This window comes from Salvia hispanica, chromosome 3, assembly GCF_029641045.1.
Source record: "Salvia hispanica isolate PSC_SH4W2 chromosome 3, Shi_PSC_v1, whole genome shotgun sequence".
Taxonomy (NCBI): domain Eukaryota; kingdom Viridiplantae; phylum Streptophyta; class Magnoliopsida; order Lamiales; family Lamiaceae; genus Salvia; species Salvia hispanica.
Window position 1 is genome coordinate 13,828,257 of NC_142694.1, and position 101,134 is coordinate 13,929,390.

General features: G+C 36.0%; 15 protein-coding genes across 19 annotated transcripts; 8 read left to right on the top strand and 7 right to left on the bottom strand.

Annotated features, from left to right (window-relative positions):
- Positions 1-265: 265 nt before the first annotated feature.
- On the top strand, positions 266-4,019 carry LOC125210764 (uncharacterized). The gene is made up of 13 exons (XM_048110345.2): positions 266-500; positions 611-748; positions 943-1,024; positions 1,238-1,314; positions 1,455-1,561; positions 1,852-1,981; positions 2,214-2,330; positions 2,436-2,527; positions 2,687-2,753; positions 2,839-2,917; positions 3,016-3,107; positions 3,190-3,333; positions 3,569-4,019. Exons 1-13 carry the CDS (start codon positions 330-332, stop codon positions 3,707-3,709), a joined length of 1,437 nt encoding a protein of 478 aa, XP_047966302.1. The 5' UTR covers positions 266-329; the 3' UTR covers positions 3,710-4,019.
- A 754-nt stretch (positions 4,020-4,773) lies between these two features.
- LOC125209276 (uncharacterized) lies at positions 4,774-5,103 on the top strand. Its single transcript, XM_048108882.1, has one exon. It carries the CDS (start codon positions 4,774-4,776, stop codon positions 5,101-5,103), a length of 330 nt encoding a protein of 109 aa, XP_047964839.1.
- A 1,195-nt stretch (positions 5,104-6,298) lies between these two features.
- LOC125216836 (uncharacterized) lies at positions 6,299-7,188 on the bottom strand. The gene has a single exon (XM_048118613.2). It carries the CDS (start codon positions 7,041-7,043, stop codon positions 6,522-6,524), a length of 522 nt encoding a protein of 173 aa, XP_047974570.1. The 5' UTR covers positions 7,044-7,188; the 3' UTR covers positions 6,299-6,521.
- Positions 7,189-13,279: 6,091 nt separating this feature from the next.
- On the top strand, positions 13,280-14,050 carry LOC125209277 (uncharacterized). The gene has a single exon (XM_048108883.2). It carries the CDS (start codon positions 13,475-13,477, stop codon positions 13,907-13,909), a length of 435 nt encoding a protein of 144 aa, XP_047964840.2. The 5' UTR covers positions 13,280-13,474; the 3' UTR covers positions 13,910-14,050.
- A 965-nt stretch (positions 14,051-15,015) lies between these two features.
- On the top strand, positions 15,016-17,646 carry LOC148930213 (uncharacterized). Its single transcript, XM_089067266.1, has 2 exons — positions 15,016-15,531; positions 15,583-17,646. The coding sequence occupies exons 1-2, from the start codon at positions 15,016-15,018 to the stop codon at positions 17,644-17,646; spliced, it is 2,580 nt and encodes an 859-aa protein (XP_088923392.1).
- A 4,894-nt stretch (positions 17,647-22,540) lies between these two features.
- Positions 22,541-28,534, bottom strand: LOC125215114 (uncharacterized). Its single transcript, XM_048116435.2, has 23 exons — positions 28,162-28,534; positions 27,536-27,615; positions 27,264-27,350; positions 27,133-27,183; positions 26,922-27,039; positions 26,772-26,828; positions 26,539-26,603; positions 26,356-26,439; positions 25,976-26,026; positions 25,829-25,891; positions 25,685-25,731; positions 25,384-25,453; positions 25,242-25,304; positions 24,795-24,884; positions 24,651-24,689; positions 24,336-24,485; positions 24,175-24,252; positions 24,005-24,090; positions 23,651-23,699; positions 23,485-23,565; positions 23,188-23,281; positions 22,995-23,077; positions 22,541-22,856 (listed from the first exon to the last, which is right to left on the bottom strand). The coding sequence occupies exons 1-22, from the start codon at positions 28,277-28,279 to the stop codon at positions 23,010-23,012; spliced, it is 1,689 nt and encodes a 562-aa protein (XP_047972392.1). The 5' UTR covers positions 28,280-28,534; the 3' UTR covers positions 22,541-22,856; positions 22,995-23,009.
- Positions 28,535-31,270: 2,736 nt separating this feature from the next.
- LOC125216499 (uncharacterized) lies at positions 31,271-32,158 on the top strand. Its single transcript, XM_048118233.2, has one exon. The coding sequence runs from the start codon at positions 31,361-31,363 to the stop codon at positions 32,021-32,023; it is 663 nt and encodes a 220-aa protein (XP_047974190.1). The 5' UTR covers positions 31,271-31,360; the 3' UTR covers positions 32,024-32,158.
- Positions 32,159-34,801: 2,643 nt separating this feature from the next.
- On the bottom strand, positions 34,802-38,049 carry LOC125210933 (uncharacterized). Of its 3 annotated transcripts, none has more exons than XM_048110576.2 (8): positions 37,903-38,049; positions 37,722-37,809; positions 37,058-37,205; positions 36,857-36,949; positions 36,656-36,748; positions 35,903-36,337; positions 35,541-35,800; positions 34,802-35,116 (listed from the first exon to the last, which is right to left on the bottom strand). In XM_048110576.2, the coding sequence occupies exons 1-8, from the start codon at positions 37,943-37,945 to the stop codon at positions 34,888-34,890; spliced, it is 1,389 nt and encodes a 462-aa protein (XP_047966533.1). In that variant the 5' UTR covers positions 37,946-38,049; the 3' UTR covers positions 34,802-34,887. The 3 variants fall into 3 exon arrangements, with proteins under 3 accessions (XP_047966533.1, XP_047966532.1, XP_047966534.1); XM_048110575.2 differs by having other exon boundaries at positions 36,845-36,949; XM_048110577.2 differs by having other exon boundaries at positions 36,845-36,949; positions 37,058-37,295; positions 37,903-37,920.
- A 1,295-nt stretch (positions 38,050-39,344) lies between these two features.
- LOC125210818 (dnaJ protein ERDJ3B) lies at positions 39,345-42,955 on the top strand. Its single transcript, XM_048110415.2, has 10 exons — positions 39,345-39,620; positions 39,706-39,854; positions 39,999-40,131; positions 40,963-41,074; positions 41,511-41,627; positions 41,713-41,799; positions 42,105-42,164; positions 42,263-42,340; positions 42,428-42,499; positions 42,614-42,955. The coding sequence occupies exons 1-10, from the start codon at positions 39,550-39,552 to the stop codon at positions 42,770-42,772; spliced, it is 1,038 nt and encodes a 345-aa protein (XP_047966372.1). The 5' UTR covers positions 39,345-39,549; the 3' UTR covers positions 42,773-42,955.
- A 1,546-nt stretch (positions 42,956-44,501) lies between these two features.
- TAF13 (TBP-associated factor 13) lies at positions 44,502-46,860 on the bottom strand. The gene is made up of 6 exons (XM_048096468.2): positions 46,770-46,860; positions 45,601-45,720; positions 45,466-45,503; positions 45,057-45,116; positions 44,869-44,943; positions 44,502-44,681 (listed from the first exon to the last, which is right to left on the bottom strand). The coding sequence occupies exons 2-6, from the start codon at positions 45,695-45,697 to the stop codon at positions 44,571-44,573; spliced, it is 381 nt and encodes a 126-aa protein (XP_047952425.1). The 5' UTR covers positions 45,698-45,720; positions 46,770-46,860; the 3' UTR covers positions 44,502-44,570.
- Positions 46,861-50,116: 3,256 nt separating this feature from the next.
- Positions 50,117-53,380, top strand: LOC125197998 (alpha/beta-Hydrolases superfamily protein). The gene is made up of 5 exons (XM_048096474.2): positions 50,117-50,907; positions 51,240-51,743; positions 51,838-51,897; positions 52,047-52,463; positions 52,557-53,380. Exons 1-5 carry the CDS (start codon positions 50,347-50,349, stop codon positions 53,127-53,129), a joined length of 2,115 nt encoding a protein of 704 aa, XP_047952431.1. The 5' UTR covers positions 50,117-50,346; the 3' UTR covers positions 53,130-53,380.
- A 3,856-nt stretch (positions 53,381-57,236) lies between these two features.
- Positions 57,237-59,033, bottom strand: LOC125211711 (uncharacterized). Its single transcript, XM_048111615.2, has 3 exons — positions 58,702-59,033; positions 58,122-58,341; positions 57,237-57,740 (listed from the first exon to the last, which is right to left on the bottom strand). The coding sequence occupies exons 1-3, from the start codon at positions 58,905-58,907 to the stop codon at positions 57,525-57,527; spliced, it is 642 nt and encodes a 213-aa protein (XP_047967572.1). The 5' UTR covers positions 58,908-59,033; the 3' UTR covers positions 57,237-57,524.
- A 142-nt stretch (positions 59,034-59,175) lies between these two features.
- Positions 59,176-65,548, top strand: LOC125211926 (BRCT domain-containing protein At4g02110-like). 3 transcript variants are annotated; one of them, XM_048111889.2, is made up of 10 exons: positions 59,176-59,431; positions 59,530-59,619; positions 59,860-59,961; positions 60,185-60,286; positions 60,405-60,489; positions 60,971-61,040; positions 61,166-61,210; positions 61,450-64,434; positions 64,522-64,738; positions 64,821-65,548. In XM_048111889.2, exons 1-10 carry the CDS (start codon positions 59,330-59,332, stop codon positions 65,370-65,372), a joined length of 4,350 nt encoding a protein of 1,449 aa, XP_047967846.1. In that variant the 5' UTR covers positions 59,176-59,329; the 3' UTR covers positions 65,373-65,548. The 3 variants fall into 3 exon arrangements, with proteins under 3 accessions (XP_047967846.1, XP_088922944.1, XP_047967847.1); XM_089066818.1 differs by having other exon boundaries at positions 64,930-65,125; XM_048111890.2 differs by having other exon boundaries at positions 59,306-59,431; positions 59,512-59,619.
- A 7,637-nt stretch (positions 65,549-73,185) lies between these two features.
- Positions 73,186-75,551, bottom strand: LOC125214940 (uncharacterized). The gene is made up of 3 exons (XM_048116178.2): positions 75,238-75,551; positions 74,751-75,151; positions 73,186-74,501 (listed from the first exon to the last, which is right to left on the bottom strand). The coding sequence occupies exons 1-3, from the start codon at positions 75,325-75,327 to the stop codon at positions 73,328-73,330; spliced, it is 1,665 nt and encodes a 554-aa protein (XP_047972135.1). The 5' UTR covers positions 75,328-75,551; the 3' UTR covers positions 73,186-73,327.
- An 18,193-nt stretch (positions 75,552-93,744) lies between these two features.
- BXL2 (beta-xylosidase 2) lies at positions 93,745-98,036 on the bottom strand. The gene is made up of 7 exons (XM_048111794.2): positions 97,458-98,036; positions 96,597-96,878; positions 95,982-96,151; positions 95,803-95,900; positions 95,367-95,717; positions 94,878-95,291; positions 93,745-94,600 (listed from the first exon to the last, which is right to left on the bottom strand). The coding sequence occupies exons 1-7, from the start codon at positions 97,833-97,835 to the stop codon at positions 94,008-94,010; spliced, it is 2,286 nt and encodes a 761-aa protein (XP_047967751.1). The 5' UTR covers positions 97,836-98,036; the 3' UTR covers positions 93,745-94,007.
- Between the last annotated feature and the right edge of the window lie 3,098 nt (positions 98,037-101,134).

The following is a 101,134-nucleotide window of genomic DNA, read 5'->3' on the forward strand; positions in this document are numbered from 1 at the left end:
ATATACTACCTCCGTCCCTCAAAATTTGTTCCACTTTGATCCGATAAAGTTTTTAAGAAATGTAATAAAAACTTACTTGAAAAAGTTAGGAGGTTGTAGGCTTTATTTTTATATTATTAATTTTATAATAAAATGTGAGTAGAGATGAATCAGTAAAATATGAATCCACTGCCCATATTCCTACTCTTTTAAAACTTGTGTCAAATTAATCGAGGAAGTAATAACAATTTCAAATATATTAAAATGAAATTAAACGTTAAAACAAGGAGAAGACTCCGATAAAATTTGTATAGTAGAATCGTTCCAGAGGCGGCGTAGAACAGCTGCGAATGGCTTCAATCACTGACGCCGGCGGAGACCGTACGCCGCTTCTCCACGACTCTAACATGGAATATTCTGGCGGAGAGGCGGAGAATACTATACCGCCAACCCCTATGATTTCAACTAATCCTAAACAGCGCCTCGTATCGCTCGACGTTTTCCGAGGACTCACTGTTGCGGTCCGCCTCCCGTAGAATCATAGAATTACTCATTTAATGGCGTGATTTGAACTTGCCTTTCATTATTTTTTAGTTTTTGATTTTTGTAAATTTGGATAATTTTTTTACAGTTGATGATATTGGTTGATGATGCTGGAGGAGCATTTCCGTCAATAAACCATGCGCCGTGGTTCGGTTTGACTCTCGCAGACTTTGTTATGCCGTTTTTTCTCTTTGGAGTTGGTGTTTCTGTCAGTCTCGTGTTCAAGGTATGAATTAGAGCTACACTTACCAGTTTTGAAGCTTCTACAATAAACAAAAAAAGGAAACGGAACAATTTGGAATTGATATGATTTTCTCAATGATTTGCATTCAATTCAACAAGTATACTTCAATTCGCAATCAGTTCATTTTATTTCTGTTAAAAGTAGTAGTGAACAGGCTTTTCCCGTTTCTGATGCAGAAAGTAGAAAACAGATTAGAAGCCACGAAGAGAGTAATGGAAAGATCTATCAAGCTCTTTCTCCTAGGAATCATCCTTCAAGGTAGAATCAGAATGAGGTTTAGTATTGAAATTGTCTTACCGAGGGTATAAACTTCCGTGTAGGAAGTATATTATTATTATTGGTATCCTGAGATAGTTGAATTGTATATTGGTACTTTGCCTCTCTTGAGGTGGAGTTATTAGTGGCTGAGCCCTTAACATCAATTGCCCTTTTGGTCACAATGTTTGAATAGTCTCTTTGGTATATGCTTAGGTGGTTATTTTCATGGCCGTGGTGATTTAACTTATGGAATTGATCTGGAGAAAATACGAGTGATGGGTGTGCTACAGGTATCATGACCTGCCCTCATTCTTCAAAAGATATGGTGTTAATATATGCCTTGGAAGCTCCGTTCTTGTATCATTTCAGTACATACAAAAGTAATGCAGCTTCTTAGGTTGTCATCACTTCTGAACTTTCTGTGTTCTAGAGGATTGCAATTGGATATATGCTGGCTTCAGTTTTGGAGATATGGCTTGTAAACAATACTGCTGTTAATTCAGCAATAACATTCGTGAAGAGATATTCGTATCAGATGTGAGTATAAGCTCTCTGTTTTTGGAATATTGCTACTCAGAACTTCAAGTGAGTGAGGACAAATTTAAATGATAATAATTCACAGATCATTTTATATATAATCTGACAAGAGTCTATATAGTTATTGGTCACTGAAAGGTTTAGATGATATCAGATGAATTTTGTTTTAGGTAATTCAGTATAGTATCGTTCTTTCAACATACAATATGAAGTGCACAAACACACACATATATATAATGATATAATCTATGTAACATTATAATAATAATATTTTCTTTTCTTTTATGTAGCGTGGCTGGAATTTTAGTAGGTGTAATGTACCTGGGTCTGCTGTATGGCCTTTATGTTCCAGACTGGAACTTTGATGCATCAAGTCTCAGGATGACCCAACGAACTCTACTTGGTGCTAATTCTCAAACTGTGAGTCAAAGTGCAGAGATCCCTTGTGGTGCATTTATATCAGTATTTGTGAAAGACATTTGATATGTGCTTTGAAAATCAGTTTCATACATGCTTATTGCGAAATTTAATTCATCTGAAAAACAATCCTTAAATTGTACACTACTACAAATGTACTTCGTCTGACACCTAAAGTATTAGTATTTGATATTATTTGCAAGTATTGTACTATCATATAGTTTCACATTTCCAGGTCTACTGTGGGATAAGGGGTAGCCTTGAACCTCCTTGCACTGCAGTTGGTTTCATTGATCGAGTTATTCTCGGTGAAAATCATCTGTATCAACGTCCTGTATATAGAAGAACCAAGGTTGCTAGTTGAAATTCTTCTTGCTATGTGATCATTATAGGGTTCATAATAGTAATTTATTTCAGCACAACTCTAACCATCTATACGTGGCTGGTTCATCTACAGGAATGCAGTGTCAATTCGCCAGATTATGGTCTTCCACCACCAAATTCCCCTTCATGGTGTCTTGCTCCATTTGATCCAGAGGGCATTCTAAGGTTAGGGATGAATTAGTTTTTTACCTTCAATCATGAGTCAGTTAAAGTGAGGAATTTGAATGGTAGTTTTCAAAGTTTTGTTTGTACTCTTTCGGTTAAGGTTCTGGTTATTGATAATTGCAAACTAGGCTATGTTAATACTTAAATTAATAAATGTAGCTCTTTGATGGCTGCCATTACATGCCTGGTTGGGTTGCATTACGGGCACATTCTTGTGCACTGTAAGGTAATATGTGTATTTTCTTCTTCCTTGGATATGTGGATGGAGGCCCGGTCTTCATCATATCCTAGTGTCCATTATTTTCTTACAGGATCAGAAGCAGAGAATAGTTATCTGGTTTGTATCATCTCTCCCTCTTCTGATGTTGGGCTATCTTTTAAGTGTCACAGGTACTTCCATTTTCTAGTGAGAATCTCTGTCTTTTCACTTCACGTAATGTACTTCATATTCCTGGAAATTCACTACTATTTACTCTTCATTTCTCCAGGTGTCCCACTTTCTAAACCACTGTACACACTGAGCTATATGTTTGTCACAGCAGGAGCATCTGGTGTTCTTTTGACTGTTATCTATTTTATCGTGAGTTCCTGCCATGAATGGTTATCTGTTTTGTCACCTCCGTTGATTCATTATTGACACTCAATTAAACTCTTCAATGTAGGTCGACACAAGATGCATTAGGAAGCCTACTCTATTATTCCAGTGGATGGGAATGAACGCTCTTGTAGTGTATGCTCTGGCTGCTTGCGAAATATTTCCAGCTGCTGTTCAAGGTGTCTACTGGCGTTCGCCTGAAAACAATCTGGTAATCCTCCATCTCAGTATCTCCACAACTTTCTTGTTGTCTTCTCTCATACTACTATATTTTCACATGCCTCTGAAATCATTTATGCAAATACCTGTATGTTTCGTTCACTAATCCCTGCCTCGTCTATATATTGGTCTGATATCTAATGAATGTGACACGATGATGGCGCGAAACATTAGATGTAACTCGAAAATTTCCTGTTGCTAACTGTGAAAAATGGCGTTACTCGTAGGTAGACTTTTCGGAAAGGCTACTGCAATGGGTCTTCCATTCAGATAAGTGGGGTACGTTGATCTTCGTTTTTGTGGAGATCTTATTTTGGGGTTTTGCTGCTGGTTTCCTCCATTTCAAACGTGTATATATAAAATTTTGAGCTCGTTGACTTTACATTTTAACCTCACTTTTTCAAGTAGGTTGCCCTTGGGCATTTGTTGTTTAGTTCCTGGAAATATAGTGCTAGTATGTTACATATAGAACGATAGTAGGAGGAGTAATTTCTTAGAATGGGTGAGATTCTTTCTCTTGATTGACAAAGACAAATCGAGAGAAATGGAATGACCGGAAAGATGAATAGCAAAATTGAAATATGAGATTTGTAATATGGAGTAATTCATACTACTACCATAAACTTTTGAGGAAGATGAGGAGAAGAATGAAAATGATACTCCACCATTTTTGTTTTTTGTTTTTTGTTTTTGATAATCATGAAAATGATAGTATAGTACTTTAGTGTTAAGAGTGGAGGCAGGTCGATGCGGTCAAGGTTGTCACGATATCATTAATATAAGCTTTAATTTATGCAATTAAAATTAAATAAAAGTAGGATGCCTCAAAAAAGTGGAAACCTGTGCCATCGAGTACACAAAAATCTGAATTCTGAAACACCGCAAAATCATTTTTTATGATTACAACAAGTTAGAATTACAGCTATGCATCCGCGCATTCTCATGCTTTCAAAATCTAATTTCACTCATTATTTTTACAACATTAACTTATTATCTATCTACTCCAGTCTACTACTAGGAAATAACATAAATATTGATCGACAGTATAAACACATAAATATTACTAAATCAAATATATATTCTTTTTACTTACAGCGCATGTATTACCAATTAAAATGTATTCTTCGTAAAAAACAAATCTTTCTTGAAAATGATTTTACGCCAGATTCTTAAAATAAAACACTTGTAATCCATCACATTAAAAATAAAATGTTTCTTTTTTAAATTATCCTATTAAAAATTATATATTTTTCATAATATGAATAATAACTTCTTCTTTTTTTACATTTTTACTCTCAATTAACCGAAAAATAAATATTTAATATCTTAGTCCGAAAATTATTCCATTAATTTAAAACGGATGCTCATAGCGGTCTCTTACTCTCTCTCTTACTCTCCAGTCTCCCCTCTTCTGCCTCTCTGCAAAACTAGTATGGAAGAAAGCGGGCGGCCGAGTTTCCGATCTGGCGGCGGAGAAAGGAGGCTGGAAATAGTGAGCGGAAGAGGCTACTACTCCTCCTATAACCTCGCCAACCAAATCTACCCGCCGACGAGTTTCCCTCACGATTCGCCGCCGGTTCGCATCGACGCCACTCCGCCGCCGCCGGCGAAGCCGTGGGGATTCGGCGGCCCGCGGATGAATCGGCGGAAGCGGATAGCGAGATACAAAGTCTACACTGTTGAAGGTAGGGTGAAAGCTTCGTTGAGAAATGGTTTGCGCTGGATCAAAAATAAGTGCTCTCACATCATTCATGGCTACTGATTTACCTTTTTTTTTTTCCCTTTTAATTTTCAACATTTGTTTCTTGCATGCTGGTGTATTTTCCCCCAATTTCACCATCATATGAAGTTTTCATTTTGAGATACCAGTTTGTTTTTACTTTTTTTTTGGTTAACGAATCTGCTCTAATGAAAAATTGTGGAAAAAATATCGTGAATCGTTTAATTTGTGATTGAGTAAGTAAGAGATAAATCGTTCAATTTCCGTCTAGCATTAATAATCCATTAGTAATGATTTAATTACTCTTTTCGTATTCTTTTACTACTATAAGGTTTTCATTAATCAATTTAGGCATTCTTAATTAGTTTCCCCACAAATTCATGACAGTCATCAAACCCACACCACGCCCAATTCTATCTAGTAGAATGATAAAGGATGAGGAATTCGAACAAAACCAAACTCAATCCAGCATAAAGAGGAATGATTTGGCTCAAAGAATGAAAACAATCCCAGTACTGAAGGTGAAGAACAACAATTGGAACAACGCTCATAGTATTTGATTGATAAATTTAACTCAAACTAAGTGTTGGTTTAGTAGTGGAGTGGTTAATGAGTCTATTGTGATATGGCCTTTTAAGTTCTGCTCATTTATCCCAGCAATAGTATAGGTGATATATATGCAACCAATTTGAACATAGCCAGAGAACGGTGTGGCTTAGAAATCCAAAACTTATTGGCACTTTGGCAGAAAGGGATGAGGGCAACCCACAGCAACAGGGTTGTCATCAGGGTTCGCCAAGTCCAAATCAACGACAACTCACACCACCTCCAAAACATTGAAGCCCAATATGTCATCACAGCCACAACCCACACATCTAATGAAGGAGAGTGACGACCATGTCCATCCTAAGTCAAAGAAAATAAACAAATACTACTCCATCCTTTTCATTAAAAGTGACAATTCTTCCTTTTTGGATTATCACATTAAAAGTGATATATTTCTAAAATGAAAACTACATCATTTTAATTTTTCCAATCTTTTAGTAGTAGTACTTTATTTTCTCTTCACTTTCTCACAAAATAACACTATGAAAATTATTGTGTCGAAAAGCAAATGTTTCACATTTAGAGAGACGTATGGAGTATACATGCAAAATTCACTACGGCCTCGATTCATCACCAATACGTCTAATCTCTTATATATCGCAGCATAAATGTATGAGAATACGTATGTATGTTAGTATGTAATGTGTATACGAGTTTATTCATGTTACGATCATGTGAAATACAGTGATGGACCAAACCACGCACATACCTACGTGTTTACGTCGAGTTCGTGTACATTATACATATATATATATGTATATGTATATGTGTGCTAAATATGAATCAAATGAAGCATTCCTTTTTCTACTGAATGCTCACATCCAACACAAAGATGGAAATTTGAATTTGATGAATTAAACTCCCCTATCCTGGTGGTGGATCGAGTTCTGGTGGTGAATCGATTTATAAAATCGAGAGATGAATTCCTCCGCCTTGGCGTCGATCAACTCATCTCCTTCAATCGCGTCGAACACCTCATCCGGATCTCGCTGCTCTTCCTCATCCTCGTTGCACAGATCCCGCAGATTCGTCGCCGATGCGTACTGGCTCATCGTTCCGCACGACGATCCAGAGCACGACGGCGCCGGTGAAGCCGATCCGTCAAATCCGCCGCGCGACGGAGACGCCGGCACGTGCAGCGGCCGCATCGACTGTACGATGTTCTTCCAGTCGCCGCCGCCGCTGCTCTTCTCCTTCTTCATCGTCGCCGCCTCCTTCTCGTCGGTGCGCTTGCGCAGAATGTGCAGCGCCGCCCTGAATATGCCGAACGGGCCGCTCTTCTTCTTCTTCCTCTGCATCTTCTCGGCTTTCAGAGGCGGCGGCGGCAGGATTTCGTCGGCGACGTCGACGTCGTAAGCCGGATTGAATCCCGTCATTTTGGTATGTATATATATATATATATGTGTGTGTGTGTGTGTGTGTGTGTTACACACAGTATAATGTGTGAGTGTGTGTGATTTTGCCCAGTCCCTTCCCTGCAATGCAGGGCAAATATGTATGGGAAAGGCTTATGGGATGAGCTTCATAGCTGCATTCTCAGATCTATATATACACTCACAATAAATTAGAATACTAATTAGGTAATTACCTTACTATCCATTAATCTCGAACTTACCGTATAGTAGAATCGGGGGTAAAACGGTGAATGGCGGTAACAAAGTGTATTTGAGAGGAGGAAAGTGGTTTTCGCGGGAATAAATGGTGCGAAAATAGAGTGGATTCTCTATATCTACCTCACATAACTTAGATTGTTGCCTTGTGGTCGTTAATTTATTTATTTGTATAATCGTGTGTTTGTAAATATGTAAATAAATCGAAGCAAGTTGGATAAAAAAATTGAGTTTATTTTGGGAAGTTTCAATACCGACTTAGGTTTAATGGACTTATTCTCTACATTAAACTAATCCAATAAAATTGTTGGGTCGACGAGTCAGGCCTATGGCCCAATACTATATATAAACGAGCCCAGTCTAGTTTTCAACTAGCAAAATAATCCAAATTAGTTGGTCGATTATTGGCAATTTGGTAGTGTGATAACAGCTTTTAGGTTCCTAAGTCTGTGATGTTAATTTCAACTCGAAGAGTAAAGATATTGACAATAGCAGAAATTATTACTATTATATTCTTCAACCCCACCCACATTGAATTTTAGCTAAATGCCTAAATATAATACTAACAGAGACAACCAGATTGGTGGTGAAAAGCAAATGAATTTACTTGATTTCAAATTGTCTCTTCATAGTAGGGTGCTGATTTTTTCTAAGAGTAATGTTTTCCGATATTTTCCTAGATGTATGTTTTTTCCGACCAACTTGTCGTTTAGCTTAATGAAATATGGAATACTAAGGACTCGTTTGATAAAAAAGATGGGATATGAGAAGATATATAAAACAAGATAAGAAATACGGGCTTCATGTCAAGATATGCAAAGATATGATTTTTTTCCGTTGTTGTTTGATAGAAAAGAAATTATCTAAATTTGTATTGTATATTAAATAACATGGCTTAACTTGACAAATTGGTGGGATACATAAACAAGGTTACTGTTATAATTTTAGTAAGATTAGATAGGGCACTGGTCTTATATTGGGCTTTGAGTTAAGCTTAACTATGATATCAAACAATTAGAAATGTCCATATATAATTCTCTATCTTGGTATTATTAACTTATCAAACATGCCCTAAATTTATAAACTGAACCTCATTCTCGTCTCATCAATACTATAGGGTGTTCGGTTGGCAAGACTAAATCTCATGATTAAATATGTATCATGTTTGGTTTATAAGATTGTCCCCCACAACTTAATCCTAAATAGATAGTCTCATGATTATTAGTCATAGCCTCCCCCTCCAACTAAAATAATCCCACAACTTAATCCTATATGGATAGTCTCATGATTATTAGTCATGACAACCGAATATGTGTAATAGTAATCCTCTATGCAAATATATAGACTATAGTCTTACTCATAAATTATGTTATCTCATCTCGCCATACTACTAGTAATTGAATATGGCGGTGTTTGATTTCATAGATAAAATAGTACCAATATATATACAATCTAATATCTAGGATTGAGTCGTGAAATTATTTTAATTAGAGGAGGTTGATTATGACTAATTGTCCAATAATTATCCATCTAGGATTAGGTCGTAGATTCAATCTCATGAACTAAACATACTTGACACTACATATTTAATCTCAAGATATAATTCTTGTAAATTGAACGATCCGTATATGTATTTTTATACTCACACAACCTAAATTATTTAGGTAAGTCTTTCAGAATTGTAAAACTTCATTAATGTTAGTACTATAATTTATCATTATAATATAATATCAATGATTTTATATTAAGATATGTAATTTTAATTCATCCATTATCTTTGTTTTGAAACAATAAACTTCGAGACATAGTTTATATGTTTGGAAATCAGTGTGTCGTATAAAAATAAATTAAATCCTTACAGCACCAATTTGGCAACTTGCCTCTGCATTACGCTCTATTTCATGATAACTATTGGTTGTTTAGTATTTTTCTGTTCATATCTCATATTTTGTTTTAATTTTATCAATTGTCAATGTCGATGAGTATTTTCTCGTTACATACAGTATTATTACACCATAAGTTAAAGTTTTAAGTATACACCAAAGGGCACAAAATATTTCACTAAAAATCTTAACTTTTCGAACTCTGACGTACTATAATATTACTACTATTATTCTAGCAATGATGGAATGCATCTTAAGTAAGGAAATGTTTCTGCTCCAAATAATACTACTAAGTCGGATAGTTCTAGTTACCACCCTCATAAAAATAAATGACAAAAGAAACTTATCATTGAAATAGTAGTATATTTAAAAATAGTAGTATATTTAAAAATACAATCACAAATTATACCGAAAAATGGCACAAATTTCATGTTGATGGGACCCAATTTGAAAGTGGACTTTTGCTGCTCAATGACAATGAGGGTTGCGATCTCAATTTTTAATTTAAATTGTTGCAAAATCCAACCTATGGGAAATGGGCACTTTTTTGTTTTAATCCATCTATACAGTTTTTTGCCAGTTCACTATACAATGTTTTCTTGCTGTAGTACTATTTTATTAAATTCCTAAACTAACTAAAATTTTTAAGCCTTTTTTCGTCATTTAAGTTTATGTGTGTCACGTTTTCTCGCCATGATATACGGTGGGCTAAAAATGACAGAATATATGGTATTATGGATGTGCAGTTGATTTTACACGAATTTTACATTATTCTAGCTGTTTTTTTCCTGTTACGTGGGGGAGATAAGTAGCATTGATTATCTCTAATCATTTGCATTAAACTTAAAATCTATTTTAATGTAATTATATTAAATAGTGATTTTATTATAACTATTTACACTAAACTAAAATTTACAAGAATATTCTTTATCTATTATTTTCTTCAGTCATAAAATTTAAAAAAGTGCTTTGGTTTACTTGAGTGTAAACTTAAAGATAGATAAAATTTTACTCAAAAACTCAAAATGGGTTTGATTTTAGAGTACCGTTAAAGTTAATTATCAACACAATTTGGATTTTAGTATACCATTGAGATGATCTAATCAAACGTTTACATGCTGCACACACATTGATGGTTAATACTCTTACTTAATTTACTGTTCAGGCAGTATATATGGTATTAGTCTTTAATCATACTACGTACTAAGATAGTATTAAAACTTAAATTTGGAATAATGTATTCAAATTGTTTATATAAAAGTTCAATTTCTAAAAATCCTACTATAATTTTAAATTTTAATAGATGCTGTTACGGTAAGCATGATCTAATAGTAACATTTTAAAAACTATACTCCATTTCGAACTAAGTCGTCTCCATCAATATGGTAGGTATAAAGAATCAAATCAGTGTCTGACACATATATTGACTTGAGTATGAACACAAATAGCTGAAATTAAGAATTTTTGAAAACAAATAGCTGAAATTTAAGGAGCATGCACTTCTCTCTAAAGAGTAAAGAGTCCATTCATTTCATTAATTCTTACATGAAATGACAACGATAACTGATCTACTTTATTCCCAAAATAATATATTTTCCCTCAAAGTCTCAAACTACCATAATCCTATCTATGAAAATTTCTGCAAAAAATTATTGATTTTGCTGTCATTATTGAGAACACATTTATGATTGGTGTGTCGCAATTTCTGCTAAATTTCCGTTGACTCAAGATGTTTTGTTGATCAGGTCTTCCTTTTTAAAATTAATAATTCGAAACTTTTGGCTGTGTTTTATTTTAAAAGTAAAGATTAAGTTATCTAGTAAGTATGTATCTCCAATCTCAAATGCTTTGTGATGACAGTAAAGCTCAAACCAAATTTGGTTGATACTGTTTTTATCATGAAACTCCTCTTTAATGTTTCGAGATTTGGATTTATTTATGAGTTCCATTATCTCTATTTGTCATTACCTTTGCATAGTAGCATAATATTATTGTATGATGAAAATAGCTTATGGAGTAAAATATTTAAAACAATGATGCAACTACCAGAAACGAGACAAATATTAGTAATTCGACTTATAAGGCATATTCAGTTAATGATATTATGTCGATTAGTATGGTCCATTTAGGGGTGGATATTCGGTTTTCAATATAAATTTTTCTCGAGTTAGATTGGACCGAAAAAAGTCATTTTAAAAAATATATATAAAATCAATCCCAATTATTCAAAAAAAAATAAAATATCTGAACTACGAAAATCCGTCTGGACTGAAAAAATTGAAACTGAATAAATATATCCAAAAACAGTAAAAAAAAACAAGAATTATTTTTTCATGAACTTACATGCAAGTATATATTTAACCTAACCATACAACATTTCCGAACAATTACAGTAATCATAATCTAAACATCATAACATCCACTAATATAAATCAACTACTACAAAACTGTCATTTTACATAAAATGTGGAGTAGTAGTTTATTTTTTTTTAAAACAATGATTTCATTTTTAGATCGTTTACGGAGATTGCTTTTTAGTACATTTAGAAAGGATAATCTAAAACAATTTTGAAAGGCCTCCGTAATTTAAAAATCTGAATTTTAAAAAAATGTATAGTACTCCTATTAAATATGAACTAAAAATGAATTTTGTGTGACAATGACAATTCTACGTTAGAAATTAGTTCTATTTTGATCACAATCGTATAAAAATTAATACTACTCCTACTAATTTAATATTATTTTTATCTATGAATTTGTATTAAGCTCATTATTATCCTATGAATAAAGCGAACACTACAGGCTACAATAGAAGGAAATGAATATTTTTCGAAGGAGCTGTGTTCATTTCCCGCATAATAAGATGAGAAATCAAGTAGAAACTTCCTAAGAAACTGTGTGCTCTGTGTGTGTATAAGGGTAAAGGGCCCCATTTCTCAATCATTTCCCGATAATCGAATAGTAATTTTTTCACGTACACAAGAAGGGAAAGTGTGGGGGAATTACGATTTATGAGTACATTTTTACCAATATTATACGTGTTTTGCCTAATCTAGGAATATGTATGTTACTTTTATTAGAGGTTTGTTAAGTTTATATTCTGTCGTCATTTGTGTTGAAAATAAGTTTGGATGATTCATATTGTAAATGCTAGTAGTACTATATTGTTTTACAACAGAGTAGATGATAATTCAATTTTCTAATTAATTACAACAAAAACTGGTCAGGAACTTATGCACGTAGTTATATTTTACAGTACGCGTTAATACAATAGTGTATAAGATAGTGTCTGAACATCTCCTCAAAAATAATATACACTAAATTGCTATCGCATCTCCAGCTATACACTAAATTCCATTTTTAAGTGTAGAAAACTTCGTCAATCATAATATAAATTCAAATTCATTTTTGTGTTTTCCTACAAAAACAACACCAAGTATGAGTGTCTATTGTAGCAAAATATATTTGGGAGACAGATATTAAAAAATGTTGCAAATTTGAGTTTGGTGTAAATAGTTGAAGCGAAATTAGTTTTTGGTATGCCGTATAGATTAAAAATGAGTTAGAAATTGCTTTTCAACATAAACGAGATTGGATGTACGATTGAAGAGTTGTTGTATAACAAACACCTCAAAATTACGCCAGCTTTCGTTTAATTGGATTTCCTTATATTGCAATTTAAACAAATGAGAATCGTGTCCACCCGTCAACTCTTTCCATTCTTTACTTAGGTGATTTGCAATCTTTTACTTTCAGAATCTCACCTTTGATTACCATTCACCTTCTATTAATTGCCTCTCTTGCTTTGAGTAAATTTACTACAATTTCAATAGTACATATGGTAACTACTCCTAGAAAGCCACTTCTTACATACAAATTAAAATATATTCATTATTTGAATTTATTCATAATTAATAGTACTAACATTATTTACGAAAGAGTATATAATACGCATCTCTACAATAACAAATTGCATTTAGCTAACAACCAATTCACAAGTATTGCATGTATCGCTAACTTAATTCATTTCACCATTAATACGAGGCTCTAAGCATCCTTCCATCCACATTTAAGGGGACGTTTGGCTTTAGTGGATTTGTGGAAATTATTTATTATGTTTGGATTATGACTAAAATGCCAAAAAAAAAAAAAAGAATTTAACATTTTACACAGTTGTTTCCAAACAGCCGTAAATTAACCATGTGTTTCCTTATACCGCGTAACATATCTTCAAATCCTCAACCCCTATAAAATAAACCCCCAATTTCACATTCCAATCACAATGAAACACTAGAATTCCATCACTGCATATACATGAAGCAAAAAGCACCAACAAAAATGTCGAAACGCACCTCACTCGTCGCTCACAGAGCGTGGGAGCTCCTGCGCGCGCTGCTGTGCACCAGAAGAGGCGAATTGTGCACCGCGATCACGCGCAGCGCGTTCCACAAATTATTCAAAAAAATCGCGGGCAGAGATTCGCGCGCGGCGCTTCTCTACGGCGATCACGAGATCTCGTTCCAGAGGACGCCGGTGGTGCACGTGAGGATGCACCGCGCGCCGGCTGCTCTGCGGCTCAAGCTGCCGCACATTCCGTGCGTCACGCCGCAGGTGGATCGCGATTGGGAGGATGAGGTGTGGTGCAAGGAGGCGGAGATGAGTGATGAGGGGATTGATGAGAGGGCGGAGGAGTTCATCACCAACTTCTATGAGGAAATGAAGCAGCAGAGACAGATTTCATATATATGAATTGGAATTGGAATTGGAATTGGAATTGCATTGTGTTTATAATTAAGCTCTGGTTTAAGCGATTCTTGTGATTTCTGTTTCAAAATTTTGGATATGGAGTAAATATATATATAAGGAATAACAAATGCGTTTTTGTTATAACTTATAACTGCATATGGATTGAATTCCTTCAAAGTTAACACTTTGCTTCACTACCAATCTGAATCCCCCATCTCTATCGAAAAACATGAAAGAAAAACTCAACATTATCACAATGCTGCACTTTTTCTACTGTTCGCCTTAGACTTCAATTTTTTATTTTATTTCAATACTTACGGACTACTTTAAATGGACAATTTCTTCCTCCGGTCCTTTAAAAATAATTTTTTTTTCTTTTGGTCCCTATTCTAAAAATATAAACTTTTTATTTAAGGCAATTTTTTCCTCTCTAATGAAGTGAGACTCATTTTCCACTAACTCATTTTCGTTCTATTTCTATCTTACTTTTTTGCCAATTTTGCATTAAAACCTCCATTGTTTTGAAAGTTACTACCACTAGTATTTTAGGGACTTCTTTCTTTTTTTGTTCTAGCATGATAGTTGAATTCCATTTGAATGGAGTTTAGTTGAATTCCATTTTAGGAGTGACGCATAACCTTTATGCGTCACAGCTTGAAGACGCATGATGGTTATGCGTCATTAGTTGAAGACGCATAATTGTCATGCGTCTTTAAAGACGCATAATCGTCATGCGTCTTTCTTGAAAGACGCATAACCGTTATGCGTCTTTCTTGAAAGACGCATAACCGTTATGCGTCTTCATGCAGTGACGCATAACGGTTATGCGTCTTTCTGTCGGGTTTTAACAGATCACAGAAGGCAGAACTTCACAGAACAGTGAAGTGGCGAGTTCAAATCGCGTCTCTGGCGATTTGTGAGACGAATTCGACCGATTTTGAACGTTTTCTCCATAAGTTCCGGTAATTATTTTTCAATTTAGCTACATTCATCATTATTCATGTTTATTTTGCTTTCCTTTGTTAGTTTTTCCCCAATTTAGTAAATTAGGGCTTGTAGGAAAAATGTCCCTAATTGTTGTTTTGTTTACATGTTTGGATGCAGAAATTATGCAAGTATTTGTGAGTTTGTATTGGGGTGGTAGAGTAGTTCAACTACCGCATATGGGTATTGGTTATGAACCACCTCGTGCAAGGAGCTCCATCATATTAAATTCGTGTGTTTCCTATTATGAATTGGTAGCAATGATATGTGATGCGATGAAAATAGATATAAACCAATACACGGTTGAATTATTATGGAGACAATGTATAGTATTTGCTTCCGGTATGAGTTATACATGTTCTGTGATTTGCAATGATGAAAGTGTGGTGTTTATGTTCAACAATGCTCAAAATTCAAGTGGGTGTATTGAATTATTTGTAGAGTACTCACCTGTGAGAGGTTCAGAAATCCCACCAGTTGTGGATTGTGGTATTGGATCATCTGCGAGGGTTGAACAAATGAGCTTTGACTGTGGTATTGAATCATCTGCTAGGGTAGATCATACGAGCTTCGATCGTAGTATGAATGAGCAGCAAGATGTTGTAGATGATGCTGATGTTCTTGTTGAGCCAAATGATGAGGTAGATGAAGTAGATGTTCTTGTTGAGCCTACACCGCTATCTGAGACAGAGCCAGACCCTGATCTCAGTGATGGTAATGGTGATGGTTCTGATGATGGTAGTTCTGATGATGAGATAGTACCATTTAAACCTGTTGTGCAAGGTGAACAGCCACTTCCGGAATACAATCCTAGGGGGTTGAGATTCTTTCGTGAATTACCAAGTCGGCCTTCTGATGACGTTGTTGATAATGAACACAGCAATTTGTATTGGGATGAGAAAGAGCCGCATCGGATTGTGCTGGGAACAAAATTTGATTCCAAGCTACATGTGAAGACTGCTGTAACTATGTGGAGTTTGTGGCAGGAAAAACAGTTTAAGGTCGTCGAGAGCAAATTAAGAAGGTGGCATGCCGTATGCAAATATCCCGCAGGAACGACAGCAACAGGAACAGGCATCATCAGCACCACCGACGCTGAAAAAGCGAGGGAATGTAAGTGGGAGGTTTCAGTTACACAAAGGTCGCATGACGATATGTGGGAAGTTAGGAAGTGGAGGGATCGACATACTTGTGTAGGCCACCGTGCTAACAGAGATCATGCAAACTTTTCATCGCCAATGATTGCTCTGTTGATTCGACATCATGTGCGACAATGTGCCGATTTCAAGGTCTTCTCAATAATAGCTGATATTCACGACAGATTTGGTGTGTCGATCAGTTACAAGAAGGCATGGTATGCAAAGAGAAAGGCTATAGAGTTTGTATATGGTGGATGGGAGGAATCATTTAGGCAGTTGCCAAGCTACATGCTTGAACTCCAGTCACAGAATCCAGACACCATTGTTGAGTGGAAGCACAACGAGCTGTTCAGTCGGAGGCGTACAAAGGTGTTCAACTATGTTTTCTGGGCATTTGGGCCTGCAATACATGCGTTCCAGAAGGCCGCACCGGTGTTAACAATAGACGGGACTCACCTCCGAGGAAGATTTAAAGGTAAGTTGCTTGTTGCTTGTGGTTTTGATGCGAACAAGACATGCTTGCCTATTGCATATGCTGTGGTGGATGAAGAAACCAACGACAGTTGGTCGTGGTTTTTAGATCATTTAAGAACTCATGTGGTGAAATACGAACGAGAGGTGTGCATTATATCAGATAGGCATAAAGGAATCTTCCATGCAATGAAGTCTGAAATCATGACAACCGCCCCGCAGATACACCATAAATTTTGTTTGATCCATGTGAGGGCAAATGTTTTGAAGAAGCACAAGGGCAGCAATGTGAAGACCATGATCTGGAAGTTGGGGGTCACTACTCAAGAACGTAAATTTGGCAGAAGACGTCGAGCACTAAATGATGTCAGCCATGGTGCAGTGAGAAAGCTCAATACGATTACAAGAGAACGTTGGTCACTGTGCTATGATGGTGGTCTTAGATGGGGGGTGGCCACAACAAACATGTCGGAGTGCTACAACAACGTGTTGAGGGGTGTGAGAGAGTTGCCAATTAGAGCGTTGGTAGATTTGACATTTTGGAGGACGGTACGTTGGTGGGTGCAGAAGAAGACACTCATAGAACACACCGAAGGTGAGTTAACCCCGTGGGCGAGGGACATGCTTGCTAAGAATGACTCAAAGGGGCGAAAACATTACATTACTGTCATTGACCGAGATATAGGGAAGTACCATGTCCGAACTCGAGGAAGAATAGAAAAGGGAGTGTCAAAGGGCAACAATGTTCAACTAGTCAAGTATTTGGATTCGAGTTGCAGTTGTGGTAAGTGGCAGACGTGGAGAATTCCTTGTTCGCATGGTTGTGCTGTTGCTAGAGACAGAGGTCACGTTATGATTGACCTCATAGATGAGTCTTACTACATCGGTACATGGATGTCGCAGTACTATGGTCCAGTTTCATTTGATGCACCAAGACACGAAGATTATTGGGTAGAACCTTCATGGAATTTGCACATCACCCCTCAGCAGTTGATTCCTAGAACGCGTGGCCGAGTTAGAAGAAGGAGAATACTTAATCAAATGGATGTCCGCGAGGAAGATGCACCGAGAGCTCCCCGCCGTTGCAGAAATTGCGGGATAGAGGGGCATGACCGAAGAAATTGCTCAGCCGGTGCTGTTCAGTAAATGTGTGGTATATATTTGCTATCTGTTTGGAATTGAGTTGTGTATTTGAGATATGTTATGTTTTTTATTGACATTTTAGTTGAATTGCAGGAAATGCTGACAACAGATGGCATGGCTTCTAGGGCGAATGTTGGTGATATTTGTTTTGGGGCATATGCGATGGATCTTGTTTGATAGTTACTATGTTTATTTTGTAACATTTGTGAGATGACTATTGAATTTGTTTTGTTGACGGTTATTATGATTTTGATTGACTTTTGTTGACAGTTGTTATGTCAGATGACTATGATGCACTTTTTATTTGCACTATAAATACCTGCAAGTATACAGAGTAGGTATAGTATAGCAAAAGGTTAGTACCGGATATCGAACACGGGGAAGACGTACACAAAGTGTCTATCTCCTACTAGAACTCAATTACTATCTGGAGAAACAAGAATTTTTTTTTGGAAACTTTTGAAAACTGAAAATATTAAACGCAGTAAACAACTACTGTTATTCAAACGGAAGCAAAATCCGGGCGTATCAGACAATTGTTGTCATTTCGAGTATTTTATCAATTATGCTGTAACTGATATTCAAACGGAAGCAAATCACAATCGAAACTTTGTATTGTCATTTTTTAAAATTTTTTTGCAAGAATTCACCTTAAATATGTGGCCAAAACCTGTTTCAATACCAACAACTACCAACATATACCAACATATACCATCAAATAACAACAAATAACAACATATGATGCCAACCCCTATTCTACCAAAGACTTATTTCCCCGAAGGCGTGAATTTTGTTGGAGCTTTCCCTTTGTTCTTCCTTGTTGAAAATCCCCTCAATACATTGTGCATAGCCTTCCCAAACGTACTTGATGAACTCTTCACAGCTGGTCGTGAGGATCCCTCGGTGGGTGGTCGAAATATTACTTCGTGATCTTCTTCCCCGCTCTCTTCTTCCCCACCCTCTTCTTCCCCAACCTCTTCTTCCTCGCTCTCGCCTTCTTCTTCCCCCACCGGATCCACGATTTGATAATTCTGGAAGTATGGATCACGTCCTGCTACCGCTGCGTCCCAATCAGACCCACCGCCAAAGAATGAGTCACATGATGATCGTGCTCCCCACTGCGAGTGCTCGTGGCTTGCACCACTCAACTGAGACCAACCTGGGGGATCGTATTCTGGATGCAGTGGCGATGGTACCGTATACTCGGGCTGCGGCTGCTGCGGCTGCGACAACCTATGCTGTCGTGTCCACCCGTGTCCACCCGTCCGAACACCCGGCAATCCATGACGAAGAGAAGTTGGTGGGCGTGGCGGCATGGCCACATTTCGCCGTTGCGAAGCTGGATACTCCATCACATCAGTATGGTTCGTCGCACGAAGGGCCTCAGTGGCTATTTCTCGGATCTGCCGTAACCGAGGGTCGTTGTCATGTTCAGAGGTCAAATGTCATATCCCCTGAAGGGCTTCAACCTAGATAATACAAATATATAATCATTACAATCAATCTATACAAACATCAAACTAAATACATGTTTATGTACAAAAACATAACATACCGTCAATTTCAACGAAGAGGCTGACTCGTTCATCCCAACTGTTGACTGCGTCCCAGGTTGAACTATGTACGACACTGTGATCCTATTGTACCACGCCAGATAGCCCTGATGACAAGAACCTTCCACGGACGCTGTTGCATGGTGAAAAGTTGATTGGGACCTGTCGTGTCTCAAATCCCATTCATCAATGTAGAACTTATGTATCTTTGCCCAATCAGCGCCCTTCCTCCCACGGCGGTGACTTTTACACTGTCCCGCCTTATCTAGCATCCTATCACGATACTCAGGAATACCTTGGTAGCGGTTAAATTGTCGGCAAACTCGTCCAGCCTCGTGTGCCTCGACAAATGACCAACACACCAAGTAAGTGTCGCACAAGAAGGATGCAGTCGAATCAATGCAGTAATCAGGCAGGATACAATCTGCATACGGTGTCCACAGAAACTACAAAAAAAATATATAAATATCAAAATTAATTTCATAGTTTAGAAAATAGTAAATTCATTAACTAACACAACAAAAATAAATTTCACCTGGCCGGGACGAATCAGTGATAACTGATCACGATAATGAGCTACTGAATATCGGGGAGCATTTCCAATTTCTGTAACTCCGTGCCACCTATACAAAAAAATTATGTCAGAAGTTTTCAAAGAAACATAGTTAAGTGAGTTAAAAATACATTACTTGGCTCCAGACGGGGTATACGGCGTGTGCATAGGCGATATCAAAAAGGATGGCCTCAATGTGGGCATTCTTTCCCACGCCCATAGCTGCAAAAGAACCATAGGTCCACCCACATCTCTTCTCTGTCTGCCTACAGATGCCTCGCATAAATAATGATACAGAAACGCTAAGGCAGCGCTACCCCAGCTGATACTGGACACGTCAAAGGCATCGTCAAAGGCATTCAACCACATAAATGGAATCTTGCACCCTGTGGTGTCCGGTAGAATAAGACCTCCTAACAAGATCAACGCATGAATACGTGCCCTTTGCATGTATACATAATCATACAGCCCATCTCCCAACGGTATCGTCGTTTGGTGGATAAGAGATGTCATTAACAAACCGCCCTGCTTCGTTTCATTTTCTACATCAGGTATCCATCCTAACATATCTCGACACTTGCTGGGCCAATCTTCATATCCGATAGGATAGTCACGGCCAGTGAAAACACGACCGTCTGCTCTCAAGCCCCACAGGCTTTGCACATCCTGTAAGGTTACAGTAACCTCTCCAACTGGTAGGTGGAAACAGTGTGTCTCAGGCCTCCAGCGCTCGATCAAGGCAGTGATAAGCTCGTTGTCTATCCTCATCGGCCTTCCACACTCCAACAAGCCTTTGAAACCCCATACATCCAGCCAATGCTTCACAGTTAGATGTATTTGTACTATCCAGACCTTACTTTCCGTCCGACGAACTCTAAACACATTTGTTGCGCCATTCGCCAACAATGAGGCTGAAATGTGTTCGTTTTGATGAAAGAGTAATGATGGATCCTCAGGTCCATAACATAACTGTTCTTCAGAACTTGAAGATGCCATCTGCTTCAAAATAATCACCCAAATTGAATCAACATTCCAACTTAATCATAAACTCTAAACCCAAATAATCACCCAACTTAATCAACATTCCAACATTCCAACTTAATCAACATACATTCCAGCTTCAAAATAATCACCAAAAAGAATCACCCAACTTAATCAACATTCAATTTTAATCATAAAAACTCAACAATTCAACTTAAATCGCAACTACAACTCAAAAACACACTTCAATTCAACTTAATCAAAAAATTCAACTTAATCAAAAAATTCAACTTCAACAATCCAACTTCATCAAAAATTGAATCACTTACGAATTTATATACATGTGAAACACACAAATAGGCAACAAAACAACACAAATCGTCCGAAATTTCATCAATTTCATCCTAAACCCTAACTTTGTTAAATTAGGGAAAACATACAGAAATTAAGCAATAAAGGATAAATGTAGCCAAATTGAAGAGCAATTACCGAAATATGTTTGAAATTTGTCGGAAAAGATGAAAATCGCGTCGGATAAGAGTGGAAAATCGCCTGCTTCTTCGTTTTCGCGATTCTGCGTCGCTGCTGCTGCTTTAAAACTCGACTGGAAGACGCATAACCCTTATGCGTCACTAACGAAAGACGCATATGGGTTATGCGTCACTAACTAAAGACGCATAAGTCTAATGCGTCACAAACTAACGACGCATAAGTATTGTGCGTCACTCCAAAACGCAAAATTTCGTGCGTTTTTGCCAGACGACGCATTACAATTATGCGTCATTACGTAAAGACGCATGACCGTTGTGCGTTTTTCTTTTAAAGACGCATATTGATTATGCGTCACTCCCTAAGTTGGAATAAAACTAAAGCCCTTCATTAAAATGGAATTCTACTAACATGCATTAATAAAAATAGAAATATTCCGTATTTTAGGGGATGGAAGGAGTATTTAACTATTGATTTTTTTTCAACCAAACTATTGTTGTGTTTTGATTTTGCTACCAAATAAGATTTCAAGGATAACATAGATTGATCACTTATTTATATGACATTAATGCATCAACCAAAACAAACATTGTGTTTTGCGATACAAATCTTACTCCCTCTGTAGTCTGTCCCCTAATATATGTTTTATTAACCCGGTATCAGTTTAAGAATTGTAGAAGAAACTGGGTTTAAAAAGTTAGTTAGACGATTAATATGGGATAGACCAAAATGAAAAACTGAGATACTTAATGGGAAATGGAGGGTATATTATACTCCATCCGTCATATAAAAATTTACACTTAACATCATGAATTTTAATGCACAGTTGGTAAAGTAGTTAAGTGAGTGAAAGAAAAATTTATTAGAGTATTATTAGTGTAAAATATGGCTCACCTCATTAGAGAGAAAAAAATCACCAAAAATAGAATGACTACTTTTCCGGAACATACGAAATTGGAAAGTGCGTCTATATTTGTTGCGAATTAGAATATATCAATAGTTTGGTAATTTATAGTATTAGCTAAATTTATGTAAATAAACAAAATCGAATAATTGCAATGTTGTAAACATGGTGCAAAAAAATCAATTATAGTACTACAACATTTTTAAAAAAATCAACCCTTCTCTTAAAACAAATGAACACAACTTTCAGACAACTTTTAAGATAAGATAGTTGATAGACCACCATGCAATGTAGGGCGTAAAATACCACAACTAGGCTCTGCAGAAGCAAACATTTTCGCTTTTGAGAAACATTGTAGTAGTACTTAAGATCAGAAAAGGTAAAAAGGAAAAAAAAAGTGCGAATATATACATCAGATTCAGTAGAAAATTTATGAATTTTCTTGTGATTTAGCCAAAATATAACAAAATATTCAAAACATTTGTCTGAGTACAACTGCATACGACCAGGGTATAAATAAACTAAGGCTAACAGAACTAGCAAAATTACCTGGGGATCTAATACCAGAAATACATACTTACAATTGGCATAGATGAAGCCACCTTTCTCGTATAAAAAACTAGCATAAAAGAAAATAATCTAACTTCAACCAAATATCAAGATAGACACAGGTTCTATTGGCCTAACACTAGTCGAGCTTTCGATAGCATCACTGACCAAGTCCACAGTTTCTCTGCACCAAAAAAATACAAAATAAAATATACTCCACTTCGTATTATGAAACGACAACAATGCAACACACTATTTCTCACTGCCAAGGGGGGAAAATAACAATACTGGTAGGAGAAAAGAATTTGGGGTTTCTATACACCTTGAAGCAGCAGAACTACAAGCTTCCATTACGAGGATTTTGAAGGTAAGGTCCTAACTGCCCAATTGCCGCCAAAATGAAACCTATAAATACAAATTGAATATATAATCAATGACTCAACTTAGTAAGACAACCACAACAATGATATTCACATATGTATGTAGAGAGCTGTATAGATTTGCAGTTCCACTACCTAAGAATAGTGGTGAGGGCCTCCCAGGGCGTGACTTGAATTCTGGATGGAACTGAGCCCCGACGTAAAAGGGGTGGTCTTTGAGCTCCAAAATCTACATAATAGGACAGATTTGAAGAAAAATATACCGCCATTATAAATCAGTTGTGAGCAGTCATGGAGAATACATAAAAACAAGTAGTAGTACATGTTTGACAAATAGAGCAAGTACAAAATGAAACAATTAATTACACTTGGATAAAATTATAAATTCTCGAAAGTAAATGATAGTAGATGAGAACAAAGCAGGGAGCTTGCCTCCATCCGTTTTCCAGTTTCATCTTTCCCAACAAATTTTAGGCCAGATTTCTCTAAGGTATCAACCATTTCTGGGTTCACCTGTACAAAGTCATAATAAATAGTGATGAGTTGAAAGTTTACGATAAAAATTGAAGTAAACGAAATAATTTTCTAATCAATTAACCTCATATCGGTGCCTATGTCTTTCATCAACATACTCTGAGTTATGGTACCTGTACCAGAAATAATAGTTAGAATATCTGACATTGCTAACTGGGTCCACTGAAGAGAAATTGCAAGCTTTGGTGCGGCCATAGGGAAGAAAACTTGAAACAGAATGACAGAATATGCATATCAAGTCAATTTAGTACTCAGAATAAAATTTGGTAGAAAAAAACTACCAGCAACTTGCATAGCTTTAGCATAATGAATGGCATAACAAATTTTTTACTAATCTTGGTGTCACAAATAGGGAGCAAAGGAGATTCATAAATCGTAGATTTGCAATTTTAGAGAGAGGAAAATGGTTCGCGGTTACAGTTTTGCGGTCAAGCAGTCTGGTGTCTGAAATAGTGTTCTTCGACTACCAAGTCTCATTGTGCTTCCCATGTGAGTTTTTGAACCCTAAAAACAAGGAATGACATCTATCAAATAAAAGAATGTTTCAAAGCGGAATAAACCATTAAATAAATTGAGAATGCAAGCTACCTCTGGCATGAATATCACAACAGGATTTGGGGTATCCTTATCAAACTCGGAGCTGTTTGCCCTTTCCATGTTCAAAACCTGAATATCATATTATGGAATTAAGTCCCTGTCTCCACAATGTGGTCATAAAAAAGGAACACATGATTAAAGGAAAATCTTACATTTCTCGCAAACTCAATCACGGATATCTGCATACCCAAACATATCCCGAGATATGGAACTTTGTTCTCTCGGGCATATTTTGCAGCCAATAGCATACCTTTGACACCCCGATCTCCAAACCCACCTGGAACCAAGATACATGCAGCATTCTGAAAAAATACAGTTAGCTTGTGAGATAACAAATTTTTCGAAAAAAATAACAATCCAAGGGACATAAACCATATTAGACCTAATAAAAAGTATTTACTAGAGTAGATGTAACAATTAATGGAGTGAATACAGGGTAACAGGATAGCTAAGTGAAAAGTCAATACCTTAAGAGTTCTCCAAGCTGTCGCTTGAGCTTCCGGTGTCTGCATTGAAGGATAAATAAGTTGTCAATTGTAAGAGACATGGTTCTCGTATCAAATCATGGTAAAGGTAATTAATCATTGAATGAAAATTTCATATATCCATACAGACAACGCGTTGTCATCTTCAAGATCTGAAGCTGCAATCCAATCAATTGCTGGCTTCAATGAACAGGCAATGCAAGCATGCAAAAGGGCCTGCCAAACAAAGCAAGAGAATAAAATATCACACCATGGCTATAAAAATAATAGGAACTCGGGAGAATTTACTATTTAATAAAGCTGAAATGACAAAATTTTCCATTATGCAAAGGGAGGCATTCTTTAGCAAATTTAAATCCCCCCTCCCAAAAAAATGATAAATAAATGGGGGCACAACAGTGAAGTGAAATCAGAAACACCAAGGCAAGATATATATCAAAGTATTCCTAGTGAGTCAGTTACACATTAATTGCTTCACTGATAAAAGGTTAAATCTCTGGGATACAATCGACCAGATAGACCACTGGATCATATCACTCTATTGAGAGAGGAGGAGAAAGACAAGGAACCCACCTTCACCACTGACAGATAAGAATCCGCCATTCCAACATATTTCCCGACCATTGCAATTCTCACCTGTAATAGCACTGAGATTCTCATCTGGTTTTCGAAAGAATTTAACTGGTGGAATACAATAAAGGGGTATGGTGCTAACAGAGTTTGAGAGATTGTCAAAGGTTTCAGCTCTATCAGTCCATTCTTGTAAATTAGGAGTATTGGCAACACTGAAACAAAGAGCAGCACCATGTCATAAACAGCAACAATTCATGTTATATCTTATGCAACGATTCTTTCCAGTATTTCAAGATATAAAATTTGTAAATGCTCTGTTTCGGACAGACAACATAGACCAATCAACCAACTGTTCAACAACATTTGTCCTGCAAATAATTATAGACCAAGATAGACATGAAAAATGTAAAATATGATGCTAAAAGCAAAAATAGAACTCGCACCTCTGTAGCTCCAGATGTGTTAGAATGGCATCATGTGCATTTTGACTCTGGATAGGAGAAGAATTATAATCAAAGTAAAAAAACAAGAGATGAATAGGGTAATATACTGGGAGTGCACTTTTTACAGAGATAAGAACTACCCACCCGAAGCAGTAGAGGGATGTGCCAAATATTTGGCACGTCATGGATATTGAGTATATTGCTAACCTGGACATATCATCACACATAAAGTCAGAAGAAAAAATGACACATAGCACAGTGCAGTACAAAAAAATGACAATAACAACTTACAGGCACATGGCAAAATTGTGACAATTTTTGCCTTGTATTCTCCAACAGAGGCTGCAATATTAATAAAAAACCAACATCAAATACTAATGAAAGTGTAGTTAAGGGCTTAAAACCATTTCAAACTTGAGCATTGGCACCACATTTTCAGGTGAGGTCTTGTATGAGACAGTGTCAGGGTCAAGATACATAAGAACGGTGCACTAGTAAAATTACAAACATGCCACCAGATAAGGCCTTGAGTTCCAGTACGGGTCTTTTCGGACGGACTTTGACCCATAAGATTCTCTCTACATGTTTTTACTTCACTTTTAATAGCCTTCAACTTTTGTTCAAAGATTTTCGCTAAAAAAGAAAATATCTTGTCCATAGTAACAATGTACCTCTGCTGAGCGGCAAGCTAGAAAATGTGGGGTCAAGCCTAATGCCCTCAATTCGCGGACACTATGTTGTGTAGGTTTAGTTTTCTGCATCGAGTGGAATTTGGGAAAGAGGAATTTAGCTTCACAAAAAGTATGTAAATAACAAGACTGTAGAATTTAATCTTTTTAAATAACTAAGATTACCTGTTCACCAACAACTCCGAGAACGGGGATAAGGCTGACGTGAATCAAACAGAAATTATTTTGTCCTGCGAAAGAAACAACCAATAAGAAGTGAGTTCACTAGGACCATGAGACCCACAATAGGTGTCTTAACCCTTAAAGCAAGAGAAAGAAATCAATGGTTAGTAACAAACAAGGGTCCTGCAATACGAAAATTTTATGCTCCCATATGGAGGCAATTTATTCAATCTTACCAACAGAGAAGAGTAGCTGTCTCAAAGCTTCAATGAACGGCATTGACTCAATATCACCTAGAGAAGGAACATTAAAATCACTGAGAGAAAACAAATTTGAAGATTGATTTTGAAATAAAGAACAAGAATCTTAGGCAAATAACTCTTTACCAACAGTGCCGCCCAATTCTATAACACAAACATCTGCAGGGCCTTCTTTCCCATCCACAGGGATATGTGATACTGATTCAATCCAATTCTTAATGGCTTCGGTAATGTGGGGTACCACCTGAACTCAACCCAGAATGCAACAAGAGATGAGAATAAGAGTCAACGTCACTTGTTCTATCCAAACAAAACAACACCTAAAAACTACAACAACCTGTACTGTCTTCCCAAGATAATCCCCTCTCCGCTCCTGTTCAAGGACAGACTGAAGAAAGGATTGCAAAATTAGCACAAAAGAAACATATAATAACATCCACTAGAAACCTTAGGCCAATAGTGTATTACCTGATATATCTTTCCTGTAGTAATATTGTTGTCCCTAGTAAGTCTCACATCCAGAAACCTTTCATAGTTACCTAAATCAAGATCCACCTATCCAAAAGTTGCCAAAAAATTAAAACTTTATACAAATTGCAGGGTTAACACACATAAAGCCTGTATATTAAAACTTTAACAAGTTCAAAATAAATCTTAATCTGATACTTCTTGAGACATATAATGTGTAACAAGTTTAATGCAGTAAAGCTGATACTTTTGGTTCGCAAGATTGGGGATACCTCGCCTCCATCATCAAGAACAAAAACCTCCCCATGCTCAAATGGGGACATTGTACCAGCATCTGTATTCAAATAGGGATCTACATGCATATAAAGGCGAAATAAGTAGGCACCCATGAACAAAGTATGAAAAAATCCATATTCTGAACAAACAATTAAATTGATATGCCTACAGATAATATACAAACTGGACTACATAACAGAGTTAGAAAAAAAATATTTATTGATGCCAGAATCAATCATCTCAAATCATAATTAAGAATTTCACCAATCAATCATGAAATGCTTATAAAATATTATATTCAAACAAAAATCTAAAACATTCATACGTTCAAACTTTGACCGCGCTCGCGCATGCAATAAAATATCGAGAAACCAATGCTCATCCCCATCCAAATTTAAGTTAAACAAATTCGATTCAGCTCCCTTACCACACTCAGCATCACGCAATAAAGATTGAAATCATAAACAAATGAAAACCTCATGCAATTACGTATTCCCTCAGGAATATACTCGCATTCCTATTTTCGCAATCCTCGATCCACGCCATTACAGCGGAAAACCAAAAAAAAACACAATAATTGACATATAAAACAACAATCAACCGCGGAAAATAGCCAACACACCAATTTTAATGGAAGTGACGCGCAGGCCGCACGCTTTCAGCACGACGCCGATGCTGCTGGCGGTGACGCCTTTCCCGAGGCCGCTCACCACGCCTCCGGTGACCAAAACATACTTCATTTCAAGCCGTTTTCTTCTCAATCAATCAGGAAAAATAAAATAAAATTGTGAAATCGAATATTAAATCGGTTATACGGCGTGTCAGAAATCCGAGCGGGAAGGGGAAAAGTTCTTAGCTCGTGGAATAAAGGAATCTCTCAGCTATGTCAAACTGCAGTCGCTATCGCTGTTTCCACAACGGCTTTCTGTTTCCATTTCACGAGGGTTTCCTTAACATAAATAGCTCATGGAAAAGGCTAAAGCCCTAATTCCTAAAACCTTCCAAATTCACTAAAATGGCAAATGTGATAAAGCAAAATTTGTCAAATCTTTATGGATTGATGGCCCATTGTGAATGGGCCTATTAACGAATATTTCCACATATGGTTAATTTAGAATCTAAATTTTGCCCAAATTCATTATGATAGTCACGTTTAATTACGTAATTTGTTGCCTTTAATCTTAAAACAACGAATAGCAAGTTCTTACTATATATGGAGTATTGATTATGAGATTTGTGCCGACCAAATTGATTTGTATAGTTTGAGTGGAGGCATACCATTTGGTTAGTTGATTAAAATTTGGTATTTCAACAATTAGGACAATTCAATGAATATATGCCACTCGTTCATTGAATTGAAAAAAATAGTGACTCGAATTTCGTGTCTTTCCTAATGTGTCATCCTCATCCACATATGATATTAATGACTTATCACTTATCTAATTTTACAAATAGAGCAACATGATAATTGTTGTGACAAGGTTATTGGCAAACGTCACGTTACATTTGGACTAGGGGGACATGCTCACATGCGGATAGTTTTTACCTTTTATGATTCTTTGTCCCATATAATTGATGTTATATTATCCATTCTTATTTATCATTTTTATTATAATGGGGGATAAATGGTTACAACAGTAGTTAGACTGAAAATGAAAAAAATGTTAACTTATTCTCTCTTTTCTTTATATTCACAGGTAAATAGGATATATACTGCTAAAATAATAATAAAAAATAATACACCATTTTGTTCCTCCTTTGTAAACTTTCTAGTACAGAGACAGAAAAAAAATGTTAGTAAAACTTTGTTTTCTAATTTTTTAAAATTTTTGGATGATTCATAAGAGTAAATTTAAAATTTTCAGAGAAGAACAATTTAAAACAGTATTATCCTATGTGTAAATATAGACGAGTTCATAGGGAGTAGGAGTATTTAAAATCTAATGGCTTGGGCTGATCTAAAATGGTGTTATTGGACCAGTGCCATTTCAGAGCATATTGGGTAACGCTCCTTAGTTATTTATTTGGGCTAAGTTTGTTGTAGTAGTATTTCTTAAAATTTAACAAAAATTTAATCTTTTATGTGTACACCGGAGACAACGGATTAATTGTATTTTCTGCTGCAAAATCAAATTATAGGTCTTTCATGTACATTTAGAGAGTAGTTTTATTGAATAGTATAACTTACTACTTATCCACCGGAGACAACGGATTCGATTAATAATTTGAGTTAAGAGAATTTATATTGGATATGTTGAAATCACATCCTATATTATTCTCTTCACTTTAATTATTAAATGTCATCTTTTTCTTGAAAAATAAATACTTCAAAGAAGTGTTTCGCTTGTAATGGAGGACGGAGGAAGTAGTAATAAAACTTTGATGCTGGAAAGTTTTCGGTAAATTGCAATTTATCTGTATATTTTTTCAGTTTTCACTAGTATCATTGTATTTTAAGCACGACCAACACGTGTACTATTATTATTTTGGCAAAAAAATCATAAATAGTTGAACATTTGAATACGTGTTCAACCCATTTTTTATTGCTCACCTAAAAATAGTACACCTCACCACAGGAAATTGAACAGACGACTAACTTCATTTTTTTGGGAAGAACATAAATCGTAAATATTCAATGTCTTTTATTTTTCTAAATTCTTTATTACGATTTCATATGATTTGCAAACTTTTATACTTATATATCATTACTAAATTAATATGCAAATAATAAAATAGAAGTAGAAACATGGAAAAATCAAGAGTTCCAATTATTTTTTAAATAAATTCAGAAATCAAATACACTTTTGTAGTTGCTGATGACGTGGTAATGCAAGTATCTTTCTTTAATTAAATACTAACGTGGACATTTTTTATTACGATAATAATTATGTAAAAATGCAAATAAAAAATGGTTTGACAGCATCAAATACTCCTATATAGGAGTAGATATGAGGTGTGGTGTAACTTCTGGACTTGTATATAGCTTTGGTTACCTAATTTCGTATACTTACAAATTTGACGTGAACAGCTTCCTAAAAGGGGAAAAACGTCAATTACTTCTAGAAAATAAAATTTAACTCTGCTGACATCTGCGACTTAAAAACGAATAACCATCAATTCATTTTGTTTACCGCTAAAAAATATTTATACCAATATCTGAGTTTATTTAGTAAAAATTAACACTATTTAGATTTGCTTCCTTCAATCAGTTATGCATATAAAAGTGTTTGAATAACAAACGCTATTTCCACTACTACTAACGTTTTTGGTCTTTGTAAATAAAAAAGATACTCCCTCCGTCCGGATAATTCGGGTCACTTTGACCGGGCACGAGTTTTAAGAATTGTAATGAAAAGTGGGTTGAAAAAGTTAGTCGAACGTGGATCCTACCTTTATATATTAGTTTTATAATAAAATGTGAGTATGGATGAGTTAGTGGAATATGAGGTCCACTACCAAAAATGGTAAAAGTGAAATGGAACAAATTATGTGGAACGGACCAAAAAGAACACTAAAAGTTCATTTTCTTTCCAAAATTGCAGAGACATATTATGAATCTATGATAAATAGGTCTAGCTTATCCCCCCCTTGAAAGCATAAAAAAATGAGTTAAAATGAAAGTTATGTTTGTCGAGGAGTGTTGTTGAGTCAGGTTAAGTTTGGTGAATAAATTTACCCACATTATAAATGACAGAGAAAAAATAAAAGTCAATAAAATGAAAACTTCTAATGAGATATCAAGGTAACTGATATACACACCTAAAACAGAGGAGAGTAGCAGTACCCATAGCTTCGTCTCCTTTGCTCTCTGTACAACAATAATGCTTCTCTCTCATCTCCCCTCCGCCGCTGACCCTCCGCGCCTCAGCCAGGAGGACATCCACACCTCCTCCTACTTCTACAGCGCTCCCCCAACCCCCATGCATTTCGATCGAATCAATTCCGCTTCATTCCAGTTCCAATTCTCTTCTAGGTTTGCTCCTACCGCTAATTTGCCTAACGCCGACGACCTCTTCTTCAACGGCCACATCCGGCCGATGCAATTGCACAGCGGAGGCGGAGATCTCAAATTCTCGCACCGGAAAGCTAGATCCATGTCGCCGGCGGTGGAATACGAGGCGAAGAGGATCAATGAGTCGCCGTCGGGGAGGAACTCGAAGAAGTGGATGTTTCTCAAGGATCTACTGCATCGGAGCAAGAGCGAGGGGAGAGGCAACAGATTCTGGTCGATCTCGTTGTCTTCACCGTCGTCTTCGAAGAATCATGAGACGAAGAGAGGAACGAAGGCTCCGGTTAACGGAAAAGCTGCGAACGGATTGTGGCGGAGGCGAGTGTCGGCGCACGAGCTGCATTACACGGCGAATAGAGCGCAGGCGGAGGAGATGAAGAAGAAGACGTTTCTGCCGTACCGGCAAGGTCTGCTTGGGTGCCTAGCCTTCACTGGATCATTTACCACTAATCGGAATCCTATTTCATCCATCTGAAATCGGAGTATTTGAATTATGGGAGATGCTCATAATCACTTTTACATTTGTGATTTGGTTTCAATTTATTTTCCCATCATGTATTGGAAACTTGTTCTTGATTTATTCCAACTTTAGCTGCATGAAATTGTATAATGAAGCTTGTACATTAATTGTGGAAGGTTTGAAAGAATAAATCAGTAATGCAGGGAAATTAAATATGGAGTAATAATAATATACACATTTGTTCGCGTTTATTTGAAATAATATGAGCAATTTTTCATGTAATTTTAATAACGTAAGAGTATGAAAGTGGAGTGGTAAGTAATTATATACTCCCACTTAGCTTACTTTAAACGATTAAATCGATTACTAGGCAGCTCTTTTGTTTTGCCGAAGGAGTAATCTCATCAAAAATCACTACAACGTTGAAAATTACTCTGCAAACCAATGTTATAAAAATAAGTATATTTAATTTATAAGTATATTTTACTGAAAATAAAAAGATGGATTCTATTTTTTCTCTGGTTGGCCACTTAAAAAATTAATATTAATATTCTTTTTAATAAAATTATTTTTCACAATTCAAAAATATAGAGTACTCCGTACTATACCTGTCTCGTTATACTTAAAAAACTTTTTTTTTTATACAAAGATTAATGAATAACTGTTCAGTGAATAAGTATACTGTATTATTAAAAAAAAGAAGGTATATTGTGAAAAGTTATATAAATGATAATGAAGTAGATAAGCGACGTAGAATAAAGTAAAATAGTGAACAAAATACTAAATAATTGAGTATAGAATAATAAGATAGTAGTAAGAGATACTATTAACTATTAAGTGTGTTGAATTTTGTAAAAAAAAAATAACTTAATTATAATGGGATGCTTGAATAAGGAAAATAACTTAATTATGATGAATTGTGCTTTAGTTTAGTAAAAGAATGAAGGAAAAATGGGGAGAAGTAGAATCTGTGGTAAAAAGAAAAAAAGAACCAGAATGTGAAGCGTGCGAGAAGAAATTTCACTGTAATTGGGGTTGTCAAAATTGAAAAGGCAGGAAGGGAGGAAATAAGATTATTGTTGAAAAAGAATATATTGTTGGAATCCTAGTAATCAGAAACACGATGCGGTAGAAGTTGTAAAAAAGGAAGAAGAGAAAAAGTATGAAGGCGCTCACAGGCGCTCAAATAGAGTCTCTCACCAGTCAGCATATCAAATCTCATATCTTCAATATTATCAATCTAAATTCTATATACTACTATATCTTGAATATTATCACATGTGTCTAGATTGTTGCATTTAAACGTCGATTTATGGAAACCCCAAATCCATTTAATTCAATGTGGGGTTGCAGGTGGCCCCTCGAAATGCAATACTACAACTCGGGATTCGAGATCAAAATTTAAGATTCCATCAACTTTCTAACAATACATTCAATGCGTATAACTAAATTTGTTACTAAATCTACCGTTTCATAATTGTTTTGTCTTATACAGTACTCCCTCCGTTCCATAGTAATGGAAACGTTTCTTTTCGGCACGAAAATTAAGAAAAATTGTATTAGATGAGTTAAGTAAAGGAAGAGTAAGTGGAAAATGAAAAAGGTAGAGAGATTAATAGAGAAAAAAGTAAGAGAGAGTAAAGTAGGTATGTAAAAATGTGTTGACTTTTACTAAAAAGGGAAATGACTCTATTACTATGAAACGTACCAAAATGGCAAATAACTCTATTACTGTGGAACGGAGGGAGTACAAAATAACAGAGCAAGTTTCAATTCGATTCAAATCTTCGAAGCCCACGAGTTTGTCCTTTTGGATGCTCATGGATGGGATTAATATCCTTCCCATGGGTCCACTTCACCACATTCTCGCCTGCGTGGCTCTGATATCGAGGATCGTGGTAGAAAATATAATTGAAATGCGGAAAATAAAATAAACAATTAAATAATTTTGGATTACGTTGCTCTATTACATTTATCACTCTTTTATACGACGTTCTAACTACGAGAATATGGGAAGATTTCATTTCTATGTTTACGAGGATCCTGAGTTGTAGTCTTGTAGATACTAGATAACTGATTTTGGTTGACTATGATTCTGTCGAAATGCCCTAATTTCTGCTTCTTTCCAACAGTTTCCTATCATCACCCACTGATATATGCCACTCAGCTGACTTGAGACGGGTTGCTCTTTTACGCTCTGTCCAACTGACGACTCAGCCTTTAGGGTAGTCCCTGACAAGAATCTGGGAACAGTATAGAAGTTGAGGGGCCATGCTCGACGTTGAATAGAGTGGAGACTATCCTATGGCTGAATCTACACTTATGAGCATGTCGGAGAGTAAAGACAAGAAGAAGTCTTGCAGGACTCTCGGTGTGGATATGAAAGAGGACAAATCTGCTGGCTAATGGAAACAATGTTACCCAGTTGCAACAGTGATTGGTTTTTGGGATGTTTTGAAGCCCCGTCTGAAAAAAGAGTGCAAAGAAATACTCTCTTGAAATAGATAGCTCCAATGGCAGAATTCTACTTTAAGAAAACTGCTACCCGTGACTCCGACTCTCATCTGATTATCTCATAGCACCCAACACCATTAGCTTCTAGGTTCAGTTACAGTTTCCATCACTCAAGACTACACAAATACTCTTGCATAACAAATAATAATATATCAGAAGAGGAACAAAGTTTTGGACCAAAACTCATTATTTTGTTTACTCTTATCAAAAGCAAGTTCTGGAACAGAGAAGGTTTCATGACCAAAACTCATTATTTTGTTTACTCTTATCAAAAGCAAGTTCTGGAACAGAGAAGGTTTCATTATCATCATAAATAATGGTAGAGTAATTTTTACGTCTACAAAGAAACAGATGTAGTCTCATCTCTAACCTGAGTGATTCAAGGGAGATGATATGTCTTTTAGGTGCATTACACTCTTGTTTAAGCTCTCTAGATCCTGCAGATATATTCTTTTCATGGAAAGTTCTGTGCTCAGCTTGGCACAATGATCAGCAATCTGGGAATGCAAATTGTATCCAGCTTGAGATGCGTTAGATATGCTTGGGAGCTCGCAAGCAGACCAGTGGTTGCTTTCACATACTGTATTATTCAACCTGCAAGCCAAAATGGAGAGAACAGCTCAAATTATGAAAAGATTATCCTATAACACAAGGGAAAGAAGTATATAGTCAGCTAACAAAAGCAGCAAAGTATTTTGAAAATCACTGATTCTTGATTTCTATTATGATGATGTTATGTTAGAACACAAACGGAAAGGCGTAAACCAAAGAATTTAAAAATGAAAATCTATAGCAGCTGGATGGCATGCTCTGTTCTCGACACATCGGTCAGACGGCAAAAACAAGGAACAAAAGACAGAATTAGAATCACTAGTATTCCGAATGATAAAGATGCTAAGAGTAATTCTGTGACATGAGAGAGTAGCAACTAGCAAGTAATTGTGTATAACATAATAGTCTCTTCAGGCGTGGTGAAATTTCTTGCGGAGCTTCATCAGGCAAGAGTAGGAATTCTCACTTTTTAATTATGTCCAGATGGCAAGTGTGATTCCGGACATTGAAGAAGGCATCCACACAGGTCCTGTTTGTCCTAGTCAATCCCACTAATTCGCCAGCTGCCTTGCATATGGAGTGTACTGCATAATCAGTAGTCCATAGGTTTATGTTCTTGATCCTCACTGCAACTAGATCTACAGCATCAAGAGGACTAACTAGAAATATGTGACTTCCCACTTCAACTTTACCAGCCGAAACTGCTCTCTTGCATTGGTCTGCATCCTTTGGAAACAATGGATGAAAGACTTAATCATATACTACTATTACATTGAAGTAAAACATAAAAAGCCGTATGACCGGGGGGATGGGAGAAGAAATATTTACCTCAAAATCAATGTTACAACACTTAAAATTTTCAGATGTAGTCACAAAAGAAGCACCAGAAACCTTTCCGAATACTGAAATAGCTTCTACGAGCTTGGAGAGACCAACTTCAGAAGGTATGTTCATAATGGAGACAGAGAGTGGATATTTTGTTCCAGATATATTTCTATTGCCATCAGTAGATCTTGGCGCATTATGAGGGGCATGAGACTCAGTAGATGAAGTTGTAGAAGATTTGGCAACTGCTCCAACTCCCTCCTCCCCGTTTGGCCTGTAATCTGAAGATATGGACTTGCTACCCGGCTCCTTGTTATCAGTAGGCATCCTTGCATGAGAAGGGACACGAGCCTTAGCTGGAGTAGCAAAAGATCTGGCAATGGCTTTCATCAAATCCTTGTGACCTGAAGACTGGGCCTTTTTATGGGAATTTGTTCTCTGTAAATGAGAATAACAAAAAATGAACTTCTGAGACTTCATTATTGCAAAAAGGGTTCATGATGAGTGATGCCTAATGATTGAAGTTAGCTCCAAGAAGTTTCAAAATGCAACAAATGTGATTGGACTTTCAAAATGTAACAAATGTGATTGGAGTTTCAAAATGCAACAAATGCGATTGGAGTTTCAAAATGCAACAAATGTGATTGGAGTTTCATAATGCCACAAATGTAATTGAAAAAGTATACAATCATACGAGCAAGATCAATATAGAAAAACACAAGCAGAAAAACAAATATGCACAACAGTAAAAATTACCGTAAAATGATCGCGTTTTTCAGTAACCAAATTCAGTTTCTTAGCGGAGACATCTGATGTTCCTGGTCCCAGTTCTGAGAAGGCATCATCATCCTCAACAGCAGAAGAGCACAGCTCAAGTCAGAAATGTCGCACACAAGATTAAATTAATGACATGATTGCATAAATAAGGGGAAACAATAGAGATACCTGCGAACCTACCAAAAATGCATCAGATTTTTCTGTAACCAAATTAATTTCCTGGTCAGGCCAATCTGATACTCTTGGATTCACTTCTAAGGAAACATCATCACCCTTCATGGCATGAGAATGAATAACTCAAGTCAGAAACTACAAAATATTAGTAACATAATGCATAAACTAAGAGGAAACAACAACAGTTATTAGTGAATCATATCATACCAAAAAATCATCAACTTTCTCGATAACTGATTCAATTTTATTTGGAAGGCATTCTGATACTCCCGAATCCAACTCTGAGAAATCATCATCCTCATGAGCAGAAGAGTGAACAGCCCTATTCGAGCTCTGAAATCCTCGTGCATGGAAGCTGGCCAGCAGAACGATGCAGCTATTAGCTATAAATTTCAACCGGTTGCATTTCCACAGCGTCATCAGCCATTACTTACTAGCGTATTTTCTAAAATTACATAATAGTAAGAGATATTTAGCCATCAATCTCATCTCATCTATAAACAGCTAAACAAATTGTTTATGTAGTCTGAACTGAAGGAGCCATTCACCATAAATTCATCAAGAGACCAAAAGCACCACATTTCAATGTTCAATGTTCAATGCCATACAACCAAATCCATTTCATCAACATAAGAGCATAACAAATGCTACATAAAATAACCATTTCTCCTCAAGCACATGTAATGTAAATTTCTCTTTTCTTTGTAAAAAATACACATGCTTATAACAACTGTTACCATTCATTGATATTTGATAGTGTGCAATTGATATGACGAGCCATTGATTGAACATATGATTGAGTAATCCACAGAATTCAAACAGAAATTACGCCAGCTGCAAAGCTCCAAACGTTACACTTGCAAAACTTTACCTGCAGTCAAATTGGCCGCGGAGAAGGTCGAAGGTGGATATAATCGATCGCGATGAAACCTTGCTGCTTGTATTTACCCAAAATTTATCTGCGAAAATGGAGGGAGGGAAAAAAAAACGAAATTGAGCGTTGGGAGAGCTACAAGTAGGAAATGCCACACATTAGGGGTCAGCGAGTTTACTAGCAGATAGCAAATATATGGAAGCTTTTAATGCCGACTTCATCTTCGTTGTATGAAGAGCGCCGCCGCGTGCGGGTTGACGGCGCCGCCGCGCGGTGGTGGGTTTAGCAATCGGGCTGGAAATAGTGATAATAAAACTACCCGAATCTAAATGTTGGGCAATTATCGACCCGCATTTCTGAATTGGGCCTTTTAGTATTGGACTATTTGTATTGACCCAACAAAATATTTACTCACTTTTAAAGTGGCTACGTATCAAAAGAAATTTGCAAACTTTAATTGAAGAATTAAACTTAACTTCAATAGAAAGTGTAATAAAATTATACTACTAATTTAAACTTAATTTGTTTGGATTAAATATTTTTTAAGTAGATGGCCAATCTACTGGTTATATAGTACTAATCGCTGAATTTTGATGTTAAATAGAGTTAGTTGCTTATTTGATAAACTTGTTTACAAAATATTGAGTCAAGCAATCACGTATGGCCCATTAATATAAAAATAATTAAATAGTTCAAATAAAAAATTTCGATCCAAATTTAAATTGATTGATTCATTTACAGCGTATAATTAGTTTTTTGAAATATGATTCTAACTTCAATAATCACGACCTGATTCTTAAAGTAAAGTCCTTTGTATTGTTAGGCTAATAGCATCAAGTGCACAAATATAACCACATCCATAAATTTACAAATATCTTGTGTCATGGACCATGATAAAATGATATTGTATTTGATTATGAATGAAAGTTTAGTATTTAATCTAATTTAAGTAGTTGAAAGCAATTAAAAAATTAAATGCAATGAAAACTAAATATTCCCTCTGTCTATAAAAATTGACTAATTTTACTATTGTAATATTCCCAAAATATTTTAACCAATTACACACCATTAATAATATGAAATCCACACACCAATAACACTACTTTAACTATTTTTTTTCCTTTAACTTACTTCAATTGCACGTTAAAACGGGTTTGGATCCCCTGCTGTGGCTCCAAGCACAGCAGGGGCTGCTGTTACATACAGCCAATTTTTTAATATTAAAATATAATATTAAAATAATATATAAAATATTAATTTTTTTTATTTTAAAATATTTACTGTTTGAAACAGCAGTCCCTGCTGTGCTTGGAGCCACAGCGGAGGATCCAAATCCGAAACTATATCTTATTTATAAATTTCTCTATTTTTTAAGATTTATTTTAAGAACCAAGGGAAATAGTACTCCCAAACCGGTTTCCCACCGATCCGATCGACCGGTTGCGATTCGGTTCGGCCAACCACACGAAAGAGAAATTATATCTACACGTGGCCAGTTATGATTGGTTTAAACAAGTGGAAATGAGCTCTGATTGGCCAGCTCTCCCAAGACCACGTTGCAAACTGAAACCTACGTCAACTCGAACTCTAAGCACTTCACTGAATAAATATGAAAAGCTCGTTCCCTTCCACGGTTCAGCTTCTCTCTGTCAGTCGCAAAGAGAGAAATCTCTCGTCGGTGTTCGATTTCTTGCGCATTCGCTCATTCGTTTACAATCGAGTACTGATTCCAGATACTCGGCAATTTCTGTAAGCTGGCGTGAAGATCCGTTTAGAAGCCCTAGCTTTTCCGCATTCGCAATTTTTTATTTCTGTGCCTGCTGTCATGGCGCATCGGAGATCAAAGTTATTGCTGTTTGTATGCTACGCGTTATACTGCCTGATCGCTGTTGCAGCGTAAGTGTTAGGATTTTCGATTCTGTTGTGAATAGATTGCAGGATCCGGTTTTGATTTATCTCCCTGATTTTGTGCATCTACCAGGAAGAGCTACTATGATGTTCTCCAAGTTCCGAAAGGCGCCTCGGATGACCAAATAAAGCGTGCGTATCGGAAGCTCGCGTTGAAGTATCATCCGGACAAAAATCAAGGGAATGAGGAGGCGAACAAGAGATTTGCGGAAATTAACAATGGTATTATTTGTCGCGATTTACTTGTTATTTGAATTTTGTATTAATTGAATTAGCTAGAAGACTAGGAAAATGGTGATATGATCACTCGGCATTGATGATTTATTCGGAGGATTATGATTGTTTTGCATTCGTCCGATCCTGTAGCTTATGAAGTTTTATCGGATAGCGAAAAGAGAGGTATATATGATAGATACGGTGAGGAAGGTCTCAAGCAGCATGCGGCTAGTGGTGGGAGAGGAGGAGGTGGCGGTATGAACATTCAAGATATATTTAGCTCGTAAGCTCTTACATATTGATGTTCATTTGAGCTTCTCGTTTTGGACATTATGCTGGTTTATGTGTGTTTACTCCATCAGTTGTAGCTGCTTGATTTTCATATGGAAACGAAGGATTTTTTGCAGCTTATGTGGTATACATTGTACTTTATACTGCTTTCTTTCTTGTTAAGGAGTTTGGCATACAACCTTGCCCAGCAGATTGAAAGTTAGAGCCCATACCTTTCTCTTAATTAGATTACGTTTTAAGATGACATAGATTGTCTGCCATCTTGACCTATTATTCATCTTTTTAGGGGCGCAGCTTAACTATTATTATTATGAGAAAACGTGAAAAACATAATGAAAACTAGGCATACTATACTGATCTCTGCCTGTGAATTAGGCGAGAGAAGTGCCGAAGAACTTGCAAAAGGTAAACCATAAAGTTGTAAACTTATTTAATTGAAACACATGCTAGTACCATCAGATATATAAAGCCTTTTTAATGGTTTACTGTTTCTAATTTGTTGGCTTGAAAGTCATTTATCTAGTTGCACTATCAATAATATCCTGAATTGATAGTTTCAAACATGGCTTTAGGTTTTACTTCTTATTCAGTTAGTTTATGGTATGTCCTTGCTTATGTACTCTATATTCACCTTGAAGTGTAATAGAAACCACCCTGTACTTGTCCACTAAGCTAATATGTAGACATGTCATAGTGTTGATGCTTTCTGTTTGGGTTTAAATTGCTCATGTATGCCGGACCTTTTTGCCTTGTTTGGTTACTGAAATTGAATATTTGTTCGTGTTTCCATGAGATAATTTTCTGACAATGAAACACATTCCAGTTTCTTTGGTGGAGGTCCCGCTGAAGAGGAAGAGAGGGTTGTCAAAGGTGATGATGTTATTGTTGATTTGGACGCCACACTTGAAGACCTGTATATGGGGGGTACTTTGAAGGTACTGAATGCGGAAACAACATATATATATACCTCTGAATAAATATATTTTGTGATTAAGTGAAGAACTGATGAATATAATGTCTATAAATATGCAAAATAGAATATTGTACTGCTAAATTGGCTGCTGTATCTTCCCCCTTCTGATCATATTTGAGATATTGAGATTAAATTTCTCTTATAGTTGTGGCTTTATAGGGCTTAAAGATATATAGAAGAAGAAATAGATGTATGTTGTTTTGAATTGTCCATAGTCTGAATGTGCCGTTTACATGTTTGATATTTGATCATTTTGGTTCCATTTATGTCTTAATCTGCTTGGAATGTAAACATGCGTATGATAGTAAAAAGAACTTTCATAAAACACAAATAAATGGACAACAATAACAGTTGCATAGCCGCTCATAATTGAATGATTGAGATGTGCAATCCATCAGGTTTGGAGGGTGAAAAACGTAATAAAACCAGCCCCAGGGAAGAGGCGCTGCAACTGTAGAAATGAGGTTTACCACAAACAAATTGGTCCTGGGATGTTTCAGCAGATGACGGAGCAGGTATATCTTTCATAATGAGTAAATGCAAATCCATCTTGAAGCACTAGGTATCACTCAACCAAGGTTCTGTTCTGTTTCTTTTCAGGTATGTGAACAGTGCCCAAATGTGAAGTATGAAAGGGAAGGTGATTTTATCACCGTGGATATTGAGAAAGGAATGCAGGATGGACAGGTAAGCAATTCTTTTCTCCCCACCTCATGGTTCTAAATATAGATCCAACATGTCTTCTGCAAAACTTTGTTATATTGACGGCTTTTACCTTTCTTGCTCTCGTCCTATGAATTTTCAATCCTACTCTCTCCAAGCACCAGTCCAACTAGGCAGGCTAGTAGTCAGTATGCATGGAACACAAACTCGTGCTTTTCCTTGAAATGCTTCTGTAGTAAAGCGATCAGAAACTTTTGATAATGTTTTTCGCCGAGTCTGTCAACTAAAGTCAGACATGTCTCATTTTCTGCACTGTTATTTATTTACAGGAAGTGCTGTTCTATGAAGAAGGTGAACCAATAATTGATGGTGAAGCAGGAGATCTTAAGGTTTAATCCTCATCCTTAATTTAATTTCTGGTAGTGGATTAATTCTCTTTATTTTTCAATTATTGAACATATCTGACTATTTGATCTCATATTTGTAGTTTCGTGTACGTACTGCACCCCATGACCGCTTCAGAAGGGAAGGCAATGATCTGCATACAACAGTCACCATTACTTTGGTAATGTTTCGGTTTTGGACAGCCTTGACCTAGATGATTGTCAAAGGTTAATGACCGATGTCAAATTAAAACTCTTCTCTATCTCAGGTTCAAGCCCTTGTTGGTTTTGAGAAGACTGTTAAACACCTCGACGAGCATTTAGTGGACATCAGCTCCAAGGTAAATGAAACATTCTTAGCCAAAATTCTCACATATCTTTTTATAAGATCATCTATTGTTGCATTTTGATTTCAAGGAAAGAAAAAATGAAGATGATCTGAAATTTTGTAACAGGGAATCACAAAACCGAAGCAAGTGAGGAAGTTTAAAGGGGAAGGCATGCCGTTACATTTCAGTAACAAGAAGGGTGATTTATACGTGGCCTTCGAGGTTATTTTCCCGACATCATTGACGGAGGAGCAGAAGACAAAGATCAAGGAAATACTACCCTAGCTATAACATTTTATTTTGTAGCAAGATTTGAGTTTTACATAATCTTTAGCTGTTGGAACATTTTTATGCTCTTCACAATTTTGTTAAAATTGTAGAGATCCTTTGTGAAGGGAGAGATGTAACCATTCAGATTCTTTCTTCCTCGTACTATCGAAAACTCAACTCCCACATTTGGTCGTTCCATCGACTTTTGTCGATTACAAACAACTTATATGTTACAAATGATGGATATGACAACTTGATAGCAATTTGCTTGTATTTTTCAAACTAAATAAGTTCTTTAAATAAAAATAACATGCCAAAATTTGGAAATCAACATGCATTTGAAATTCAGATTTTTGACATCTCCTGACACAAAAATCACCAAACAAATCACATGTTCTAACATCACCTTAATAGGATGAATTCACAGCAGTGGCGGACGCAGAAATAAACGGTAGTAGGGGCTAGGAGCTTCACTATACTCCATATTTTTCTATCTAATACTTTATACTGTGTGGTGTGAAAAATAATATTTTCTGTCTTTTTTTAACTGTGACATTGATTTATGGTAGGAGAATTAAGAACAAAGTAGAAAAAAAATAAAGGATAGTGTTAATATTGCCAAAAAAAATTATTCACCTACCTTTGTGACGTCCCAAAAAATATATAAACAAATTAAAAAGAGTGAAGATAATATATTATTAAAAAGGGTCGCGTTAAAATGCTAACTAATTTCATTTCAGAACTTCAATTTTGTATGTAAAAAATATTAACACAAGGATATAAGAATATCAACATTATTATTAATATATTTATGTTTTGTGTTGATATTAAAATTTACATTAAACATTAGTATTGATAATTTTAATGCATGACATTGAAGTTCCGAATTTTGGATTAAGAATTAGTTATCCTTTGACATACCTTATTAAAAAATCATAATACAACAATGCAAATTCATAAATAACAACACTTAACTAACCATTATAACAATTAACATTTTATAGTTGTGCTTATTTTAATTTGGGATTAATTTTTTACTCTTTCAATAATAGGTTTTCTTGAATAATCTCCAACCCCAACGAAACAATAAATTTAAATTTTGCATAGCTGAATTTAAAAGAAAATTAAGAAAAAAAATTGAACTCACTAATTAATTGGTTGCCTTCCCTAGAAAACATTAATCTTTACAAGTCTTTAATTAAAATCGTGAGTAACACTTTAGAATTAGAAAAAGAAACGTGTTGTTACTTTGCTATTTTCTCAGCAATTCTATATATCAGCCCCTCCTGTCACTCAACTTTCGAAGATTTAGTCTCCAAAGACAATAATTTGGTAGGGGCTGAAGTTAATTTCTGAAAATTTCGAACAAAAATTAAAGTAGAAATTCAATAAAAAAGAAACTTTTGGGAAGGGCTTAAGCCCCTCCCTCTTTGTACCTGTGTCCGCCAATGATTCACAGCCATTAAGTCCCCCTCGAAAAGTCCAACACGTTTTATTTCGAACTAAAATAATCAATAAAATAGTGGGTATTTGTATTTAATGCATCTATATATATAATCTCTCTGCAAACATGGCTTCTCAAAAGTCGACTCTCACGGTCATCTCTTTGCTAGTGATAATCGGGTAGAATAATTTTTCCAATTCTGTGATTTTTGATTTTTGCCTAGTGCCAACCCAATTCAACTGAAGTTAATTGCAGTACATATTTTTAAGCATTTCTCCTTCAATGACTTCCAAAGCATCATTGCACTAACAACAAAATTCATATCATAAAATTGTTGAAAACACACTCTGTTTATAACGCATATCAGAATCAGTCAGTCGAAGCCAGTTTCTCTTCGTCAACCTCAAAAGCTTTCCTTGCTTGCTTCAGTTCTTCGTTCATCGACAACAACTCCGTGCACCGGTTGAGTTTTGGCAAATCCTATACAAGCACAGTTGTGTATGATAAACTGACATGACAATGAGCTAATCATTTATGCTTACGTTCTAGATTTGAAAAATGGAAGATAAGAGAGCTCAAACATCAACTCATTCATGGTGGAAGTCAAATACTTATGGGTATCGCTTAGTAGGTAGAGAAAAATCAAATCTCCCACATAGCAACTTACCTTTCGGATTAGAAAGAGGAAATCTTCTGTCAAGAGTTTTCCTCGTTTGGATGCAATATCCTGAGCTTTATGCACCTGATAGAGAAATCAATCCGTTTCATAAAGAAGAACGACCAGAGAGCGAAAAGAGAAATTCTTTGAAACATTATCAAGAGAGGGTGTTGAACATATAATTTAACAAGACTTGCCATCTCCGTGACGTACTCCACAACAATATCCTCAACAAGTGCAACAGTCTCTGGAAGGGGCTGTATTACAACAATAGCAACACAAAAGACATTACAAATTTAGATCAAATTGCTACCAAATGCATCTTGCATACTAAATTCAAATGATTTGATCCTTATGTATGACAAATACGATCCAGTTTGTTTGTCCCATCCTTGCTTATTCAACTTATTAATTGAACTCCCCGGAAATGAGGATTATATAATCGTGACTTCGTTAGGGCACGTGAATTGAGCGAACATACAATAAAATCAATAGTAGTACAATTTTTATAATCATACTCCAACATTAATGTGCAAGGGTTCTGCTCTGGAATAATATTATATTGTACATTGCAAATGAAATAAGGATCAAGGGAATATGACATACATTAGCATCATCTCCGAACCCATACATCATATGCTGCACTGCTCTCTCCAGATAAACAAAAAGTGTGTAAGTCTCTCAAACACATAGTAAAACTTAAAGGCACAAACAAAAGATTTCCAGAAGAGAAATACTAACAATCCTTCTGAAACATTCCGCGTTTCCGCTTGGAGGATTCTGAAGGTTGCGATGAACCCGGCCTCACTTTTGAGGGACCTGCTGCCATGTTACTCATCCTCTATATCTGTCGGCTCCTCCCTTCAGTTTCATTTTTCAAAAGCACTTGTAATTACTTAGAATCCACAAATTCAAATTACAAGAAGTACGAGAAAATAACAAGTCGGAAAACATATAAAGGTTTTAGGAATCTGGAAACCATAGCTGCACCATTGTGTGCAAATTATTCAAGATATTGAGAAGAAGCCACAAAACACTAATTGGTTTCTTCACATTTTCATCATCGTCGGCGAGAATGATAAAATTAACACTACATAGGCAAAAATGATGTCAATTAAATCAACACATTTAGCAATGCAGCAACGCGAGCAATGGAAAATATAATATTGATTTTGCGAGTAACTTATGATAGTTAAATTATTATATTTCCAACAGTGATCATTCTTCAGAATTGTTAGTATCAAGAAAAATGACAATTATATCGTCCAATATATGCCACGTTTATGAATGACGCGAGAATATGAAATGCGACTAGAAACAGATAAAAATCACACACAGCATTTCCCAATTTCTTGGTTCCATTTATTTCAAAGCAAAACTATCCCTCACAAGTCCTCAATAGGTTACATCACACTATACATGCCTCAGCCTAATTATGGAGTATCTAATTATTCTTAGGCATTGCCCTAAATTAGCAAGCAATGATCATATAGTGGCATATTCAATAATTTTTCATCACCAAACCATGCCTATCAAACCGGAATCGAGTTCCGACGACATGAAATCTTGAAACCCTCGTTCACTACTCTTAGATAAATTATTCGTGATTCGAATTTGATGGGCCTCTAAAACCTCGGACAAAATACTATTTGACCAATTTGTAATGCTCCAGACCTAACAATTGAAGTTGTGATTTCCATTCAGTAACCACACGACACCATTTCCTTTCTATTTAAATGAACACCATTACCAATCATCTCAATTCCCAAATCCCAACTCCATCTTTATTCTAATTCACCACAAATAATTTCTTTCATCTCAAATCCTAACTCCATCTTCATTCTTCAACAACAAATTTCCACAGACCACAATAACTCAGCGAAAGGGGTAGAGAAGAATTAAGAAATTACCCCGACCGGTGCTGCGGCAGTGTGGTGAAGTATTCCTCTGTTTTTCTGTTTTAATTATTATTCTCCATATATATACTACTATTGGATAAAAGCCCAACTAGAAAGTATTTAAATCGGATTCATGGGCTTTACACGTTAATAATTAACATTATTTTTTTTTATTCAATACCTTATCCATTGTTTTTATTACTACTTGATTAGAGTTAAAAATTAGGTTATCAATCTCAAGATTTTCACATATTGCCTCCATTTTGTTTATTGTCTTCACTGCGTGCCGTTGTCAAGTCATATCTTATTCGCAACACGCATGAATCATTTTGTATTGTGTTGAATCCGGGTCTTCATGTATGTATCACAACTTATTTTTAATTATCAAATTAGTATATTACCTTTATTAAAATTAATATATGTACTTAAAATAACTAAATGTCTGCAAATCGACGCACTATTTATTTAATACCAACCCCTTGACGAAAAATCTACTACCCTATTTTTAATAAACTTGTGGATGAACTCCAACCCTGAAAATTTAATACTGTATAATAGTGTATGCTAAACCCTTAATTAGATGGGGGCCTCAGTTATATTCCATCTACAAATCTATAAGATCAAATAGGATGTGGCAATTAATGATGTGTTTTTTAATTATAATATATACCACCATGACATTTAGCTCGAACCATACTCTTTTAATTTTTAATAGATTATAAATCACGAAAAAAATACTAATAGTGGATCCTAGATTCTAAAGTTCTAATTAATAATATATAATTGCATATAAGTACTAATTATATAGCAAACGTTTGTTACACACTTACACCGTCTTTTTAAATGAGCTCTCAAAATTTGAGTCCTATTTAATCTAATAAATTGTGATTGATTTTCTCTTATTTAAATAAATATATATAGAGAATTTACTACTCCTATTTAATAAAGGATAATGTATAGTCTTCAGCACCTGTACCAAATCATTGTTATTATCCATCTCATGAAACCATCGGCATTATTATGAAAATTATCCGTTGGTTGATTTGAAAAGTAGATGCTCAAAAATTATAGTATGTCCGATTTCAAATTAGTAGTTTTCAATTAATTGCGTGTGGATTTTCCCATTCGTTGATGTATATGAATGGTGTACTTTTGTATGATGAATAATTTGTCAGTTTTCCCAACTTACTAAAATGACACGACAGTCTAGTTACATTTTGCATTGTTGATATGTTAGACAAAATATATAAATGTTAATTTGACAGTGAAAAACGAAAATATATATATATATATATATATATATATATATATTAACACCTAAATAGTTGTCGAAAATTTTGCCAAAGGAAATCAAATCCGGCTACATTTTATTTGTTATTACATCACATAAGATGTAGTTATCATTGAAAAATGATAGTAATGTGATAATAAAGTCCCTGGAAGTCGGATATAATTATCCATCTCATTTTAATGTAATCGTATTTTTGTCGACGCTGGGAAAAATTTAACAACTATTCACTCATCCCTAAAAAATAGACAACATTTGAAACGGTATGAATTGTAATATACAATTGGTAATATAAGTGAGAGAGAAAATAGAAAGAAAAGTGACCGAAGTATTGTTAGTGGATAATAAGACCTAACTCATTACGGAGAAAAAAAATTCCTTAAATAGAATTGATCTAAATTTAAGGGACATCCCAAAATGCCAAATGTAGTCTTATATTATGGGACGGATAGAGTATTTAAATTCGTAATATTATATGTTAAAATCAAAATTTATGAAAAAAAATAAATTTTAATTTTTTTTATAATATTAGGCTCCAATACAAAAATCATGAATCATAAACAACTGGACCTCATAGTTTTTCATCCCATCTGATATCATGACTTGATTTGTATGAATTGTTTAGCTTTATAAAATTCAAATTAATAATACTCTATGTTCCAATTAAGTCGAGTTATATATTTTTTTATATTTCAATTTCAATTAAGTGGGTCATTTTTTATTTGATAAAAAGTAAAATTTTCAATCACTTACTTTATTTCATCAACTACTTTACTCTTTTTATATTTTTTCTACTTGATCGCCTCTGTCATTTTTCATCATAATTTTTTAATTTTTATGTTTAGAGATTTTAACTTAATTTAATTTGGACAGAGGAACTACTCTATAATGAATCTGGTAAGTCCTATAAACAGAGGAACTACTCTATAATGAATCCGGTAAGTCCTGCATTTTTAGGAGGTACTATGTATATTTTAAATTTTCACATGTTCGTTATGTATTAACGTATAATATAAATTCATAGTACTAGTTTTTTAGTTGAATATACATGGTTTATAACTATACTATCGATTCCTTCAAAAAAAACAACAAAACTATACCATCTATGCACAATGTATAATTCCTATATTTAGCCACGTGCACTACACGTGTCTCTACAGTAGCATAGATCAAATGAGCTGAATTCTGGCAACCTAACTCGATAAACGTAGCTCAAATTTTACCGACACGTCACGCGGTTTATCCGCAGCTTATGAGTAATCACGCATTGAAATTTATTATTATCGCCATTGATTACAATTATACGGAGTATTATCAAATAAAATTAAAAAATATGTACTAAAATATGTTACTCTTCTCTTCATACTAATGGACCTGTCCTCGAAATATGATGTTATATTTGTTAAAATAAAATAAATTGCTTTATTAATGATAAGATGAAATCTTGTGTTTTACTTTTATCAAGATAAGTTTTGATATAGAATGCTCAATTTTAAGTTTATTAATGTAGTAAAAAGAAAAAAAAATCACATTTTAGTCACCAACATATATTCCATCTGTCCCGAGGTGTATTGTCAATTTTGAATTATCATCTATATTTGAAAATAATATTATGCTATAATTTTATGCAATTGTTTTATTTTTCCATAATTTATATCTCATGTATTATTTGCATAAACACAAAATAAGATTATTTTTAATAAACATAAATATATAATTTAAATTTAAAATGTAGACTATAGTTTAAAACATTTAAAAATTGTGTTTCTAAATAGGATTGGACAAGTAAATTACTTTAAGAAAACAAGTTACTCAACCAAACTCGTGTTATCATTTCTAAGTAAACAACTTTTTATCATTTCTAATAAAAAGTTAGTAATATCCAAAAATGCATATAAAATAATTACAACGAAGAAAAATAAAATAAAAAAGAATTACAACTACCGACAACCGGCAACTGGCCCTCTACGTCGGAGTATCATTTACTCAATTTCAGATATTTATTTTATTTTATTTTATTTTCTGCCTTTTCCAGGAAAAGAGTAGTTTTTCTAGTTGCAGAGAGAGAGAGAGAGAGAGAGAGAGAGAGAGAGAGAGGATTTAAGAAGTTTGGTCATCTGTTTCTATATATTTTGAGCTGACACCGAATAATAAAGAAATCAGTCTCTCAATTCTCAAAGAGGAATCAGAAATTCAAAGACTGTGCCTGACGTTATCATTCTCCGCCTATATATAATACATACACACACAAATAATCTTCGATTACTTGTTTACAAGATCAAAAACGAAGGAAAATCAACAATGGATATTTTGTGGTTTAAGGCGGGGTTCCACGCCATGGCGCCGCCGCCTATCGCCGCCGTCTCCGAGATCCGCCTCAGCGACATGCCGTCGGTCTCGCCGGCGCAGCCTAAGAACTCGCCCTGGGGTTTCACTTTCCGGCACCCCCTCAGATCTCTGTGGCCCGGGGCCAAAACCCGGTTTGAACCGGCGATCTCGGCCGACGACGCCGTTTTGGTTGAAGAGAGGGATGAAGTTAGAGAAACGGAAGAGGAGGGGCGGAATGGGAATGGGAATTGGGTTTTTAAGATTTTGCATGTTAGATCTCTGTGGAAAGAGGGGGATAGTAAACACGGCGATCTGGCCGAGGAGTTGGGGGTGAAATTGGAAGAAGACGGCGGGGATTGCGGTGGAGAGGAGGAAGGATGCGATGTTTGCGACTACGATGATGATGAAGAGAAGATTGAGTTTGATAGGGAATCGTTTTCGAAATTGCTGCGGAAGGTGCCTCTTGCTGAAGCTAGGTTTTATTCGCGGATGTCTTATTTGGGGAGTTTGGCTTATTCAATATCACAAATCAAGGTATGATTTGTTTTGCTTCATTATTGTATAATAATCTATCAGTGAAGGAATGATGGTTTATTTGTATGATCTGTGTGATGATGTTGATTTGGGGATTTTGGACTAATGTTGATTTTGTAGGATTTAGGGTTGTAGAATTTGATAGCTTCTGTGATTCAACGTTCATTTTAATTCCTGGCCGATGTTGAATTGAAAATTTGGGAGCTTTGTGTTTATTTATTGTTAATTATGATGAATCATAGATTGATAGCCTTTTTAGTTTGATTTCTTGATTCATAGTTGAATTCTCTATTAAATGTATGCTGATTGATTTTTGTGGAATGGCATTGCAGCCAGGACATTTGCTGAGACACCATGGACTAAGGCTCGTGACTTCATCCTTGGAGAAGAAGGAGCAAGTGTTGAGAGTCGAGAAAGAGAAGATCTCAGCTGAAGAGGAGCAAACAGGACCGACGACCGCAGCTGAAGCCGAGGATGTTGAATGCCATGGAACAGAGAGTGTAGACGCTGGTGAGGCGAAGGCTAATGGAATAAGACCATCTGATGCCTATCAAATTGCAGCCACAGCGGCTTCCTATCTGCATTCCCATACCAGAAGCATTCTCCGTTTGAAATCATCCAAATCAGCGGTGGATGATGAGGACCTGGCTGAGGGACGCATGAATGAGGATGTGGCTTCGTTGATGGCAACCACAGACTCGGTGACTGCAGTTGTTGCTGCGAAGGAGGAAGTAAAGCAGGCTGTTGCAGATGATCTCAACTCAATTAAATCCTCACCGTGTGAGTGGTTTGTTTGTGATGATGATCAAAACGCCACGAGATTCTTTGTCATACAGGTAGGGTGATGATGTCCTTGGTTTATCCACATTGCGACTAGTTTGTTATATGTTAATGTTGCTAACTTGAACTTTGCAAACCTGTTGTTTTCAGGGGTCGGAGTCGATGGCTTCATGGCAAGCTAATCTATTGTTTGAGCCTATTCAGTTTGAGGTAATTATACATAAACTAAAGTTGTTGGCCTTCAAATGTATGTAATGATGTCTGAGAAAATGCTCTGTGGTGAATCTTTAGTTATAATTGCTGTTGATCAATTTGTGTTTCATAACATTGAAAAAAGCTGATGCATTACGTCTCTTTAGGGCCTGGATGTTCTCGTGCACAGAGGTATCTATGAGGCTGCAAAAGGGATTTACGAGCAAATGCTGCCTGAGATCCGCGACCACCTCAAATCTCACGGTGAATGTGCTAGATTCCGTTTCACGGGGCACTCACTCGGGGGAAGTCTGTCGTTGCTCGTAAATCTGATGTTGCTGATAAGGGGCGAAGCACCTCGTTCTTCTTTACTTCCAGTGATAACTTTTGGGTCGCCATCGATCATGTGTGGCGGGGATCGCCTGCTGCGCAATCTGGGGCTGCCTCGGCATCATGTCAAGTCAATCACAATGCACCGGGACATCGTTCCAAGAGCTTTTTCGTGCAACTACCCCAACCATGTTGCTGAATTTCTCAAGGCCGTGAATGGGAACTTCCGTAATCTTTCATGCCTCATCAAACAGGTATGAATATGATCCATTTTGATGCTTTATTTTGTACCTACTGATCCATTTTGATGCATAAACTAACTTAGTTTGACATTCTTCCATCAACAGAAGTTGTTATACACTCCAATGGGGGATTTCTTGATTCTCCAACCCGACGACAAATTCTCGCCCAGCCACGACCTCCTCCCCTCAGGCAGCGGCCTATATCTGCTGACCTGCCCGGAAGCAGATTCTGGCGAGGCAGAGAAGCAGATTCGGGCCGCGCAGACGGTGTTCTTGAACTCGCCTCACCCACTCGAGATCCTGAGCGACCGTGCTGCATACGGAAACAGTGGCTCCATCCAACGAGACCACGACATGAACTCTTACTATAAATCCGTTAGGAATGTCATCCAGCTCGAGATCAAGCGCATCAGGAAGGCGAGGAGAGAGCGTCGCAGGAAAGCCTGGTGGCCACTCCTTGCACCGGGCGGGATCAATGCTGGAATCATCATTACTAGGCCGGGAAGCATGGTCGGGCAGGGGCAGCTGAATTTTGCCGGCGTTGTTCACACGGGACGGGAATCGTTGAAACGGTTTAGTCGGTTGGTTGCCTCTCAACATATGCATCTGGTTGTGGTGTTCTTGTTTCCTGCTAAATTGCTGATATTGGGAGCCTCTGGTTTGGTCAAATTCAATTGATCAGAAACAGTTTTTGCGAACTTTTGGTGATGATTTTTCACAAAGGTTTGCAATAACACTAGAATTAGATGATTCTTTATTCATTTTGCCAATGGATTGGCAATAATCTTGGTTTGCAGTGGGAAATTGCAGACTGCAGTTAGGATTATGGAAAAATGTACACGATCATTATTCTTATATATATAAATATTATTTATGTATAAATGTATACTTGTACTTGTTGCAATATAATTTTCTCATTCTTGATCAAATTTATTAAATATGTAAACTCGTAATAATAGTTGATAATCGATTTCAAAAATCAACCTGTTGCCATATAAGTTACAACCATACAGTTGTGAGCTTGTAACGTTAAATTGATCAACATTGATTGGCATGTAAAATGTTGTTTTTAATGTACGAACTTGACTTGATAAATGTTTATATTTCATGTATAAATGCTTACAAAATAAAAAATCTGACCTAACTTGTATCCGGTCATTTAATATTGTTATGAATAGTTAAACGCCTCTCCCCATTTTATAGGTAGCATTAAAATTGAGTTAGTAGTTACACATTTGTTAGTTTGATAGGGGTTGGTGTTGCAGAGGCAGATGCAGACAGATTGGTCTAATTTATTTTCATGCATTTTAATAAAATTTTGGTCTTCTCATGATTTTAAACATTATTGAAATGACTAAGCTAAAAAAGGTTGGCGTCATGAAGAGGAACTATTGCTATAAGAAGAAAGAAAAGAAAAAATATGAGTTAGATATAAATTATACTCCTACTAGGTACTAAATAATTGGATAATTTATTTATTGCATATTTTACACGAAGTTGGATAAACCCCAAAATGGTAATGCATTAGCATAAGCATTCCAAGTAGAGTTGGGACCAATCAATTTTAAATATGCCAAACAAGTCGTCTAGAAAGAACTGATGGTTCTTATAGTTGCAAGGGTGCGTTTGATGACAAAATTATGGTCCACAGTCTAAAATGGCACAATCCATTTATTTAGTTTTTATCCATCCAACAAAGCAAACACATCCTTCCTCATTTGACACATGTGTTTGCCTTGACAAAATCCAACCCAATTTGAATAGTCATTTTCTTGTTTCAATTGGCGTTATACATTTCGACATCAACACGTTGTGGAATCGAGAGAGAAAGAGAGATTGTGAAAATAATCAAATACGTATTATTTTTATGATAATACGTTTTTGAAAATACCTTGTATTCTTGTGGATATTCCCTATGTTATTAAAAATATAGGTTTATGTTAAAAAAGAGTTCCTAAAATTGAAATTTTGAGAAACTCCAAACAATTTTTCACAATGGATGAAACATGTCTTTGTCACATATTTCTTTCCATACTACAATACTCCACTTTCTTTTAATTGGAGAGGATGCATTATTTCGTGACTTTGCTTAGAAACTGGAGTTTCACTGAGTTCGTTAAAAGAACTAGAACATCATATAAGTTTATAAAAAAAAAAAGATTTTGAATTAAATTCTATCTACCTCTCTATTATTTATCACAATAATGCAGGATGTATGAAATTAAAATCAAGTGAGGGGAAAATCCGTACGCAACAACTACAAGTTGAAATAGACTTAAACAAAAATATCTAATTTTTCTTTCAATAATTTGGCGTGGTGTTGAAGAATATCAATTTCCGCTATTATCCACAGTTTCATGTTAATCTTTATATTTTGTAATTATATCAAGCATGAATTAATATCAATAATCCAGATTTCACGTGTAAAAGGTCTAATAAGAAAATATGGTAATGCTATAAATTAAAAAAAAAACAAGCTAAAATCCCATATACTCCTTAGACAATATTGTCACGTGCTACAAGAATATATTCTTGATTTTTTGTTATAATTATCATCGTTATTTTTACGCGTAAGATAATTTTCAAAATATTTGGGCTTTGGCCCATTAAAATGATGTGGGTTTAACAAAAAAAAGGAAAACGAAAGGGAGAGAAAGTCCAGAAATTATAGACATAGAAGTCCATGTTATGTGAAAAATAAGAGGCCAACTTAATTAAGGGTATCTTAGGTTTTTTAATTAATAGCGTACTCTCATAGTCTTTGATACGATAGAATGGAACGAGAGTGAAATAAAATGAAACTATAAATAGAATATGAAGATAGAAATTCTCTCTTACATTCCATCTTATTATCAAGCAAATGAATAGAATGAAAGTAAGAATAATATTCCGTATCATCATAAATTCTCATATCATAAATTTCCAATACAATTCTAAAACATTAGAGTTTCGGGCCAGCTCAATATAGGAGTGGAAAATATACCATTTATACCAACATATTTATAACTTCAAATTTATCATGCATACACTTTTATTTATAGTCTTCACTAGTATTATGTTAAACATAATTTAGTTTTATCATATAAAATCTTATAACAAAAAATAGTTTAAATAGAATATTCATGCAACAACCAATGGTAATACGGAGTACTACTAGTTACTCATATATTGGCAACCCATCAGGCTGAGTGATTAGCTTTAGAGTCATTACTCCTTAAGTTATTTGGCAATTGGACTTCAAATTATCTAGTTAGAAAATTAACACTATAATCAAATTTAGTGAACTATTCGATTAGTATGTAAATTTCCAATTGTGCTAACATTTCGACTTGCATTCATTTCATTCACATCTTATCAATACTACTACCAAACAAGAGTCATACGAGAATCAGGATTAAAAGAAACATTTGAAAAGATGTAGAGAAAAAGGATTCAAAATAGAAGAAAAATAGGTCGGATTTTGGTTGGTACATGGCTATAGTTTTTCACCAACAAAATAAACGAAAATTTATACTCCTATAAAAATCACAACTTCGATATCGATGTTTGCGTGCAAAATACACGTTTTAGATATAATAGTTGCGCAAATATGAAACACAAAATTACCAAAAAATGTTGTACATCAACTTTGAATGGCACGAGACCAATATAAATCTGCAAACTTGACTCGTCAAATGTTTATGTTTGTTACCTAATTAAATACTTCCAAGAAAAAAAAATTCTTGCCTAACTAGCGGAGTACTAAATTTCAACAATTTAGTTTTGGCAATAAAAGAATCAATGAATGCCTTTCCAAAGTTGGTCCTGACAAAAAATATCACAACCTACCTATTGATGACGAAATATAAGAAATATTTATCATAAAAAAAAATTAAGCTCCGACTATTTTTAATGAAAACTCAGCAATATAAAATCTTCAGAAATAGAAAATAATCGATGGGCGATGTGTAAAATCTTTCGAAATTATTCAAGTACAAAGACGCCCCCAAATCCAAATGTATAGTTAGTGCAAAAGAAGAGAAAAAAGCAGCAAGTGTTGATTGATTGAAGCATTATCTTTGTTTGATTAATGGGTGATCGACGTAGAAGAGTATTTTACCATTTTTATAGTTCAAGCTTCACCCATATTTTCATAGTTCCCCATGATTTTAACAGCATACATTTTCCTTTCCTCTCCCTTGTTGAACGAAATTGCAACTATATTAAATCATAGTACTATATCTTAGAGAAAATACAAATAATCGTATAAATAAATTTATATTTCATTGCCTCGCTTTTTTATTTTTCACGAGGGATGCTTATTTCTTATTTTCATTAATTATGGACTTGGGCCCAGAAAGGATATGGGCTACCATCTGCCAACAACATACGCTGCTATAATTTCAGTGGCCCATACAAAAATACATCCCCACTCAATTCAATGCAATGGTAGTATCTATAGTAGGTTTTGCTTTGTGTGCACATGGAATAAATAATAAATAATAAATAATAAATAATAAATAATAAATAATAAAATGTAATATTATTTGCAGCAAATTTTTATTTCGCATATCTAACTTCAATATTTGCGACTTAATTCATAGACTTTCAGTTTTGATCTGATCTTAATTGACTCAAATTACCACAAATATTAATGCTGACATAGCTTGTTGATTAATTGACCTGACCTTCGTTTCTCTTTATGATACAATATTATTTCTACATCTAATAATGGCATACGAAATGAATAATAACACACCTAATCAGCAAGCCATGCTAACTATAATGTTCGATGCAATCTACAAATCAAACCAATTAAAAGTTTAGTATTTTATACACCTTATAAAATTGCTTAATACAAACAGATGCTAGAACAACCAATGGGGCGGCTCCGAAACACAAAGCATGCCCATAAAGAGCAGTTCCAACTTCCCAAACAACAGAATGGAAATGTATTATTTTCAAAGTTTAGTCCTAAAATACTACATAGTACTATTTCTTTGGAAAAAGATATAATGAGCAGATATTATAATTGATATTACATGTAAATACAGCCAAGCATAATTTTCTCAGTGAAGAGGATATGCAGCAGATTTACAGATTGAGTTTACCAGCTAAATACCATGAGTGGAGGGCAAGGCTACCAAATGAGAAGATATTAGCAAGAGAAGACAATCCATGGATCATCCCGAACTTCTTGTTCATCGCTGCAAGCTTCGGATTTTTCTTCGCAACTTCTTGGTTCTTCGTCCACCCAACTTCCTCCCCAATATTTACTTCTCTCTCGATCTTGTGCCTTTGTTTCATCATCTGCATGCACCCAAAAAGAAATCAGAGTAACATGCTGCTTCTTATACTAAAGGCAGATGCAAGATATTAATGATGCCTAGTATTATCATACAGTATTAAATTGCTCAAATCAATAAAAAAAAAAATCATTTTTCTTCACAGAAAGCAGCAGAGCAACATTAGTAAAGAGGAAAGGAACATTCCCTTGAATCCCTTTCTCCTAATGGCTAAAGCCCACAAAGATGCAAATAGATATACTAAAACACATTTAAGGTCATGACTATCAAGGAAACAAGAAAAACTTGAGACAAACAAAATCACAAAGCAAGGAAGGTCAAGCAAGTCCAACAAATGCAATTCTTGCACTGATTGCAAACAGTTCTAGAAGCTAATTGTTTGTACCTCGATGGTCATGGGCGTAAAGATAACAAGATTGCTCAGATTGAAAGCAAATGCAGCAACCAGGAAGCCGAGCTGGTACTTCTCAGTCGACCCCGATGTCTTCCATGGGTGCAAGTATCCAAAAGACCCTACTGCCACTGCACAGCACACTCCCACCATGGAAAAGTATGCTGGAAACATCTTGCTCTGTAGGTTCCCAAACTGATGCCTAGGCAGATTCCTTTGAAAAGATACAACCAAAATTGAGTTTTACCCGATATAATTTCACAGGCAATAATCAACATAACTCACTTTTAAGTTAGTAACACAAGCAATTTCACTCACCAATTTCACCCCAATCTGATAATCAACCATCAAAACTATTGCATTATTTTACAAAACAGAGAGATGCATAATTAGACAGTTGACAAACTTCCAATGATCAATTTTAAACGAGGCGTAACAGTGACAATTTCTAAACGATACCACAATTAGGTACCGAGTGAATGCATACTGCTAAAAATAACTTCAATTAACAATGAACAATTAGTCATTTGACTATTTTCAATAGAAAAAAACAAAAAAAAAAACAGATACTTACTTGAACATAATAATGCCGCCGATGAATGTCACCCAGAGAGCGGCGCCCCAGGCGGTAGAGAAGCAGAGAAGGTGCGCCAATTTCAGCGAGGAGAGGAGCAAGTGCGAGTGCTGGCCGTCTGACTTAGATCCGAATGTTTCCGGCGAAAAAACAACGCCGATCGCCAAAAACGCCACCGCCGTGAGAAATCGAGTCAACCACGCCATCTTCACTGGTTGACTGTTTCAGTATCAGGTAAAAATGAAGTGCAATCTGCAGCTGCTCTATATTGAAATTAAAATCAATTATTCACCAAACTGTGCTTCTAGAAAGCTCGCCATTGAAGTCTGGCTTGTCGAATAAGAAATCAGACTTTAATGGACTGAATATTGGGCTTTGCTTAACTTTTAAAGCCCAATTGATGATTAGTTAATTATAGCGCTCCCGCCACCACCAAAATCAAAATTAAAAATGATTGGATCATTCATTTCGTAATTCCCTATTTTGCCCTTCCCTCACCTTCTTCCTCCACAAGCTTCACCCAATTAACTACACTTCCATTCCCCAAAATTCACTATTTCCACTTCTTATTTCTACTATCCAAATAATTCAAGTCTGATTTTGCCAATTGGAGACAATTTGAAGCACAATGCTGGCTAGCAAGCAGATATCAGCATACAATGACCCCTCCAAAGTATTTGTCGGAATTCGATTCGTTCTCTTCGGGTTCGATTCAGTTAGAGAAGACGAGGTATCATTTCAACGGATTTTTCTGTTTTCAATTATTTTTTTGGTCTCAGTTGAAAGAACGGAGCTTTTACTTTTACCTAGAACTCCTTTTTTTTTTAGGTGCGGGCGAAGCTTTTAGAAGGAGGGGCAGTTGATAGTGTGAATTATGGACCAGATTGTAATCACGTGATCGTCGATAATCTTCTTTATGTGAGTTTCGCCTCTTCAGAATTTGGGTACTGTTTTCAAGTTTAATGTATGACGAAAAATTGAGATTTTGATATTTGATAGTATTGTGTTAATCAGCGTTTGCTTGAAGCTTTATTTACGAAATGGATATGCTTTCATTCATTATGGAAGAGAATAGCACTAATCCAATCGATTTTGATTCCACTAGCTCTAATTGTATGGAAATAGTTGCATAAATGCTGTTGTTTGTCTGTGGTGTAGGACGATCCCATATGTGCTGCTGCGCGAAGAGATGGCAAGATATTGGTGATTGGAAAATGGGTAGATGACTGTTTTTATGGGGGGATGCTTGTTGATCCTACTGTAAGTTTCTTGTGTACATCATAATTCTATTTTGCTGTCCATTGAATTTTAAAGTGTTACGTTGCAAAGCTTAACTGCACTATTGCTCGTTCTATTGATGTTCAAGTGTATTAGTTCCCGCATGCATTGTTCTGTAGTTTTAAGCCTAGAGACTGTCGAAGGTAATATATCTCGAACACTTTCAGCTTTTCTGTTTTAATTTTGTATTCTGATTTCCTCACAGGTCATGTATTGGCCAGTAAGAGATCCGAGTGGGATTCCAGCCGCTAAGTCCCTGGTTATGTGCCTGACTGGATATCTAGGACAGGATCGAGATGATATCAAGGTTCTGACATTTTACTTACTCTTCTGCTTTTTGAATCTAAACACAAGAGTTCGCTGCTCGTTTAAATTCCATTAACATTGTGTTGTCTCATTTTATCATAAACTTGTTTCTTGCACAGAATATGGTTGCCTTGATGGGTGCCACTTTTACAAAGCCATTGCTGGCTACCAAGGTTACTCATCTGATATGTTACAAGTTTGAGGGTGAGTTCTGTGATGTATTTTTAATTTGTTGCTCAACACACTGGTGTCAACTGTAATATCCACTTCGTTATATGTGAACTTATGGAACCACTCTTTCTCTGTAGCACAGATATTTGTTAGCAGACAACTCTTTTGTAGTTAGTATTTGGTAAATCATGTATATAATGATGAAAACTGTTTGACAATCCATGAAAGCAGAAGTTTGGAATCCCAGCACACTGTCCTTTCCAAAACTCTTTGCTGTATGTTGTTGTTCTGTTAAATTGATCATGATGGCGTCAGCATGGTACTTCATTTGATTTTGTTGCATCAAGAACACCTCTCAGTACTTCTAGTTTGCACTAAATTAATCTTTAAATGCTTCAATGTTTGTAATTTGTCCCAGAAAGTTGGTAAAATGTTATCTACATTCTCTTGTATCTATTTGCATTTTAGGATTTTTGTGATTTCGATATGCACTAAAAATTGTATTCTTCACCAGGGGAGAAATATGAGCTTGCCAAGAAGATGAAGACGATAAAGCTAGTTAACCATCATTGGCTAGAAGATAGGTATGTCCAAATTTGATTATAACTAACAAAAGTATAATAAGGATTGGATATTTGATTTATTATCGAATTATAAATTTCAACAGTTTGTCAAATTGATCTGTTATTTTGCATGTGCATGTTTTCAGTCTGAAGGCCTGGCAGCTGCTTCCAGAAGCTGATTATGCTAAAAGGTGAGGTCCTGACGACGCAAGGTTCTATGCTTTCACTCTCAACATAATAGTGCATAACAGTTAGCATACATGTACCTTCATGGTAGTGTTTGATTACCATTGCTTCTGATGGAGTTCTCCAGATTTAAGATGATTCAGTCTCTTCTTACTTCTTCTTTTTTAGTTGAAGATGATTTAGTATAATTCGACATTTCACATATCCTGAGTTAATAAGTTCATAAGGTTGTCCTCTGACACAGTGGGTTTGAGTTTATGATGGAGGCTCAAGCTAAAGATTCTGAAGAAGAGACAGAAGACATGGCCTCAGTTGATCTGAAGAAGAAAAGCATCACCAGTCCTCACAATGCACTAGATGAGAACAGAAATTTCCAGTCACCTGAACGGCAGGTGGTTTCAAGAACCAGTGGTTATGTGACTGCATTTGAAAGTTTTGCAAATGTTGGAAATGCCAGCAAAACCAACTCAACTCCTAGAAAAGTGAATACTGGCAAAACCCAGTCAATTTCCAGAAACGAGGCCGACTTTGAAAATGCATCATTATCTCGTGATACTCATTGTGAGGATATCGATACTTCAAACACTTCTTGTGCCAGGAGTCCTGCTAAAATGTTCCATGGGGTGCCATCAACAAACTCTGAAAACATTGAGCATGTGATAGCTTCAGCATCTGGAAGTGCTAGGAAATCTGTGAATGATGGTTTGTCCAAATTAAGTAGCAAGAGTATGAAGGCCAGTCTCCCTCTGAGGTCTGAAAGAATTGAAAGTATTTCAGGCAGCCCTTTGTCAACTGCAAGTAAAACTGGGCTTTGTGGAGGTTTTGACATATCAATGGAGAGAGATCTGGATGAGACTGATTCTCATGGTATCAGATCAACATTGAAGGGAAGCTTCTTGCTCCCTAATGAGGGGGAAACTGTTGGATCACACCGTACGAACAACCCAAATGTTCCCCGTGGTAGTCCGAGATCACCAGTTTTAAGCCATTCCCCAAATACATTAATCAGAAGTGGATTGGCTACAAAACCGACAGAAATGCCGGTTTCTAGATCTTCAGTTGATGGTTCATGCCGAATACCCTGTGATATGTCTTCATTTAAAGGTACTAGCTATTTGAGAGAAGAAATTGCTGATGGTTTTGCCATGCCATCAGAGATAATTCAAGATGGAACTGGATCTACTGGTTTAAACACTCCTTTAAAGGGAGCTTTGTCGCACCTCGATGAGGAACAAACCGGCAGTTTGCCTCGTACGAAGAAAATGACTATTTCACGTAGTGGTTCAAAATCAAGAAGGCTAAGCCGTTCTCCAACTACCCGAGCTGGCTGTTTGAGAGAAGAAGTTGGTGGCACTTTTGTCCTGCCATCAGAAAACATTGAAGATGGAACTGAATCTACTGAAATACAGACTCCGTTAAAGGGAGCCTTGTTGTACCATGATGAGGAACAACCAAGCAGTTTATCTGGTACAAAGAAGATGAACGTTCCACGCAGTGGTTTAAAATCAACAAAGCGAACCCGGTCTTCAAAGATATTAATGGGAAGCGGATTGGATGCAAAACCAATGGAAATGCTGGTTTCTGGATCTTCAGTTCATGGTACACATCAAGCAGGTGCTGATGTTACCCCCACAAACGTGACTAATTGTATGCGGGAAGAAGTTGGCGGTGTTCTTAACATGCCGTCTGAGAGGGAAGGAGATACAACTGAATCTGGTGGGATAAAGACTCCTTTAGATGGAGTCTCATTGCACCCAAACAAGAAACAGACCAGCAGTTTGCCTGGTAGGAAGAAAACGACTGTTTCGCATAGTAAGTCCAAATCAACAAAACTAAGCCGTTCTCAGAAGACATTAGTGGGGACTGTATTGGATACAAAAGCTACAGAAATACTGGTTTCTGGAACTCCGATCCATGGTACACGTCAGTCAGCTGTTGATATATCTCCTCCCACAAATATCATCAGCCAATTGAGAGAGGAAGCTTTGCTGATCTCTAAAGAAGCTTTAGCCACTTCTACTCCACTAGAGGAAAAACAAGAGTGTGGCGATCACACAATTACATATTCTAGAGGAAGACCCAAAAAGCGGAGATTGCCTGATTCTGATGCGAAGGACCTTTCTGCGAGCAGGACCAAATCGTGCACTGGGGAAGAAGATATACATCAAAGTGATCCACCAGATGCCAGTCCTCCATTTCCGGGTTCAAGCTCTATGGTAGAGGAACCGGATGATCATACAGATTTGAACTCTTCAAAGGTAGATAATAGTGGCACCAAGTCAAAATCCCCTAAGAAAAAGATGCTTGCCAGGAAGTCATTGGGTTCCAAACCAACTTCATGTAAAGAGAAAACTTCAAAATATAAAGGGCTGCTTTCTGCCGTGTTGCAGAGTAAGTCCGCAGGTCATTTGAATGGAGCAGTAGCTGTTGAGCACGCCAAAAATGCTTCTCTTGCTGAGAAATTTGACACCGTCTCTTCAAACCGCAATGAAGATGTACCAGTAGGCGATGAAACTGAAGCTCCAGAATGTGAAGGGCCAAATGAGTTTGACACGGGGAGCAAGAATTCTGCAGAAGTCGAAGAGCATCATACAAGCAAGCAATCCAGCAAAAAAACCACCCAAAAGAAGGAAGCAAAATCAAGGGTAAAGAAGAGCACTGAAGCTAAAAAGCATGCAGAGTTGCCAGAATCAACATCAAGAGGTGATGTTGCAGAGAATAAAATAACAGAGGGCAAGAAACGTCCTTTGGCTAAATCCAAGATGGATAAATTGAAGGGTCCTACCGAGGAGGCGAAACAAGACGAGAAGAAGACTGTCTCAAAGAAAGGAGAAATGGTTGTGTCAGCTGGTAAAACCGGTAAAAGACCATCTAAGAAACTAAAAGGTTCACATAATGTGGAGAAGGAAAATGAACCTGTTATGCAGCCAATCGTAAGCTGTGATACAGGAGCAGCTTCAGATTCTACTCATAAATCCAAAAAGCCTCTAAAAGATGGCAGTAAAGTCGACAAGGTCTATACCAAGGACCTAACCACCAAGGCCGAACCTGCATGGTTTATATTGAGCGGCCATAGGCTTCAAAGAAAGGAGTTTCAGCAGGTTATAAAGCGATTAAAAGGAAAAGTGTGCAGGGACTCTCATAATTGGTCATATCAAGCAACACATTTCATTGTTCCCGACCCAATTCGAAGAACTGAGAAATTCTTTGCAGCTGCTGCATCTGGAAGGTATTTCTAGTTAACTCATTATTCTCATAGTCGTATGAGACTGAGCTGTACCTGACTAGATGCATCTACATAACTCGATTTTTGCAGTTGGATTCTCAAAACTGATTATCTAACTGCTAGCACCGAGGCTGGAAGGCTTTTGCCTGAAGAGCCATATGAATGGCAAAAGAGATGCTTGACGGAAGATGGATCAATCAACTTAGAAGCTCCACGGAAATGGCGTCTTCTGAGGGAGAGAACCGGTCATGGAGCGTTTTATGGAATGCGTATAGTCATATATGGCGAGTGCATTGCTCCTCCACTGGTATGCTCTACTCACTTGTTCAATTCTGCCTTTGTTATTACTTAATGATTTTGGAATAATGTGTATACAATCATCAAATCAGGATACTTTGAAGCGTGTTATAAAGGCTGGAGATGGGACCATACTAGCAACCTCTCCTCCATACACGCGGTTTCTAAATTCAAGGGTTGATTTCGCCATTGTTAGCGCAGGAATGCCCCGTGTTGACATGTGGGTGCAAGAGTTTCTCAGACACGAGATACCCTGCATTCTAGCCGACTATGTGGTAGAGTATGTGTGCAAGCCAGGCTATTCCCTCGATAAGCACGTGCAGTATCAGACTCATGCTTGGGCTAAGAGATCACTCGAGAATCTAGTTAACCGTGTGGAGGCTGTTGAGGACCACCCTAAAACACCGGAAGAGCACCGGGTCGATGATACAGTGTGTCAAGTGTGTGGATCGCGTGACAGAGGAAACGAGATGCTCATATGTGGTGATGAAAGTGGTACCCATGGATGCGGTGTAGGTACACACATGGACTGCCTTGATCCTCCGCTTGAGGCCGTGCCAGAGGAAGAATGGTTCTGTCGTGACTGCTGCCACAAAACTAGCAGCCGGAGTTCCAAGAAACGAGCCAAGAAATCGAAGAAGTGATATGCCTAGTGATCTTGAAATTCTTGCAAGGTTAAACGTTTGGCATAAGGCTTGTGAAGTAGCAAAAGATAACTGAAAATTTGCTCAAGTCTTAGCATGATGTTACGTACAAATAGTAAAGATGAAAATCCTTAAACTTATCACGTTTGTTATGTTAGTTTTTGACACTTCGTAAATTTGAGTTATGAGCGTCGTTCAAAGCAAATACAAGAAGGGAAAAGATATTCGTACATAGTCCATAATGCCCTTAAACTTTTAATCAGACCGAATTGGTTTTATATTAACCGATTTTATTATTATTTATATTGTTTACTTACTCTATTACACCTATTATAATTTTATTATATTTTAATAGTAAAAATAATATTAACCATGATATAAATCGATCTGTCAAATATATATGATTCAAAATGCTGCGCATTCGGAAAAAAACAGAAACATAAGCTCCAATTTGTCAAATATATATAAATGAAATTCGACCTTCAATTGTGATGTTGCTCTTCTTGAGTATAAGTACCATATCATTTATTTCTGCAACCCGTCCAAAGAGGCAAACAAAATATATCTACACTAAAAGGGAATGACTTAATTTCTAGGAACGAAGCCACCTTGTCAATGATCAAAAAACACGATAACTACATATCCAATTCCAAATCTCTTAAAACAAACATAAATCTTGATATATAAATATCTCCACATCTAAATACTCTTACTTTTATTTAGAGTTGCCGCTGAAACTCCGCATTAATACTCCTAGATATTTGGATCCGAGGATGAAGATGAGTCAATGACTTCAAATCAGCCGAACATTGATTTGAGTTCGGAATTTGATTTGCATGGAGATGATACACACAACGAGATACTACAAGAAGGTATTTACCAAATTTATTACTCCGTAATTCAAACGATAAATTATACTAGCGATTTTTTTTTTTTTTTTTTTTTTTTTTTTTTTTTGCTTTTTTAGATGATAAGCACAATCCATATGGAAAAAACACAAGGTCTTTTGCGCGATTTCTAGAAGTAATACGGACAAATATCTTGTGTTTTCATGTGATCGAGCTGGGAAATCAGATAGCAAGAAACGTAAAAAAAGAATAGGTTATGATGCACACATCAATGCTATTAGACAAGTTGGTGGTCAATGGGCTATATCTACTGTTCAGTTAGATCACAATCACGAATTGGATCCAAATATGAGTACTTTAATGGCAGGTCATAGAAGTTTGTCTACGAGTTTGAAGAGATAGTTAGAAGCTAATGATATTGCTGGGATAAGAGTTTGCAAAAATATAAAGATAGCTGAAGTCCAATCCGAAGGTCCTAAAAATTCAGGAGCATCTTCAAGGGATTGTAGGAACTACATCAGTGAGAGAAGAGTGAGAGAAGAAGATTGAGACTCGGTGAAGCAGATGCAAACGCCATCCATAATCTCTTTAGCACATTGCAAAAACATGATCCAAGATTTTTTCACTTGATGGATTTAGATGATGATCTGAGGATTTAGATGATGATCTGAGGCTTCGGAATGTGATGTGGCCCCATCACATCTTGAGCTTCGATACAGTCCCTAACGATGTAATATTGAAACATGAGTATGTGGATCCTTTTTGAGCTTTGATACAGTCCACATCACATTCCGAAGCCTCAGATCATCATCTAAATCCATCAAGTGAAAAAATCTTGGATCCTTTTTTTGCAATGTGCTAAAGAGATTATGGATGGCTTTGCATCTCCTCTCACTGAGTCTCAATCTTCTTCTCTCACTGATGTAGTTCTGACAATCCCTTGAAGATGCTCCTAAATTTTGAGGACCTCCGGATTGGACTTCAACTATCTTTATATTTTTGCAAATTCTTATCCCAGCAATATCATTAGCTTCTAACTATTTCTTCAAACTCGTAGACAAAATTGTGTGACCTGCCATTAAGGACTCATATTTGGATCCAATTCATGATTGTGATCTAACTGAACAATACATATAGCCCATTGACCACCAACTTGTATAACAAAATTGATGTGTGTGCATCACAACCTATTCTTTTTGTATGTTTCTTGCAATCTAGTTTCCAGTTCGATCCCATGAAAACACAAGATATTTGCCCGTATTACTTCTAGAAATCGCGCAAAAACCTTGTGTTTTTCCATATGAATTGTACGCCTCTAAGAGTCTTTTTGAGGAATCAAACTTCATGCCCGATTTAGGGCCTTCTCGAATTAGCTGATCAAACGGGTCTTCATATGGATTGTGCTTATCATCTAAAAAAGCAAAAAAGCAAAAAAATAAAATAAAATAAAATCGCGAGTATAATTTATCGTTTGAATTACGGAGTAATAAATTTGGTAAATACCTTCTTGTAGTATCTCGTTGTGTGTATCATCTCCATGCAAATCAAATTCCGAACTCAGATCAATGTTCGGCTGATTTGAAGTCATTGACTCATCTTCATCCTCAGATCCAAATATCTAGGAGTATTAATGCGGAGTTTCAGCGGCAACTCTAAATAAAAGTAAGAGTATTTAGATGTGGAGATATTTATATATCAAGATTTATATTTGTTTTAAGAGATTTGGAATTGGATATGTAGTTATCGTGTTTTTTGATCATTGACAAGGTGGCTTCGTTCCTAGAAATTAAGTCATTCCCTTTTAGTGTAGATATATTTTGTTTGCCTCTTTGGACGGATTGCAGAAATAAATGATATGGTACTTATACGCATGAAGAGAAATATCACAATTGAAGGTCGAATTTCATTTATATATATTTGACCGGAGAGATTGGAGCTTATGTTTCTGTTTTTATCAGAATGCACAGCATTTTGAATCCAACACGGCGTATATATTTGACAGATCGGTTTATATCATGCTTAATATTATTTTTACTATTAAAATATAATAAAATTATAATGGAGGTAATATAGTAAGTAAATAATATAAAAAATAATAAAATCGGTTAATATAAAACCGGTTCAATCTGATTAAAAAGTTAAGAGCATTATTTATGTAGAAATTATGTACGAGTATCTTGGATTTTCCAAGGACGAAGTAGATAGGTTCCTTGCTTTTGAGTGGAACAAATTATTTTGTGAAATAGACCAATATTTGAATTGGGTTAATAGGCTTCACATCGTGATAATGGACCTTCTTTAGTTTTGGCCCATTTCCATGGATTTAATAACATAAATGATTTTTCTGAATGGTGAAATTTTAATTTTCTCTTAAAAAAAATCTGGTAAGAATATGATTCATTTTCCCCATATAATGAATTCTGGATTCTAAATAAACAAAAATTTACCTACAAAATATACCTTCTAAGTTCTAACTACCATCCCCGAAAAATACATCCCTAAATTCTGTTGTATTTGACGTTTTATTAATTAGGTTATTAGCATTTTTTTTAAAACCTCGGAAATTAAGAGCGGTGAAATTTAGTCAACGGAAACAGCAATTCAAAATTCAAAATGTGTTATGTCATATGTTATTTATTAAGGTTAGCTAAATATGCATATGTCAGTTTATTTTATGCATATCATTATGTCAGTTTGCACATGGAAAATCAGCAATTTGGACCTTGAAAAGTCTGTTTTTTCAATAAAATTCCAGAATTTATTTAAGGTAAACATTCGAAATCTGGATGCTACAAATCCTATAAATCCTACATATTCTTCTTGTGAAAGGAATATTCTATTGCGCAATCCATGTACTATTATTCTACCTTCAAAATAATATATTTTTAATTTATGCAGTAATAAAATTGTTACAGTTTACTTATGCTCTCTAAAAATTGAACAGAAATATTTTCTTTATCCTCAAGAATATAAAGAAGGAAAAAACATTTTTACTGGTCAACTTTTGTTTATGGCATTATCGTTACATTTATATAAGTATCAAATTCAATGTTGTGGTTTTTCAAGGCCAAATCCAATGTAGTTTAAAACTCAAAGAATAAGAATATAAAATCAGTGCGTCAGAAAATCCATTGAATCCTTCAAACTGTAGACTTTCAAAACCTTGTAGTATAACATTAATTAAAAATTTAATAAACTCAGATGTGAAAGCATATTCCTCCAACTATCTGTCTGCACAGACAGTATATGGTATTAAAATCACGCACAACACACAATGAAATTAATTAAAACCCACACCTACGGTTGATAGATTTGTAGGGTTAGCTGTATTACTTAATTTCATTACATTATACAGCTATATGCAACTATGAATTAATCGTCTTAGTCGTATGCTTTAATTAAACATTTCATGCCAAATTTGTCTAATGTTAACGTACTAATTTGTTCGGATTGATCATATGCATATATAGTGGTTAGTTAATCGCATTACTATTATAAATTTGTGGATTGATTCTAAACATGTAAACATTTAAAACCGATTTTTAATCTTAATCATGTCACATAAATTGTCACAATCACTTATTTGAGTTTATCTGTTTTGAACTACTAATACTACTTTGTTTTAAAATTCAAGAAGTTTTTCCTTTTGTTTTGTAATAATATTTATCTTTTAAGCTTTGATTAAAATAATTTGGAATTTTGAAATTGTGAACAACTTTAATTTAACAGTTTTAACTTCTTCTTTTTTTTCCAATATCACATCAGTACTGATATATTTCTTCATATGAAATCCAACATCTCAAACATATAAAAAAGTTTGTCAGAAAATGTTTGATATTATAAATACCTCGATATGCTCAGATGCAATTAACTATGTTAGTGCGATTAGTATTTATTCCAGTAATAAAAGAAGAAAAAAAGTACTCTTATTAATATAATGAAGCAAAAAAATGTGGGAAATTAAACAACGGTTAACTTCTATTATATCTCCACTTCATCAATTTTAAACATCATTTCACTAATACACATTTTGTGCATTTTTATAATCGATCATCTCCATATAATCATATGATATTTAATTTAAATGTTAAGAAGGATTTATTGCGTAGTGATAATAACTCTGTGCAAGTATTTTCTTTTTGAAGGAATGAAATTGCAGGTGCACCTTTTTGGCCAGCACGTGACTATTGTCACACTTTTATTTTCTTTTTTGCATTCCAAACTCTACACAACAAGCATCAATATATTCTCTCATTATTGGATCATGTTATATTTGCTCTTTTTATTTTATACCTTGCTTTACTTTTCATGTATTTCTACTTTAAACTTAATTATTGATGGCATGTAAAGCAGAACATAATTGGTATATATCAGGTATATAATTAAATTAATAATAGTCGAACAAAAATTTTAAAAGACCTAAATTATTGAAACAAATAAAATGAAATTTCTAAGTAATCTAAACTTTATTTCACATGGTTTTGAAATGGGGACCAGGTAAGATGGCTATCTTTGGATTATTGTCACTAACACCACATTGTTGGGCAGTGGGGAATCATTGTTTTGCTGATTAGTGTGGAAGTGAAGAAATCAATTCTTGGAATAAAATGTAAATAAAAGAATTTAAAAAATTCAAATATAACTGATGAAATTTCACGCCTAAGTAAAGCCACAAATATAGTAATATTAGTATATATAGTGGAATTATAGCGGTTAAGATAGAGGAGGAAAAATCTTGAAGTTTAGCTTGAAGTTTAGTATTTCAAAGCCATCACACTCTACAAAAAACACACAAAAAGCCAAAGATTGAGAGAATATTTGTACGCCATTGATCTTGAGATTTGTTGCTTCCCATGTCACTTGTAGCTTTTGACTTCATTTTTTTGGTAATTTATTGTGTTCATGAAAAATTGCAATCTGCAACTTTGCTTGGATACAAACCCAATGCTTAGAGCATTCATTACTTTTGAGGATTGACCATACCACAACCTATTTTCTCATATTGTGTGTAAATTGGTGTAGTAGTGATAGAGTGGTTATATGTTAATAATGAGTTTTTAACATTTGTAGTACTAGTATATAGAAAAACCAAATCTAGTGTATATCAAATTTAATGTATATGTGTGCATGGCTGCATGTATGTTTATGAAATGAGTCTGATATACGGGTTATATTTTTTTTAACAGAATACAACTTATTTAGTGGCATTATTAAAGTATATGTAGCTAGATTATTAATATTAATATTGAGTATGAATAAAGATGTGTCACATGGGCGAAGAAACACAATAATAGATCCAATAAACCTTTTTGATGATTATCTGTTGTAGTATTTGGGTGATGTAAAAAAGATTATGAGAAATATGAGAGCAGAGTGACGCATGGTTGAATGAAGAAAGTTTTTACCTTGATAGCAGTAAAGTGTAAATTTTATACCAAAAGCACGAAAAAGACGAGAAAGGCCGTACCGTTGGCAGTGTGTCATAATTTACCTTTGAAATGGGTAGGTGGGGTAAGTAATTACGATCAGTAAAAGTTAATTACTCATAAATATCTGCATGTTTTCTTGTATTGAGTGCTGATATGCCCCTTTCCACACTACATTATCCACAGTCAAACTTATTCATATACTCCTATATAGGTAGCTTCTGCAATTTTAATTACACCGCCCGTTTCATTAAATAAACTATAGTAGTAGTACTTAAAAAGACCTGAATTTTTAATTTGTAATTGGAAAGTAAGAAAAAAATATTTAACTAGTACCTCCTCCGGTAAAAGTCTCATTTCATTATTTTTGTCTTGTCTCCATTAGAAATCTCATTTTACTTATATTAGTTTTGGCAAGTGGACACACATTTCACAAACTCAAATTTTATTATAAAATCAATACAATGTATAAGAGTAGAACGCACATTCCACTAACCATTTCCACCATTTTCATTTATAAAGTCAAACAATTTATTAAAACTCGTGTCGGTGATAAATGAGACTTCTTATGGAAACCAGAGGAAATATAGTGGGGTGTTGGGGCCCATAATAATAAAGTAGTACTACAATAAAAGATAATAAGAAAAAGTTTTTATTAATAGATAGTAGTATAGAATAATAACAAAATAAAAAGGAAATTGGGTCTTTTTTATAGGATGAAAGGAATATGTTATAGTAATATGGAGTAGAAGCTAGAGATTAAATCATGTGTTGAGTTTGGCCAAAAAGTTAAATTACTCGATTGCAATATAAAGTCCAAAAATGAATACGACTCAACTCCAATGGAATCGAAAAAATAATTATTTTCATTTTATTGTTTCTAGATTTTAAATTGTCTCACGTTACGGGCACAAATAATAATGTACAATGCATGATGATGGGGAAGTTTGATTACTTAATATTTTGTTGAATTGAAAGTATATTGCTAGTATGCCTGAAACTGTACTTCCAAGGCCAAATATTTGATTTCTTTGTTTCTTGGAGCCTATATAATCATATAGTGATGTACGGAGTTTATAAATTTTAACTTATTCAGAACTTTGTGGCAACTGATGATTACCAATAACAAGAGAAGATTATTAATAATTTGTGGATTTAAAGTGGATTCATGACAATGTGTCTTTTCTACTACTATATGCCATTAAACCCAAGATCTAGACATTGATGCAAAGAGGTTTCATGCAATGAAATCCTCGTGGAATGTCAGTGTAATGGGGAGTTGTGTATTGGATAAGGCTGACATTCATTTTTAAAAGTGAATAGTGCATTCACACAGGACATGAGATATCCGCCAAAAGCCCAGAATGCAAAGCACCACTAATATTATCAACTCATTTATTTCCAACCTCCCATCTTAAATTATGATTCAATATCACACATGACACAACTAATCCCCAAGTTTTCAAGCTACTGAAATATTGAAATTAAATCTGTACATACACATAGATAAGCATAGAAATAGTAAAAAGGAAATGAAAATGATAAGAATAATAACAAAATTTTTTATCCTGGGAGGGTAGTACTAGAGGTTTAACGATTTGTACATTGCAACCAGAATCAGATTTCTCCCGCCGGCCTATTAACATTTCAAAACCACCGTGATTATTCAACTTCTTTTAAATCAACAGCTCAAAGCTTCGTATTTCACCGGAATCGGACGGTTGAAACCGGCCTGCGCCAGCAGATTACCAACCACGCCGATATCCCTGCAGAAAACGCCTTGAAAGACTGATGGTGGTGGAGTTTTGAAGGCCTTGCTTTCCACCGCAACTGCCACCCTCTCAGGCGGAGGCGGGGCCGGATGCTGAATGGCCGCGGCCGCCTTCTTCCTTTGCTTCTCAGCTGCTTCCTCATCCAGAATGATCGACATTACACTGGTGTATCCCCTCTGCACCAATCTATACAGCAACAACGACGACATTTTGGCCCGATCACGGACAGAATCGACGTCTTTCTCGTCTGCAAACTCGCACCTCTCGATGAAACTAGACGATTTATCCGGCTTGTGTTTGAGGGTGAGCAGGAGATGAGCTCTCTCGAGCTCTGATCTCGAACAGCCTCTTCTCAGTCCAATCAATGCGTAGTAATCTACGTTGCCGGTTTCTCCGGAGGCAAGTCTCTGCTTCAGCTGTTGAATTTTGGCTGCTAAGGAGCACAATTTGCCGGGAATTTCTCTGTATTGAACGCTCTGCCGCTTCCAAACGGGGCCGGGCAGTTTCCGGTCTCGGAGAATTGAGTTGTAGAGCAGTTTCAAATGCTCCAGATCATGGAGGCTGTCGGGCAAGCATCGGATGGTCTCGAACAAGCCGGCTCGGACGGTGAGGGCGTCGATGCACGAGGTTTCGAGGGCGAGGGCGCGATTGCAGTCGGCGATCGCCTCCGCGATCCGGCCGGCGGATTGGAAGGCGGTGGCGCGGTGGACGTAGCACTCCGAGAGGAACCCCTGGGGTGCGCCGCGGCGGCCGTCGAGGATTTTGGAGAAGTGGCGGATGGCCTCGGCGTAGAGGCCGGCGTCGAGGGCGGCGATCGCGGCAGCCTTGCGACGGATGAGGAGTTTGATGTGGCAGAGGAGGTGGGAGATGCTCTCTGACTCGGTCTTCGGCGGGGTTTGGGGCTGGTTGCTGATCAGATTCTCGCCGGAGCGCGGGAACTTGTTGAAGGAGAAGATGTCGTCGGAGAGAGAGATGCTCTCGCGGCGGAATGCGGCGGTGGCGAGGCGCTTTCCGGTCTGGAGGAGTACCATTGCCTCCTCCATCAAGCCGAGATGGCAGCATGCTTGCCCCAATACCGAGTACCTGTTCGATGAAATGCGTCAGATAACAGAGTCAATTGCAAATCTGGTAATTAATCAATCATCGTTGTTGAAAATTGTGGGCATAGAAACAGACGAATTTGAATTTTCGAATAGGATAAAAACGAATAAATAACGAGTTGATTAGGTCAAGCATCATTAATTGCAATCGCGTAAAATTCAAGCTTCCAAACTTAATTACTCAACAATAAACAAATCGGAGAGAAGGAGACGGAGGATTAAAGGAATTTACCTCCATTGCCCTTCCTTGTCGACGTTTTTACAGAGCCCAGCCATCACTTTCTTCCTCAAATCGGAGACGGAGAAGCACCTGAACGCAGGCTCGTCGCCGCTGGAGGAGAGGAGCTTGACTCGCTCTCTCGATAGCTGAGTCGACGAGTTATCCGACGAAGCGCTCGACGACGAATCATCAGAGGAGACTATCTTCAAGCTCGGGATATAATCCTGCAGCATATCCGCCACCTCCTTGAACCGCCGGAGATGCAGCAAACACCGCGCCTTCAGCTCGAGCGCAACCTCCATGCGCGGCGCCAGCGCCAGCGCCGCCTCCAGGAGCCCCAGCGCCGCCGCAATCTCGCTCTGCTCCTGCGTCGCAATCAACATCCTCGCTTCCCTCATGTATCTATCCACCATCTGCATACATCATTCATAATCAATATCTCCACCATCAACAATAAAAAAAAATCAATTGAGTGAGGAATCAATCATATTTACAGCACCTTTTTGTTGGTGAGCCACCAATGCTTCCTCTCTCCGCCGGCGAGAGAGGGAGATGCGACAGCCATGGCTGGATTGCAATAATCAACCATTAAAAACTCTCTCCTCCTTCAAATGTGAGTGAGAAACATGGAGTGGTATAATTCCCTCTCACGGAATTGGAGAGAGAGGAGAAGAAGGGTTTTAAACAGGAAATGCCAGCTTTGACCAGAGAGAAAGCTTGATCCCTCTATTTCATCGCTGGCGACCAGATTCTCTCTACACTCAGAAACCTATATATATAATTGCTTGCTTACTCTATGCGCTGTATCTATTTATATTCATTTTTCTTCTAATTTTATTTACTTCTCTTCCAATTATATTCATTTTCTTACTCACTCTATTAATTTTCTCGCAATTACTAATCATTTCCTTTTGCCGTTTCAAAACATTGTTTATATACAATTGAAAAATTTATGCTAAACGACAATTATTTTAAATTGTTACTCGATTTGTATGCAATGAAATAACATTCGCGGTTGACTCAATTGTAGGTCAATATTCCAAATTTGGAGATTATTTAGTTTGTTAGTAGGATCATTTAAAATTAAGTTGGTTTGCAAATACTCCTATATCGTACTGAAATTTGCAAAGCTACAATATTTTCATTTTGTTTCTTTGCTTATCAATTATTGAAGAATAATATTTTAATAAAAAGGTTATGAGCCTTTAATTCGCATTTTTTTTCCAACCAAGGGGCCTAATAATGCATATATCCACTTAATTTTATGGAGTTTATGTTAATACTCCCTCCATTCTGAATCGTATCTTATTTTACATTATTTTATTATTTTTATATTACTTGAGTCATTTATTATTAATTATAACTTTATGTAAAATAATTCAAATAATATGAGATGGAGAGAGTATAAATTAATGCGACTACACAAACTAGTGTGGTACTATTAAATTGAGCTTTGGATAAAAAATTTGTTACACTTTTTGATTACTGGGAATGAGTATATTTACTTAGTTATTTAACGGTGGTATTTTGTAATAACATAATTTAAGTATTGGAAAATTGTACTACTAGTTCAATAATTGTACCTAGATTCGTAACTAAGTCAAGATTAATAATACCTTTTGAACTAAATATGGTTTAATTTTGTTTCGATCAAATTTGGTTAATATAGATTAATCTATGGACATTTGACATTTTCACCACTCAAAAAAGAAACGTGGAATAGTAGGATAATTTTTTTTCTATCTCAATTCTCAACGCGTGATATCATGGCATGGATCTTGCAATAATTTGGAAATAAGTCAAAATTAATAATCGTCTGAATTTGACTTCTGCTATCAGAACTTACATTAGAATTAATAAATTATGCCCATCCATCAATAAACAATTTCCTTTTGCATAATGTGGTGAAGAGATGGCGTAATGGTCACACACAAACACACTAATATGTATAATTAGTTAGCTAAATCTCTTAATTATACATGCATGTATTTGGTTTGATAGTTGGCCATATCGGCTAGTTGAGATTGTTTATTAAGGAAAAATTGATTCAATAAATTATTCCAAAGCCAATTGTAAATATATCAGACTTGGCTAACAAATTAATTAGCGTAAATAAACTTCATATTTATACTTATAAAATCAGGTGTGCATTAAAATGACAACACCTCTTAAAGTAACACCATACCACCATTCATAGCCAATCATTTGTACACGTGGACGAATAATCAGCTGCCATGTGACAATCATAAACAATGCTCAAGGGTAAATTTCTCGGCCAGCAATATCTAACACGCTAGACAACAATTTTTTTCGGTCAGCAATATCCAATACACTGTTGTTTAGCGTTTATACTATTGCTATGTAGCGTTTATAATATTACTGAATACGTAGTGTTGTCATTTTAACACAAACCTATAAAACCATCTTATAAATATTTATGATCCATAAATGTCATGCATAACAATAAATTTGCGTTGACTTTATTTAAACAAGAATTTACTCCCAAACTTGCATATAATTAGGAGATTAGTCGTTTTCTCAATTTTATTTCTTCCTCTTCTTCGATCACCTCAACAATTGGATGTTAGATTAAATTGACTCCTCTATTTAGCAAATTATTCCCAAAAGAATAATGAATTAGAAATTCAGTTTATGAGAGTATATCGGAATTACATGAACAGAGATAGTGGTCATTAATCGTGAAAAAGTTTAATGGTAATGACACAATTTTGTGAAATCAGCATATATCATAGATCCCGAGGTGCCACACATCTCATATCGCAACAGATAAATTGAAAAAATTAATAGAATATTCAAATTGAAGCATCATAATATCCACTTTGGTAATTATAATTTTTTAAAATACTATGTAGTACTATATCTTAGTAAAATCAATAAAAAAATATATATATCATATTGATGAGGGTTGAAGAAAAGAAGTATTCCCCAAGACGTAAACCAGAAGAATCATGCCCTTTTATTTTTCTCTCTCTATTTTTTTTAATCCCATTTTTTTAAGCTCCTTTCCTTTAAGATGGGTTCTCTCTTTTTTCATCCTTTGCTTTAGATTTCACCCAAATTGATTAATGAGTGCACATGAATCGTAGTGGATATAGATAAATAAATGGATGGATGGATAGAAAGCCATATGACCTTGTCTCTCTCTTAATAATTTCTCTATTTATTTATCTTATTTCACGTCTGATTTATCGATAGTGTGGTATTTCTATTTGATTTGGACATATTTAGACTACAAACTTAGTTAAATTTAAGAGAGAAAGAGAGATTATTTGAATTATACGAATTCTAGTTTAAACCATATAACTATAACAAATGTATAATGTATTATTAGTGTGAGAGTCCTACAAATAATTGCAAATATATGATTTAAATCCTAATAATTGTAAAAAAAAAAAAAAAAAAAGAGGGATGGGAGACAAACACACACAAAGAGGCCACCTATTTAATATTCTTGCTTTGCAAATAAAGGAGGTTCCTAAAATTTACAATCTCGTTGGCATGGGACCCACCCCCACTTGCCACATCACTAAATGCACCAAGCAAACTTCCACGTGGCATGACCTGATAAGTGGTCCCACGCACTTCGCTACCATTGGCCTGGTATTGCCTTTTATTGCACCCACTAGATGCTCAATGGCATTCTTTACTTATTCGCTTTTTTGGAAAAATATTGCCTTAATATTAGTACTATTATTGTTTAAAATCATGATGCATAATTAATGTATAATAAATATTTGATAATATCATAAAAATATATCTAATCGCATATTTGATTTTGGAAAATCTACTTTTCAACTTGAGGCCAACGTGGGTCCAATTTTTTCTACTACCATAATAACACTAAATCCATGATCTATTGATTGAACGAAGGAAAACATCTTATCGATTCAACTGTGTTTCATCTTTGGCGACATTGATATAGACTAAATTAAGTGAACATGTCACTATCTGGAGTTTTTTTACTTTTACATTATTTATTTTATATTGTTCCAAATTGAAATTTACATAAATGATATGGTACAAAGTTCCATTTATATTTTGTTCTACTATATTCCATTATGTTTTGATACCGTCAATTACCTATGTGGGGTACAATTTTTTATTTCATCAGTTGATATTGGCCGAAAAGGTTTCACCATTGTTTAATGTTGGTTTATAAATAGGTCACACAATCCCTTGTCTGAAGTACGCACTGCACGAGACTAAGTATATGTAAGAGTACTCAACAACAAACTGAAAGCAAGAAAATGTCACCTCTTACCAGCTTTTCTTTATAACAAACATGAAATATTAGAATCAGTAAATAATATTCCTACTATTACTATATTCCTTAGCAACTTACTAACATTTTTATGAATGTTACTCAACTTTAATTTTACCAAGTAGTATATGCTTAAATAGATTATGGTGAATCACCAACATCATAATTTTATTTCAAATAAAGTATATAAAAAACTGTTCACTTAAAACAGGAATCCGAGTTATAACTTTTAGAGGCTTGAATTTGTAACTTAAACATCTTATTATTGAGTTACTCATTATATATAAAGAAGCAAATGATGATATAATGTGCCAATATTTCAACTCATTTCATTATTGGTCACATTTCAATTGAATAATTTGTAGGCAAAAGCCAATCATGTGCATTGCCTCATATATAATTTTATCTTCTCTATTGCTTTTCCTATTTAAAAAAAAAAATATTTTCAACATCATCACACGCATACACACTCCTCTTTAAATGTTTCAATTTCAAAGTGAAAACGTATAATAAATACTTACGGATTGGAAGTTGACTATTATGCAACCAAATTGATTTGTAAAGTTAGCTCAAAATTTAAATAGTGCTAAAGTCTTGTGCCTTTATACATTCGACGTATATAATTTAATTGTTGGATGGTGTGTTGTCCATGTTTAAAATTTTAATAAATGCTTCTTTAATTTAAGAAACTTCATTCAATGCTACATTTGAATTAAGAAAAAGAGTATCCGACGTTTGGCCTTGTGACCTGCCATTTATTTACATTAAATTGCACATTTTATTAGTTCGAAGCATCTGATTCAGTTCTATTGTTTCACCTAATATCTCAATAATAAAATTAAGTAGTTCCAGCAGCAACTTAGTAGTATTAATTTGTTAGTATTAAAAAATGAATCCAAATTTAAAGGAAAAAATACTCACATTTCTTGGTGATAATATGGTAGTATAATTAAATGCAAAAAGTAGTCAAGTACTACAGTTAAATATAAATATATTAATTATAAACATGGGAATGAATTGTAGCCACATTTTGATTATATGAAACTTTAACATCGTCGTCATGTGGAAACATTAATGTGTATAGATCAATTACAATGTCTTGATCGAATACTTTATTATTTTCATTAATTTGCCATTTTACTCATTGCACAGCCATAACTTCTCCTTCGCCATTTCTTAGAAAAAGAGAGACTTTTCCATTCTCTTATTGGTTTTGAGTGAAAATGGTCCCATCCTATTTTTCTCATTATTGCCACACACAAAATAAAAAGAAATAATTAAATTATAATTTTAAAATTTCCCAATAATGCTATGTACTAGTTGAATTTGGTGTCCCCTTTCCAACATCAGGTGGAAAATTGCTCTAATAAAAAAAAGACAAATAGGCAGAGGGGACCATAGATAGCATAGGTTTTCTTACATTACAACCATTCCTTATTATTACAGCTAATATTTTCCAGCTTGAAAGAAAAATAGGCCCCCATATTTTTATAGGAATAATCCAATTTTAAATTCTATCTAACCATCACCTGTATTTTGCAGCTAGCAATTGTATGGGGCTCCACCAATTTTACTACTTCACATTTATTTCCTCTTCATGTTAATGATATACTACTAAGTAGTAGTAGTACATATATTTCCTCTTCACATTTAATCAATCCAATTTCTGACACGTTAGAAAATCGACTAAAAGGACTCATTGGTGATAGCTAGCATAGGAGCCTAATCAATATTGTAGCTTAAAGATCATGTTGAGAATGTTATAGTTTATGCAATCGGCTTTTGTCAAGAGTATATAAATCTTCAAACAATGCATTATCCTTCTATAGCTAATCAGCACACAATAGAAATTAAAGATATCCTTCTACTTTAATTTAATTTCTAGAAAAAACGTTATTTGGGCATGAGTTTTTAGGCCATCTAGCTCGATGTTTATTCGTGTTAATGAATCAAGAACCTTGTTGTTTCACTCGCGAAGATGATTAAGAGAAGTCGACTCCCTTTCAACTTTTATACTATTCTTATTGATCACAAAAACCTTCAACAAAGTACTGCATTATAAAAGGGGAAGTGAATTTTCTCCAATGTTTTGCCTTGACGTTGGAAATTAGCTCTCATCCTATTGATTTGTGAGGAGAATTGGGTTGAAGATGCCATAGGATACCTCATACCTGAACTGTGGAGTACCCAAGCTACCTATTAATATTTGTTAGTTATATTTGACCGTTTTACTTGATCTTCATCTTATTGTTTTGTCTTGTTCTTCACGGTTGCTTCTTTATGTGTCTTGCTTGGTATCTTGTTTTGGAACTTTTATTCTCTATTTGCGGGTGCTTCAACATTTATTTTGTCTTTATAAATAAATAAATAAGAAAAATTTTATTTTTTAATTATATTAATAAATATGCTATTCCGGGTAAAAAAATAACGAGAGGAGACATTTTTTTCTTTTTTAATTATCAATAATGCGGCCTGCCCAATTTTTTTTCGATGGTACAAATGCGTACATTTCCCACCACTATTTTGTGAAAATACTATGTTTGATATATACTAACATTTAATAAAGCATACGACATATCATTGACATATTGAGGTTGAAGTACAAAACAAACACCATGTTCAAATCTTTGTAATCAATATATAAATAGGTAATCGCCTATTATTGGCTTTGCGAGTTACTCCTAGTACATTATTCTCTCTATTATTAGGAGTATACATTTATTTGTGAAACAACAAAAGAAAGACAATTGATACTTATTTATAAACTATTATTATTATTATTATTATTATTATTATTATTATTGTTATTATTATTATTATTATCATTGTTGTTATAGCTCAAAATTAAACTGATTTTTATTACGCTGTTATAATTAAAAGAATTGCAACTATGGATATAAGGGAACGTTATCAAGCTATATTCAATAGAACATTTTACAAAGCATGGTAAGATTGTAAATCACGTATACCTTTGGAACATCACAACTATGGAACACAGTTTATTTGGTGAAACATATAATTTCCACTCCAGATAATAAGTTGGAATAGAAATAGAATCATCACATTTCATAAATCATAGAAAACAAAAATAGAATCATCACATTTCATAAATCATAGAAAACAAATGAAGAACCATTATTGATTGTCACTTTTATAAGTATTACTTATAAATGCATATATTAATAAAAGGGATGTGATGAGGTTCATAATGAAATTCTGTCAAAAATCAAAGTAAATCTGAGCCATTGGATCCTGTGATGTAACCGTTAGATTAATGTCACGTGTCATATAATAATGTAGATTGTGTAGTCTAATAATGTAGCTCGGCTAATAATGTAACACGCTTTAGTCTAATAATGTAGATTGTGCAGTCTAATAATGTAGATGGTGCAGTCTAATAGTATAGTCCAGTTAATAATGTAACGCTTTTAGTGTAATAATGTAGCTCGAATATTATGATCACAATTATCCAATCTAATGATCCAAGGGCTGAGATTTGCTTTGATTTTTGATAGAATTTGCCTTATGGACCATAGTGCGCCCCATTAATGAAATGTAGGAACTTATAAGCTTTTGCAACATGTTTGGCAAAAGTAGCATATAAGCCGTAAATATAAGCTCCGATTACATATACACTTTCCAAAATAGTACAAGTTCTATAGTAAGGAAAAATCTTCTGTGAAATTTGGAGAAGTAATTGGCGAGAAACCACCATTGAAGGAGATTAAAAGAAACTGCAGTTGAAACCAAAGAGAGAAGAAACCGTCGCACATAATGAAGAGTGAAAGAGGATTTTACTTATTAACCACATTGTGAAAGAGTTAATTGCAAATACAAAGAAACGCCTTATATATAGGCGAAAAATACCAACGAATATAGTGCTAAAACCTAAAAACAACCACAAGTATTTATTTTCAATTTTAACATCTTCCTCCTAAAATATTTATAGTATGCGTAGAATTTTATTTCTTGAATTTATCTTTTAGTTTCAACTTGTTTCATTTTATCTCTTTTTTTTATAAATAGAGCAAGATAAAATCTCAAACTCCTAGAAAGATGTGAGCTGCAAACAAAATTGTCCATAAAAATCAAAACAACAACCGAACACAACAAAATAGTACAGAAATAACAACGGAACATAAGAGAAAACTAACAATCAAGTCCCAAAACAACTAAGTTAAGCCCCAAATAAACCCAAGCTAAAAAAAGATTGTAGTGGAGCAACCACAACAATAAAGAAAAAGTTCGAGTGTGAGACATATTATACACCTCTAACGACGGAGTAGACTGAAAAACAAAGATACACAAAGGAATCAATTATATACTATTATTTATAAAATAAGTATTGGCAAATGGTCTTATAGTAATTAGTTATAGTGAACAGCCGCCTTTTATGTGGTTATAACTAATACTCATATTTATATTCTTTTAATCAAGGTTGAGACCTTAGACACATCACACATGTCAATAATATCTCACTAGCTCGAAATCTGTCAATGGCCCACAAACTAGAATAGAAAGAGTATAAAATACTACTAGTATAACTGGAAATTGAAAGAAAAATTGATTAATTATTTGGGCGCTCCAATAATTTCATTTCAAATTTAAAACTATGGAGATGGATCTGAAATGGGAATGCATTTTTTCTATTATTTATTTATATAAAGTACTTGTTGCAGAATTGATAGTTTTGTGTATTGAATGTTTAGTTATATTGTTATACCATATTTAGAGAAGTACAAAAATCAAGTAATAGAAGCATCCATGGCTCGAGGGAAACTAAACGATGAATTTATTCGATAAACGCAAACTATAACTTTCTATGAGTATGCTTTAAATAAATTATGTTACATTTAACAGTTTTATTTGATTATATTCATGATACTATTATTTTCATAGCTTGTGAGTTGTGAGGTGATCGCCTAAATCTACCACCTACCTTAAATATGATTTTTAATTTTATGGCATATTCTGCGTGTAGTTAATAAATAAATACTACCATTATTTCTTAGTATTCCAATGCATAGGTTCAACTTATAAAGAAGAGAATCAAGAACATTGGAAACCATATACCAACTCCATTTTAAATGAAGATCGAAATGTAACAAATCCCCTTTACAAGGCACATAGGTACAAGGAAAACTAATATTAATTCCAACCAATCAATTAATTGATCAAATACTAACTATAAATATAAAAATAAATAAAAGCCCCCATTCTCAAGACATGTTGGTGTAAGAGGAGGCAATTGTGTGGTGTGAATTCCTAAAGATTCTCTTATCCTATCTCTTATCAAGCATTTAATTACAATCAACACAAATTTACATGAGTATTTTATTAGTATTTCATGAAACTTTAATTTTTGGCGGCATGATTAAAATAAATCCTCCATTTTGTATGGTAACGGATTAGTAATTCGGCCAATGAAATGCTTGGGCGCTTTTTCCTATGTGAGAGTCTGAGGCAGAGTTGGATCTCGCACGTGCCGCCCATGTGCCGAAATCGTGCGAGCCACTTACTTTGAAAAGTAACAGTGACAGCCTCATTTGGCTTTCTCTTTTTTGCTGGAAATTTTTGAAAAAGAGATTGTGATGATTTTAGTTATATTATGGGGTTTATTTAATGAAAATATTTGATTTCTTGCGAGTTGATGGAATATATCTAAGGTAGACGTCCCCAAACCGAACCGGCCCGGCCGAACCGGCCCGGAACCGTCACCGGCGGTTCGGAACCGGGAACCGGAACCGCGGCGGCGGTTCGGAACCGGCTAGGGGGCGGCGGTTATGGCGGGCCGGTTCAGGGTCGAAACAAAATGAGAACCGGAACCGCCGGTTCGAAACCGGCGGTTCGCCGGAAACCGGCGGTTCCAAACCGCCGGTTTCGCGGTTCCGGCAACTTTTCAAGCGTAGGGGCGGTGGCAGCATAGGTGTGCAGGCGTAGGGTGGCAGGAAACCGGCGGTTTCTGTCAGAAACCGGCGACTAAACCGCCGGTTTTCTCGGGAACCGGCCAGAAACCGCCGGTTCCGGCAGCTTTTCAGGCGGTCTAGGCTAGGGTTGCAGAGTAGGGTGGCAGAACGGCTAGAAACCGCCGGTTTGGCGTCAGAAACCGGCCAGAAACCGGCGGTTTCGTGTCAGAAACCGGCGGTTCAGGCGGTAAACCGGCCGGTTTCAAATTTCGAAAATTCAATTTTTTTTTTTTTTTTTTTTTTATTAAATCTGATTTTTTCTCCTATAAATACCCCATCTCCCCTTCATTTCTACTCACCCCATTCTTGTGTTAACAAGGATTTCTCTTCTCAATCTCACAATTTCTCTCATCTCTATCTCCATTCTCTCTAATTGTTCAAGTTGTTTACTATATTTGTGCAAATTGTTCTTATAATTTACTTCAATTGTCTATCATAATCATCCGGTCATCCCTCACTACTCTTGTTATACTCTCTCTTTATTTTTCAATTTGCAAAAAATGTCTTCATCTCGTCGTGGTGGTGATCGGGGCAAGGGAATTGCCCAAGACCAAGATCAAAGTGGTCTTCGGAAATCAAGACGCCCTAGTCGTCGTGAGGTTATGGATGAGGTTTCCCAACAAACCGCTATGCGTTTGCAAGTAAGTTGTTCGAATATTAATTTTACAAATTCTTATTTTTGGTACTATACATTATTTATATCGTTTATAACTTTATATATAATATTTGTAGGCCGAAGAAGATCATAGGGCTGCCATGGCACTTAGCAACATGAGCGGCGGCGAAGGTTACGAGTCTTATCACTCTCATGGTAACGTGAATTTATCATCCGACGACGACGGTGATAATGGTGGAGGATCTGCACAATATCCTCTGACGAGCGCCGGACAAGTTGGTGAAAATGATGAAGCGGTTCCTCCTCCTGAAACTCAAACCGAGCGGGGTAAGGCTAATAAGAAGGTCTTGAAATCGGATATTTTTGTTAAACATTATAAAAAAGTCGCGGTAATAGATGCAACCACTAAAAAACCGACCAATGAATTCGTCGCATATTGTAACTATTGCGATAAATCCTACCCCTTTTTTGTCGGTGGGGGCTATGGTACTCTCCATCGTCATTTAAAGGCAAAGCATCCGATCGAATATGGGGCCGCCAAATCCCAAACCCAACTAAACTTCCCATCCGGTGCGTCTGAAACAACAGGTACGCCTCTTTTTAAATATGATCATAAAGTCGCTCAAGATGCTATGGTTAGATGGGCTGCAATGAAGCACTTGCCTTTCAATTTTTTTGATGACAAAAAATATGAAGTTACTATGCAAACCGCTTTTAATGTCGGTGCTAAAAGAATACCTGCAACTTCACATCAAAGATCTAACAACAGACAATTTTTTGAGAAGCAAAAAGAAGTAACACGTTTTTTGTCCACCTTGAGTCACAAAGTAAACATTTGCTCTGATGTGTGGACTGATGCTTTTCAAAGAAATTCTTATATGGGCATTACATGTCATTTTTTGGACAATAGTTGGACATTGCACAAGCGTTTGATTGGTTTTAGACAATTTCCTACGCCACACACCGCACCCGCAATTGCTGCTTTAATTATTCAAGTTTTGAATGAATATAGATTGTGCAATAAGGTATTTTCTGTTGGTTTTGATAATGCAACCGCTAACACTGCAAGTATTGCCGACTTAATTGCGGCTTGTGCCCCGGTTATAAATGGTAAGTACTTTCATCAAAGATGCATTTGTCATATTTTAAATTTATGTGTACAAGATGCTCTTTCTTTGTGGCAAAAACATGTTGATCCTATTAGAACTGCCGTAAATTTGATCCATTGGAAGCCTCAGATTGGTAAGGCTTGGAAGAAATATTGTCATCAAAAGAAGATCAGGTACACAAATTTTACAATTGATGTGTCTACTAGATGGAACTCCACATATGATTGTTTGAACTCTACTTTGGAGCATATAGATTATTTGATTGATTTTTTTAGGACTTATCCCGTTCCTGATTTATATTTATCGCATGCATGTTGGGAGCAAAGCATGAGTTTGTTTAAATTGTTCAAAGGTTTCAAAAATGCGACTGTTGAGTTATCGGGTGTTTATTATTGCACATCTGTTCGTGTTTTAGAGCATTGCATGTATATATCACTTGGTTTTAAGACGGCTATGAAAAATTCCATTACAAATCCTGAGTTGATGTGTGTTTTATATTATATGATTGACAAATGGCTTAAGTATTTCAGTGAGATTCCAACGGTGTTTTTGATTGCAAAGGTTTTGGATCCGAAATGGAAATTAGTCGGTACCTTGAAGATTTTAGAATTTTATTACAACAATTTGAGTTCTATTGATCTTCAACCACTTCGGGATTTGCAATCCAAAATCAATGAGGACAACAACAACAACAACAACAACAACAACAACATACGTTTGTCCGAAATATTCCAAATAAACCTCCCCAATCTCTCCGTCATCAAACATGCATTTGAGTTTGAGTTGCGAACTCTCTTTGCCGAATACGAAGCCAAGTACAACAGTACCCACCAAGTGAGACAACGACCCACCCCTCATCAACAATACAGTTTTGGGTTCTTTCAAGTTGATGACCCCGACGCACAATCCCAATTGGCCGACCTATACGGTTACACCACCAGCGGTAGTTCGTCGGCAAGGAGTACGGTAAGTGAGTTAGATTTATATTTTGACTCACACTTTTCTTTGAATGAAGATGAAGGTCCCATTCCCAACCAAATCGACGTCCTCGATTGGTGGGGAACACATGAGAAAGATTTTCCCATCCTTGCATCAATGGCCAAGGAGATTTTTTCAATTCCGGCTTCCACTGTCGCCGTCGAGTCCGCTTTTAGTGTTGGAGGCAACGTCTTGGACGATAGAAGAAGTAGACTATCCGGCCAAAATATGGAAGCCACCATGTTACTTGACGATTGGTGTTCGGCTGACATTAGAGATCAAGAGCTAGATTGGAACACCCAAGTACAAATCGACCAAGACTACTACCCCGACGAAGAAGAAGAAGAACAATGAGGTGGAGTGGGGGGTCTACCGCCGATTGCCGAATAGGTAAGTAAGGTAAGAGAACTACGTGGACTTTGATTCCTTAATGTAATTGAGCATTAAGGATACGTAGGCAACCCAACTTAAATTTTAAATTTAAGTTGGGCTCAAGTCCTTTTCCTTTATTTCTTTTTTTTTTCCAATTGTTTCAACTTTAAAATATACAAATACAATTATATAATTGTATTTGTATATACTCTAATCGATGAAGAAGACTTCTCTATAAGACTAAATCCAGGAGACTTTTGACAATTCTACCATGATTGTTGATGGTTAAATTAAACTCAACGATTAAGGTTGAATTGCTAAAGGTATCCTCAATTTAGTTATATAGAAACATCTCCTTCGCCGACTAAGAGTATATATATAATATATTATACTATCTATTTGCATTTATAATTTATTGTTTTTTACTTAAGATTTTTTATTTAAGTTGTTATACAAGCTAACAAGCATGTATTATGTTATGTATTAAGACTTAAGTCTTTTGACTCTTTTGTAATTTCAATTTTCAACATTTGTATTTGTAATATCAACATATTGTTCAAATTTGTATAATTGTATAATTGTAATTTGTAATCATTGTATCAATAAAATTCCAATTGTCCAACTTCAATGTCGACTTCTACTCTATTTGTCAATTGTCATTTTCGTTATATTTATTTATTCGATAGTAATTAGTAAGTAGAACACTACAACTACAAGATGTAATTTGTAATTAGAACTATAAATGAATAAATTTAAAAAAAAAAAATGAAATTGAACCGCCGAACCGGCCCGGAACCGGACCGGAACCGTCTGAAAACCGCCGGTCTTGAACCGGCGGCGAACCGTCATCGAACCGGTTCATGAACCGGAACCGCCTGACCCTAGGCGGGCCGGTTCAGGTTCCATATTTTTTGGAACCGGAACCGGCGGTTCCGAACCGGGAACCGGCGGTTCCCGAACCGTGGTGACGTCTAAATATATGTATTTTGACTTTTTTGAGAAGTTGTCGAGTTTATGTAATACAGTAATAATTAGATGGAGTATTACTACCTATATTCGGTACTCCCTATAAATATACTACTCCCTCTGTTCCATAATAATGGAGGCAAAACTTTTTGGCACGGAGATTAAGAAAATTTGTATTAGGTGAGTTAAGTAAAGAGAATAAAGTGAAAAATGAAAAATGTTGAGAGATGAAGATAGAAAAAAGTAAGAGAGAGTAAAGTAGGTGTGGAAAAATGTGTTGACTTTTACTAAAAAGGGAAATGACTCTATTACTATGGAACGGACGGAAATGGAAAAATGCCCCTATTACTATGGAACAGAGGGAGTACTAAGTACTCTCTCCGTCCAACAAAAGATATCATATTTGTGGCACAGTATGAGATTTTAGGAGATTTTATTTTGTGTGTTAGATAAAAAGAAAAAATATAATATTTATATTATTGTGAGAGGAATTTTTTTTCTAAAAATAAAAATATGACATCTTTAGTGGGATCAACTAAAAAAGAAAGTAGTTCAGAGTCTTTGTCCTAGCGGTAAGGAGATTAGATATAATTGTATGAGGTGCTAAGTTCGAGAGAAAAAAAAAGAAAAACTAAAAAAAAAAGTGAGTCATCTTTTATGAGACGGAGAAAATACTATACAAGATTATGTTGATACTTAGTAGTACTTGGCTACTTGCTATTGCAATTCTAATATTATTTGATTTAATTGTTAAATGTATATAGATTATTGAATTTGCCAAGTTCGACCATTTCGCCATTTCGATTTTAATTAAAACCCATTTTGTTATTCTTAATACCAATATTTTAAGGCGTGTGAAAGTTGTTAATATATCTTTAATAAAAAAACAGTTTTAATACTCTATGGCATATTAAATTGTCAACATATCTTCCAATTATTCGCTAATTTATAATTACTTACTACCCATATCTTTAATTAATGTCTATCTTATTACTAAAATAATCTAGTTTTACATTAAAAATAGTTCAATAGGGCAACAGTTCAATATTTATGAGTCATGACACACTATATATGTGCATTCAGCACTACTTAGATTTTAAGATAACAAATCTTTATATATACTCTCTGCGCCTACAAAAAAATATAGTAGTATTATTAATTTTTTTATATTTATTATGTTGATTAGTAGTCTCGATTCTATGTATAAACTTTTTTTTCTTTCTATAATTTTTTATTCACATTTTTTCATTTCTTTTAATTTATTGATTGTATATTGAACTTACGTCCACAAATAAAGCTATTTGTCAGAGTATAAAATACATTATCTCTATTATATTTATAATTATTATACATATCAGTGTGTGCGTGTTTAATAGGAGTAGAACAAATATAATTTCGGCCGGTTACACTCCATGTGGAAAGAGAAGCCTCAAATTTAGACTGAAAAGTGAAAACCCATAAGTCAAGTATATTTTTCAAATCGTTGACTATTAAACAAACAATTGTTCATTTTTTGGAAACATGCAAATATTCACTCCTTTCAGTGCAACCAAATATTCACTCTCAATCTATGAACCGACTTTAAATTTTCTATATAATACAATTTTATTATTATAAATTTACCATCTTTCAATTTATTGCACAATAACTTCATCCAAATTTATTATGTTAAGTTGATTTTTAATTTAACAGGGTACATTCAAACTTAGAAATATCGATCAGTAAAACTTGAATTTTAGAGTCCTTTAAAAATATACTACATCACACGCAATAATACCTTAGCCAGTTAGCCTAACTTTAATATGGGTCCAATGCATCAAATTCAGATGTGAATTAAGCTGAAAAAATTGATACGGAGTAGTATTCTTTAATGTTTTGACAAATCCGTATACTTATCCTCGGACCTAATTATAATGCTTTTTAATAAAAATCAAAACATTAAATATCTGCAGTTCCAGTTCCAGTTCTCACTTCTCATCAAAAGGATGTTTTTGCTACAAATATAAATTCAAAAGCATAATTTGCAGGCATCACCGAGCCCCACTCTAAAATGAAGCTTTTCAATAGCACTGTTAGCACCCCAACAGCTTTTTCTACCTCTTCAGTCAAACAGCATTCAATAGTTTAAAATAATTAAGATTAAATTTAATTGTGTGATAAAAGTTGAATTATATTTTAAGTAACTGCATCATGGTGTGGTCTTAGATGATTATAAAGTACGCATCTGCTGTGATTTTCAAGAAATGGATTTATCATCCGTAGAAATATTAAATTTGCACCTTTTTACTTCTTACTTTAATATTTATGCTTAAACTACAGCTAAAAAAACAACGATCTTTTGGAATTGAAATTTATGAGTTAGTATTATGAAATTAACTATCAGACCTAAATAATTTGGGCTAGGTCCAATTGTGCATTACTAGTACTTTGATAGATCTGACGATTTGTACAACACAGAACCTTAAACAATCTTTTCATACTAGTACTAAAATTGGGCTTATCTGATTGATGGATTTTTAAATACGTGTATATAATTTCAATATTATCTCAAGATTCATCCATCCCCTTTGTAACAAATTATGTGTTGATAAGAGCACTTCCAATGGCACTCCCTTATTTCTCCCTAACTCCTGCCACATCAGCGCCACATCAGCATCACATTTTATCCCCAGTTTTTAGCCAACTACTACATTGGTTTCTCCCTTATTTCTCCCTAACTCAACATTTCATTTTTACATCATTATTTTTTATATTATTTAATTTTCCCTACAAATGTATTTAATAAATAGACTAATAATGAACAATTCATCGTTGTATTAATCATTGGAAAATATAATACAACGAGAAAAAAAAAAACTACAAATAAAAACCGCAAATAAACAAAGATTAAAAAAAAAAAAAAAACTAAGACGGAGGGGCCGGAGGGGCATCGGGCTCGAGGCCCATCTTAATCTGCAGGCCTTGGATGCATTTCCAGAGGGCCGCCTTTTCTTCAGGGGTCCCGCCGCCGGTGAAGTACAGCGTGTACATCTGCGTCAGATTGGCGACATTGTTCGAATAAGTGGCTTTTTCTAAGTCGATGTGGGGTTCCGAACCGACTTCCGACGTTGTGCCCTTCCCCTTCCGCCTCCCCTTCGCCTTCTTCGCTCCCTCCGGGCGCTCGTGCGGACCATCCCCACTCAAGTCGATGTGGGTCGCGCTCCCCTCGCTCTCCGAAACGCTAAGTCGCGAGCGCACCGATTTCCCGTGCAGCGCGGCGTGCATCCCCGTCCGGAATTTGGGGAGATCCTTCAGCTTATCGTAGATGTTCCAATACTTGAACCCCTTCGACAAGTACTTGCCACAATACCTCTGCATGGCCTCATCTCGGACCATATGCTCGTTCTGGCCACTGGGCATGTCCGCCAACAAGTTAGAATAAATACCGTTGAAGTGGCCGCAGTCCCTCATGAGGCGCTCCCAATGCCGACGGATCGCCTCGCTGCCATGGTCCTTCATTGAGGCAGTCTTGTGGCTCCTGTACTTCGCGGCAACCCGCTCCCAGAATATGATCTCAGTCTGGTAGTTGCTGCGCTCCGCGTTCTGTGACGTGTCCGCCCAGCAGGTGGCTATCAGCTCGGACTCTTGCAGAGTGTAAGTAGTCCTTACCCGCTTCGGCCTCTCATCGGAACCCGTATCAGTCGCAGGCGGCTCGGTGGGCGTTTCTTCCACCTCGAAGTCCTCCGCGCTCAGTGTCGCGGCCTGAGATTCTTGGTCGCCTGGGGTTGATCCGGGGGTGTCGAACTGGGGCCGATACACATCGTCGGCTGGAGAGGGCATTCTGCCGGCATAGTTGAAGTACGGAGAAAGTCTCCGCGCCGGAGGAGTCTGCAAAGGAGACGGACCCGCGTATGGAAGTTGGCCGGGAGGAGAACCCATCGCCAACAACGAGTGCATCCACTGCTCGTTTGCTTCATCCATGTTGGGAATTTGTGAACTCGACTCTTTCCCCTTACCCTTACCCTTACCCGAGCGGGAATTTTTCTTCCAAAAGCTCATAATTTGATGAAGATTGAAGATTGGGAGAAGAGATTGAAAATGGAGAGAATGAAGATTGTGGGTGATGAATGGAGGAAGTGGAGGAAATATTTATAGGGGTGGGATGTAAAAATAGCCGTTGGGCCGAAAAAAAAAAAAAAAATTTAAATATCGCCGATTTATCGCCGAGCGTCGCCCACAATGGCCGGCGATAGTCCGGCGATAAAACGCCGGTTGGCGAAAAAACGGTAACATTATCGCCGAATTATCGCCGTTTTCACCACAACGGCCAGCGATAATCCGGCGATGTTCGGCGATTTATCGCCGGATTTTCGCCACCCCCATTGGGAGTGCTCTAAGATAGCCAGTTTAAAAAAGGTGAAAAAAAAAGTCATTTCGAACTTATTTTGATGCTGTTATTTTTCCTAATGCTGTTTTATCCACGTGTTTTAAAGTGACTGTCACATCAACATGTAATATGCTAAGAAAGAAAGATGAGATAATTGCGAAAACTTTCATCTTCCTTAATTTATGTTTCAAATGTTGAAAATTACTCTAAAAATTTAGGATTGATTTATATACTCTACTAATTTAGTATATCTAAACTAAAAGAGCAAGGTAATTAGAAAATTGCATATGAATATCAGAATTGAGTTTCATTGTTACATCTGTATTATCTTGTTGCTTAAAAAATACGTAGTGAATTGAACTTTTAAGCTGTTTCCCAAGTCCCTCATTTTTCATGACCTTGTTCTTGAAATACAATTACAACAAAATTCTTGGCAAAAATAATTAGATCAATAAGCGAAACATAGACAATCTTGATCAAATCATATTCCTTTCTATGTCGAATCTTGTTTTGGAATCTCTTCGAGATTCCTTAAAATAACCATATTCCAAACACTAGCTAGTTGAACCAATAAGCCTAAACACTACAATTACGAATCAACCAAGAATGTTGAGCTATGATTTGATGACACCAAGTGTCTGCGGTTGAAGTGAAACAGAATGCTTCAAATCTCCGATACTCAGCGCGTGGTCTCCCATCGGAATTCTCCGAATCCCGGCTGTGTCCACCACACTCAGATGCTTGCAAACATGGATCCTGATAGGCACCCTCTCCTGCCCGCCCGCGCCCACCCTCACCTTCTCGAACGCAACCAGCTGCTTGTGGGGCGCCCATCCGCCCCCGGGCGGGCTGGAGAACACCAGCACCGTGTGGGACCCCTCCCTTGTCCCCACATTCCTCACGTCCACACTAAAGCTAATCGACAGCCGGCTGCACCTGGCATGGGTCACCCTGACCCATTGGCTTGTCGTGTTGGAGTGGTGGCGCCCGTCCACAGGGACGTACACCATCTTAGGTGCCTCAGCTATCGTGTGCACGAAGCTGGAGTAGGTTAGACCGTGACCAAATGGATACACGACCGGCCCTTGGTAGAACCGGTAAGTCCTCCCAGGGTAATTTTTTGAAGGATTTGGCCTCATGTCCATTGTTGTCATAGCCAGGTTGTTGAGGTATTTTTGCGGATACCATGTCATTGGAAGCTTCCCACCTATACAATCAACATTATCACAGGGAATGGTTCAGTTGAGAACTTATCAATTAAAAGCACAAAACATATCAGTTGGTGACACAAATGGTATCAGTAGCCAACTAATATCAGTTGGTAGCACAAATATATCAGTTCGATGAGCAACTGATATGTTTTGTGTTACGGACTGATACATTTTGTGCTGTCAACTGATAAATTCTGAAATTCGTATTTTAAGATAGTTACGAAATGATCCATCTCCCATGATCAAATAACCTAAATCAGTATATATATTTACCAGGATTATGAGCTCCAAACAAGATATCAGCAATGGCAGCACCACCGGCTTGGCCAGGATAGCCGGCCCACACAATGGCTCCGATCTTCGGATCATGCTTGGCGAAGGAGACATCAACCGCACCACCGGTCATCAACACAAGAATGGTTGGGCCTTTTGAGGCAGCAGCAACCTTGGAGATGAGCTCCCGTTGGCGCCCAGGAAGCAGGAGCCCTGTCCGGTCTTTGAACTCTGCCTCGACAGATTGGTCCAACCCCATAACCATGACAGTTGCATCAGCCGTACGGGCAGCCTCAATGGCGCCACCAAACAACGCGTCACTAGCACAGGCGACATTTGCACATCCTGGCTGATGAATTGCCCTAGCATACTTCCTTATACCTTGCAAAGGCGTCGTGTAACCACACGCCACACCTGCACGAAAGATGGCAAAAAAATGTAAGACAAAAGCTCAAATAGTGTGTAGTTTTTTTTTTTTAATCTTCTTACCAGCATAATTGCCTATCATGGTGAGAGTAACATCGGAATTAGGTCCAATGACGGCGATAGGGTGGTGCTTGCGTGTAGAGAGAGGCAGCACAGGGCCTTGATTTTTGAGCAGAACAATGCCTTGCCTAGCAGCTTCTAGTGCTAGTTCTTGGTGGGGAGGGGAGCAGACGTCGTTCGGGCCAAGGTTGCCGTATGGGTGAGATGATGGCTCTCCATCGAACATTCCTAGCCTCATTTGAACTGTGATGGTGTTGAACAGTGCAAGATCGACTTGTGCTTCTTTGAGAAGCCCCTTTTTAACTGCATTCTCTGTGTGAACTCCCAAGAAAGGCCCACAATCCAAATCCAAACCTTGAGATCAACAAAGATTCACATCAATCAAACAAAGTGTCCATGATCATGGAATTGATGCTGCTAGATAATGTAATCTTGTTACCTGCTTTTATTGCATCAGCAGCAGCTTCTTCTGGAGTTGAGGTGTAATGCTGATTGTCGTAGAATACGCCGACAGAGTCACAATCGGAGACAATGTACCTAATGACATGATCAGCATTTCAACAAGTCAGATGATTTAATTATATTGATTCTTGATGGGAGTTGAGAACATGTTCTAACCCGTTGAGACGCCAAGCACCGCGCACGGTTCCTCGGAGAAGTTTGGGATCAGCGCAGGTAGGAATGCCGTTAACTTGATTGTAGGAACACATCACACTAGCAACATTGCCTTCCTTCACACAACTTCTGAAGGGAATATCAAATGTGTCCACCATGTCCTGTTTTGTTACCTGCAAATTGTGGGAAAGTCTTTCCATTAAAACTATACAATACCTTCTATTTATAACAAACTATACAATACCTTCTATTTATAACAGTGAGAGTCTCATTTTCCACTAATAACAGTTTAACCACATATTCTCTTTATTTTTTTCGTACTTTATCAATTTTACATTAAAACTCATGTCGTTCATAGCTAAGACTAATTTTCTTTTAAGTATTAAGTATTGTCAATGGAAAATGAGTCAAAGAAAAAAACATACTATAAATCGATAGAAACTAATTTTGGTGAATGATCCAAAACGAAAACACAAGGCTATATTTTTGGGATAGATTTAACAAGTAAACAATATCTAAGAGTTGACCAAATGCCCAGACTAGATTTGGAACAGCACATAGTGCGGGCAGCTGTGTGATAGTGTATTGAATGTAATGAGGTGGAAGACGTTTGGATACCTTGGCATTAAAGTGGAACCTATCGACCCCGCTCCAGTTGTCGAGATCATAGGCCGTGTAATGCTTGCAGCAGGCAGCCACCTTCAGCCGCTCTCCGTCCTCCGTCCCCTGCAAACCTCTCACGTACCTCGCTGCGTATTCCCCTGCCACTAGCGGGTCCTCCCCTGGAGTCTCCTGCCCCCGCCCCCACCTCGGATCCCGCAATATGTTCACATTCGGGCTCCAATACGTCAGCCCTGCTACCCCACCGTTGTACATTGCTCGGGCCTCGTCCGACACAACCTGTCCATAATCGCCCCATATTAGTTCCGTCTTCGTTAGACAAAATTAATATGAGATTCAGATGATACATGCCAAGATACATTGTCAGAAGCTAGCTAAGTTTACGAACAAAGAGATAAAATTAGACATGACTTTTAGTCCAATTGTCTTAATTATATACTCCATTACAGAAGTATTATTTTAATCTATGTACACTTTTTATAATTACTTTTCTTAGCCTAATTAATATGGATCTCACACAAAGTTCCAAGAAGATATGATTATTAATGGTGATAAGAAGATAAGACATTTTCGGAAAGCGCAATAATTGAATAGTACATGAGATAACGTTTATATAATCAAGATAATGGTTTCTGATGCAACTATACACTGCGATTGAATTTATATGAACAACTTTATGAATATCGTTTGAGTATTAAATGTCCTACCTACAATTCGAAATAAATGAACAGAAATTCAAAAGCTAGAATTGTTATGTGTATAAATTGATAAAAAAAAAAAAAAAAAAAAGTAACACTAGAAAGTGATCCACTTAAAATGAAATAAAATTAAAATTTACACGATTTAACAGAATCTTACTTTGCCGATCTGTTCCCAAAGCGAGGCATTGAAAGAGGCAGCGGTGTTGATGACCTGCGGGAAACTGGTGGCGCCGGGGAAGGCGCCGCCGAATCTGGTCCCCGGACCGACGTTGGAGACGCCGTGGAGCGCCTCCGACCACCACTCGTAGCCCCTGATCCCGAGGCGCGGCACGGCGGCGGCATTGTTCCCCAGAAGCTTCACCTTCTCCTGCAGCGTCAGGCGCCCGATCAAATCCCTCACCCTCTCCTCCGCCCGCAAATCCGCCCGGCAGAACGGCAGCGTTTTGGTGGCGGCGTCGCGTGGATCGCAGGCGAATGGCTCCCGCGCTCCGGCCGCCGCCAACAGCAGGAAGAGAAAGGCGAGGGATATTTTCATGGTAAGGTATGAAAATGAAATGAATTGGGAAAGTGGAATTGGAGTGAGTACAATTATATAGAAGATGAGTTAGGGATTATGAAAGAGGATGGTGAGAGCAGTTTGTAAGTTTGTATGGACTATGGATGGATGCCCATGATTTTGGTGAGAGAGGGTTGCAAGTTGCGAGGATCAACAAATTTTTTTAAATCGACTATTTGGAGGCAAAACGTGCAAGTTGCACAAAAGTGAGGTTTCCTATTATGGAAGCTTTTTATTATATTTCTAATTGATTAGGTGAAGTCATGAAACCGCGAAAAATGTGATCACCAAATGCAAGTTTCGTGTTGATTTAATTCTGTATTAGTTACTGGATTTAATTTTTATTTTATTTTATATTTTTTTAGTGTTCTGTTAATATCATTTGATTGAGTAAATGTATGTACATTATTCTAAATGGATGATGTTTAACACATCTTTTGCTAAGTTTGCTTGACAGTTGGGAAAAAGAAACTTAATTAACCGGGCAGTTTCTTTCGGCAAGAGGATAAAAAAATGGTGTTTAATGAATTAAGTGAATGGATAATAAGTATGAGAAAAAAATAATGTAAGAAAAAGTAATAATAATTGATTTTGTCCAGAAAAATACGAATAGATTAACATATGAGACAGATCTAGATCTGCAATATATAATCTGTTATCTGTAGAAGAATAGTAGTAGTAATAAATAATACTCCAGATTTCCATGTAATAACTATCATGCCCTTAATTAGCAACAAATTCTTTGTAAGAAAAAAAATATAATTCTCTATACGTGATATATCTGTCACACATTTATCAGGCTAACTAAAGAGTTGTGAATATGTTGGTAAGACTTTCTATTTTAAGAAAATCAAGTTGATAGTTTTGGTAGTTGTTTTGAACTCTCTCATTGCCAAAGAACCTGAAACCATTACTAACCCTAGCTAGTGAGAGTTTGATATACGGATGTACAATTTTGTGTTAAGTCACTAACCCTTTGTTTTGATAGTATGATGTTTTTTCTCTTCTTAAGAAAGTTTTTATTTTGATAAATTCTTTAACTCCGAATGAGAGATTATTTATTAGGAATGAGAGATTATTTATTAGGAGTATAAACTTCATATTATGAGACGACTTAAGTATTTTTTCTTGTTCATTGTGACAATTGACAAGTCCAAAAAGACACAAATATTTTAGATCTAAATTTTGAGAAGTTTGCAACTAGTATTTTGGTACATCCATGATTCTAATGGGGGATCTCTTGTGGAAAAATATCTCAATCTAAATAAAGATTACATGGACAAATATAATTTCTACATTATTTTAATTTTTAAGTAACAAAAATGTCATAAGTGAGTTGGGTAGTATTTTGCCTATAATAGAGTTTCATAAGATAGAAAGTGAAATCACATAATGGTGCAAAACGATGCTTTCAAGCAACTCCCCCACTGTCATACGTATTATTCTTCTTTGTGAATTGTGATAATGCTCCGATATGCTTGCCCGCTTTGCAAGTTGCATTACTTTAATTTCAAAAATACAGATGGCAATCCATCATTGGTCATAGAGTGGCAAAGTATTACTATATAATATCTTGTATTTTTGTTTTATTTATATGTACGTATCTTTATGGGGACATACTCATGTTTAAATATTACTACATCGTCAGGGACTGTTTTTATACATATAGTATGCCATAGCGGGCGAAAATATAATTTAATAAGCTGACAATAAAATTTATAAATTATTACTAGAATTTTGAAAAGCCCTGAGTAGGCAAAAAGAGCATTGATTACCTATATGTTTTATTTTCAACCAAAAGTAAAATGAGCCTATAAGCGTAAGGATTGAATGAGTAACATTTCCTATGGGCAATATGCCAATATCTAATCATATATTCATGTTATAAAGAAAATAAAATATAGAGGGGATACTGTCTTTTAAATCCTCTAGCCTGTTTCATAGAGTTTTAAATTTGAATTTAAAATCACAAAATTTTAATTCCGTCCTAATTTCACTATATGAGTTAAGTATAGACATAGTACTACGATTTTAGAGCTTTATTAAAGACGATTGATAATACAATACACAAGTCACCTTTCATTTACGTGGCAAAGTTATATTGATTTGCACAGTTTTATTAATACAACACGCAAGTTTTCTCATTCTAGAAGAAGAAAAGTGAACAAACAAAAACATTCAGACCAGTAAATACAAAAGTAGAATTGAAAATACTCATTATATGCTGATGATAAAGATATAATCTGAAAGTATTACACATAATTTCTTTCTTGGTCGGGTCGGATTTGGGCCGTTGTATGGGCTGCCAATTTGCAGGTCTTAGCCCATCTTATTTCCAAACCAAATTTCTCCCACTAAGCTACTATGCCTTAAATAGTGATGCTAAGTTGGTAATAACCCAGATTAGTAGTAATACTTAAGATGAAAGGTAATGCCATTGAAAGGTATCGCATGTCATCGGCGTTGCTTTTGATCTCAGCGTGTCTTTTGCTGAACAACTACGGGAGGAATCGCCATCCTCGACCTTCTTGTCAAATCTCCGCTTGCTCAATCTCGCACGCCTGTGTGACGTATACCTTTAAAGTGTTGCGTGTATATATCTCGCAGTACATGTTCTTCGTTAAGACATTGCTCACCACACTAGTGCATCCAGATTCTGGAAAAGAATCATCAGGAATTCTGATGCAGCTAGGATTAATTTGCTGCTTCAGATGATGGTGGCCTTTGGCAGGAGACCGCGCAGGTGAGGCTGTTATTGCGTCCTCTCGCCCAGCTACGTTTTATACCATCACCTTTTTAATTTTCATTTCATTTTCATATGCATACTTTCTTTTTCCATTCCCTCTTTATGGAAAAGAAATAAATTATTCATGGCTATTCACCATCATCTGAAGCAGCAAAGGAGCATACATTAATCCTAGCTGCATCAGGATTCGTGATGATTCTTTTCCAGAATCTGGATGGTGAACAATGTCTTAATCGCTTCATCATCATCACTTGTATCCTGCACAAGATATACGATGAAGTCAGTTCGCTTCATGTGTAGAGCTATGTGCAGTACGCTGTTGCCGTCCACGTCTGCTGCCTCTATCAGCTCAGGGCAACTCTCAGCCAATATTTTGAATGACTCTAGCGAGTTGTATGTCACACAGGCGTGCAATATATTTCTTTTGTCGGCGATCCTCCTGTGGCGGGCTGCTTCCAGAGCAACCGGGGATTTGAAAAGAAGGTCGAGGATGGCGACATGGCCCTCCAAGGCGAGGGGATTCCTCCCATAC

Bases quoted from the DNA above. Each gene is read 5' to 3' on its own strand.
- LOC125210818 (XM_048110415.2), top strand. From the start codon at position 39,550: ATGGCGCATCGGAGATCAAAGTTATTGCTGTTTGTATGCTACGCGTTA. The intron at 39,621-39,705 runs GTAAGTGTTAGG...TGCATCTACCAG, and splicing joins TGCCTGATCGCTGTTGCAGC to GAAGAGCTACTATGATGTTC. The intron at 42,500-42,613 runs GTAAATGAAACA...ATTTTGTAACAG, and splicing joins TAGTGGACATCAGCTCCAAG to GGAATCACAAAACCGAAGCA.
- LOC125214940 (XM_048116178.2), bottom strand. From the start codon at position 75,327: ATGGTTGATTATTGCAATCCAGCCATGGCTGTCGCATCTCCCTCTCTC. The intron at 75,152-75,237 runs GTGCTGTAAATA...TGATGTATGCAG, and splicing joins GGTGGCTCACCAACAAAAAG to ATGGTGGATAGATACATGAG. The intron at 74,502-74,750 runs GTAAATTCCTTT...TTCATCGAACAG, and splicing joins GACAAGGAAGGGCAATGGAG to GTACTCGGTATTGGGGCAAG.
- LOC125211926 (XM_048111889.2), top strand. From the start codon at position 59,330: ATGCTGGCTAGCAAGCAGATATCAGCATACAATGACCCCTCCAAAGTA. The intron at 59,432-59,529 runs GTATCATTTCAA...TTTTTTTTTTAG, and splicing joins ATTCAGTTAGAGAAGACGAG to GTGCGGGCGAAGCTTTTAGA. The intron at 61,211-61,449 runs GTGAGGTCCTGA...CCTCTGACACAG, and splicing joins GAAGCTGATTATGCTAAAAG to TGGGTTTGAGTTTATGATGG.
- LOC125211711 (XM_048111615.2), bottom strand. From the start codon at position 58,907: ATGGCGTGGTTGACTCGATTTCTCACGGCGGTGGCGTTTTTGGCGATC. The intron at 58,342-58,701 runs GTAAGTATCTGT...ATCTTTTCAAAG, and splicing joins GGCGGCATTATTATGTTCAA to GAATCTGCCTAGGCATCAGT. The intron at 57,741-58,121 runs GTACAAACAATT...GGGTGCATGCAG, and splicing joins TTACGCCCATGACCATCGAG to ATGATGAAACAAAGGCACAA.
- LOC125210764 (XM_048110345.2), top strand. From the start codon at position 330: ATGGCTTCAATCACTGACGCCGGCGGAGACCGTACGCCGCTTCTCCAC. The intron at 1,025-1,237 runs GTAGAATCAGAA...GTATATGCTTAG, and splicing joins CCTAGGAATCATCCTTCAAG to GTGGTTATTTTCATGGCCGT. The intron at 2,331-2,435 runs GTTGCTAGTTGA...GTTCATCTACAG, and splicing joins CTGTATATAGAAGAACCAAG to GAATGCAGTGTCAATTCGCC.
- LOC125197998 (XM_048096474.2), top strand. From the start codon at position 50,347: ATGGATATTTTGTGGTTTAAGGCGGGGTTCCACGCCATGGCGCCGCCG. The intron at 51,744-51,837 runs GTAGGGTGATGA...TGTTGTTTTCAG, and splicing joins CGAGATTCTTTGTCATACAG to GGGTCGGAGTCGATGGCTTC. The intron at 52,464-52,556 runs GTATGAATATGA...TTCCATCAACAG, and splicing joins TTTCATGCCTCATCAAACAG to AAGTTGTTATACACTCCAAT.
- BXL2 (XM_048111794.2), bottom strand. From the start codon at position 97,835: ATGAAAATATCCCTCGCCTTTCTCTTCCTGCTGTTGGCGGCGGCCGGA. The intron at 95,292-95,366 runs GTAAGAAGATTA...TCTTTCGTGCAG, and splicing joins CATGATAGGCAATTATGCTG to GTGTGGCGTGTGGTTACACG. The intron at 94,601-94,877 runs GTAAATATATAT...TTGATTGTATAG, and splicing joins GTTTGGAGCTCATAATCCTG to GTGGGAAGCTTCCAATGACA.
- TAF13 (XM_048096468.2), bottom strand. From the start codon at position 45,697: ATGAGTAACATGGCAGCAGGTCCCTCAAAAGTGAGGCCGGGTTCATCG. The intron at 45,117-45,465 runs GTATGTCATATT...GTTGTAATACAG, and splicing joins GGTTCGGAGATGATGCTAAT to CCCCTTCCAGAGACTGTTGC. The intron at 44,682-44,868 runs GTAAGTTGCTAT...GTGCTTGTATAG, and splicing joins TCCTCTTTCTAATCCGAAAG to GATTTGCCAAAACTCAACCG.
- LOC125209277 (XM_048108883.2), top strand. From the start codon at position 13,475: ATGAAGCAAAAAGCACCAACAAAAATGTCGAAACGCACCTCACTCGTC.
- LOC125216499 (XM_048118233.2), top strand. From the start codon at position 31,361: ATGCTTCTCTCTCATCTCCCCTCCGCCGCTGACCCTCCGCGCCTCAGC.
- LOC125216836 (XM_048118613.2), bottom strand. From the start codon at position 7,043: ATGACGGGATTCAATCCGGCTTACGACGTCGACGTCGCCGACGAAATC.
- LOC148930213 (XM_089067266.1), top strand. From the start codon at position 15,016: ATGCAAGTATTTGTGAGTTTGTATTGGGGTGGTAGAGTAGTTCAACTA. The intron at 15,532-15,582 runs GTAGATGAAGTA...TCTGAGACAGAG, and splicing joins TTGTTGAGCCAAATGATGAG to CCAGACCCTGATCTCAGTGA.
- LOC125215114 (XM_048116435.2), bottom strand. From the start codon at position 28,279: ATGAAGTATGTTTTGGTCACCGGAGGCGTGGTGAGCGGCCTCGGGAAA. The intron at 24,091-24,174 runs GTAGCTTGCATT...CCTTGTTTTTAG, and splicing joins TTGTGATATTCATGCCAGAG to GGTTCAAAAACTCACATGGG. The intron at 23,078-23,187 runs GTAGTGGAACTG...TTGTATTTATAG, and splicing joins GCCCTCACCACTATTCTTAG to GTTTCATTTTGGCGGCAATT.
- LOC125210933 (XM_048110575.2), bottom strand. From the start codon at position 37,945: ATGAAGTCGGCATTAAAAGCTTCCATATATTTGCTATCTGCTA. The intron at 37,810-37,902 runs GTAAACTCGCTG...CCATTTTCGCAG, and splicing joins CATATATTTGCTATCTGCTA to ATAAATTTTGGGTAAATACA. The intron at 36,749-36,844 runs GTATCTCTATTG...TCTGCTGTTGAG, and splicing joins CATTTTTGGTAGGTTCGCAG to GATGATGATGCCTTCTCAGA.
- LOC125209276 (XM_048108882.1), top strand. From the start codon at position 4,774: ATGGAAGAAAGCGGGCGGCCGAGTTTCCGATCTGGCGGCGGAGAAAGG.